At 37.5% G+C, this 144,179-nt stretch overlaps 2 protein-coding genes across 3 annotated transcripts in view; one reads left to right on the forward strand and one right to left on the reverse strand.

Annotated features, from left to right (window-relative positions):
- The first annotated feature begins 17,334 nt into the window (after positions 1-17,334).
- Positions 17,335-79,490, forward strand: JMY (junction mediating and regulatory protein, p53 cofactor). 2 transcript variants are annotated; one of them, XM_005530070.3, is made up of 11 exons: positions 17,335-18,439; positions 33,888-34,061; positions 47,454-47,604; positions 49,412-49,581; positions 54,865-55,030; positions 58,364-58,551; positions 64,447-64,533; positions 67,073-67,168; positions 68,535-69,087; positions 70,709-71,019; positions 74,120-79,490. In XM_005530070.3, exons 1-10 carry the CDS (start codon positions 17,600-17,602, stop codon positions 71,014-71,016), a joined length of 2,733 nt encoding a protein of 910 aa, XP_005530127.2. In that variant the 5' UTR covers positions 17,335-17,599; the 3' UTR covers positions 71,017-71,019; positions 74,120-79,490. The 2 variants fall into 2 exon arrangements, with proteins under 2 accessions (XP_005530127.2, XP_087910177.1); XM_088054051.1 differs by having other exon boundaries at positions 17,451-18,439; positions 64,450-64,533.
- Positions 79,491-87,214: 7,724 nt separating this feature from the next.
- HOMER1 (homer scaffold protein 1) overlaps positions 87,215-144,179 on the reverse strand; it is an 86,978-nt gene continuing 30,013 nt past the window's right edge. The window contains exons 4-9 of the mRNA XM_088054403.1: positions 140,551-140,643; positions 134,210-134,352; positions 111,026-111,182; positions 98,332-98,442; positions 96,620-96,700; positions 87,215-90,977 (exon numbers count right to left, since the gene is read on the reverse strand). Coding sequence (XP_087910529.1) covers positions 90,789-90,977; positions 96,620-96,700; positions 98,332-98,442; positions 111,026-111,182; positions 134,210-134,352; positions 140,551-140,643 — 774 coding nt within the window. The 3' untranslated portion in view covers positions 87,215-90,788. The remainder of the gene's footprint in view (positions 90,978-96,619; positions 96,701-98,331; positions 98,443-111,025; positions 111,183-134,209; positions 134,353-140,550; positions 140,644-144,179) is intronic.

The raw sequence follows: 144,179 nt of genomic DNA on the forward strand, positions 1-144,179 counted from the left end.
GTTAGATTTTAATTGGGGCACTCAAAGGAGGGCAAGTGACAAATGATGGAGATAGACAGCAAAGAAGAAAATAGTAACTAAATAAGGAAGAGAAAAAAAGCAGGGAAATTAGAACAGAAAGAAGGAACAAAACAAACTCTTTGCCTCTTACTGCAGCCCCTGAAAGCTTTTGTGTTCTACATCTCTTTCACATTTACTGTGACCTCTCCTAGGATCCCCATGTTTCACAACTGTAGAGATCATGAAAACACATTTGCATCACAGAGTATCCATTTCTCAACCTTCTTTTTTCTTAACTTGTTTCACACCTCCATCATTGACTACAGTCTGCTAAAATTATTTACAGCACTTTTCTGAGCCACCAATCTGTGTCCAACAAACCCATCACTACAGACTCCCACTCCTGCTCCTCTATCTTCACCTTCCATTTCCCTCCAGGCTGCAGCTGCTGCTCTTATTGATAGAGTTCGTAAGTGCTAAAATGTATTCAGGTATCTAAATTTGAGAAACTGCTTCTTTCATGGCGGTAGAAATCCTAATTACAAAACAGTCACTAGCCAATAGTTAAGCACCAATTTATTCCTCTTGGGTCCCCAAAACCCTTTTGTCTTCTACATCGAAGGCATAAGAGCTCCCATTGCTTCTTTGCACTTTACCAGTCATAGTATTCCAGCAAAATGAGTTTGAAACTGCCCAGTAATGTTTATATTCTTTAAAAGATTCCAAAATTTTCATTTTCAAAATGAAACAAAAATATTTTCCTCTGACCTCTGAGAAAAAAAGAAACAAAAAGCACAAAACCCATTTTCATTGCATTTCTATGTAATGACACTGAAATGTCTTCTATTCCAGACGAAAGAAAAAAAAAAATACAAAATTGAAAAAAGTCTTTGGCTTTCTTTTTTTAAAAATATTTTTATACCAAATCATGTGGCTTTTCCTACAAACCCAACAGAGTGAAGAGGCTGAGCCTCCCACCAAGGGAGCCCTGGCCTCTGGAACTGAAACACGTCCAAAGTTGTTCAAAGAACAAATATCCAGGTCAGTTAGTATGAAGAAGATATACAATCAATCTGATTGGAACTACTTAGTAGATTGCAGGATGAGAAATTAAATATATTAAATGTAAGAGAAGAGCGCATGTGATTAAGAGAAATGCAGGGATTGACATCCTGCGTGGAAGTCCAGACAGAGCGATTATTTTGAACACTGGGGGAAAAAAGGAAGGTAGAGACATCATTTAGTCCTAAAAGAGATACAACAAAAGAAAACATCTTTGTTTGTTGTTTCTTTTTACAGCCAGACTAGTGAGGCACTGGAACAGGTTTCCCAGAGAAGTTGTAGATTCCTCATCCCTTTAAATGTTTAAGCCAAAGTTGAATGCAATTTCAAGAAACCTGGTCTAGAGGAAATTATCTGTGTCCACAGCAGAAGGAGGTTGGAACTACATGGCTTTGAAGGTCCTTTCCAACCCAAACCATTCTACAACTATATAAATTAAATGTTATAAATTAATGTTTCCCCTCAAGGTAAGGAAGACAATAAGGGCCAGTTGATGTTTACCCTGTATCCATTCCAGCTCAAATGAAAGTGTAGTTGTTCTTTAAAGAAAAACAGCCAGTGGCATGGCAAATCATGGTATTCAAATAGTAATAATGAATAATAATAGTAATGGAACCAAACTGTAATAGGAATAGCAGCTCAGATTATCTGATTATCTGATATCCAAAGACATTTGCTCTGAGAGAAGCTCAGGCAGGAAAATAATAGTTAGGAAATAACAGTGTTCAGCAAACTGTCAAACAGTGCAAGCTACACAAGTCAGAGAAGATTAAAGCTAGAAAGATCTCCAGGTACCTGTCCAAGCACCATGAAAAGACTGTATGGCGAACGAGTACATCTACTGTGTCCCCTCTGGGTCTTCTTTTCTTAGTCCCAAGAAACACCCTGACTAGAGCAGTACCTTGTGTGCACATGATACTGACTCTTCCTCCAGCTTCAGCAAATGCAGCTGCTGGAAGACAACTTGCATTCCTGCCATCACATCTTTTTACCAGTGCCTCTTTTATTCCCCAACATCTTCTTCATTCTGGTCTACTTGCTATGTCTTCAGCTTATGTCTTAGCTGGCTAGATAACTCTTTTTGGCAGTACTGATGCAAGTCTAAAACAGGCGGAGTAAAACAATGCTTTTGAACAGCTCAATGCTCGTAAAAGCCAAATCTTGAAGTCACTGTGTCTGCTCTAACAACAATGCTGTAAATGAAAGTCAAAGCAGAAAGAGAAGATCTATTTTCTAACTTGGCTTTTCCCCTCCCTTTCCCTCTTTGTGATTGCATCTCCTAATTCATCATTGACGAGGCAGATTCAGGCCTTTACCACAAAAGTAATCAAGTCCAGCTACTTCTCCATCTACCATCTTTAATACCACCTAAAAGTCTGCCAAATACAACCGTTTCTGTTATTATAAAATACATAACAAAATTAACAGCCATTACTTTAGCTATGGAGAAAGGAAGTTAGAAATGTGGTTAAAATCTCCCTCAACTGCTTTCCTGGCTTTGTTTTCTTTGTGGCTAATAAAGGTTTAAACTTCTGGGGTTTGGCTGGGTTTTTTAAGTGTGGGTGCTTGTTGACAGATGTTTGGGTGTCTCTGAATGGCCAAACTTTAATTACTTAGTATGTGCAGTGGGTCATATAAATAAATACCTTTGACCCTCCTGACTCATTTGTTGCAGTAAAGCAGGCTTAAAGTTTCTAATTAGTACAGGATGCCACTATCATGTCTCCATCCCTCAGAGAGGACTCTATAACTGTGACATTGTATCTTCATTATTACCTTCATCCTAGTAGTCTTCCTTTCATAGTTTAGCTGCCAATCCCTGGGTTATCCCCATGCTCTTACTGCCTTAGGAACCTCAACCATGTCAGCTCTCCCTAGGCAAGAAGCTGCTCCAATCTTGATATCTGATATCCTGAAGTGAAAGGCAGTCCTTTATCATAAAATTCAGTCTTCACTTTTGATTATATAAACCTGAGACAATACAAAATGAGGCCTGAGGGCCTTTTAATAGCCCAGGTTGTTCATATTCTTGCCTTCAAGATTCTGATGTACAGCTAAGGTATAATTGTTACACTACAGCTCTACCCCTCCCTTTTGGCCTCAGCAGCCAATGCAACATCTCCAATCCTTTCACACTACCTGTCTAGGTTGTCTTTTGTGTAGACACTTTCCTTGGAAAGACTCTCTATACATGTTGGGCTCCTAGGCTCCCATTCTCTCAATTTACTATTCCCTATCACAGACTCCAGCCAAATACAGACCCAAAGCACTTCACCCACTATTGAAACAGCAGAAGGTAAATAGGTCACACACAAGGAAACATCCTTCCATATCACAAAGAAAACTCAGTGGCATAATAGTTTACCTTACAAGACTGAGAAATCTCTGTTGTTGGACACATCAGGAAAGAGATGGCAGGGGCTTTCTGGTGAGTTATCTGGAAAGGAGTGAGTTATCTGCAGTGGATTACATTCTGAGAGAATAGATATTCTACAGATACTTTCAGGCATAGTTCCTGATCTCGCAATAAAAGTAGCAATATGTAAGTTGTGCTCAAGCAGCCACTTAAAAGCTGTGGTTAAATTGCACTAGAGCTAAGTGCTTGGTAGCTGTTTAACAAAAGAGGTATGTTACAATCACCTCTGACCCAGTTGAAGGTTGCCTTTTCAGTACCAGCCTTTTCCCAGATCTCTTCCCCTGCTTTGTAGTGCCCACTAAGACTGCAAACATGACAGAAGCAGGAATATTTGCCATAGCACTTGGAATAGATGATACTCCTTTCAAGTCAGCAAGACAATCCAGAGTAGTGAAGGTAAGCACGTAATTTCTGTAAAATATTAGTGTAATAACAATGAAGAATTGAGGGATTGTGGAGACTCACACTTTATACATCTTAAATACTCACACTTATTACATCTTAAATAGATGTAATAAGGAATTACAAATAAACCACATTGAAGGTAAACTTTCAATGAGGGAAATAGCATTGAAGATTCTGAACTTGCACAACTTAAAAATAACATCTTTCAGTAAAAAATAAGTTTCATTGCCATATAAAATAGATTTGGTAGCATTCTGATTACTCAGGAAAATTCCAATTGCAATTTGTGAAATTAAAATGAAGGGTGCTAAACAGAAGCATCAAATGGGGAGTCAACTGTTAGTGATGAGATCACCAGGGAAACATTGGTTCCCAGAAAGAAATGATCAGTATCTCACTAGAGCAAAGGTAAACAAAAGATGAGGTGATAGAAATTTCTGATTCAAGTTGTTTAAAATCCCCTGACATATTCAATAAAATAACAATGCAATGCAGCTGACTTGAATTAGTTGCAACTGGTGAAGTCCTTCAATTGGTCCATTTCTGCCAGCAAATGGATTCAAAACTTTGAAAATTATTAAAATACAGAATAGGTTAAAGTCCATCAAGTCTTATGGAAAACAGGAAGCCACTACAAAAATGAAGTTGTTAATTGCAGAGGAACTAGCAATATTTTAAATAAGCAGAGTGATTAATGCAATACATAAATGAGTTTTCTGTGTTGCTAAACAAACAAGGAATTACCAAGCAAAATAAATAGCATTTTAGTATTCAACAAATAGAAAAGTATATCATGAGAAAAAATCAAAGTCTGTACTACTCCTGTAGACAGTGTAAAGGGAAAGTAATAGAATTTAACAGCTACTGATTGTGTAAGTCAAGAATATTTTTAAAAAATAACTTTTTCTTCTACATTTGTCTAATAAAAGGCATATCTCACTCATTTTAACAGTTGTTAGTCTCATTTTTTTATAGCTATGGTTATAACAACCTGAATATCTCCAAAATGAATAAACATAGAGAATATAGCTTTGATACAATTAAACATAAAAGATTTGCTGTGGTATGATGACAAGAAATTAGCAACAGGAACTTTAATAACAACTCTGAATTCTTTAGATCTTGCATCAACAGCAAAGGATGTTGTGATGTGTTTGTCATATGATGTAATTCTAGGAATAAAGACTGGCTGGAAAAGGCGTCAGCTGGTAATTAATGACAAGCACATGACAAATCTTTAATAGAAGCTATTCCAATGGATGACCAGTTTCCATGCAAAAGGAAGATCACAGTCATTATGCAAATATACAATACCATAATAAAAATTGTTTTTTATGTAATTTTTTTATGTATGCTATATCATGTTAAAATACGTATGCTAGATTATATTAAAAGCAAACTGGTGAGCGTTAGAATGTGTAATAACTTATAGAGTCATTAGGTTTCATTTTAGTAATGTCAGGTATGAAGAAAATTTACTAAACAGATGATGAAAGTAAGCTTTGGTAATATGAAATGCAGAGCCTGAGCTAGCAACACCAAAACAAGAGTCTTCCACCCCACTGCTGGGTGTCTGAGAAAACAAGGCTTACACAATCACCAACCATTACCCTGTGCCCTTCCTCTCCACACCTAATAATACTTGAATGGGCTGGCCAATTCTTTCACTTGAATTGCAAAATAATTCATATTGGATGAGTCTAAGTGCTAAAGAATTCAAAGTTAAATTAATTTTAACAAATTGAGTCATAAAATTATTTGGATTGGATAAGACCTCAAGAGGTCGTCTGGTTCCACTGATGAACTGTCAGTGGGTAAATAATTGTTTTCTACTTTAAAAAAAATTAAAAAAATCCATTTACATAAATATTTATAATCAGAGCTTATGCTTTGTATCAGCTGACTGACCATCTACAACACATGTATCTATATTAACATAGCTCTAGGTGAGTCATAACACATACCTATGCTTACCCAGAGGGGATGGCACCCTGGGGAGTGCTGGATGAGTTAGGATATTGAATTGAGGATACAGAACATAAATCTGTAAGAAATAGCTTTGAATATTTTATTGCTCATAGAACTAAATTGTTTGCCTGAGGCATAAATGTAAGAACTGAAAATAGAAAGACTTATTAAATGGGCTAGAGAACAGTAATATAACATCTGATATAGGTAACCTTCTAATTTCAATTTAAAAGGCCATGTTTCATTTACTTTATAAAGTAATGATATGGACATTATTTCTCTTCAGAAGGTCAATTTTTGTGCAGAGTTTGAGATACTGCTTGAGGGGGAAAAATATTTATTCCTAAAAATGAAGCTTCTTACTATTTGCAAGTTCATTTTCTTTCAGATCATGTATTTACCATGTATTATTAAGAAAGTAACAAAGTAATAAAGACTCAAAGAAACAACCACCCTCTACAAATGCTGAACATTATTCAGACCACTGATCAAGACTCCTCTCCCTCCTTCACCACTTACATTTAAATCACAAATTATAGGTCTGTATGATCTCTCTCATTTTATTACTTTTCAAAATCTAATCATCTGATTTTGAGGAGGGATTTTATCCATCTGTTGGGAAGCATGGAAGCTCCTCAACAGATCTGTACTTCTTTTTAGCAGGACTCTTCTGCTTTCCTCAGTGCATGCAGTAGGATCACATGGCAATTTATCTGAAGATGGAACCAGATGAAGACACCATCTGTTTCTTCTGTACTGTGTAACTGGATCAGACTCAAGTATGTAGCAGCTGTGGGTGTAGCTATCTCTACAGACAGCTACAGATAGCTGATGCTATCCAATACTTCTCCAGAAAAGTTTAATCAGGATGAGAACATCTTTGGTAAGCCAAGTTAAATGTCAGGCCTTCTACTACTCCATAGAAGAAAGCACCTTAGATCTCCTAGATGTAGGTGTCTCATTTTGACATGCTTTCATATGAAAACTCGGGAGGAAGTCTTGACTGCAATACCAGCAGAATTGCTGTGACCCTTCCCTCCATAACATGAATTTGTGCTGTTGTGTGGAGTGTTCCTACAGTAATCTGCAGAATTTTCTTGCAAGAGTTTCTCACTCATAGGTATTTCTTTGCCCAGTAGGTTGTCCTCTGTCTTCAACTGTCTCTAATCTCACTGGATCCCAAAATGCTAGAACATAAATCTGCCAAACTATTACTGCTACCAGCAGCTATTTCTGCTGAAAAGCTGGTAAGGTTTAAACTGTACTCTAGCCTGCTAACTTGTGTTTTACAAGATAACAAAATTTCAAAATGCCTAGGAATATAGCTGTGTTTAGTAAGTATCGTGGAATTCTAGTCTTTTTTATGTTCTAAAGTCTGTTAGTACTGGTACTTACTTTCTGTTTTAGCTTCTGTCCCAGCTCTGCCTGTCTTTTAGCTTACTCCGCTGCTCTTGTGGTAACCAAATCCAAGTTTTCTAAGATGTTCCTCCTCAAAGGCTTTAAGTATGTCTGTACTACAGTCAGAGCTATGACTGACCCCTGCACAGACTTATACAAGGTAGCTTTAAGAGAAGCATGTTGGACATTTAGAAGAGTGAAACTGAAATAGCAGGGACATTACATACAGGCTGGAGGTACTCTGGTTTCTGTGGTGAGCCTAGCAAGTAACTTAGAAGGTATTGGACATCCTTGACAGGGTGAAGAAATAATAAAGATCACTAATTATTCATGGTCTTCCCTGACTTGTACAAAAGCTGGGCAGAATGATACATGTCATAATATGTTGGGGGGGTGGTATTCTTATAAATACAAATCACAATTTATAATTGATACTTCTTAGAATTGTAAACAAAATTTAAAAAGCAATAAAGATGAATGGAACAGGAAAAGACAAATTCCCTGTCATTTCTTGAAGGTATTGCCTTGACTGATATCAAATTCCTTATCTGGTAAGATAGCACTAAAGTCACAAACACTGCAAACAAATCCTGATCCTCTCTTGGATCAGTGCAGATTTTTGTCACGTTAATAAATTACATTTACCAGGTTTGAGCTAAGACCTCTCAAGTATTACCTAGAAATGCCACACTTACCCCATAATCATGTAATCATAATCATGTAATTGAGCCATTTAGGTCCATTTCAAAGTATATTCTTGTATATTATAATACTCAGTATTAATCAGTATATTCTTGGCCTTTTAGCCAAGAATAGAATACTTTTAGAGAAAAGTATTTAGAAATTTTACAATCCAAACTGTGACCCAAGGCTCACATTGGCTGTGCTTACAATAGTATGTTAGGTTCATCTCAGACAACTTGTATTCAATGACATAAACCGTGCAGAATCTTGCATAGGTCGGATTGCCTGGAAATGTACTGGAAGTAAAAGTGACTTCTCAGTACTCAATTTTCCTCCCTGACATCAAAGGAAAAACAGCTTAAACATTTATGGGATATGCCATGGATTACTCATGAGAAAGATAAGAAGTTGCAGTGGGTTGATCTTAGATGCCAGGTGGCCACCACAGCCGCTCTATCACTGCCCCTCTTCACCTTAATGGAGGGGTGTTGCAGTCAGCAACCTCAGGATCTCGTCCAGGGAAGCAGCAGGATGCTGGGGACCAGCATCAAACACCAACGAGACCGGCTCCCGTTCATGAAACCATTTATTCAGCATGAGAACAAACTCAGATCCAGAACAAAGAGCCCTGAACAGAGGCACAGCAGGGGTTTTTGAGGGACAGAACTCTCAAGGGTCCCCACCTTTGAGGGTGGAGTTCAGGGTCAGGGACCAGTAGAAGCACACCAAGGGAGAAACCCCCAGGGACTCAAACCCAATCAGAACACCTGGGCCGCCCTTCACAAGGGGTTTGGGCTGGAACAATGTAACTCTTTGTCTCCCCTGAGGCCACTGCCACAGAGGGGAATAAAACATGATGAAAGACCTGTAGATCAAGGTATAGACAGGGAAAGATGTCACTACCCATTACCATCATAGATAAAACAGACTCAGCTTGGGGAGATTAATTTAATAGATTGCCAATCAGAAGATAGAAGGAAATAAGAAATAAGAACAAAACTACAGACACCTTCCCCTCACCTGTCTCAAATTATTAGGTTCCACTTTGTTTTCTACCTCCTATCCCTCAGCACCACAAGGGAACAGGGAATGGGTCTGCAGTCAGTTCAACACACACTGCTTTGCCACTTCCTCTGCACACTCTTCCCCTGCTCCAGAGTGGGGGTCCCTCCCATGTGAGACAGTCCTTCGTGAACTTCTCTAATATTAGTCATTCCCACAGCCTGCAGATCTTGAACTGCCCCAGTGCAGTTCCCTCCCACTGGATGCAATACTTCAGGAATCACTGAGTTCTCCATGGATCCTTGACCCTCCCATGGTGACACAAGTCCTGCCAGCAAATGTGCTCCAGTATGGGCTCCTCTGTCCATGGGTCTATAGGTTCATCCAGAACCTGCTCCCATGTGGTCTTCCCATGGGGGTTACAGCCTCTTTTGGGCATCCACATGCTCCAGCATGGGATCCCCCACAGGAGGTAGGTGGATCTCTGATACACAATAGATCTCCATGGGAGATAGTGTCACAGCTGTCTCACTGTGGTCCTCACCACAGGCTGCAGGAGAATCTCTTCTCCAATGCCTGGAGCACCTCTTGCCCCTTCTTCTTCACTGGCCTTGGTGTCTGCAGAGCTTTTTCTCTTTCATCTTCTTACGCCTCTCTTGGAACTATTGGGCTATTGCACAGTTTTATTCCCCTTCTTGAATACATATCCCAGAGGTGCTGCCACTGTCTGTGATGGGCTTAGTCTTGGTCTAAGTCTATCTTGGAGCGACCTAGCACTTGCTCCATCAGACACAGGGTAAGCTTCTAACTGAGGCCAATCCCTGCAGTGCTCCCACTACCAAACTCTGTATAAACTCAATACAGAGGTCAAAAGCTAAGTGGTCTTGAATGCACTCTTTGAATCCAAAAGATAACCCAGAATTCTTCAGATAAATCTTTTTACATACATTCAAATAATTTTAGCACAGGCCTGGTATGATCTTGCAGACAGAGACTGATCTCTCTATCATTGTATCAGGGATAGAGATGACACCTTCAAAGCATCTGAACTGTTCTCTTGTCATACATTCCACTGATTAACCAGAGGGCAGATTATATTAACTTCCATAGGAGCTATACTTCCCATTTTTAAGATTTGTGTAGGTATTTTATCTGTTGTAACTTGATGGTTATTCTGTGGCTTGTGGCTACCCTTCCTAGTTCCAAATGTTCTTGATTGAGTTGAATTGTACATGTGGCTAAACATATTGCTTCCTCTTTCCTTGAGTAATCTCTTTCAACACTCCACTACAGTCTGGATATTGCTGCAGAGATCAATACACTATATTCAGAGCCAAGGACATCTTCTTTGCAGAGAAATATTTTGAGATTTCTCAGGAGTGACTTATGACTGCAGTTTTCATTCTTGTCCTCAAAGAAAAAAAGACTTTTGGAAAATGTTTTGATAAAAATATATTTTTTTTCATAATGAGATACTAAGTATGACAAAAAATGTTTCCTCTAATGCCAGAAATATTTCTTGCATTTCTATACCTAAAACAACAAAAAAAAAAAATTCAGAGAAAATCTTGTATTTATCAAAGTTCCAAATCATTCTTTCTGTCATCAGGATAATTTTCCGTATCACTGTGTACTTGCATAGCCCATGTAAGAATAATGTTTCTGCTAAGCAAACAAGTTGACAAATTGCTTTGTAAACCACTAAAAGAGCTGCAAGAAGCACCACTCCCAAATCATCCAGCTTCCAAGAAATTTTGTTCCAATTTTCTCTCTTGCTGGAAAACATTTCCTACCTATCACAAAGACTACTGATATATTTAATGTAATTTAACAAAATTCTCATTACTTACAGTAAAAAAGAGTTATATGTTTAAGTTGGTACTTTGGGTTTTGCATCATCTGATCTTACAAAGAGGAATTCTTAAGTATTATCAACATTATATTAAAAGATTCTGCCTTTTATTTGAACAGACAAACTGACCTTGCCAGAGTTCTTATTTGTTTGACTAGAAGGGAGATTAACTTTCATGAACCATTCTTTTAAAGGAAAGGAATTGATTTATACTTAAACTACTGTGCCCTCTCAGCAGTAAGCAGGAGATTACATTACACGTTCAGTTCATCACACATTTGTAAAGCTTACCATACAGTAATAACTCCATGCATTCTACAACTGCAATAATACTTGGTTGCAAGTTCTTCAGGTTAGAGCCAGCATAAACACCCAAAAGTATACAGTTGTCCTCTATAAAATGGATGAGCTATCACATGCACTGTGGCTTTACTGGTTCTGCTGTACAATGCAATTCCTTGACTTTGGAAACTACCTGAAATGTTTTCTATCAAAGCTGTTAGGGACAGGCACTTCCAGAATCTCAAATGCTGATACAAGTATTATTAGAAAGTATGCTTTTGGGTGGCTGTTTCATTGCTACTAAGACATCACAGAGCCAAAAGTGTTTGTATGCAGCCAGTATCTTGTCTCACTTCACACAAACAGAATCACAGAAACAATATTCAAACTTTTGCCAGAATTATAAAAGGACTCCAACCACCAAGAAATAGATACTGCTATTTGGCTTGCCCACACTAAAATTTGAATTATACTATCAACAGAAAACTACTAAAAGTGCTTGTCCAGCATAGCTATGTTAAGCATACTTCACAGCAATTTCAGGACACCTAAACACAGTCCTGATGCTACAGTTCTTTGAAGCACACTGTTGAATTACCTCCTCCTTTCATCTCACTTGCCAAAAGAAATTCCACTAACTGAGTTAACTGGTTAACTGAGACTCTATAGTGTTGTATGCAGGCAGAAATCACTTTTCCACAGCAGGTGTTTGGAGTTGATCACACTTTAAACCAGGCTTCCCAGACGAGGCCTGGCAACTCACGAACATTTTGTACTAAAGCTACTTTATAGCCGAGATGTTCAAGGCTTCAGATCCAGATGGGTATAATTTCAGTTCAGCCTGCAGCATGCTGCAGGAGTCACAGACTAGGTGCTGGAATGCTTGAATAAACACTTATAGGAATATTTATATTCCTGTCCACAACATCAGCATGCAAAAGATAATTTAGGCAGCATCAGGTGAGATCACTTTGCAAGGGTTCAGGTTTTCAAACCTTCTACACCTAGCAATTACTAATCTACCTCACACATGTGCCAGTAAATGTATGTGCTCAGTTCCATAGGATTTCATCCCATCACCTGTTCAGTTCTGCATTTATTATGTATGGATCTGCCTAGGCAGGTCACCTTTTCTGCCAGATTTGGATTCTATGGTTTCCCTGTTCTTCCAACACCAGCCTGAACTGAGATCACACTGATAGAACCAGCAAACAGAGGCTCAGGAAAATGATACTGCTAGGCAGAAAAAGCAGAAAACTCTTGGAAATCCAGCAAACCTACTCTTTGCTGGATTACTAGTCCAAGATTTTATTAAATATCACTGCTTGGAGACTGCCCAGGGACAGCAGTGACTCAAAGTACTGCCTGCCTTAAAAGTTCTGGCACTTGACCCACTTCTTACAAAGAAATAGGACATCAGTTGAATTCCTAACTTTGCATTTCAGCTCACTAGTGACAGGACTCTTGTGGCCCTTTGTCATGGTTTGACACTGGCCGAACACCAGGCACCCACGAGAGCTGCTCACTTACCCTGCCCTGCCACAGCTGGGCAGAGGAGAGAGAAAAATTTAACAAAGGGATCATGAGTTGAGATAAGGACCAGGAGAAAACACTCCAAGGGCAAAACAGGCTCACCTTAGGGGTAGAAGGTGAATTTATTGCTAACAAAATCAGAGAAGAATAATGAGAAGTAAAATAACCCCTTAAAGAACATTTTTTCCCCCTCCAGCCCCTCCCTCCTTTCCCACCAACAGTGCAGGGAGACAGGGCCTGGGGGTTTTGGTCAGTTCATCACTGAGGTTTTCTTCCACTGCTCAGGGAGAGGAGTCCTTCCCCTCTGAGACCACGGGGTCCCTCCCATGGGACACAGTTCTCTGCCTTCCAATCTCATGAGCAGCAGTCCTCCCAAAACTGCTGCAGTGTGGGTCACTCTTCCATGGGGTGCAGCCCTCCAAGGACAGGCTGCTCCAGCCTGGAAGCAGGGCCCCCTCTCTCCATCGAGTCTTCCACAGGACCACAGCCTCCTCCAGGCATCCACCCTCTCTGGCACGGGCACCTTCCCCAGGGGCTGCAGGTGGATCTCTGCATCCCCTGTGGATCCCCATGGACTGCAGGGGCACAGCTACTTCACCATGGTCTCACCACAGCCTGCAGAGGAATCTTGGCTCCAGCACCTGGAGCACCTCCTCTCCTCCACTGACCTTGGTGTCTCCATGTTGTTCCCCTCACATGTTCTCACCTCCCCCTCTTCTCAGGCTAGGAAAACCTGTGCCCACTTTGTTTTAATTTTCTTCTTAAATCTGCTATCACAGAGACATTACCATCATTTCTAATTAGCCCAGGCGTGGCCAGCAGCACGTCCATCCTCAGAGTCATCAGAGCTCCACCAGACATGGTGGAAGCTTCTAGCAGCTTCTTACACAAGCCAGCTCTGTGTTCCCCTGCTAGCAAAAAACAGGCCATGCAAAATCAACACACCCTCAAAATGCTTCAGCTCTACAAACATAATAAGCCAGCCTGTTTCGCTACTTCCAACAGCCCTCTTGGTAAAGTAACCAGGCCTCTCAGGCATGCAGCTTCCATGATAGTGGTAGGATCCCTGTGTGCTGAAGTGTCATGCCCTCAGCAGCATGGCAGCAGTTCCCTTCCCTCCACAAAGCTCTGAGACACTTGACAGTGATACTTTCAGTTGCTGCAAACATTTCATCTTTTTAACACATGAGAATCAACAACTCAGGTGATTGAGTGCTATCTAACTCACTTTTAGTGATGAACAGTTCAGTACACACCACCACAAACAGCAGGCAATCTAGGTCTTTTAAAATGTGATTTTAATTTTTTGCAGATTTATTCAGGAACAACCAGTGATGTATTTCCTTTAACCACCCTTAAAAACAATTCACTAACATCTGAAAAGAGTACTCTATATTTTTATGAATGAAGAGTTATGGGTGTCCCCCAATGCAGAAGCAACTATGAAGGCTACTCAATGCTTATTGATAATGCAATTTCAAAACGTTGTTATTTCCTTGCAGATCCCTTTATGTAGTAGTACAATTTTAGCAAAGTATGACAGCTATTGAGAGCTGATTGTATTGGTTTTCTGTGACCAAAAAGAGGGGTATCAGAAACTTGATTATAGCCAAGTGATTTCAGACTAGTTTTTAGCCAGCTCCTAAATGTTACATTTACCTAGTTCTTGTTTTAAATCATACCAGTTTGCCCCTCTGCAGTCTGAAAACAGACAGAAGACCTCAGCTTCTACACAAATGTACCTGAAATACCAGGACTCTTATTCTTTGTCAGAAGAAAAATATTATTTTTAAAATAATAAATATTTAAATATTAATCCATGTTAAATTTTCTTAAGCCTGGAGATGTAGGGAGATATATTGCTGCATCTTCACTGTTTTTTCTTTCACACATTAAAAAGACAAAACTGGCCTGCTGATTACATTCATCTCCAATGATTTTGTTCAGCAGAATAACATAATCACAGAATAGTTAGGGTAGGAAGGGATTTCTGGAGATCATCTAGTCACACCCCCCTGCCAAGGTGGTCATCTACAGCAGGTGAAAAGCAACACATCCAGGTGAGTTTTGAATGTCTCCACAGTGGTAGACTACACCACCACCCTGAATACTTAACAGAGAGGTACTGTATTTTCTCTACCAGTGTATTCTTTACTTGCTTGCTTGGCCACTTCTGGATGGGGTATAATCAAATCTTTTTCACATCATTTCACAGGTACTTTGATCTGAAGCTTCCATTTACAGTAAGAGTAAAGAATGCTGCAATACAAGATGTACAGAATATGTCACCCTTAACCTTAAAAACAGAGACTTGGTACATCTTTGGGATGCTGAGCCATAATTCCCTCCTTTTTTCTAACAGCTAGGACTTTCAGACCTAACTGCCATTATCCTGCACACATGAGGTTGTTTGGTTAATGTCCAGAGAATGTTTGGACTGCCAGAGGCCCTTCTCAAATACTTCAGCCTCCAAGGACAGGATGCCAGTCAATACAGTAACTTTAGAAAAAGGTTGTGACTCACTCTGGCTTTCCTGGCAAATTCCAATGAAATTTTTCTATTTCATTGGTGCTTCCTCTAATTTGGCACAGGACAACAATATCACTGATGGGCTGTATTTGGTCCAGCTGAGACAAAGTTTATTTTCCTTACAGCAGCCCTCACAGTGCTGTGCTTTGCACCAGTAGCTACAGAGGTGTTGATAACACACCAGTGTTTGCCTTCTGCTGTACAGCACTGGCACAGCACCAGTGCCATCTTCCCAATATCCTGCCCCCCCCCATCAGTAGGCTGGGGGTGAGCAAGATCTTGGAAGGTATACAAATAGGCCAGCTGACCAAAACAGACCAAAGGGGTGTTTCATAACATAGGATATATAAATAACATAAAACATAAAAGATGTAAAAGCTAGAAAAAGGAGGAAGGAGGGGGAATCTGTTATTTATGTTTGCCTAACAGAGCAAAGGTTACTTGTACTGAAATCCTGCTTCCCATTAAGTGGCCTGACATCACTTGCTGATGTGATGTAGTGAATAAAATCTTGGTTTTTTTCCTTAGCTTGTGTGCATACAACCTTTCTCTTGCTTTAGTAAATTGCTCTCAACCCACACATTGTCTTCCATCCTACTCTGTCCCCTGTCCAGCTGAGGAGGGGGAGTAATGAAGTAGTTGGTAGCTACCTGGCATCCAGCCAAGGTCAAGCCTCCACAGTTCTTTTCGGCTCTCAGTGTGGGGAGATTCAATGATGGCAGTTTTTTGTAATTATAGTGGTTATTAAGTAGCAAGCTCCCCAGCAGGACACTAAGTTTGTCAGCTGCTTATGTATTTATTTTACCAAGTTTGGGGACATGTCAATACAAACAATGACTCTGTGCTTTGCCCTTATATTGATGGCTTTGCCATACTGGGGGAGCTGTCTTGTGGAGATAATGAGAGAATACATCTCCCATTCTCTGCCCATGATTGATGTGGATGGTTTTATTATGCAAGCTCCTGCAGTCCTTGTCCATCCCTACAGTGAGCTGTTTGATACTAATAATTAATACTGCTAGCATATTATGGGATTTGTATAATCTGGTGTCATCCTTATGCAAGGGAAAACAGAAGATGCAACAGTTACATGTGCTGAAGCCCTGCTTCTCAGAAAATGGCCAGCCATCAATTGCTGCTGGTAAGTAGAGAATTTTTTATTTTTTTTTTTCCTTAGCTTGAATGCATCCTTTTGCTTTTGCTTCAGAAAAAATACCTTATCTCAACCTACTGGTTGTTTTCTATCTTACTTTTTCTCTTTTTATTAGGGGAGAAAAAAGCTGAAAAGGGGGACTGGTAAAGTGGCATCCAGCCAAGGTCAACCCACCATATGGGCCAATGCATATAGTCCACCAATTTTATTTTTGATGCAAATATTTTGAGTTTGTTTCAGCACGAAGTATTTTTGTTCATTTGTACATGAGGAGAAATGCGATATTCCAAAGGACACTAGGAAAGAGCTTCCCCTGAGCTCAGAATCACAGGGGATTGATCATTCCTTTCAGACAAGATTGTGAGAGTTGTCTGTCCAAACTCAGTGAAGCCTATGTGGTTTGCAATAAAATTGGCAACCTGGGAAAGCACTGCAGTCACTGAAAATTCCCAGAGGCTGGCCAATGTGAGCACAAAAGGCCACGTCTGTGCAATTTCCTTCAGTACGCAACTGCCTCAAAGCAGCTAACTTCGGAGCATGGTTCCTTGTCGTCAGGACTCATCACAGGAGCTGCACTCTTTTGCAGACTAACCAGGAATGCAAACTTCTGCTGCACGGCGTGCCGCTAGGCACTCCTGACAACTAATCTTTCAAGTATTTTGCTTCAATCCCCAGTCAGAATTAACACACACAACAGCCACTGAACCATTCCCGCCCCGCGCCGCCTCTCTCACCGCCCCCGCCGCGCCGTTCCCACAGAGCCCGCGCCGCACCGCCCCCTAGCGGCCCCTCCGCACGGCGCAGCTCGGGGGCGTTCGAACGGCTGGGTTCCGAGGGGAAGGGCGGGGCGTCTCCCTGCCACGCCCACCCAGGGAGAGCGAGCGTGGCGGCTTCGCGGCACGGCCGGGGTGAGAGGCTCCGCCTACCTCCCTCCGCCAATGGGGGAAGGCGCTGCGAGGGGCGGGGCTGCCGCAGGCCGCGCGGGGGGCGGGGCCGGCGATGAGGTGCCGCAGCGCCCTCGCTTGTAAACAGATCCCGCCCCACGTGACGCGCGCGCGGTGTAGCCGCGGGGGCGCCGCGCATTGTCCGCGTTGGTGACCGACGGGACCCGCGCGGGGAGCGGGAGGAGGCGACTCCCGTCCACCCTTACTCCCTCGTCGCTCCGGTGGGGAAGCAGCGCACCCTCCCCTTCGTACCCCGGCCGCTAAGATGGCTGGTGGTGGGCGGTAAGGCGGTGCGGGGCTGCGGAGCAGCTGACGGGACGGGAACGCGGAGGGCGGGCGGCGTGTGCCCGTGTGCGGAGTCGCGCAGCGCCATGTCCGCCTTCGCCCTGGAGGAGACGCTGGAGGCCGACTGGGTGGCCGTCAGGCCGCACGCCTTCCAGGAGCGGGAGAAGCATAAGTTCGCTTTTATCGTGGCCTGGAACGAGATCGAAGGCAAGTTCGCCATCACCTGCCACAACCGCACGGCGCAGCGCCAGCGCAGCGGCTCCCGTGAGCTGCGCCGTGGCGGCCCCGAGGCCGGAGCCGTCCCTAAGGCTGGCGGCCCCGCGGTGCGCAGGGACCCGGGGCCGCCCCGGGGCTGCGCCCATCCCCGGGCCGAGGCGCTACCCAAGAGCCCGCTGCGCGCCAAGGGCAGCCCGGCCCGGAGGCCGCAACGCGCCCCGGAGGCGGCAGGTGCCGCCGAGGAGATCGAAGTGCTGGAGCTGGGGAAGGAGGACGTGGCCGCCGCGCTCTCGCTGCCGCCCTCGCCGCCGCGGGCGAGCGAGTTGGGCGCTCCCGACGCGGAGCCGGCGGGGGAGGAGTGCAGCTGGGCCGGCCTCTTCTCCTTCCAAGACTTGAGGGCCGTGCACCAGCAGCTGTGCTCGGTGAACTCGGAGCTGGAGCCCTACCTGCCTGCCTTCCCCGAGGAGCCCTCGGGCATGTGGACGGTGCTCTTCGGAGCGCCGGAACTATCCGAGCAGGAGATGGACGCTCTCTGCTACGAGCTGCAAGGTTACTTGGTTCACAGCTTGGATACCTGTGGCTGGAAGATCCTTTCGCAGGTGCTCTTCACCGAGACCGATGACCCCGAAGAGTATTACGAGAGCCTGAGTGAGCTGCGACAGAAGGGATACGAGGAGGTGCTCCAGAGGGCCCGCAGGCGCATTCAGGAGGTGAGGCTACTGCGTGGTCTGGATGCTCCCACTTTAGTGTCGCATTCAGTTTAATCTGTGACATCTTTTTTAGTCGTTCCTGTTCTTACTGTCCTGTTCCTTAGTAAGAAAGTGAAGCTTAACCTTTCCAAGGTCCCTAGGGCCAGGATTTCAGGAGGTGCAGATTTTCCTACTCATCTGAGTGTGGCTCAGTATTTTCTTCTGTGCAATCAGATGTTGTGAATAAATATCTGATGAATTTGGCAAGGTCTTGCTCCCATATTTTTGTTCTTGCATTGCCTTGCACCAGGATGTGTTGGGGTCTGAATTTTTTTCTGTTAAATGAGAGCAGCAACATGTGTTTACTTTGATAGTACAGCTTAGGCGTTTGCGATCGAAAAAATCCAGATTCATACAGACTCTGAGTGCTGAATCTCGTATTTATATAGCGAGGTTTTGTTCTCCAGTGGAGTAAGTTCAAATTCTGTTCAGCTGGGAAGTTCCTAGAGTTGGAATGTTAAAAAAAAGCAAGCTGTCTGGTCCTAGTGGGTATTTGTTGTGTTGCTGTTGATATTGTCTGTCGAGACTTGGATGTTTCAGGAGACTTCATATCTTCCTTACACCATATACTGTTCTAGACAGAGTAGTTGAGGATGCCCATCTAACGGACTTTTAGCATCAGTGTATGAGAATTTTTACACTTTTCTTGGTCTTCATGACTGTGTTGTATGAGATTTCCCCGGTATAAAATGAGAATTTTACACTTGTTTTTGTGCTTCAGTGGCCTTGGTCCAGAATGTACCCGGATCTATCAAGGTGTGACTATGAGTCAGGTGTGACTATTCTTTATTTTTGCTAACATCATCTCAATTCTGTTGTGGATATAGGTCAAGTTTGGCTGTTCCAGCTACCCACATATATACTGCCAATATTCTTTTAAAAACTGGATGGTGTTTTTTTTCCTTGAAGAGTGTGAGCATATCTTCCTGCTCTCTGATGGCAGGGTTTTGAGTCTGGAATTCAGGCCAAGCTTTTCCTTGGTGACTGGAGTTACAGAGTATGAGAAAATTGTAGTATCAATGATGTAATCATGGTAAGAACATCCAAGTATAGCATTTTCAGGTAAAAGTTTATTTCCAAACTGTTGTGTTGTGATATATAATACTGATTTTTTTTTCATGTCTATTTGAACTAAGTATTGCTATTTGGTGTGCAAGTAATAATTAGTCTGATAAGATTCACCACAGAATATGAAAACATACTGTCTATCACTGTTTTTTTTTTGACTGCATGAATGTTTGGGAGTGTACACTTAGATTAGATTTAGCCTTCAATGCAGCACTTTCTACAAGAAGCTGTGCAGGATAAGAGAAGTTCCTGTTAAACATGGAATTTTGGAGCTGGATACCTAACTCCTGGGATGTGGTCTTTTTGAGGAAACACTAGTTAAGAATTACTGAGCAAGAATTATTTGTTTCTTGGAGAATATCTATTTGTATTTTGTTAGTACAAGTACCACTGGCAAAAATAAATTGGTTCTCTAACCGACATCATTTTATTCTGTGTTACTGTTCTGAACTTGCTGCAGACAAAATGGCAGAGCCTCTGTATGTATTTGACTACAGTACAACCTTTCTTTCGCATGATAACCAGTCTGGTAGCGTACCTAAGGTCAATACAGCTGTACTTCTGGCAGTTGTGTAAGTTGATCCTTCTTTAATTAAAGGTAGCTCATGTTTAAGAAAAGAAACCAATGGGATGACCTGCTCTTTCCCTCTCGGCTCTCAGGTTTCTCTTTTCCTTACCTGTTAGGGGTTTACTTGGTCTACAGGAAATGTCTTTCTTTAAGCAAATACTGATACTCTTTGTCATTGCAATTCTAAGGAAATGAAGCAGTGGATGATGGGCACTGCTTGGTATTTCTGAAGTAAAGGTTTTTGTACTTTAAAGAAAACTGCTGAATCCATGATTTATCTTACAAATTACTTTTCCATCTGTGCTGGAATTCTCTCAGCTGATAGCAGGAATGTTGGATCCAAGCAATTTTAAACAATTTTATCTCCTACAATAATTTTTTGTGAAAAGAGGAAGTGATTGAGGAGCACTGGTAACCAGAATGGTATTTAGGAGGGTCTACATTAATGTAAAATTGTGCAACTCCTGAGACTTTGACTTAGCATCTTAAAATGAGCCTCTGTGGTTTATAGTTATTTCATGTATCTCTTCTATTTCCCGGGACAAATTCCTCTGTGCAGTTAGACTATTACTTGAGAAATGCTTACCGTTTCTCTTGATTTGTATTCTTTGGGGTGGAGAAGCAAAGTGAGCCACCAAACCTCATGTTCATTGTTTTAGCATCCACTGCTTGGACATTCCTTGCTTTCCATAAATTAGACTCATGCCAGTTTATTTTCATGGCAGTTAGTAATTGTTGCTTTTTGTAACAGTAATTTTTATCTCAGTCCGAATTTTAGGCCTTTAACAAACCATAAGAATGTTGCAAGTAGAAACAGATCCAAGATGAGTAAGTAAAATAGTTGCAGAGGAGCTGTGTGACCTGGGATTCATTTCATCTGCCTGATTTGAAGTTTTGAAGTAGCTCTTCTTTTGGTTTTTTTCAAATAAAACTATTAATTTTGAAATAGGTGAGGAATTTATTTAAAGTAAAAACTTGTTCATTAAGTTTATACCTGTTGAAAAAGAATATTCAGGTACTCAGTTAAAAGTTAAAAATGTGTTATTTCAACAGAGAGTATACCATTGAATCCTTATTTGGGATTCCAAATGGGAATGCCCTTCCTGGGCAGTATTTCCAAAATACTAAACTTTGTGTCAAGAAGGCAGAAAATGTTTACCTCTGTGCTCTTGGTCCTGCCAGTTTCCTGTTTATGTTCTTCCTACATAGAGAGGAGTTTTTTCCTAGGCTAAGTGTAGATGTTTGTAAATTTTTGTGAGTTTACTAATATCAGTAATGGTGCTATATCTCTTGTCCATTCTGTGTTTTCAAAAGGCTGAAGGTTCTCCTGAATAAAAAATGGTCTTAAACTGTGATCAGGAGGGGTGGGTGGCTTAGTCATGCCTCAGACACATTTCAGTGTGTGCTCTTGCATAACGAGTTGAGAGTTTGGGAGGCCTATTGGTGTGTTACATGTCTACTTCAGCATCATTGAATTTTCAGCCCCTGGGAATGTTCCTGTTCCATACAGCTCTTAGTAGGCTGAAATTTGGTTTACAGCCCTGGTAGACTGAAATTTGGTGGACGATAGTCTGTAGGATCTTGAGTGCTAGGTATAAAACTTGTCAGAAGCTTGCTTTGGTTTTCTTTTCGCTTTACAAAATCTATGAATTCCAGTGTTTGCAGGTAAACAAAGACTATTTTGTATCCCTGCTCTGTGTGTCTTCTTTTAAATTTATTTTTTTAATGTGAAAGTTCAACCATTTTTAATTTCCTGATTAAATTCTGAAGTAAGTCTGAAAGCATCTTATCTTCAGTGGCTGACTTTAGACTGCCTTGGAAGCGAGGGTCTACTGTTATTTTTAATTTCCATCTCCTGTTTAGTAAGGTACTTGCTAAGCATGAGAACAGTTCCGCTTGGCTAAAAAATCAGATCTTTTTGATTCAAAGAACTAGAAAGGCTAAAGAAAAAAAAATCTATTTTGTTACAGTAACAACTTGTATGAGAAGAAAATGTAAGGTTTTTTAATGGAAAGCAATATGGTCACTTTATTTCCTTCAAAGTCAGATAATTTTTTTTCTAAATTGCTTTTGCATGTTTAGTGCACAAGTTTCTTTGCTTTGAATGAATGAAATATGCTTCTCAAATTAGAGGAAGTGGCAAGGAATTAGTTCAGTTATATGTCATGAAATTTGGTATTTGTTACTTTCCAACATGTGTTTCTTCAATATTGTCACTCATTTCTGTTTATATCAAAAAAGGTGAATAATACCCAATAATATTTTGTTTGGTCAAAGCTGTTCTAATATTTTAGTAATAAATAATATTCAGGACTGTTTCAGTAACTAGAAGAATTTTATTTCATTGTTTTTGGCCATATGCATTCAGTTCTAAAATAAATGTTTATATAGTAGGTAGTGGGGCACTGTAACAAAAGTGGAGATTTTCCAAAAGTGAGGTGACTGGTTGCTGTTCAGTGATCTGCATCTAGGCACAATAAGATTTAAAGAGTTACAACATTAAACTCAAAAATAATGCAGAAGTAAATATAAAGCATTACAAAAAGTATTTAGTGTTCCAGTAGCATGGAAAAAATGCTAGCAGCAGTAGGTTTTCCATCAAAACCAACGTAACGTCTTTCTGTGCAAGAAGAAGGAATAACTGGATATTGTATATGAACTGCAGTAGTTAGGTTTAGATGGTACATGAAGTGTTTCAAGAGGGAAGAGAACACTGGCTTGGATTTAACATTGGGAATACAGATGATTAAAATAAGATACTGTGGAATTTTTTTTCCTGTTGACATGAGAAGAGCAGAGTCCAGACTAATGCTGAGCATTTGAAAGTCCAGGCTACTTTTGTTGGAATGCTTTTTTTGGTACTTTTTATTTGTACAGTTAATGCTTGTTTCCAACAACACTGTTTGGATTATAAGTCTTTTGTAAATAAGCTGTTTAAGCACTGAACTAGTACTGTAACTAACTAAAATAAAATAACCGAAAATAACCAAAATAAAATATGTCAGCAGCTGTAGGGTGTGCTCTGTAGAACAGGCAGGTAGCCTCCAAACTCTTTGGAGATAACTACATGATATTAATACTCTGGCTAGTATTGGGCTACTGTTAGAGCAAGTTGACAATGAGTACTGCAGCTGTATCCAAAAGTCAGAGTGCTTAAAACAATGTACATTTCTTCAAATACAGGCAACTTATGTGTACACAAAGGAAAAAGCATTGACTTGAAAAGTCTTTCTTGACAGAATTTAAATCTTAGATTAAAAACTGAAAGTACATTCTGTAGAATGCAGCAGTCATTAGTCAGTAAACTGGGATTGAATTTTTAGGAACTGCAGACAGCAGCTTTCAAGTCTCATAATTAATTTTCTTATGCAAATACCTGGAAGAGGGAAAAAAAAAATGCAGTATATGGTCTTTTTAACTGCCTGAAGTGGGACTGGGGAACCATTTAGGTCTGTTACTTGGGAGTATTCTGATGCTGAGATCATTTCATTTGATACTCCCCTTTTTACCATAGATGTCGAGATAAATTTTCCTGTTTTTTGTTTAAAATTGTTGGTACCTGGTTGTAGCATTTTTATATGAGAGAATATTTTGAAGAGGTGTGAACAACCTATGTAATACATGTTCTGTATTCCATTGGGCTACTCAGGATTCACAGCTTCCTTAATTTCTTAGATGATATTGGGTTGTATTTCTTTGTGCTTACCTTTGTCTTGTGGGTTTTTTCTCATTTTTTCCACCATTATTTTCTTTCTCTTCAATTGAATGTCCTGCCTTCAAGTAAATGCTGTTTAATATTGCTTTCTTAAGCATTTTTCCCCCCTCTCCTTTTCTGTTTGACATAGTATTATTACCCAGTCAGGTGCTGAATTTGAAAGCAGATTCACTCTAATAGTTCAATCTTTCTACATTTCTGTAACACAACAAGACACTGTTTGCAAATAGTCGGGGAGGATTTTGTACTTTACATATGTAAATATTGCAACCACAAAGCTATAGAAGGTATTGAGAAGCAGAAAGTTTTGGAAATTACTACATGTTTTTTGTTTTTGAGGATGTACTTTTAACATTTCTTTTTTAATATTATTAGAAAAATAGCATTGCAATGCACCAGGATATTGCTGTTACTGGAGAGAAGAGAACCTCAGCTGAAGTTAGGGCTCAGTCCAGCTAAGTATACATCTGCCAAACTATATTTTTGCAAGAGATGAAAACGTAGTCATCAGAAATATGGTAGAGAGAGAAGGAAGCTAGGACAGGTAGAGAGGGGAAGTGGTATTCTAGGGATATAGAGCATCAGAGAGTTAGTCAATATGTATGTGTATCTGTTTTGATGAGAAGACAGCTTCCCTGGCAAGCCAGGCTTTGGACATGATCATCTGGAGCCGTTGACTGTAGGTGTAAATAAACATGGGTGATATATTGGCGTGACTCCACTCATCAGTTACAAAAATTTTGGCAGATACTGTTTTCAATTCAAAACCTTTCAGTGGTAAGACCCTATCTCTGGTCTTCCTTTTTACCTAATTATTTTCTGGGTGTGATATTTTTGTAGGAATGTCAAATGTATGTCTGTGAGATTTTTTGATTACTAATGACAAATGTTACCCATTCAGACAAATTTGAACACTTGGTGGACTTTTTTTGTTAAGGATTTGCTTCTGGAAAGGTGTTACAGAACACTTGCAGTCATTCAGCAAACTTTTGAATTTTGTTTTAAAGGAACTTGAGTACTTCTGATTCCTTAAATGCATAAAACAACCTAAATTTTTCATTATCTACTGTTACAATAGTTTCCAAAATGCATTTGTAGGCAAGTGGTTCTGACTTTCTTTTGGAAAAATGCTGTGATACTAGTATGAGGGAACTGGATGAATTTGGGGTTTTTTTCCTCTGAAAAATGTTATTTGAATAATCAGTTAGCACTTGTTTATCATGACTTGCAGACAATTTATGTCTAAATTATATGTGGTTATCTAAAATTAATAGCAGCACAACTTTTCCCATAACAGTACTCCATCATGACTTGTTTGAGCTACTTTAGGGAGTGCTGTAAAAGATTTTCAATAACTTAGAGTCATTGATTATTATGTTAGAAGGAACCTTACTGTGTTTTTGCTAGTTGAACCCCATGCTTAAAATAGAACTAGTTTTGATTAGAGCTTTCTTTTTTAAAACTTGAACTTTAAAAAACAGTGTGTTTTACATCTGTTGAAAGGAAATTAAAAAATTAAGAAGAAAACCAAGAAATGTGAAAGAGGTGAATGTATTAATTGTGAAACTTTTGAGGTGAGAAATCTGTTGATTAGTTGTAGAACTTTCTGGGTTTGTAATTTTTCTACAGTGTAAATAGCCCTGTGGCTTCAGAGCTCAAATTCTTTAGCCTTCAGTAATGTGTAACTTGTTCATGATCATCAAATGTTCAAATTTTAAATTGTATAATTTTGTCACCTCAAAGCAGTATAATTCAGAAAAAAAATCACATATGGGTGGGGATGAAAAAATCCCAAACTACTTACAATATTGGAGGTGTTTGGGAGGAGTTGAATAAATAGGTAAATGGTATGTGTAATTTCGAATGTGTTTTATGTTCTTCTATCACACATGGATTTTATTTCCCTTTTACATTTAAACTGAGCATCCTTTCCCATTCACTTCTTCCTAAGAACAGGAATAAAACCAACTCAAACAGTTGTCACCACAGAATATAAGTTGGTGTTCCCCTGGTGCTAATATAAATTGCTTTTGCCTGAAATACTATTACGCTATGGAAGTGATTTAATAGCTTGTAGTTTGCTATACTTGCTCTTAAGGTAGGAGGAAAAACGTTTATGATATGGGATCTAAAGATTTTCTTGGTATCTTATTTAGCCTTTTGTTCTTAATAGTGGACTGTAAATAAGTTGTTTCTACTGGGCTTTTTTTGGATATATTCAGCTTTTAAATAAAATCCCCATTTGAGCTTGGAAATTTTAAAAACTGCATTTAGGGATGCAAAATGCTGCTTCCCTAGGCCTGCCTTTCCATGATTGCACTGTTGTATAAGGTGATGTAGAGGCTGAACTCTACCAGAATTGAAAGAATACACAGAGGGCCTTTGAGTTACTTCTTATCTGTCACCCAGGCTTAAAGGTTCATCAGCTGGGTTGTTGAAGGGAGCTGAAGAACTGGATCATCAGCTTGCTAGTGTTGACAAGGGGGGATGCTATCGCTTTCTGTCCTCCCCCAATCTACTTTGTGTTCCTTCCTGTTCTGCTTCTCTGTCCTTGCAGTATGCTGATTCAACTCAATAAACCTCAGTAAATTACTCCAAGAGAGACCACAAAGTAGTTTTTTGTCAGACTCTGAGTTAGTGTGTTGAAGGATCTGAGATATGCTAAAGCCAGTAAAGTGGAGAAGAGGGCACCTGAGAGCAGAAGGAGCATGGAACTGGAGTAGACTGGGAAGAAGAGATGCAAGAGGGGATGGGAAGTGGAATCTTCTTTCGATAGGACATGCTGTTGAGCCATCTTTAAAAAGTAAATTCACCCACACAATACTTAGAATCTGGTATTGTGGTAATGCTTTACCTGCTTTGAATTAGATTTTAAAAAGTCTGACGGTAGACTTATCAGACATCTGAGAATTATTTGCTGCCATGCCAAATGCACTGTAAAACTGCTAGGAGTACTAATTCAGTGCTGCTGATCTAATTCCCATGAGCTGGCTTCACAGTGAAATTGATTGTACCTCTTTAATTTCTTTTCTTCCCATCAAATGTTCTTTGTTTTCATAAAAGAACATTTGCTCTTTAGGGGAGGTGGGTATTTGGCTGGGCTCATGTCCTTACATGGCAAATCTTACATGAAGGGTTTTAAGACTAAGACTATAATACCTGCTAGCTAAATGTATTTGTTCTATGCAAATATTAGTTTATTTAGATAGTTGTCAATTTTGATGCTCTTGAGTATATTTTTTCTGACGAACAGCATAGTTCAGAAGAGTAGAAGAACCTAATATGTGGACGAAAAATTACAGTATTTTACGGCACAGCCTGAACACTTATATAATGTATATACTCAGTCTTCTGACCTGTAGGAAAAAAAAAAATTACTTAGAACTCATTAGGATACATTTAAAGTAAGTTCTTTGCCAAGCCTTCAGGGTGAGGTGTTGCCTAAAAGTCTTTTTGCTCAGATGCCGTGTTGCAACCAACCAGTGATTCATTAGTGACTTTATCTTCTAATTACTTTGCCCCTTTCCAAAGGCAAGGAGTCCAAAAATGCCATAATAACTCTGAAATACAGACTTAAGTAGATCCATTTCAGTCATGAAATATGTTGCAATATAAATACCTATGTCTGTGTTGCTAATAGGAAAACTTAGCACTCCTGTACAATGAGTGCTCCCATGCAGTTAGCCCTTCTTGGCTCTGATTTCTGTAGCTCCTCTGTGGCTGTCATACTCTAAGTAACATACTAAATTCAAACTAATACCTGGTATTTACAGACACTCATTTCACATGACAGTCTGACTAAGGAGTGGCACAGCCACGTCACACAGTAAGGTAAGGTGACCAGACAAGTACCAGTTTAAAAAAAAAAACAACATGGTGTTACATGTTTGTCTTGTTTACAGGGAAAGAGATGCATAGTTTTTAATGGTTGATGACACCTCCCTCTTGAGCATTCGGAAGAGATCTAGTGTGCCATACATTGTTGTCAGAGCTGACAGCTTTATGCTTGAGCCTTGTGATTTTCCAACATATATATGTACATACAGTTCTGCTGAGACTTCTATTTAGAATTTTGTGTGGGAGGAGAGAAGTTGCATTGTTCAGTAATGATGCATACATGGAAGTAATGTTTTGGCTCACTTGTCTGCATTAAAATACTACTTCAGTTTTTCTTACTCAAGTTCTTTTTCTGTGGAGTTATATTATGGGTAGTGTGTTGAAATGAGGTGCATTTTGGTAGGCAGTGTAAAAAGAACTAAACAAAGGTAATTGTTACTGTCCAGGAGCTGTTAACCTGAGTATAAGTGAGGACCACTGATTGGACTGAAAAGAGGCCAAGCAATCTGCTGGTCATACGCTTCTGGGGTGCACTCTTGCTGTGGGTAGATGTTGTATACCAGGTGCCTACCAGAGTGGCTCTATGATTCCCCTCCTCAGCTGGACAGGTGAGAAAATGATGGGACTCATGGGTTGAGATAAGGACAGGAAGAGATCACTCACCAGTTACTGTCACAGGCAAAACAGAATCAACTTGGGGAAATTAATTTAATCAATTGCTGATAAATGAGAGTTTGATATGAAAAATAAAACCAAATCATAAAATATCTTCACACCACCCCTCCCTTCATCTTGGGCTCAACTTCCCTACTGATTTCTCTACGTCCTCTCGCTGGATGGCATAGGAGGACAGGGAGGTGGGGCTGTGGTCAGTTCATCATACATTTGCTTTACCACTCCTTCATGTTTTTCTTCTGCTCTAACATGGGGACCTACCCACAGGAGACAGACCTTCATGGACTTCTGGCAGTGTAAGTCCATCTCATGTTCCTTGGGGAGCAGACAGCTCCAGTGTCTGTCCTCCATGAGATCATAGGTCCTGTCAGAAAATTTCTCCAGTGTGGCCTCCCTTGTCCATGGGGCCACAAGTTGACAGGAGCCTGCTCTAGCATGAGCTCTCTATGAAATGGCATTTTACTTCAGGGCCTATCCATCCGCTCCAGTGTGGAGTCTTCCACAGGCTGCAAGGGTATCTCTACACTGGTCCTTGGAGAACCTCCTCCAGCTTCTTCTTCACTGACCTTGGTGAAGGTGAAGCAAACTGTTTGCTATTCATTTTTTTGAATACATGTGAACTTCACACTTGTTTGTTATGTATGTTTTATCTGTGCTTTTGGTTTAATTAGTTGAATTAGCTCACGTCTTCTTTAAACAGCCATTTTAAAAATCTCTTTCCAAATCCAGACAACAGCCTTGGCAGTGCATCAGCATACACTTCAATTCCCTGTCTTCAGAAGCCTCTTTGAAAAAAACTGGACACTTTTCGTGCACTCAGTAGGTGGTCAATTGCTCTGTTGTTTCCAAATAAGTTAGTATGGAATTCACTTGTTTTTATCTTTTTTAAATCTTAAGAGCTTAGACAGATGTAGTGCTGGATCCAGCACTTCCCATGCTAGTCAATATTATCTAATTTATTTATGGCATCCTCCCTCTCTATCTAGGTTTTGTGTTCTTTCAGATTATTTCTGCCCTAGCAGTAAAATGTACTTTATATCTGTGTGGGAGAGTCAGACTTTAGTCTGTTGCTGCTACAGTAATGCAACAGATTTTTTTTTTAACCACAAAGGTAAGGATTATTGATGGCAATGCAATCATGCAAACAGCTGGATATCCTGGCAAGTCTTAATCTCTTAACTATAATGGGTGATATTCAAGTACAGGACCACATGTTTGTAAGAGTGAGAAAAGCAATTTGCCTGTAGTGAAGATTTCATGTAATTGAGACTTCTGCTTATTGTCAGTACATGTGGCAGTGTATTTGTTTCTTTTGTTTATTTAAAGAGAAACAGTTCTAAGCATGTTCTGATGCAAAAAAAGTTGCCTTCTAAGTTCAGTTGCTAAAATTTTGCATACAGATTTTATGTAAACTCTAGCTTTATTTCTTTATAATTTATATTATCTGAAGCTCATTGTGGACTATTGCCAGTGCATCATCAGGAAGGTTGAGTGTTTTAGTCTTAGGACTGCTGTTCTCTGGATAAAGGATGGAGTATCTAAAACTACTATGTCTGTGGTACTGTACTTCTTTCTGACACTAGCTGTCCACAGTTTTACCTGTGAAACTGAATATGCTTCAATTTGAACATTAGAACTTTTCTTGGAAATGGCAGGTAATACTGTCAGGCTTCTGACAATCTAAATTCATAGGAAAATAGGGTATTCTGTAGTTATAAGTATGAAGGAGCTTAAGATGCTGAAAAAATACCTTTATGGATGATTTTATCTAAAAATGGTTATGTGTCATATCACAATATTTTTATAGAAGACACAGAAAAAATAGGAGTAATAGGAAAAGTTTTGGGAGTATTAGCAAAGGAAATGTAAGACTTGACTCTTCTGTGATTAAATCAGGCTTTGGATTATGCACCCAGCTGAGGTCAACCTGCACATAATTACACTGTCTGCTGTAATGCTTTTAAAGCTTTTTGAACAAAATAAAAAAATACAGAAGACAGAAATAATCTTTGTTATATGGTTCAAGTATATGTGCTGTTAAACTTTTTTTAAAAAGTGTTTCCTGCTAGTTAGAGTGTATCTGCATAATAGTTGCCTAAAATATATGGATTCATTTAATTGTGAACAATGTAACATCTGTGAAACATGATTCTTAAAATAAATGCAGCATTCAATGGGTATAGAGCTAGTCAGGCCTGTACAGGATGTTACTCTACTCTCCTCCACCCACTTCTTTAAATAATGTAATTTAAAAATTGTGAAAGTAAAAAATTCATACTGAGACTGTTGAAGTAAGTGAGCAGTAACACTGAATGTCTTTGTTGAGAATTAGTCTTCACTGGAGCATAAAACATGCCACAAAAATTGTTCATGTATTTTATGCCAACACCTTGAAAACTGCCTGGCTTTAATGTTCTGGGTTGGTCTAGATGCTTGGCTAGGTACTCGTTTGTAGTAGTACCTACTGCCTGTGAGAAAATGGGAGCATACAGAATCAAACCACCTGTGAGTCCATGGAGGGCGTGATTTCCATTATGACATTAATTCTGTGCTAGTCCCAGCATCCCAGGTATCTAGTAGTTTGAATACTATCTGGATGGCAGCCAGCTAAAAAAGTGCTTTCAGCTTACTTTGATGTGGAACAGGAAAGCTCCATCAGACTGCACTGTAATGGGAGGTGCTCTGTACAGCCAGTTTTGCACCATCTGTTTCCCATGTCAGTGCCCCTTCCTGATTGGTGGCAGTAAAGCACCTGGACTCTTCATCAGGCTTAAAAGTCTCCAGCTAGAAGTAGAATCAGAGCTATTGGTCTTCTGTTCATACCACACTGGATTGTTGAAGCCTTGGTGATTGGTTATGCATTCCAGTTCCAGAATGTGAGAGAGAATAGTTCTCTATTCCTTTAAACCATTTATCCAGAATCATCTATATCAGAGAAAACCTTTAAGATCAACAGGTCCAATCATTAATGTCACACTGCCAAACCCACTGCTAAACCATGCCCCTAAGTGCTACATCTGCTCACCTTTTAAATACCCCCAGGGTTGATGACTGAGCCACTTTGCTGTGCAGTCTGTTTCAGTGCTTGACAGCTCTTTCTGTGAATAAATTCTTCTGCTATTTATTCTAAACCTGGTACAATTTGAGGTTATTTCCTTTTGTCCTATCACTTGTTGCTTGGGAGAAGAAACCAATCATGGGTACAAGGTTCAGTTAAAAAAGCATTCACCAGTAGAGACAAACTGTACATTTAGTGAAGGAGTAACACTCCATTAGGATTAACCACAGCAACCTCCAGCCTGCATTAGGCAGGATTAGGGAAGAGGGTTGGCAATGGTATTTCCAAGTGCTGTATTAGCTGTACTGTCTTATTTCTCTTTGTTTAATAACCTTTGAGTTGATTTTTATAGTTAGTTCATATAGTTAAGGTGAGCTTCCCTATAAGCTGATCTACTTCTCTTTGATTGGATATTTGCTTAAATACACTTTTTCAAGTAGGTTTTAAGTGAGCTATTGTACCTTTTTGACAAGTGCTGTATCTAGAAATCCCATTTAGTTTTTTGTAGGTCTTTCCCTCCATCTCTCTTCTCGGGGAAAGACATGTTGTAATAGAACACTATAGTTTCTCTGCTTCCTGCTTCCCTGATAGCTTGTAGGGCAAGCAGCAATTTCTGACCAGGAGTCAGATATTTTTATTTATTTAGGCTAATCTTATAAAACTTTCTCTCTAGACAATTCACCAGTTCTGTGAAAGGCACCTTAGTGCCTTTCCTGTAATGAGGCACCCAAAGCTGAGCGCAGTATTCAAGCTTTATGTGCAAGACTAGTGTTTTTCTTGAAAATAGGGTCTGAATAGATGGATGGGTGTAATGAGGCTATATGTAACAAGTACGCTCAGGCTGGTTGCTTTCATATCTGTTTTGAAGAATTGAAGAATACCCCTGTTGAATAGCTCATTGACCTTTGCATTAAACCGCATAAAATGATACTCTTTGGTTTCTAAGTAATTTTGCAGGTTTGATTATGTCTTTTTCTGGAATGGCAGGTTAAATGAAATTTTCATTCAGAAAGCCCTCATTAGTAACAGGAAGTGGATTCTGCATGCATTGTTGACTTAGGGATGAATAATGGAAGTTTATATTGTGTTAATAGTTAAAGAATAAATATATATATATATATATATATATATATAATTCTATATTAAATGGTTATGAATAACCTGCCCCCACTTTGGTGTTTTTTTTTAAATTAAAGTTTGGTATTTTTGAAGGAGTTGAAAATTAGGATTTTGTCATATACCGAAGGTAATAACAAAGCCACAATGAGCATCTCTGCATTCTGATCTGCATCATCTCTCTGACTTCCTTTAGTGCTTTAAAGGTGGAGTTACAGAGATGTTCTAAAACAAACTTTCCATTACGAAGAACGACATTTTTCATACTCATTCCGGTAACTGAAACACAGTTCACTATACAGAGGGTATTTCACGGGTCGCTTAGCATCCAACTTGAATGAGCAGATAGAATATTTATTCCACAATGTTCCTGACCTTTGTTAAGTTTATTAAAACTTGGACTGTGAATATATGCTTATGAGATGATAATATAAAAGAGACTTTGACTTAGAAAATTATATAAGAGGGGAATTAATATCAGATAATCTTGTCTTTGTAAATACATTAAGTATTCCACATGTCTATATGCGATTAATTTTTATTAAACAACTAAATACTTTTTATTAGAAATGGTGAAAGGTTTCCAGCACCATGTGATGTCTGCTCAGATGCAAAATGAGCATCTATAATAAAAAAAATTCATATATTGTAGCTAGTTTGTACAAGTGAATTTTCTGCTTCATAAGAACTAAAGGAACAGACTGACTTTGATGTTGTACTTTCTTACATTAATTAAAATAGTTTTATACTAAGTATTTTTTGAAGATTATAATGCTTAGGTAATTCCCATTGTAAAAATAAAATGAATGAAAAGTTCATACATTTGAAGTTTTGTGATTGAACTTTCTATGAAATTTTGTTTCATATAAGTTACTCTCGGTCTGAGGCTACACTGATGCAGTGGGGGCTGTGTGGATCTAAAGAACAGACTGACAAAAAACCGCAAAACCCAAAGACCAAAAATTCTCAAAATTATAGGAAGTTCAAAATGCCACTTCTCTTTTTGTCCCCTTGTCTAGCACTGCTCTGATACCCAAAAGTGGGAAGTGTCTGAGGTAGCATACCTGATCACTACATTATAAATTGTTGTGCTAGGTTGCTTTTTCTACTGTCTTTGTGCTCATATTCATTATCTTCCAGAAATTTTTGGAAATTAAAAAATCAGTCTGAGTGCTGCTCAGTCAAGGTTATCAGAGGTTAACTGGCTGAATTGAAGATATATTTTGGGGACTGAGATTGTTCTGTTTATTTGCCTGGTGATTTTGTACAAAGGGGAAGATAATAGGATAGGCTAAAAGGTATTTCTTTAATTACTTTCACTTTTAGCAGGAGTGTTCCAATATTTGCATTAAAACTCGTACTTTTTCTGCAGCTTCTGGAAAAACATAAGAACACGGAAAGTATGGTAGAGCTCCTTGAATTGTACCAAATGGAAGATGAAGCCTACAGTAATCTTGCAGAAGCGACCACGGAGCTCTACCAGTACTTACTGCAACCATTCCGAGATATGAGGGAACTTGCAATGCTTAGAAGACAGCAGATAAAGGTAGGTTAAAGGCAACTGAGAGTCTTATTAATTGGGAAGTTCTCCTTTTTAGATCCTATTTACTAGTTCTGTTATGCAGTATATGAAGTGATATTTTTCCACTAGATGCTGACCTTATTTTTTCTGGGCTCTTCACTCAGATGAATGCTTTTGATGAGAGAGAACATCTGACATATGTAGCTAAACACCACATGTTTATCTTACTGTCTTACCTTTCAAATGCATGGCTGAAATAATTAGGTCAGACTTAAAATTTTGTGGTTGCTGGGAATATTGAGTAATATATAAAATACATAAAAAAGAGATATGTAGTATTTATGCTGTTATTAATTTTAGAAGATTACATAGAAAGTTACTTTTCATTTTAGTTTCCTGAGATAATCTGGTGAACTGTGGAAAGTCATTACCTTTTTTATCTGATGTTGCAAGACTTAAACACATGGAACCATATTAGAATACATAATTTGTTGTAACACTTGGACAATGTATTTTTGGAAGAGCTAGAAAAGCCATCTGAAGAATACTGCATTTTGGTAAAATAGTTCCAGAATAAGTATGTTTGTTATGTTTGAAAGTAATTCTAATCTTGAATGCTTAACCAAAACTAGAAAATGTTACCTTTATTGCTTCTTGGAAGTATTTTTGATAAAATTATTAGTTCCTGGGCAGATAATTAAGACTGCAGCATTCTGATTCTAAGCTAAAGGTTTGTTTCATTTAATCTGTATTGTAAATGTAATTTTATCTCGGCTTGACACCTTGTTCAATTAGCCAACAATTTTTTTACTGTTTGCAGCTTGAAAATAGTGTTCTTCTTTGGTTTTAAGGGAGAACGAGGGAAGGAGGCAGAAGGATTTATGATGTACTAGTTTTATTTTGACATATTGCTGTGTGCCTAAAGTAATTTTTCAGAAAAATCAGCAATCTTAAATGAACTCAGTTTTATAATGTGATGATGTTTTAACTAAAAGTGCTTTTTCTTCTCTTGAATGATAAATGTTGTTGCACAGATAATTGGCATGAATATTTTTTTCAGCTGTATTATACAATTGAAGCCTATAAACACTACATTTATTAAAAAACTTTATTCAAATAATGGTGAAATAATTCCCATTTGATTTGAATTTGTAGTAGAGGAAAAGATGATTTGTTTGTTCTTTTGTCACATAAGAGAAGGAACTATTACAATGAGTAGAAACACATATTGAGAGTTGTGTTGTGTTTTGCTCTGTTTTGATTTTTTTAAAACTCAGTAATCTCTTGAATTCTAGTTTTAAAATGCATAATTTCATATTCTTCCTGAAAGAGTAACGTTGATAAACTTCAGAGGTGTGTTCTGTGGTTGATTATTTTAGTTGTACATAATTTCTTCTAATGTACATTATGTTCTCTTTCTAACTTGGCAATTTTTGAGTTAAAAACTTGGTCATTTGTATAATGCAGTAGAGAAAGATGCCTTCTCTTGTTTTTCCTTTCATCGTTTGAGAGAAAGCAGTACTTGTATCTATGATGACAAAACATATATTATACTGGGTAGCTAGGGTTGAAGAAATGTTTTATAAATAGTACATGTGCATGAAATGGTTTGTATTAACTTGCTGCATATGTTTTTCTGGCAGGCTTTCATATTTTAGACCTTTTCTGTATTAGGTATCTGTTTCTGATTTGTGGGGAAGTTGTTTTTGTTTGGTTTCATTAGGTTTTTTTGGGGGTTATTTTTTTAAGAATTTGGGAGGTTTAAAGTATTTTAATCAGCTTAATTTTGTCAGTTTTCACAGTGAGTTTAGAAGGAAGTTAATTACATTATCTGTAATCTAAGAGAAGAGTGTTTTCTGCTTTTGGAGCAAGACATAAAAATTGGAATATATGTCATCTGGTGTTAAATTTCTGCTGTTCCTGTGAAATTTTAAGGATGAGACAAGACTAGAGGCGGCAAGGGAAAAACAAAAACTAAATTGTGTCTGATCAGTGGAGGCTTATTAAAGAGGGACATCTGTATTATATCCAGATTCCTTCTTTGGAAAAAAACCCCACCAAACAACGAACCACAAACCAAACAACCCAAAATGAAAGTTCATAACAAAGTTAAAAACCATGTGGAAGCTTGGAAATGTAGATTACTGTTTGTAATTGTACTTGTTGTAATTGGTTACTTGTTTTGTAATGTTGCCCATTACATAGTTTCATTTTATATTTTGAGTGTATATTAATTTTTCAGGTGTATTTTGCTTCATTTAGTGTAAAGGATGGAACATTTAGGTATGTGAGGAGTCAAAGGTGTTTGTGAAGTACTTAAATATTTCTGGATTTGAAAAATAGAATGAAAAATGTATAAGATCATGAAAGGAAAAAAGGGTGGGTTGTTATGAAATGAAATGTCGCTGTAGAAAAGTAACTTCTAATGGCATTTTTGCTTAATTATGGGCTAGTCATCTGACCTTAGAACGTGTTCAGTAAGTGATACGCTTCTCTTTTTTTTGGGCTTCCAGCATCAGAAACCTGGTTTTGTTTCTATGAATGCTCTTTATATGTAAGTGCTGCTCAAATCCATGAGGACTTCCCTCCAAATATGACAAGATGCTTACCAAATACCATGCATTCTTGAAAGTGCTGAGCACTGCAAGCACAGTTGTGTTTTGGACTTAAATCTTTTTATATATGATAATGGGGACGACCCTGCTCGCCCCAAGGCCTTTTATGAGGGCCACAGAAATAAGAGCCAAGTTGTAAGGAGTGGTATTATCAGATTGAGAAATGCCTATCAAAGAAGCAAGTCTGTGTTAATTTCAAGATGAAAATATAAGATGTATTTAGTAGACATAGTCTGTGTGAAAAGTTGTATTGATAAACCAGCCAAACAGTCCATATGTTCACTGAATGCTGGAGAAGGCATAATAAAGGAATTGAAGACAGTATTATATTTTATGTATATGTAAAAGGTGGGCTGAACTTGTATAGGCATTTTCTGATTCAGTTATGGACTGTTGCTGGTATAGTTGTAATAATATGTAAAGACATTCAAGCAGTGAGTTTTAGCATGTTAATTTCACCATATGGGTTACCGGACCTTTTCTTCTGATGTTGGACTCTCCCATATTATATAGGCACCAGGCAAGTGAAGCTTGATATTCATATGCTGTGTTACATGTTTTGGGCTGTCTGTGTATTCTTCCAAGAACTGGGAAGACAGCTGTGAACATAAAACCACAGCACAAACAACGTTCATAGATTATTTTATCTAGCATTAATGTTGAATTTTAAATGGAATTTAAGATACTCTTTTTGCTAAGAATCAGACTACTTGGGAAGAAATGGTGTTATATTTTTGATTCTAGAAATTTTTCACACTTATGCCCACAAATTTTTCCTTAATCAAAATAAATAATTTCCCTGTGAAAATTTTGCTTATTTTTCATGTGTGCAGAACAACATTGCCATAGCAAAAAAGTGGGAGGTAGTAGGCATCAATAGCTGGAAATAAAAAGGCTAAGTGTTTCTGAACTTTGGAAAAATCCAAATAGACACCTCTACTGGTGCCTTTGATTTCAGAAAGTCAAATCTAAACTTTGTGAGATCCTCCATATTTAGTGCGGTATTCTTCAGAAAGTATGTAAGGGACTTACCAGTTAGTGGTTGATACTTGGCTATAGAACTAGAGGCCAGGTTACTGTGATCAAGCTTTAAGTCCTTTAAGACTAAGACATGAAGGTTTCTTTCATACATAAATCTGTATATACCAAATCTGGTTATTTAGAAAAGAAAAAAAGTGTATTTCAAAAAATGATTTCGTAGGCAAAACCCCAAAGCCTTTTTTGTCTGTACATCTGTGTTCACCAGTCTTCATACAGACAAAGAAACTACCTTGCTACTTAGAATTTTTATGGCCTTGTAGTTGTGGACAGTACTTCACAGTCATGATGAATAGGCACTGGGTTTGATCAAATGCCAAGTGAAATCAGTGGGAGGCCTTCTCTTTTCATGCTTGAGGGTTTTTTGGATGTCCTTGATATTGGACTGAAGATAAAATGTAACAAATTGCTTCACAACTTACATGTAGATGCCAGCAAAACTTCAAAACATGCATTCTTGAGGGTCTGAGTTGAACTGTTTTTGCTTAACTGAAAACGGATAATATCTCATTACGGGTGAAGGCCTAGAGCCACCATTACATCTGAGCTCATCTCCAGGAAATGAGAACACTGAAAACTTATCATATGTTAAATATATTAAACACACTTATAGCTTCATTGCTTACATGTTAATTAGTTGTACTTACATGTTAGTTCACGTGAATGTGAGGAGATTTTAAGAACTTCAAATACATTAATGTTGAGGTCTAGCACTGGAAGTTAGAGATTAGAGCAGTGTATATGTTGATAGCTCATAACATTCTGCTTTTAAAACTTTTGGAATCTTTTATTAATCTGTCTGAAGGTTTGCTTCTCTCTCAAACTCTCTTACTCTGATTCTGGTATGTTAAAAATACAGTTCTGGCTCAACTGTATGTGGATTTGTTTGTTTAATATATGGTGGTGAATTGCAGTAGTGAACTTCATAACTGATTTAACTTTAATTTACGCAAAATTAAGTACTTAGAAATGAATTGCATTGTACTGAACATGTAAAATTTTGGTTGAAAATAGTTTCGTGAATTATGAAACAAGTTCAAGGGAGAAGAAATTTTCTGATCAGAACAGCTGGAAAAACTGAGATAATTACTGTAAAAATAACAGAATTTAAAAATTACAGAGTATCTTTTTTAAAAATTCTCCAGTGACGTAAAGATGTTTTGGAGAAACTGTAAAACTTCAAAAGATTTTTAACTTTTTTTTTCCTTACCTATTTGTAGCTGGAAGTGTCCTCACATCATAAGGAATAATACTTAAATATTAACGTAGCTCTTGAAAAACCTGTAGACTGGAGAAGAAATCTAAGTTTATGTAAAATGGTCAGAAACTTCATGGAAAATATTGTGTGCTTGTTTGAAAAGATGATGCAATATGGTGAATTGTGCTTATTGTCTTTACAGTTTGATTCAAAAGGGTTGTATGTCAGTCTCTGTTTACAATCTGAACTATAAGTCCTCTAGACTGTTATATGAACTCAGAACAGAACATTTTGCTGACTTAATGTCAGGACTTTATGGGTTTTCTCAAAAAACAAAAAATCTAAAGAGGTTATCTGATAGAAAGCAGGCTGGTACTGTAAATCATTTAATGAAACTTAGTTCCTGATAAGAGGTAGCTGACTACAAAACTGGTGTGTATCTGATGGCTTAAATCTTCTTGTCTGCAAAATTAGCAGAGTACAAGACTGCTTTAGGTGTTCAGCTATAAAAGTGATTAATAAGACTTGTAGAAAAATTTGATTGTATTTGAATTGTTTATTATTTAGTTTTTCAAAAAGTCACTGTCCAAAAAAAGCTGGGCTGGATAATAAAATGGTAGGTGAAGTTTCAATAAATAAAAACTAATGCATGTGCAGAAGGTTGGTGACAACCTCCAAAAGCATATATGCGTATTTATATGCACCTATTAACTGACTACTACTCTTGAGGAAAAATATATGAGTTATCTAGATTTTGCTGAAAATACCGTGTTATTCAGCATTTTGAAAGAGCAAGGAAAAAGGTTTTGAATAATTAGAGAGATTTAAAAAAAAACAAGTGCCAAATAGAAAACATCACACTTTGGTATACATCCCTGGTATACTTGCATTTTTAGTTTCTTCCTCTCAGAAATACACCATGGTATCAGAGTAGTGACAGTATGGAGCATAAGGGTGTTTCCCTATTAAACATCCTCAGTGCTAGACCAGAGTAAAAGAATTGGATTGCCTTAGTTTGAAAGCATGTGATTCATCGAAGGTAAGACAGATCGGTAAATAATGAATGTTAAGGGGTAGAAAGTATAGAAAATAGGGGTACCTCAATGAACCTGTGTTCTGTGAAATAAGGCAAAAGCAAACTCTTAGTATACCTTACATGCTCTGAGACAATAATTTCCACAGTTTCACTATGGACACCAAACATGTGTTCAGAAAGAGTCATCAGTGTCTATTAATGATTTGGATTAACCATCAGCTTTGGAGGCCTATAACAGAATTTGGGAGTTATCAGTGTATCCATACCTTAATTAAGGCATATCCATGCCTTAATTTTTTTTCTTTTTTTCTCAAATGGAGAAATGCTAGTAATGGAGGAAATAGTGCAGAAAAATGCAGAATCAGTGTATCTATTCAAAAAAGCATCTTGATGGAGCTTTGAAAGGCTGATAAACATGCAGAAAATTCTAAATTATGTGTCCCTGAGGATTAGAGTCAAGGAGAGTGAAACCTAGAAATGTATGATTTTTTTTTTTTTTTTTTTTGCAGTGTTTGAGATAGGGAAAGAGAAAAAAAGGAGGAGACTTTGAGGTGACTGATGCAATGATATTCAGACTGTGGAGGTCAAGGAGAAGGATCAAAAGCCTTCAGAGGTTGAAAAATTTGCTGAGAGTCTAAATTTTGCAAAAAAAGTTTTTTTACCTAAGTATCTAAATAGTTTGAAATCTAGTCATTTTTAGTACTTCTTTTTCAAGAGTGGTGTGGAAAAAACCCTTTTTGTAAGCTTTCATCGTATTTGCTAACTTCATACTGAAACTTATCCGGCTTTATTTGCTAGTTGTTACAGTTACTTTCAGTATCCATGTGCATGGCTATTTATATATCTTTAATGAGATTTCTTCTGGCTACAATTGTCACTATTTCTCTTTTTCAGTATATTGTATATAAAAATTGTCAACCATATTTTGATGAACTCTTGATAGATATGCTTAACATTTTCTCTATTGTATATATTAAGGTTTTTTTAACTGAAGATTTAAAAATCCAGCAAATCATTTTCATGCACAAACAGAATCTAGAACGTCTGGAAACACTCATGCCCACTTACCTTTGAGTCAACTTGGCTTAAACAACATTTTCAAGTAACTGGTACAATTTGCCTTCTTAATTATATCTTCTTTTATTTTTTAAAAAAAGCTTTCTTTTTAAAGGTGAACTGTCTTTTAGTCTCCATCTCAGTCACTGAAGCTGAAATGTTTCCTGCTATACAAATGAATAAATAAGGAAGGCATAATGCAGGGTACACTGTTTAGCTTTAATTCTGTCAATTGCCAATATAAAATACTGTAACTTAGTGTTTTTAAAACTCTGCACTACTTAGTTTTTCAGCGTTCTCCAGGGTTCTGGAAAAAACATTCACCACTGCACTTTGCAGTAAAATGACATTTTCCATCTTCTTTATGTATGTCCTAGCATCTTGTTACCTTTTGGTTTGTTGCTTCCTTTACAGTTCAGTCAAGACTGCATTGTATATGTTGTTCTCCTATGTTTTAAGGTAATCAAAACTCGTTTTGTTTGTGTTTTAGTCCCAGGTGCCAGATATTTTGAGGAATCTAGACCATGCAAACTAATTGGGTTTTTATGTACTAACATTGCAGTCTATGTCCATATTCCTTAGGATAAAACTAGTAAAACTGTAATGTCTTTTTTAAAGCTAAATGCTTTCACTTAATATATTTAGGGGTGTAGGTATGGAATTATAACATGTTTGGGTAAGTAATGCTGGGTTTGTGTTAACAGCTGGGGACACAGTTAAATTAAAAACAACAACAGAAAAGTTACTAAGACTAACTTTGAGAAGTCTCTGACTAGATGAAGCTGAAATGCATGTTTTCTGGCTTCTATCTAGCAGGCTGTGGTTGGAATTGCTTGTTTGACCTCATGGAGAAGGCAGATAGCTGAGCCTTTGATCTGAAACATGCTTTTATGTATAAAGCCATTTCCATTTTGTGTTTTGTCACTGGCATCTGCACTGTGCACTCAGCTTACTTTTTTTTTTTTGTTCTTATAGTTACCTGACCTGCCGTTACATCTCATTTTCCTCTTTTTCTGCCTCTTACCAGTCCATCCAGGATAGAAGGATAACAAAGGGAGCTGGAGAGACGTGACATATCCCTTCCTAAGTTATTACAAGGCCTGGGTCAAGTCTTATTTCTGTCAGTCTTGTCCATTCTCCAGAAAAAAATGCAGAAAGTAATAAAGACCTTCACTTAGTAGATGTATTATATATGTGTATCCCATCATTTCAGGCCTGTTGCTCGTACTTTCTCTCAATAAACTTACTTTAGTCTCTTGAAGACTTAACCATAGTTTGCAAACTGTTCCAAAGAAGGGTTTTGCAGCAACAGGGTTGCCTCTGTTGATTCATCCTCATTTGCTTATGGGCTAGTTTAGGAACCTCCTTTTAGTTTGTTTTCTCTAAAGAATTCATTTGTTCTCCTTCAGAAACATATCAATACAGTGTTGAAATGTGTTCTTTTATGTTCCATTAGTCTGAAGCAATAGCTGATGAAAATAGGTGTTTGTGTGATGTGTTGAAGTTAATGGCTTCTGCTGTTTCGATCCCTTCTTCTATGTTTTGCGACAACCACTTTTGTGAAAGCTGTCATAATTTTCTTAGCTTCAAAGCATCATTTGAAGTAGAACTTGTAAAGCATGAAGGTCTACAAAAGCAAGTTTCATCATTGGGGAAAAAAAATCATAGCAAATTTTACCATGAAGCTTGGATTCCTCTCAAGGACAATACAGGATTTTTAAAGGAGGAATAGCTGGAATGTTTTATTGAGAAAGTGATGAGTAGAAGAGAAACTAGATTTGGCTTCTGATCTAGTTGTGAGATGAGACCAGGCTTTCTTTAAAACTTTTGAGTCTAAATGAGCAATTCCAGGCCAAAAGCTCATTTTGAGAAAATGCTAGGTAACTGAAAAGCCTTTTAAGTTGGGAAGAAACATCAACTATATTAGAGTTTCTTAATTTTTAACGAAAAATATTATTAAATTGGAAGTAGATACACAAGTTTATAATAAATGTCATTAGATGACAGCACTTTTCAGTTATTCTTTGCCTTCTTTTAGTCATATCTAGCATGGACAATAGTAATTTAAAAATTGTTTGTTTAGTCTCTAAAATGACATCTGCTCTTTTATTACCTATAAAAACTGAAGATGCTTGCATCATAGAGGTGAGAAAAATAAAGCACAAACAGGTTATGCATATATTGCAAATAATAATGGAATGCAGAAGCACATAAGAACTTCCTTTAATTTCATAATGAGAGTTGTCTTACATCAAGGTGATTAATTATTGAAGAGAATATAGAAAACAAAGTCTTCAAAACTCACAAGCCTTTTCATGTTGATATTTAATCGTCTATGGCTACTCCCTTTTCCTTTTTAAATTCTTAGCTAGGACAAAATTAGGGAGTGGTCACTACTGTCATGGAGGTGTTTGCAAGTGGAGAGGAAACCTGCCTTTTCATAAGATGCAAGCTTGAGAGGCATGTTCCTTATCTTTACTTCCCAACTTTTCCCCCTATTACAGCTGTAGTCTTCATTTAAACTACCTATTTCCCCCCATAGGCTTTCTTTCTATTTCCTGTGATAACATATGCTATAAGTAATTTCTATCTTGTATATAAATATACCAAAATTATATTATTTAAATTGGATAATATTATTTAAGCCTGCTCTAGTGGCAGATGGTTGGACTGAGATATAATGACTAAACAGCCATTTGGCACAGGGACCATATATATTTCATCCCTGTGTCTCAGTTGTTCATCTCTGTTTTTCTCTGGAGATTATCTGTCCTGCCCTGAAAGGATGACAAGCATAAATTTAATTAATGACCAGTAGATTACAATAGTTCTCTAGCTAGGTTGCACTTGAGAACTGGTAGTTCTTCTAAGTTGTAGGTGCTGCCAGTATTTGCACTCACAAAATGGCTATCTCTTTTTAATGTGTTTGCCCAAAGTGTGCCAGGTCCATGGCCAGAAGTGGCCCTCTGTCTTGTAGTTTGTCATAGTTACTTCTTTGATGCTAAAGAGTGACCATAATTACCTTTGGAAAGGTTGTGATCAGTATTTTCTTTCATACTGTTGTTTTTTGATTATTTTTAACATTTTAATTTAACATTTATTTTTAATATTCTTTTTTTTCACTTTTTTGATGGGGAAATTGAATCAAGTGGAATGAAGGGGCTGGGTGGGAAGAGATTGGTTTTCCCACAGGGAGCATTGGAGCAGCTTCCGGCCAATGGAGTGGCTGTCAGAGGCTGCAGGGTGTGTACGTCAGGCAAACCCAGCCTGTCCCACAAGCTTGGACAGGAACATCACAAGCCTGAAGCAAGGAACAGCAGCCAGCTAGTTCTAAGGCACAAAAAGGACTCCTAAAGTTTGCTGCCACTCAGAAAGTCATTGACTTAATAGAAACACAGGTGGGAGCTGTCTTCAAGGAAGCAGTGCAGACTCTATCCATTGAATACCATTCTGGAGTCTCCTTCTGAGAAGTCGTCTTTTCCCAAAATTAGGTCCTGACTTTTGTGTATCCAAAGAGTAACAAAGATCTCTGTGACTGAGGCTTGTTACTCCAGCCTGGAAGCTTGTTCTTGAACTTTCTCATTTGGAATTTGTCACCTTGAACCTCAGTTGTCTCAGGCTGGCGTAGCTGTGGAGAGGTTTGGCTGTGGTAGTCTGGTCCAACAGCTTCACAAGGGAACAAGTTTTTTAGTTTAAGGTTTGTCCTTAACTTCTAGCTATTCAACTTTATTAAGAAAGCATGTGGGATGTTTCACTTGTCAAAGACAGTTCCCCACTGGCACCTGGATTCTGCCTTCACTTTTAGATTGGATGCTGCCTTTATAACAATGAGAGCCTCATTCCTTGTCATAGTTTAACTGTGACCATCGACTAGCCCCACACGGCTGCTTGCTCACTGTAGCTCAGTGGGCTGGTGAGAGGAGAATCTGAAGAGTGAAACTGAGAAAATTCATGAGATAGAGGCAGTAAAATAGGCAAAGCAAAAGCTGTGCACATGAAGCAAAGAAAAACAGAGTTCATTCACCGATTCCCATGGGCAGGCAGGTGTTCAGCTAACTCCAAGAGCGCAGGTTAACAGTGACTTAGAAAGACAAACACCCATCACTGGACATTACCCACTTGCCCCAGCTCTCTTGCTGAGCACAGTGCTCTATGGTATCGAATGTCTTTGTTGGTCAGTTGGGGTCAGCTTTCCCCACCTGTGTCTCTTTACAACTTCTTGTGAACCCCCAGTCTCTGCACTAGTGGAGTGGTGAGAAGCAGAAAAGGCCTTGGCTCTTTGTCAGCACTGCTTAGCAATAGCTAAAATATCCCTAAGGTTGTTTGCAGGACAACTCCAAAACAGAGCCCATACCAGCTAATAGGAAGAATATTAGTCCAGCCAAAACAAGCACATACATCCTCCATTATTTCATGTCTTCAGAGCCAGAAAGTTAACATTTTATGTGTGTATGTCCCTTATCTAGGCTGCAGAATGCAAAGTCCAAACATGAACATGTAGCTGTATTTTTTTTTTTTTACTGTACTGCAAGACACTTAGGAACATATTCTAGGAGTTTGACTATCTGGCTAGATGCGTAGGTGTTACCTACCTTCAGGCTAGCATGAAGGCAGGTCAAGCAACATTAGGGAAATGTTTCTATCCTTTTTATCTTTCTGGGGCTCCTTTCACACTTCTTTAAGCATGCCACTGTTCTTGCTGCCTTAAGCAAAGTTGTTGATCTGTTCTTGCTCACGCAGTTGCTAAAGCCAAGGCTTCTTGGGTTTTCTCTGTGTTGCTATGAGTACCTTTAGTGCAAATGATGATTCATGGATGACATACTTGGGATTGTGAATAATGAAAAGATGCTTCCCTTTTTTGTTACTTGTAAATACTCGCCCTAGGGAACAAAGATACAATTATATTATGCAATCATAAATCTTTTTAGCTTGCACTATATGTGAATAATGTTTTGGCAGACCAAACTTTATGAAAAAAATGTTACTTTGAGGCTTACTCTCCTAGAACTCATAGCTAATAAGAAAGTTACTCACATTACTCAGTGATACTGTGTCAATTCAGTGTCAAGTTACCTCATCTCTACCAAGGAGCAGAAAAAGAACTTTTTAACTGGGTTGGTTTGTATCCAGCTTCACAAATAAATTTAATGTTTCTGAGTTCTGTGTAAATGGAAGGCATGAATTTCACCAGTGTGTAATTCACTGGTGTGTGTGTGTGTGTGTGTATATATGTCTACAGTTCAGAATTTATTTGGAAACCTCTGTCCTAAGTACTTCCTCTGGGAGACATGGTACATACAATGCTCCACAGAATGGAGCATTACAACATACCTAATAAAAGTATTATTCACTCACCACTTGTCCACATTATACCTTATCTGTTGCCTTTCAAAGAGTTTTGGAAATACATAAGAAGTAGATTCAAATACCTTATTAATGTCCTATAAGTGTTTTTCAAGAAATGATCAAGAATTTAGGAGGCATCTATTTATTTTTACTTGTGAAAATCATCCATCTAAGGGACAAGGCAAGTGGATTTGCAGAAGTAGGTCCTGAACAGTGCCTTAAAAACCTTTCATTTGCAATTGAGCTATAGAGTGCAATTTTAGACCAAATTGAAGCTCTGTGAAATCAAGATTAATACTTTAGGCATTAGAACTTCAGGTTGAAATATTCAGGGACATACAAGGTTATGAGCACATTTGGTTTTGTTCAGTTTTGCCTATACTAGTAAGGTGGCTTCTTGACTGATAAATATGAAAAATATTAATTATTAATACTTTGGTATTGCATGATCAGGCTTAAATTTTTAATTAAGATGTAGGATATGTAGTCTGTTGTTGTTGTAGTGTGACAAGTGTGTAAAAATTCTCAGGTTTGGGAGGGAAAGCTATGTTTTTATTATTGTAAAAAAAACTCCAGGTCTTTTACAGGCTTCAGACAGCTGTGATCTCAGAATAAAATTGCCTTGATCCTAGCAATGAAAGTATGTTTGAGCTCCCAGGCACTAGGAAAATATACTTTTTAAGGTCATCTATACCAAATAAAAACTTGTAATATGTTAATGATAACTTACCATTACCCCAGCACAACCCTGGTTGCCAACTTCATTGTGATTGAAGAGCGTTTATTTACTTCAGAATGAAATAGTCCAGGCTGGAAGAAAGCCTGGATGAAGCATGAAGCATGCATGTAATCTGCTGAGAATAAGATGCATAATAAAAATATGCTGACAAAGCAAACTTAAATATGTGGATTTTATGCATCCAGTAAGAAAAGTAGTTATGAAAGATGGATATACTTTTTCAAGAGGAAGGAGTGCTTCCGAAGAGTTTTTTACTGTTGAGTAGAAATTGTGGTGGAAGTTTTATCTCCTTTTTGTATTATTTTCTTTCTTAACCCTGAAACTGTTTGCTGTTGGCAGAATAGCTGCAATGAATTGTGGTTTTAATTATGGGCTGATTTATTTTCAGATCTCAATAGAGAATGACTACCTAGGCCCCAGAAGAATTGAGAGTCTGCAAAAAGAAGATGCTGATTGGCAGAAAAAAGCTCACATGGCTGTGCTTTCTATTCAAGATCTTACAGTTAAATATTTTGAAATAACAGCTAAAACACAAAAAGGTAGTTATTTCCTGTCATACTGTCTATCACATGAAAAATTAAATTATTTAATGTTTACCATGTTCTGTGTTGTACTGTGAGTTATTTTTTTTCATCAATCCTTCATGGAAAATGCAGTTGTAATTCCTATTTGTTTTTTCTTCTATGTCTATTTGAATCTTTCACCTGTAAACCATTTCAGAACATCATCAGAGGTGATCAGAATAGAAATTCTAGGTAGAAGTTTTACAGCTACTTTCTCAATGTAATTTTACTGGCAGTATTCTGTATTTGCAAAGGATTTAGGAAGCATAGAGTCCCTGGTGGATTCTGTTTTCTGTACTTTATATGGCAGACCTCCATAGTAAGTGTTAATTGTCTTTCACTTACTTTCCTTTTCTAGTCTTCCTTGCCTTTCAGTAATTTTTTTCATAGATCTAAACATTAAGCAACAGCTCAGTGTAACTACTAAGTTAAAGCTGCTCTGTTGTTCAGAAGCCTTCATGGATATAACCTTGGCTTTTCTGTGTTTGGAGAATGTGATGGTTTTAGTAAAAAGTGGTGCAGTAAAGTGAGGTCAAGTGACTTGGTATGTACACCCGTGGTCTCATCCTGGTACCATTTTAACTGAAATAACCAGTTTAATAGGGCAAACAGACATTTTTCTAGTTCACTGAAAAAGTTTGCCCCGGTGTCCTCCCATGCCTGAGTGCAGATCCCTGTTTCTTTCTTTGCCTTGGTGATAGATCCTGTGCAAGATTCAGAGGAGAAATTCCTTTTTTGACTGGTAGGTTTCTTGTCATCTCTGTACATGACTGCTACACCTGACTCAAGATATGCAGGCACCACAAATTTCCTCTATTCAGTGGCAACCCAAGTTAAAGATAATGTGAAGTTTCACCTTTTTCAGACTAGGTGATTTAATAGGTTAAAGCATGTTGGAATAAATTTAATCAGAGCACATTCTAAATGTACTAATCAGCTTTGCTCCTTTTCCAGTATGACAAAGGTAGCCAATAAGATACACCACTAATTGATAATGGGTATTTATAGATACTTACTTGTTTTTGTTCACATGATTTTTTATGTACAGCAGTCAGGATTTGGAGGAAACACCTGAAGGCTGATTACAGCCATGGACCTTTAATATACAGGTTATTTACCTGTTTTTTGTGTTTGGGATTTTTCTTGAACCCTCCTGATCACAGGGTAGCCTTAAATACACAAATATTAGCCGATGGCAGAGGAAAAATACATGAGAGCATAAATGTGTTTCTTATTAGCTAAGAACAGTATGTAATAGCATGTGGTGACTGAATGCCACTCTTTTGATTCTATTACTTTTGTGGCTTTTGCTTTGCAAAGCTAAGTACAGTATCACATGATCTATATATTAACAATAGTGAAAATCTTGTGTGTCCACCTAGATGTTATATGGGGCCCAAGAATAGTAAATCGGAATCAGGCTAGGAACTTCTGCATTTTGAGGTAAAACATAGATGTTGTTTCAATTTCATAGTGTTCTTACAGAATTGCACTTGAAAGTTAAGCTGAAATCATTGTTTTAAATTTTAATTTTTTTTCACTCTTCAGATTTATTTAAATTTATGACTGTACTATAAATATTATTAAGGTAAACCGGAGACTTTATTAGCTGATAATTGGTGGTTACAGAAGTGGGGAAAATTTGGGATGCAGTTCAAGATCAAATGGTTGTATGAATGAGATTTTTATTAAGTACAAATATGTGCATTTTCTTTGCAGCAGGATCACTAGTGGTCTGAAGAATAGACTAGTAAGATGCCTGTCTTTTTTTTCCTTTCTGTAGCTGTGTATGATCGAATGCGAGCAGACCAGAAAAAATTTGGTAAGGCAGCATGGGCAGCAGCAGTGGAACGTATGGAAAAGCTTCAGTATGCAGTTTCTAAGGAGACTTTGCAGTTGATGCGTGCTAAAGAAATCTGTTTGGAGCAGAAGAAACATGCGCTGAAAGAGGAGGTAGGTTTTCATGCCAGTAAGTAGAAAATTACAAAAAAATACAGAAAGAAACAATGTTCGACAAAATTATGTTGCAGTGTAGGTGTGGTGAGTTTTGTGCCACTTACTTATGTTTTCTGTTCACCTTTTCTTGGTTAGTCAACCAGAAAGACAGTTTTTACTGTTAATGTTTACAGCTGTCCACTGGGATGAGTAAAATGAAGAGAAAGGATGAGACAGAAATTGGCTGCCATGTAATCTCTGCAGTTTAGCTCTCAGAGGCATGACCACCTTTTCAGAATAGCTCTCACATTCCAGATGGAAAGTGTCTGACCATTAGTAAATATATGGATAGCTGGATGGTTGTGTTGCGCTCTTTCTCTGCTTACCTTAATTACTGAGGCAATCTTCCAGAGGGGGCTGTGCTAGCTACAGTTTTCCTGAAGAAAGAGTTCATGCATGAAACTGTGTTTAAATGCTTTAGCAGGAAAAAATCCACATTTATTGGGTTTTATGACATCCCTTTAAAAGTAACAATACTACGAATTCTCTGTTAAACTTTGCTATCATATGGACGTTTGGTGCAAATAACATTTTGTCATACTAATGTTAATGTGTGTGCTAGCAATTAGATGACCATTTTAAGATAACTTTACAAATGTTTCAGCAAAATTTGACTAAACTCATGGTGCTGTTACAAATGGTTATCTATGGTTATCCAGAGAGCTCATGACTTTAGCACTGCAAGGGCTGGTAGGTTTGTAAGGCTGATAGACTGTGTGTCTATTTTGGGACCCTCCATAGAAGACAGCTTGATCTGCAGGGAAGAGAGAGTACATGCAGGACCCAGAGCACAAAAATAGGTTTACTGCATTTCAGTGCTCTTTAGATATGGAAATCCAGGAGTCGTCTGAAAACCTGAGTTTATTAGGCTATTGTCATCCTTAGCCAAGAATTGATGAGACAGTCTAGCAGTACTAATTGAAAATATATTGAATATTTTCACTTAGAGCAACTGTGCATCTTCTTTTCATGACATATTTTTCTCTGTGTCGAGACCTGTGAATTTTTGTTGAATGAGATCTTAGTCTGGTAAATGAGTGAGTATTTGGTCTGATATGCTAGTCTTAGGGGCTGTACAGGAAAAGGAAAGATTAATTGCAGTGTACATCAGGATGAAACTGCTGAGCTGTGAGTTTGGGGCTTCTGGGGACAGAGAAATAAGGAATATCTAATGTTAAAACAGTGGTTTGGGGTGGTGTATTACATGGTATAGCAAGCTCTGGGTCTGAATACAGAGATAGGGTAATATCAGCACCAAACACCTTCTCCTCTGGTGCACATTGTGTGTTCTGAGAATGTAAAAGGCTCAAGTATACAGAGCTCAATGTGAAAAACATGACTGGGAATCCCATCTTGGCAAAGAATGGTGGCAGTCTCATAAAGAAAATATTTGTAGAACTGAAATGCCTCCTGGCAAACCATTTAGCTACTATATCCTGGAAGATGAAAACAGGATATTTGTTTGAAGAGACTAAAATGCTCAAGAAATTAATATATCTGGATTTTAGCTGAGAAAAAATGACAGTTCGGAATAAAGACATACGACTTTTTTTTGAGGGCAGTGTTGGTGTCCAGCAGGTTGTCTATGGAGTTTTGAAATTTAGTCTCAGAAAAGAAGTTTTTTGCAAGGGCATATTGTGGTAGAAGGGGAAATGGCTTTAAACTGAAGGTGGATGGGTTTAAATTACATATTAGGAAGAAATTCTTTACTTTGAGGGAGCAACACTGGAACAGGTTGCCTAGACAAGTTGTGGATCAACCTCCTGAGAAGTGTTCAAGGCCAGGTTGGATGGAACCCGGAGCAAAGCTTGGCACTTGATGAGATTTCAAGTCCCTTCCAACCCTAACCACTCTATGGTTCAGTGAATGACACCACACTTTAATTTATATGACTGCAATAACAAAGACTATAGAGATTAAATTACTTGTTTTCATTAATGCAGAAAGTTGTTGCATTACAGGAAATTGAACTTGGATCTCCACAGTTTAAATATTTTGTTCCACTGCTGTGGTGTTTTAACCCCAGCCAGCAACCAAGACCCAAGTGGCTGCTCACTTGCTCCCTCACAAGTGGGATCAGAAGGGTTGAAAGGTAGAAAACTCACGGGTTGAGATAAAGGCAGTTTAATAGGGAAAGCAAAAGCCACACACATGAGCAAAGCAAAACAAGAAGTTGATTCATGGCTCCCTGTGGGCAGACAGGTGTTCAGCCATCTCCAGGAGTTCAGGGCTCCATCATAGGTAACTGTGACTTGGGAGGACAAAACTCCACTACTCCAAATCTCCCTCCCTTCCTCTTTCATCCCCCCACTTTATATACTGGCCATGATGTCACATGGTCTGGAATATCCCTTTGGTCAGCTGGGGTCACCTGTTCTGGTTGTGTCTCTTCCCAACCTCCCATGCCCTTCCGTCATCCCTGACAGAGTGGCCATACAAAATGCATAAAAAGCCTTGCTCAGCAATAATAAAAACATCTCTGTATTATCAACCTTGTGTTCAGCACAAATCCCAAACACAGCCTCACACAGACACTGTAAAGAAAATTAGCTCTAGTACAGGCAAAATCAGCACAACTGCAGAAATGTTTCCCATAACATTCTCATGTTAAATTTCTTTGTGTTTGTTTCACTGTGTTGATCAGCCTGAGGGCTACCAAGGATGCAGCAAGGATGAATTAGTGGTACAGATCAGGTAAAAGCTCATAAGAATTGCTCTCAATTAAGAAGAGAATTTTTTAGCAGAATATACTGAAATATGCCCAAAAGGGATGATACTGTTTTGAATAATCACACATTATTAGTATCTTACATGAAGTTTTAACGTAAGTTGTTGAAATTCAAGGTCTTCATTTTATTTTTTCATGGGGAGCTATTATGTAGCTAGGATATCTGCCCATGAACCATACAGTGGTACTAATTTCCCATTTATTTTGCACATGAAAGCTGAATAGATTGGTGGTGTACCCTTAAAACAGAAGAAATAACTAACAGCATCTGTAATGTTTGCTCTTTATAGGGCTAAGGTACAGTTGTCAGGTCCTTTATCAGGCAGACACCAGTGGAACTGAATGAAGTACTCAGCTGCTATAACTTGGTGAGCTGCTACTTTTGCAGCTGGTCTGTGTTTTTATGTCTGTATTCAATTTTTATATAGACCGTGGCTTTAAATCTGGGAACGTCTGTTTTTAAGAAAGATATTGCGAAGTCAATTTCATAGTTCATGGAAAAGGGGAAGTTCTTAGGTGTGGTCATGTTTGACAGTACCTTAATTTAAAAATAAAACAAACATTTCCCACACCCACTTCCCTTACCTCCAAACCCACCAAATTTTGCTGCATTTTTACACTGAGTACATCCTTGAAAATGGAAGATCCCTTGAAAAATGCTAATATCCTGCCTGAGCAATAAACATTATCCCTCTTATATGGAAAAACTGGAGAGTTCAAGAAAATCAGTCCTTTGGTCTTGAAAAGTAGCCTGTAGTTCACTCCAGTTATGCAATCATTATGTCATTCACTGTTCTGGTCAAATTAGTAACTCAATATAGATGCAGAGTAATAAAGTGGCATGACAAGACATTTTTGTGTAGCTCTGGACTTTAGCATATACATAATACATTAGGGATTGTAAGGTTTCTGGTGTTCACTTAAGGACTTACTGGAGTTTTCAGACTAATAATTGATATATAAAAGATGTATACAGAAGTACAAAATATAGGAAAAGAAACTTAAAATAGGAGATAAAAGAACTGATTTACACATCTTCTGTCTAGCAGTCTTACATGGAAGTAAGTATAGTATGCAGAATTATCTGTGTGTGATTGAGCTGTGAAATCCCTGTCAGTAGATAATGATGCAGGTGGTAAAAGCATACATGTTTTTAAAAGAAAAAAGGACAGGACAAACTTATGTCTAGAAAGTCTGTTTTATATAAGAGGCAGCAGCGTGGTTTAAATTGTGCTTTCAGCTGTGCTAGAGGCTGGTGAATCATTTTGGGAGGATATCAATGCACTGCCTGTTAAGTTTCATCTTCCTGGATTTTTGCAGTTAACATTTTCCTGAAACAGGGCATTGGGTAAAATGGATCATTGGTTTCATTCAATACAGATACCTTTCTAGTTTAGTATAGTCATATTAAAATATGTATGCTAAATAAAACTCAGGGAACCTATTTGTGGCTGTTTGTTACAGATTCAGTTTTACAACTTGAAGATTACACCATAATGTTGGGAACATGCTAGCAAATATTTTATAAATGTATAGCTAAATAGGTCCTGTATTTTTGTTTGGTAGACATCCCTTTTTAATGAATGACTGTCTGTAATATGAAACTGGGCATTTCTTCTGAATAGTAAGGTAGACAAATCACAAATCTTTGTTAAAATTTACCATTACTTTCATCCCGTATATGAGAGAAGCTATCAGATATACATATTTTGAGCGAGTAAAGAATTTGGATGTGGCCCTAACTCTTCTGCATGCAGATTATAGAGGTGCATGTATTCCCTTCAAACTCGGCATATAAGATTCCCTAACATGCTGGTATTTTTTAAATATGATCTGAATGGCTGGCTTTATTGAGCAGATAATTCTTGTTTGACTGAATGAGAGAGAGTGTTTGCAGTTCACTTTGGTTGTGTGTTACTTTTCTATTCAAATACAAAATACAAATGAGTACTGAAATATATGTAAGTATTTTAATCTGTGTATTTATTCTCCTGTGATGGACTCCAGAAATATCGGAAGTAAGTTGTCATTACAAGATGATCGGTGCATGTATTTATCCCTGTTTCTTCATCCTTTCACATTTTTTTCCTCAGTTCTGCTTCTACAAGTTCGAACTGTAGCTTTTGAGATGCCTGCTTTTAGGCTTTTTGGATTGAAGACAGGAGAATTCTAATTTAATTTAATTATGTACCTTTAGAGAATCATGTGGTAGAGTAAAAGAGTGTGAGGGATATTTCACACTATTCACTGCATGACTTGACACTTGACAGTCGCAAAGTGTAATTCAATGCCATGGATTTATTTCATTGCCATGTAGAAAAAAGATATTAAAGGCATCTTAAAGTGTGTGTCTGATCAGAATGTATCTTAGGAACTTGATTTGTTCAGTTTTGACATGTTACATTTACTATACCAGACAATATCTAGCTGTAATCATAAAATCCATGGTTTTGTTCTTATCATTATCCTGGAGTTGTTTGTTTGTTTGTTTGTTATTTTCTCTTTTTATTTAGATGCAGAGCCTGAAAGGTGGTACAGAAGCCTTAGCTCATTTGGACCACTTGGAAGCTGATTACTATGACCTACAGCTTCAGTTATATGAAGTGCAGTTTGAGATCTTGAAATGTGAAGAGCTGCTCCTGACAGCACAGCTTGAAAGCATCAGGAGGCTGATGTCAGGTGTTTTATTTATTTCAATTAGTACCTAATCCCTGAAAGATAATTTTCTTTTTAAGAGTCCAGGGAAGCCTATGGGAATGAAATGAGAACAGATTCATTGCCATGTGAAGAGCTGCAAAAGTACTGTTAAATTAAAATTTACACCTGTTTATAAGGCATATACATACAAATACAGAAGTTCTGAGATGATTCTCATTGCCTGTATTTGGAAGTTTGCATATAAGATGCACAAACTATTTAAGTTTTGGAGAACTGAGATCAGGGAGGAGGAAATGTCTTAATTATTGGACTTATCTAACTGATAATATGCATTGATATTACACATTTCTTGAAAGTGATTTGTTTTCAAAAGCTGTATCTGCAGATTGGATTCCTTTTGCTACACCTGATGCTCATATCGTTGTCTCAGATATAGAGCAGCAAGAAACCTTATACTTCCAGAGTTGACTATCCGACTTACATCTCATGTACTGTGGAAGCAGTACATGTAAATCATACAGCATTTTTCAATCCACTTCTATCCTTTAGACCTTTCTATCTTTAATGTTTGTGTTTAAGCAAGCTTTGTTTTACTGCTTTTAGAGTGTAGGGCTTGTATAAAAACTTTTTCTATGGATAGAAAATTCTTCAAAGATTTGAAGCTGGATTGTATTATGAGTTGCTTCTGGAAAAGGAAAAAACAGAGGTATCACAGATTTGTCTCACTGTAACAACACTGTAACTATGAATCTATGTCTTGTGATGAAACAACTATAACTGTATGTTTTGACAAAAGGATTGGAAACTTTATAAATTACTTGGAGAAATGTGGCAGCTTTGACTTAGTGCTTCTGTGGAGAATTAATTCATGATTTTGAGGTAGATTTTGAGCTGGGAAATCAGACACTTAGTTTTGGTACTGAAGACATGGTATGGTCTGCTTACTTACGAACTGAAAGAAGTCCCCTGAACAAGAGATGGAGAAGAAATGTGTATCAAAGTCCTTTGTCTTTGGTGTAGTGGTAGTAAAACCGCTGGGCCATCAGCTGTGAAAATGTCACAGGGCAATACGGTTTGTCATTAATGTTTTCTGCAGAAATCTCAAAAAAACTCCTCAACCCACAACCTAATCCGAAGTAAAACCCTCGGTCAGCTAAACTATCACCCTGTTTATTCCCTTGTGGCAACAAAACAGTTCACTGTTCTGGCTTCCTTTGCTATTTTAAATTTGTAATATATTGTTTAATAATAAATCCCAAACTATGCCATAGGACAGAAAATGAAAAAATACAATTCCTAAACATCTGGGAATTGTTCAATGCATGAAATTACCTTCCCATGCTTCTTCAGGTGGATAGAACAATTAACATGAAAAATAAAGTGATGTGGAAGTGACTACATATATTTGAGACTATTCAGCACCAAATCTGAATTCAACCATCTAAAACATTCAGTGGTCTTTTAATGTGTTTCCTATGATGTCAAAAGAAAAGCATGGTCTGTTACACTTTCTTTTTAAAGTGTACTTATAGTAAAGTAACAGACTTTGATTTTCCACATCTGTATGATTTGAAATTCATGCATGTAAGCCGAGTAGATGCTGTTGCTTCTATCTGGTCTTTGACTGTATTGATTCTGCAGAGATAGTTCAGAGAGTTCTCAACTAATGTTTTGAGAGCATTGAGTGCAATCAATTCAATGGTTTGAATTGACTGCAGTTGATTGTGACCCAGGAGAACTGAAAATTTGCAAATTCAGCACAGGATCTGAAAAGGATCAAGTGATTATAATAAATTGTCATGAGCAACACTGCTTTTCGCTGTCACTAATACCCACACTGAAATTCACAAAACATGACTTTATTAGGTAGAATTTATAAGGGTTTTATCTTATTTGTACAAAGTATGAGTAAATTCTTGTCAAAATGGTTTTGTGATGGGCAAACTTGTATATTTCTGTCTTTAACTTTGCATGAAATTCTTCTAAAGCAAAATTCAGGTGTAAATTCTCCCATTTTATAACTGCATGGTAAAATATAATTGTCAGACATGAGTCATCTTCTTACTCAGTGGTATCTCAAAGGGAGTTCCAGTGACTTGGCAGTTTTTACATATTGATGAAGCTTTACAGGGTTTTTATTTTTGAACTAAATGCTGAAGTAAAGAAGCTGTTTGGTAAGTTTAATTAGATTTTATTTTAAGGTGAATATCTTGCTGTGCTTTATTGTCTGGTCCTGCCATGACTTCTACTGAGCTGAAATTAACATGACAGTCGGAGTTCTGGTTGCAGCAGAGACTGTACACAAAACATGAAGTGACAACAGCTTTTAAAATGTTCTGAGGAAAATCCTATGCCTGTTCCCAAATAATCAGGTAGCTGAAGTAGGAGAAATTACAGTCTTTCTGAAAGTAGTTGATAAAATTGAAATAAGAAAGTTTGGTATTGCTGTGGAATAGACACTTGACAGACATGCCAGCTGCCTCTGCCTGTTTCAGACAGCAGTAAGGCTTTTCCTTCTTGGTGTGTTACAAATATATCCTACTTTGTATGCCAGTGGAATAAAGAACAAGAGGTCTTTGCAGCTTCTTCATTCCAACATTCTTCAAGGATTTATAATCACCACTCTTTCCTTCTTGGCAAGAGATGAGAAGGCAGCATTTAAAGATGAGCTCACTGTTATTCCAAATATTCTCTCGGGAAGCTAAAAATCATGAGTGTTGATAAAACTATTAGTAATTACCTCCTTTTCAGCCCTGTAATGCTTTGAAGGATTGCCTTGAAATTGCCCTCCCTCCTTCCCTCCCTCTCAGGAGCAGTGACTGGGACATCAAAAACCTATGAGAGTGTTTTGGTGTCCTGATGTCTGAGTCCCCTTACATGAAATTACCAGCTGGTTGTAGCAGAAGAATGACGCTGAAGTCTCCAGATAGTCTTGTCTATTCTGAACTTTATGGTGAAGACCAGAGAAAACTGCTAAGCCCTGGGTCCCTTGTGAGACCCAAAGACATGCATTGGCATTGTGTTCAAATCAGGTTACACATAATAGCTGTACATTTAGAATTGCATTTGTGTTTTAATACTCTGAGCTTGCCCGAATAGCAGGCTGGTATTAGCTTCACTGGTATTAATTTCTGTTCCTCATAAAGGCTTTAAAGCTGTACAGTGCCTTGCTGTTTGATGCTTTTTCCTCTGACCTGACTGATTTTTGGTATTAGTCCTCTGAAAGGGCTATGGCGTTCTTCTGCATCAAATCTTGCAACTCAGTGGGAGGGTTGTTGTTGAGGAAAACAAAATGTTAATTAAATACAAACCACTGACTTTATTTCTTTTTTTTTGTGGACATCTTTGAAATAGAGAAGAGAGATGAAGTGGTGTATTATGATACTTATGAAAGTATGGAAGCTATGCTTGAAAAAGAGGATATGGCAACATCTGTACACTTGCAAAAAGAGGAGCTGCAGAAGTTACAACAAAAAATCCGCCAGCTGGAAGCAAGGCGTGGACGTATTTCAGCCAAGAAAGCCTACCTCAGAAATAAGAAGGTACTGTTTAATTGCCTTTTTTTTGACATAATTAGCAAATTTAATAAAAGTTAGAAAGGTTTCCTTTCAGGTACAAGTTTCCCAGAATCTTTGGGGATTATATTCATTGTTTGCTAGAAGTTGTTTTGCAGAAAACTAAGTTAAATAACATGTATTATTAAATTGATGCATTTAAGATTCTGTTTACCTTTCTTCTAGCTTTAAAGGAACCTTCAATTACTTTGAAGTCAACAAATAAACTTATTTCTATTAATTAATCAGAATACTTTCATGTGGCAAGTACATGTTAGAACGAATGTTTTTATGGAGAGTAGTTTTGTATATGTTTGCAGAAGAGAATTTTCAAATGTGTTTCTCACAAGTGAATTCTATTTTCATTCTCTTACCCCATCCTTTTAAACTTATGTCATGTGTTGTTGATATTCTGAATTTGGCAGATCTATATGAAATCCAGTCTACATTCTTAATTTGTAATTCTAGTTGTGCTGTTTAGGTCAAAGTTCTGAGAGACCGTTGTAAGTACTTGTTAGAAAATAGGTTCCACCCATACTATGTACTATAAAACAATGCAGAAATGTCAGTTGAAACCTCATTCTGGATTAGGATGAATGATTGGTGTGGTTGTGTGTTCCCAGTCATGTCCCTTTATGTGAAAGATGACCCCTTCATATAAAGAATTCTAGCAGATTGACAGTAAACCCTTCAGGTCTTGCCTCCACTTCATAATAGTATCTATTTCTGTACCTAAATCTGAAGCATAACAGAGCAAATAAAAGTTGTTGATACCATTTTATGTATTGGATAGTTTGTATTTTGTCAGCCACTGCCTGGTTTCTAATTAACCCGATATGGAGAACACTGCTAATGAAGTATTAGGAGAAGGGTCTCCTGTTAGCTGATTATGTGAAATAGCTTGCTTAGTCATTGAGTTTGTTTTACATGAGCTTGAAAAGAGAAGAAGTATCAGGAACCTTGTTAGTATTTTAGGTAAGAGCTTACTTGTCATATTACGTTAATCTACGTGGGCTACAGTATAATATGATATTTTCTCCTGGATATGAAAAGAAACTGCTGGCACCTTACAAAGTAGACACCTGGGTGGTTTGTTTTTTTTGTTTTGTTTTGTTTTTTTGTTGTTTTTTTTTTTTTCTTTTAAGCAAGAGCCTGTTTGCTATTCTTTGCTTAATGGAGTACACACGTCAAGAAGAAACCCTGAAGCAGGAGTAGAGATTTTTTAGCTTGCCCATATATCTGTATAATGAACTAGTCACCTTCAGTGGCTCATTTGTTTCAAGGTTATGCTGTGATAGAATACCTTGTTTAAGCTGGAGTTGGTTTTGGCTGTAGCAGGAGTAGCAGCATGTCTGCTTGTTCATTGTGACAGGATGCTGAGCTGTGTTGTTTGTCTGCATCTGCATGCAGGACTGGTACAGTACATCTTCTCAACAAGGTGCTGGGAGAGCTGTGGCTATACTGCTTTCAGGACCTGAAGTAAATGTCTCCATGTGGAAATTGGACATCACATTGCTCTAACTACTTCCAGCTCTTACTTATGTCATTGCCCAGGATAGCATTCTTTGCAGTTGAGTGCTGCAGAGACATAGCTTTCAGCTTCTAGAAATATTACAGCATACAGCAATGTGTATTTAAACTTGCAGGAGAAAATAAATTATCTTTATTTGAGCAAGTAGAAAGAGCAGAACCTGTTGTGTGCCATTGTGTGGCACTTGTTGGGCAGAAAAGTATATGTCCATTTTTTAGATTCTTACTGCTGGATAATGCAGACTCCTACTAAATTTTCTGGCAATTACCTGATATTCAAAACTCAGAGATTTGTCTAATTTTTTTAAGCAATCTTTGTATTTTCAGTGGCCTTTCTAGTGATACTGCAAAGCATTGTAACACTATTATATAGAGCACTATTTAAGGTGCCTGTTGTGAGTGCTTGTATTTGTGGGAGTAAAATAGGATTCTTGCTCTGAAGTGTATCAGGTTAAGTCAAGTATGCAAAACTAAGATACAGATGGGATACAAAAGCAGAATGTAGATGGTGAGAATGAGGGCAGTGATGACTGAATGCTATGTGAAGAAAAGTGACTTTAAGGGTGAATATGAAAAATACATACTGTGTGGTAAATCTGTCTGTCTCAAGAAACATTTAATGTTGAACTGAGATGAGAGTGTACTTAATGCTTTTCAGATTGCGTTCCTGACTTTGTGTGTTTCAGAAAAGTATCTTAAAGCAGACTTTTAAACAGGTGTTTTGTTTTTGATTGGGTTGATGAGATGTTGGTGGTAGATTGGTGGGTTTTTTCTTTCTTTTTTTTTTTTGTTTTGTTTTTTTTTTGTTGTTGTTGTTGTGTTTCGGTGATGTCAAATAATTGTACCAAGCTTTTATTTAGAAACTTTTGTTGAAGGTGTCTTGGAAACATAACTCAGTCATGACCCTAGAATAACTGAAGTGACATTTTTAAAATGCATGGTTTTACAGAGTTTGATATTTTTTTCACTGTACTACCATGAGTATAAATTCCTTATATTTTTTAATACAGTTTGCATTTGTTAATCATTCTCTGGTGTTCCTTTGTGTTGATGACAGTGAGTTATTAAAAAATAAATTTTTAATAGCAATTTCACTTTTTTTCCTTACTTCTAGAGAGCTGGCTATAGATTTTTCATGCAGGAAATTGCTACTGTAATGCCAGTCTACCCCCTGCTGGCTACACATTAGTATTAATTAGATTATCATATGGAACAAGCAGCTGATTTATTAGGGAACTAGATTCATAGCAAAGAGCCAAGGTGAAAAAAATGGTATAGAAGATATTTTGAAAAATATCTTTGAAAAAACAGAGTTGGGATGAAATCAAATTATTTTGCACCTGGAAAGAGTGTTCCTTCTCACAAGCAGACTGGGAGAAGCAACTGATTGGTGAAGCTACTTGTGTTATGTTCATAACGTGTGTTTTCATCTAGGAGACTTCCTCACATGCTTTTGTGTTCATTTAATAGGACACCTTTAGAATTTTGCAAGCCCACATTTTAAAGTGCAGCCCATGCCAAAATAGGTGTTATGTAGATGCAGTGACAGCTGGCATATGATTATTGGTATTGTTATTATTACTATTATAACAGCAGCATAAGAACATAACTACACTGAATGCTTATAGTAAAACACAGTTTCTGCACATGAAAAAATAACCTTTTAATTGGGTTGTTTTTTAAGCTGAAAGCAAGACTCACTGGAACTAGTTAGATATAATACTATCACACATTTCTTTTACATATATTACATGTTGTTAGTCTTAAGCATTGTAGTTTATCTGGTGACAAAGGTTGAAATAGTTCCTCACCTCTCCCTTTTTGTCTATTTAATAGAAATACAATTTGGTACTGTGAGATCAGTTAGTTGATTAAAGGAAGAATGAGCATTACTTATTGTTGCTTTCCCAGTTCCATACAGCTGATCAACATATTTCTTGAGGTGTGGCTCTCACTGGACATAAATTCACAGGGAGGTTGTAAAATCCCTGGAGGTATTTGAGAAGTGTCTGGATTTGGTGCTGGGTGATGGTGCAGTGGTTATAATGGCAGTGGTGGGTGGACAAGTGGACTGAATGATCTTAAAGGTCTCATCCAAACTTGACGATTTTATGATAACTTGCCTGCTTCCCAGTGCTTAGAAGTAAGGGCTACCTTGCATGTGCAATAGGCTGTGTATTCCTGTTCATACACCCAATTATTATTTTTTGTTTTGTTGTTTTAGTTTTTGTTTTGCCAGTGTTCATTGGTAGATATTGAACTTGTCATCTGCCCTAATCATCCAGAAAATTTTCTTAATGCTGCCATCTGGATGGTTTTTTATTTCATTCTTTGTTTGTAGTCACTTAATCTTGTCTACTAGTACACTTAATCTTGTCTACAGGTGGAACCCTGCATTTGTCCCTCTGAAATTGCAACCTTTCCTTTTTCCTTAGACCATTTCTGTAATTAGTTAAGATGATTCAGATTTCTAATCCTGTCCTGAAACATGTTTTCAGCCCCTCCTAGTAGTTTTTACTGTTTCTTGTCAAAGAGATCTAATTACTTCAAAGTAGATTGTTTATTAATACAAAGTCAGCACCAAATACATTCTGGTTAGGTTTGTCCTCTTTACATACTTAAAATATCTTTCATTATTTCATTTAATCAGAAAGATTTAAATAATGTTTAATGAAGTGAAATCATTACATGAAATTGTGCCCTCTGAGTATTTTGAGACATGTCAGAAAACCCAAACCATGCTTAACTTACATTTTCTCATTATAATATTAATACCTAAATAGAGACTAAACTATAAACTAGTTAGAAGTATTACAGAAAGTTTTTCAGATTCTCTATTAGTATTACATAGCTTGCTGTGTCTTTGGAACACAGAAATGAAGTGTTTTGTACTTTCTCAGCTACAGATTAAATTGTTTGAATGTTCCAGGATTAACTCTTTTCACCAGGGGGAAAAAAGCCTCCAGAAATAAGCACAAAACCCAGCAGTGTTTGGCTATATATATTTGTGGACCTGTTAGAGCAAGTGCAGGGCAGGTCCACAAAGATGATTAGAGGGTTGGAGCACCTCTCCTATGATGACAAGCTAGGGTTGTTGAGCCTGGAGAAGAGAAGGCTCTGGGGAGACCTCAGTACAGCTTTTCAGAACATGAAAGGAGCTGTGCTGTGAAAAAGGAGGGAGAGTGCCTTTTGGCATGGACAGATATTTTACATGCACAAGGGGGAATGGTTTTAAACCAGGAGAGATTTGAATAGTTGTTAGAAAGAAATTTCTTTACTCTGGGGGGTGCTGAGCTGCTGACATAGGTTGCCCTGAGAAGAAGTGGATGCCTCATCCCTGGAAATCTTCAAGGCCAGGTTGGATGGGGCAGAGCAGCCTGGTTTAGTGAAAGGTCCCCTGTTCATGGCAGGGAGGTTGGCACTAGATGAGCTTTAAGATATCTTCCCACCTAAGCCATTCTGTGATATACCTGTGATGAACTGGGACAGTATTTGCACAGATATCTTTGCTTTTGTCAGTTACCTGTATACAACAGCAACACTGATGTTTTACTGTCCTGTACAGGAACACTGGTTACTTTTTTATTTGATCAAAGCATGTCCATAGAGAATTTGCAGATGAACAGCTTTTTTAAGCATCCATACTTGCACAACTGAGGGATTTGTTTATGACAGTACATCAGGCTTTGTTCTAGTTCTGCATGGTGCTTGTACCAGGTCTAATTACATTGCTCATACTGTCCAGTTTTCTGGCCCTCGGCATCGTCCAATGAAGTTATCTACTTGAAGCTGTAACGTGGCCTAGTTTGTTTGTTTGTTATTTTAACCTATTCTTATTTGCAAACAATGTGACAAATTCTTGTTTTAAACCAGATGTTAGAGATGTGAGATCAGTGGAATAAATTAACATAATGAATTATAACAACTTCATTCCTGTCTGTACTTGCAGATAGTACATGGGAAAGATGGGCTGACACCTGTAAATGGGAAGCTGTCTATTTGCATAAACAGAAATATTGAGAAATTTGAGAGTTAGTTATTTTCCATGTGTGCAAATACATGGGGTTAAACAAGGGCTTTATGAAGTGTTGACAGATTGGTGTTCTTCACCACGCTCTTACTGGTACTGTAGAACAGACTTTCCAAGCAGCTGTCACTTGGATCTATTCTTTTGGTAGTTAAAAGTAATAGATTTGGGGTGGTTTTTCAGTTACAGTTCATTGTAAATTAAATGAGCTTGTCTGAAATAGATTCTGCAGCTACTATTTTTCTAGATGCCATTTGCTAAATATGACATTATGTAAATCTGTATTTAAATACATGCTCTATAGGTTATACTTTATGTCTCTTCAGGAGATCTGTATTGCAAAACATAATGAGAAGATCCAGCAGCGTCACCAGAGTGAGGAGGAGTACAAAATGCATCATACTGTTCAGCTGGTAAGTTTGAGTTTTCTGCTGTTGAGCTTAGCCTGTCATTAATAGCTTGCATTCCTCATTATACATTAATTAGGAGAGCATTCAGAGTGATAGCTCTTTCAAAAGATGGTGTTTATCTGTGACCTTTGCACCACGGATTTCTGTGTCATTTTTTGCTGGTAGGGGGGAATATATAGCTGTGTTAGAAAGACATGAGAACCAAGCAAGTAGAGCAGTTCTTAATGCTAGGCTGACAGTCTGAGTGATTTGTTAGAGTTTATCATCACTTGCACATAGACGATTCTGAACATCTCCAAGTATCACATCCAGTATGCTGATAGGAGTAGGGAAATCACACAATGATTCTTGAATCTTAATAAGCTTGGATGCTACTTTTCTTTTTTTACTAAAGCTATTACAGGAATTAAGTTGTATAAACTTACAGTTCCAAATGGATGCTCCGCAATTGTTTTTTCATATCCTGGTTGCAGAGAATAGACCAACTAGTCTCTTAAGTTGTACCTAATATACTCAAAAAATATTCAAATTCTGGATTAGGCCTTAGGAGCTGATATAGTATCAATATTTGATAAAGATCACTGACAAAGATGCATTGAAATCCAAGTCTCTTTAATTCAGGCTTCAATTAGATTAGTGAAAGTGATTCTGTTTCATCCTTATACATTTTTAACATTGATATATTTGTCCAGGAAGTCAGCTGCATAATTTATTTTATGGAAAGGCTACTTGTCAAAGACAGTATGTATTGGAATATTCTTTCAGGAATTAAAAGAAAATATGTATTTTTTTCGTAAGTTCTTAAAAGGCAGAGGAAGTTACTGTGTGGATTGTAGCCCGTTTATCAGTCTTACTAATAAGACTTGACAAAGCCAAAGGACTTCCTTGTCTCTCAAGAGTGCTGTAGAGTTTTATATTATGGAGTTGCCCACTTGAATGATATAAAGAACCTTATGCTAAATTTTTGTGTTTGTGTGGGGGTTTTCTGCTAAAAATGTGACTGAAAAATTCTAGCATTATGATAAAAAAGGTTTTAAATGACTGGTTTTTATTAAGAATTTTGAGAATTTAAGTCTTAGAAAACCTTTGAAAAGCGGAGTCCAAATTTGAAATCAAAAAAGATTTGCAATTTTACTTTTTTACTTAAAAGTGAAACAAAATCAAATAAACAAGTCACCCAAAACAAAACACCAAAAACCAAAAACAACCAAACAAAAAAACCCTTGAATTTGAGGCTGCTTCAGGAAAAATTTGATCTGAATGCATATGTAGCATTCAGATACAGTGGTAGAACTACTTTTCTTCCTTTCTTTATGCTTTTGTTCTAACTTCTTTGCCCATTGTTCTTACTTTCTTTTACCACATGCTTCTCATCCTCTTCACCTTTATATGTTTTCTGTCCTTACTATTTTTCAGACATGTTCTCATCTTTCTCTCCCTAATGCGTCTATACTTCCTTCCTTCCAAATCACAGCAGTTGGCTTTTTATGAAGGACACCAGGCCACTAGCTGACTTATGAAAATAGCAGCCAGACACTGCTTTTGTGGTAATCAGTGAGAGTAAAAGGTTCACAAAAGTGATCAGAATTTTTGATTATGAAGATACATGCTTTCAAAAGTAATATTAAATGCCGTGAGTCATCTTAAGAATTAAAGCTGCTGCTTCTGCTGCTCAGGGTTTTTGCTTTGTGGTCAGCTGTTACGTCATTTTTCCTGATAGCTTCTGAACTTGCATGCAGTGAATTTCACCTTCTCATAATCAGCTTCCATTTCCAGTAAATTGACTGAGGTGTTAGTGTTTGTTTCAAAGATGTAGTAACTCTGCTGAAGTTCTGTAAGAAAGAATGATTAGTTAAAGGAGATGTATCCAAAGGTGTATTTTCCATAAGATAAAATCACTGTACAAGAAAAAACACAACTATCCTAGGTGCAAGGAAGAGCTTCAGGCCTTTACTTAAGTGCAATTATATAAAATCAAGCTGGTTTGCATAACAAAAGCTGGATTAAATACAAACTTATATTTACTGTTGTAAGTGTGAAAACATTTACATAATTTGCTCACTGTTGGGTTCAAAACTTTGTGATGCTGAGTTCTGTGTATTCTTGTACTTTGAAAATACAAATACGGCTTCTTTAAATGGGCAGCCTTTCAATTTGGACTGACATTTTGTTATTGGAATGAGGGGGAAAGGGATACTGCTTTGCTCTCTGGTTAATTTATGCAATTTTAATTCAAGGGGGCTTCTCTAAGTATAGCATTCTGTCACTTGTTATTTCTCATCTTTCTAAGTAACAAGTCTTCCAAGTGTTCCTGTTAGAGATTGAAATGTTTTTTTACTGAGCTTCGAGTTTCTTTGAGAAAACAAAATACAAAATGTATAGTATTTTTTAAGGGGAAGCCAAAGGCCAAGTTTTGAAGTTATGTTTATTTGAGAAGTATCTTTTTAAGTAGCTCTTCACATTTAGGAGAAGAGTTTTTTTCTAGTGCAGCCAAATAGAGCACTGGATATAATAGTTGCATGTTTTCTGTATATTTTCTCAGAAACGAGATCAGCTGCAAGATGAAGAGGAAAGAAAGAGCTCCTGGGTTAGTCAGGAGCGACAGAAAACCCTGGACAGACTTCGTACATTTAAGCAGGTAACAGAAGAACAGTTGTTCTTTTCTGGCAGTTTCCTTTCCCAAAGAAATTTTCACACATTCCAGTAACAGCATTCACTGGGCTATTACTCTTCTTGATATTATTATGATGATTCTATAATATATAAAATATATAACAATATGTATTATATATTATACTAATACTATAATATACAATAATATATAATAATTAAAATTATTCTATTACTCTATTTGATATCATTGTTGATACTCTTTCATTGTATCATGAACTTATCTTTGTAAAATTCACAACAAAATATGGCATTGGTGGTAGCAGATTCCTCTAGCTGTTGCATTCCCAGTGCCTTAAGTTTCTGTTCACTCTTACACATGTATCCTGTGACAAGACACTTGGCACATGTTCCCAAGAAGTATAATCTAAGCAGTACTTCCTACAAAGAGCATTGTCATCTGACATGCCCTCCTACTACTGCTGATTGCTAGAATATCTGCCCCTTCTTATTACAATGGAACCATCAGAAAATGCATAGAAGGTGGAATGAAGGGGAAAGAATAAGAAAAGGACTGAAAGTAAAAAGAAAAGAGAGACTGTATTAATTGATGAAAACTTTTTTGTTGAATACATTAGGAAAAAAAAAGTATGAGAAGTTTCTTTGCTGGATAGTTGTCTTGTTCATCAGTACACTCTTCATGTCCTTATTGTTTGCAAAGCTCTTGAATTCTGTAACTTCTGTAAATTAAAGCAAATTTCTTACGTTAACCAGCCACTGTCCATGAGATATTAACATACTAATACTGTTACATGTTATTGCTTTAGGCCTGCAAGAGTTGTGCAAAAGATACTAGACCTGTCTTTCAGAAGAAGCTTAATTTTTTCTTTAAAGAGGTTGTGGATAAAACTAATATGAAAAGACTGATAATGAGGCAGAAAATTCAAGAAAGAAATGAAGTCTGAAAATCTTAGATGTTCTCAAGATACACCTTTTAAAACAGTATGATTCACATATAAGGCCAGTGTATTAAGTCAGACTGCTCTGCACTTGCAGAGGGAGCCATTGACCAGGTTTAGAAGAGGAAAGCTAGAGAGAATTTTGAATTTTAGTTCCAGAAAAAAAAGTTTTGAATGTGCAATCTGATTCTTAGTGAAATCCTAATTCTAACCCATGCATTTCACTGACTAGACTAATCATACATAAATTGTGGCTTAAGTAAGAATAAAAACTAAGAATATGAATATATTTTTGAATAAAAGCTGGGGATATATTTGCTTTGGTTTTACGTACAGAGCAGAATGATAATTGTTTGTCAGAAATGACAGGTACATAAAATCTGAAGTAGTCCATTGCATGTGCTTACACAATTGTCAATACCTTATTCACTTTAGCGGTACCCTGGGCAAGTAATACTCAAATCAACCAGACTACGGCTGGCTCATGCAAAAAGAAAATGTGCAGCCAGCTCAGTGCCCTGTGTCGAGCAGCCTCAATCTTTGCCAGCAACCATACAAATCAAAGAGAAGAGCGAAGAGGTGGAATTGGAAAAAGCAGTTCAGCCATTGCAGGTGCAGGAATCTACAAGCCTAAAACAAGTTCAAGATGTCTCTTTGCCTCCTAATGGTGTTACCTCTGACCTGCCCCTTGTTAGCACTTCTCCACTTACCAGTGACCAGCTTCAACCAGAGACTGCTACTGGAGTACAGCTTCCACCCCCTTTGCCTCCACCACCTCCACCTCCGCCTCCACCTTTGCCCTCCAAGGAAGATGCCACCAAATCCTTAGAGAAAAGCGACAGCTCTGTCAAACGTCAGAGTGTGGAGAAGGGAGTCCAGCACTCTTCTGGTGTCCCACCAGCACATCTGTTCGATAGCAGTCAGCTAGTCAGTGCCAAGAAGAAGCTCAAGAAGACCGGTGATCTAGAGGGTTTACAGAGGAGGAGAGGTACTGTTTTAATTTCTGCATAATTAATTAAAAATTTATTGTTATTAATTTAAAAACTGTAATGCACATGAGTTCATCTTTTGAATTGCTGTGTAGGAAAGTGTATTCTGTGATTGATTTATTATTAATGGGAAAGTTGTTAAATCCTTTTTAGCTGATAGATGCTGGAATCTCGAACACTAGGGCTTTTATGACACCGTGGCATATTTGTTCAGTAGGAAAACATTTGAGAAATTGAGTCTACACTGTACCATGTTAGACTAGATAAAAAGTGGACCTAGGTGCTGTTGAAAAGAGTATTTACACATCTACTTACTGTATTTACTTACTGCCAACCCTGCAGATTTGCTCTGTTTCACCAGAGGATGCAGTGTTCTATTTACTAATAGAATAACAATAATTTTTATGTAGTCCTATCTTTTACTTTACTGACTTGCATTTTATCTTGCAATTTTTTATAAATCACCTATTGTGTGTGCAGTTTTATATACATCATAATATGACAAATAGAAATTCAAATCAATCATTCCTATTAAGAATATTAAGTTAATGTCTGCTGCAGCACTCTACCTGCTGCTCCATGTCCCCTGAGATGTTCCAAGTTTCTAAGTGGCTTCAGAAATTTGTCCCTGTATGACAGACAGGGGCTTTACAGTCCTTCCTTCCCCCTTCAAATGTGTAATCCTGTATTCTTTTACATTTCTTTTCATTGGGACTTTTTTTTCTAGGCCTTTAGTGGGATGGGCAGCCTATTCCTAAATGCAAAACAGGTTTTAAAAAACGTATTGTACAATGTACAAAAGAGAACTGGAGATGGATATGTATTGATTGAGAAGTGCTGTACAAATTACATGCTATTGTATGCGAGGTGTTTAAACTTTGTTTTACTTTATTATAATGCATTCTCTGGGGTGAAGATCTTGCCCACTCTTTGGCTCTTTAAAGAGCCAAAGACTGATTTTTATTTTTGCAAAAAACTGGTTTCAAAATTAGTGATAAAAGAAGGATTTGCCATAAAGAATTATCTCTGACTTCTTTGTTTCCATTAATTATAAGGGGAGATGATTTTTTTAACTGTTCTGGGACTAGATGTTAACGAATACATGAACCCAGAGAAGCAGGAAAGTGCATGCTCTTGCAATTGACTATATTGCTGCATCCCCCACTGGCTTGTAGAAACAGTCATTCAGTAGGTAAAATTAGCCTAAAAATGCAAATGATAAGGATGGATTGCACAGTTCAGTACCTATGACATGCACTCATTATCTGAGTTCTAAAGTAAAAAAAGATGACGCAGTAAACACTGTCATTATGTTGAATTCCTTGCCATTTATTTGATTTTTCTGAATGCAAACAGAAAAGCCACATGGTTCAGAAAGTTTTAATTCCTGATAGGAAGTAAAGTGGTTACAAAAATTACTCTTGTCTCTATAAACCAGTTTTGACCTGGTAATAAGGAAGATTATTTAGAGGCTAAAACAGTATTGGAGCTACCATTATACTTATAGTGCAGGACTACCACATTAATAGTACGCAGGTACTTTTTGGTCTGTTAGAAATAGAAATTAAGACTTATAAAACTTAGTGAAAACATTACTCAAGGTCTTTTGATTTGCTGCAGTGAGTTCCCCAATGGATGAAGTTCTGGCTTCCTTGAAACGTGGCAGCTTTCACTTAAGAAAAGTTGAGCAGAGAAGTCTCCCTCCTTTTCCTGATGAAGATGATAGCAATAACATCTTGGCGCAGATCAGGAAAGGGGTGAAACTGAAGAAAGTACAGAAAGATGTTTTGAGAGAATCCTTTACAATTCTGCCTGACACTGACCCTCTGACAAGGAGCATCCATGAAGCATTGCGAAGGATTAAGGAAGCATCACCTGAATCAGAGGATGAAGAGGAGAGTTTGCCTTGCACAGACTGGGAAAACTAACCTGTAATTAAGCTACATTTAAAGAAAATATTTCTGCAACAGTTTTTTAATAACAGTAGCATCTAAGCCTCAGGTTGTGCATTCTGGGAGACTTGGTAGGAATGCAACTAAACTATCTGACATCCAGTGTGGTAAAACATGCACATATGAATTGAGTATCACTGACTTCAAAGAATTTAAGGTTCATAATAAGGAAAACCTTTTTTAGACAGTGTGTTAGCCTTTTACTGTTCCTGTACTTCTGCTGGATATTGACAGGACTTCTGAAAAAAAGCTCTGTTTTATTTAGTAAATTTGAAGGGACAGCTCCCAGTTTACCAAAAATGTTTAAAATGCAGCACAATCACTCTTGGACACACCTTATACTTTATTTCTAGCCTTGTAAAAATTTGGCATGTCTTATTTCAGACTGAATAACTTCTAAGCAAAGGACAGTTAGGTTTGAATGCTGAACACATTGAAATCTCATGGGTTATCCTGAGTGGCTGACTTCTTGATGGCTTGGTTTCAGTCTCTAAAATCTCTGACTTAATTGAATTTCCAGGCTATAAACAGTAAATATAGAAATACAATTTATACTTCTGCTAGTCATATGAATTCCATGAACTTGCATTAATACTAAGCTGCAGTGCCTGAAAGTAGAGATAACAGACTTCATCAGATGAAATCAATGATTTCACAGCAAACCAAAAATTGGCAAGAGATCACTTTTCAAAATAATTGCTGCATCAGTAGTACAAAGAGATTTGTGACTGCAGCAGCAGTGCAGGGCTCTTCTCTGTTGTGGCTCTCTGTTACTGATACATGAGTGAACTTGAGTATCAATGAAGGTTCCCACTAAACCTAAAATTTGAGAAACCAGAGAAATGACAGTATGTAAAGAAACTAAAAACCTGTTTCGAAAGGCTGTTTCAACAGAATGGAAGACAAATATTTGTAATCCTTTTAACACAGTTAGCAGTAGAAGAAAGATAACCTTTTTGAATGTTCACGATCCAGCATTTCTACCCTGGTTAGTTGTTACCATAGCTGGAGAGTGACTGTTGGTAAAGTGCTACAGCTGTTTAAAAACTGATTCTGACTTAGCACATCATCTGCTGAATGTTCTTGTGATTATGAACTACTGTCTCAATCTGTTACATTGGTATAGTATTTTCAAATTATAGTATTTAAAATGTTTGAAAGGGAAAATAAATGCTGCCTTCAATTCCTTATGAGCTAGCTATTTGCCACCCTAAAGATAACCTTTCTATCCTTGCATATTCAAAACTCCCACTACCACAGCTCTTCAGAAATCAAGTGACAGCTATAAGAAAAGATACATTTTGGAACTAACTTGGCTTTCTTTCAATTATTCTGATTTCCTAGATAACGGATCAGATTTAAACTCTGTGATTTGACTTTGATTTTAGTAAATCTGTTTGACCGTTCAGGATTTTGTTTGCATTTTTTTGGCAAGATGCAAAGAAATTTTCCAAGACTGGGTTAATATTTTTTAAATTGAATTGGTTGACCTCATAAGCATTTTACATTGGAAGTTCATCTTAGAAATCTTCCGTGGTCATTGCCACACAATATGTTTTCCTCTGCAATTTCAGCCCTATAAAAGGAGTTCAGAATGCAGGCTGAAAATCACTGCTGCACAGGCCCTGGTTGATGTCTCCTTTTTACCAGTCTACATCCTGCTCAAGTCCTGTGAAATTACCTGGACCTAAAAGCAGGATTCAGTGTCAGGAGAATGTGCTCCTTGGTCTTCACATATCTGGGACCTGTTTTCTCTTACCAAAGTCATACTTTATTATGAAAACAACCCTGTTTTCCTTAGGTGAGGTTATTTAACACATAATACTTAAGATAGAAAAATGGCTGTACAGAATAGCTCATAAGATAGCTCAGAAATAGCTGTACTAACAGCTCAGAAAAAACAAGCAGGGCCCTTGCTTTCCAAGCACATCAAATAATTTGGGAGAACAGAGATTGTGACAAAGCCCTTGAAAAACTCAACTCAATAAATACTTTCCATATTGATGAGCATACTTGCTTGAAGATACAGACTGATTTACTAGCATTCATCATACAGGAGTACAATAATGAAAATCTGTTACAGAAATAGCAGGCTAGCATTTTTTACTGTCAGGTTATCCATTTAATACCAAGCTTTAAGATTGACCAAATGGTTTTTAACTTGTAAGCTCTACACATGTCAAGAACAGTAGTTTAGGTTGAAAACATGTTTACCAAAGTATGTTAGCACACATTTTATATTAATTATGATTAATTATACATATATCTGTATAGACTAAATGTAATGCAGTTACTTGCCTTACAAAATGAAGGCTAAATCTGACACACTGATGTATAATTATTAAGTTCCAGAAAGTTCTTTGGTATATGTGAAGGGAGTATTAGCAGTGCTCGGTGAAGTAGTTTCATTAATGAAGTTTGAGGACAAAACTAATAGTTACTAATTCTTGCAGGAGATCTAGTAATCTATTATATTGCCTTCCCTGTGAGTTAACTTCCACATAAAGCTATGACTAAACTTTTTAGGAGCAGTTCTTTCCAGACAGACAATCTGAACCATGTAAAAAGATACTGAGGCATTCTGTATATTGAAGTAGCTGAGCAAGTAGTATAAATATGTATTAGCTCCTGTATGAAAAATCCAAGAAATTACCAGTTATCAGAAGTATCCTGAGAATATCTGTGTATGAGTACACAGTAATGCATATAAATCACCACAGTACACTAAGAGTACTGTAAGTAATACAGAACCCGAGTTCCTGTCAGTGGGGGACAAGGTAACAGATAACAAGGAAGCTTTTGTTCTCCCTAGTCTCCTAATGCAGTATTTTGGGCATCTTCAAACTCTGATCTGTGTTAACTGCCAGTAATATCAGAAGGCAAAAAAAATAAAAAGACCTGGTCGTATGTGTGCTCTGACTCCAGGGTCACTGTGTCATTACCCTGGGAGCAAAGAGAATCTTTGCTCAGTACGCACTGCTCAGTATAGTGCATGTTAGAATTGCCTAATATGTTGATCAGAGAATATTTGTACAGCCGTTTAGCTTTTCAGATGTTCCTTTTTCTTTCTTCCAAACAGGTGCTGGACAGCCACCAACGTGCGAAAAGAAACCCCAGTTGAAGATTACTTTTCTTCTGCATTTCTGAGAATTCAGAGCCAGCAGTTATGACCATCAATTCCACAGAAGGCTTTCTTTGGCAAAGAAATAGTCTTTCTTTGGCAAATAACTCATGGAAAAAAATGGCCTGAAATGTTATTTTCAGGTCACTTTTTTCTTTAATTGTTCAAACAAATTCTGGTTTGGGCAGAAAGCTAAGTTGTTTTGACGTGCATTTTATACTATCAAGAATGCCCGATTCTTAAGCACTTTTTATATTTGCGTTAGTAATGTATGGCCAGTTAAGTGAGGGGGACATTTTGAGTTGGGAGACTACTTGCTGTTAGAGTAACTTTGGGGTTCCACACCAGCTATAAAATGGCCCCTTCACTGCACTGAATATCTCATGTGCTTGAAAATTCAACTAAATGGCTCCCTGCAGAGAAGCTTGCTGTGTAGCAGTCTGATATTCCAGAAAGAGAATTCCTAGTTGCACTACAGTAGCTGAAATTCAGTAACATGCAACTAAGACTTTTTTTCTTCTTAGCTTGAAGAAGCATACATCAGTTTGAAAAGCAACAAGTGACCACAGCACAATGAGAATTAAGAGTTGAATTCAGTACATATTCAAGAATGTGTTTGTTTCCATCATGATACATTTAGCAAGACATACTGCAGCACCTTTATAGAAGGTCATTTTTAGTCTGACATCTTTTTAAAGTAGACATTTTCATGCTTTTTTAAAATAATATTTAGCTATGCTGAACCAAGTTAGTTATACTTTTATCATTTGTTATAAGAAGCAATATTTTGTAATTTCATACTTAAAAGTATTTTTCTCTTTTGGTTTAAAATGGCTTTTGATTAGTCTAAGCAGCCCTCTTTAAAAAAGATCAAAGCACTTAAGCATACTGATAATTCAGTTGTGAAAATCATGCTATTATTGCTGGTTTTCATTATTCCCTTTAGTGGCTGCGAAGATGTTTGTATTTCATACCCAAAAGCCTACTGGCTGAAAAATGTTTCTTTTGATTCTTACTGTTTTATTTTTAAAGGAGAGTTACAACTTCCTCTGCAGTGATTACTTAGGAGTAGTCCTAAACCTCATGACTAATGGCTGCAGGCAGCTACTCTTACGATACCACAGTACCAAGAGGTATGTCAATACAGAGATACAAGTAGCCTTGTACCACCTAAAAACCTCATGTGGTATTAAAAATCAGCCCATTACACTTCTAGGAAAGCTGAATTTTCACTAGCATTTTGTTTTTACTAGCGTAACATACACTGTGTTTGAGAAATACACAGTCCCTGTTCTTTGTGTTGTGTGGTCCATTCACTGTTCCTTTTTTGACAGATAAACTACTATATGGGGATCTGGGTTCTTTTAAGTGGAGTTACTCATTGCTGCTGTCATGTAATGGAACACGTACTGTGTTAACATTTATAACAGGGGATTTCACGTCTTGCCGTTTACTTACAGAGAGAGGAGCAGGAGACCTTACCTTAGCAATAGGCTGTGTAATCTAAAGGAACTACAGCTCTGGGACCCTTCAGTCTATTGAAGATGTTTTGCTGTGGCTGTCCAGAAATTAAAGCTCTGTCAAACATCTCAAGAGGATTTTCTTAACCATGTTGCCTTACTTATAAAGTTAGTGAACATTGATTTTCAAAGCACCTGCGAGCAGTGTTACCGTAGAATTGTATCAGTTTTGCCGTGTTAGTTGCCAGGTCTCTATTTTTCAACTGTGTGAAACACCTGATACTGGCTTTCCACAGGCCTATAACTACATGATGCTTTTTTCTTAAACTTATCCTGTAAATTCTGTGTTGTTACATAGTATGGTTGCAAGCTGTCTGATGCTGTGTTCATGCAGCAATAGCAGCAGATTCAAGGTTCATTATAATCATTCAGCACTGCCTATACCATCAGCTGTTCTGTTCTGCATTTGTTTCAGTCACACCACACATTAAAACCAAGGTAATCAAATAAATTTTTGGCTGTAGCACAAAACAGAACTACGATGTAGAATGGTAACTCACATTATACATTTCGTCTGAAACTTAGTGCTAAATTAACAGTGGTGAACAAACAATTTTTATTTTCATTTTTTCCTGTTTTCCAGCCTGCAGTTTCATTCCTTGGAGTGTGCATACAGAACACTAGCAAAATTTCAAGCTGAGGAAAAATAGTGTAATTTTAAAGTATTTGTGCAGTGGTTCCCTTGCACAACACGTTTGTCTGCAGTTTACCACTGTGTTGTTATCTAAATAGCTCCATGCTGTACTGTACTACAGTTTTCAGATATGTTTGCCATGTGATCTGTCATCTTTGCCTTGAAAAATGTGTGCATGATTGATGAAAATTACTCTTCTTAATCTGTTTCATATTTAGCTGAAACCTTAGATTTCTGTAGTAGCTTAGTCTCAATAGAATTGGAGTTCTCATATGAGCATGTATTTTATGGGCACACAAAAAGTAGTTGTTACGGTGAGCATAGCAGTATATATCAGTTCAAAACTGCCATCTTATGTGTGGAAAATGAATGGGGGTTTTTTCCACATCCTGCTCAAACAAAAACCAAAAACAACTGAATTTAAATCTTTATGAGTCACTAGATGTCACAATTTCACATAATTTTCACTTTGATATAAAAATTGTGCATATGTAGTGTACACAGGCTAATGCATATAAGGTACCATCCTCTACCATGTGACATTTTCCAGTGAAAAGGGATGGCAACCGCAGAAAATGGGGAAAGTTTAGTATATTTACAAGAAACTTAGGGAAACTACAATGGTCCTGTGTTGAGGTCAGTTCCTCCACAGCTGAGAAAAGCTGTAATAATTGTGTTGGTCTGTGAGAAATCTTGGCAAGCATCACTAAGGAAAACTACGTAAACATGCGCAAGGAAAAAGAGCCTCCATAAAAAGACCTGCCTATTGATATTTTTCATTTTATTGTTGTGGCTGCGTTGTCCTGTTGCTAGTTATTTATCTTAAGTAGTTCATCAGCTTTTGGGCTTTTTCCATTTTTAGAAACTTCTTTTTTCAAATTAAAAGTTTTACTATGGTGTAACTGATCCAGTGAAGTAAAGATTTGGAATGCATAATGTTATTGTACAAATGCTTATGTAAGGACTGAAAAACCTTTCATGAGTGGGAACAAGAAACTAAATACTCAGTTTCTACTGAAATAACCAAAATGTAAGGTGAACAGCAATACTCTTGTTCAGAAATGGAATTTGTATCAACAAGAATTTCCTGCTCTCATTCATGGAGGTTCCAGATCCTTTACAAATGACCAATAGTCTTACTCACTTTAATGTATTTTCATGTTATCTGTCTAGGGTAGATGAAGGCTTTTTTATTTTTCTCAAATATCACTTTTAAGTTTTGCCTGGTTTTTTGTTTTGTTTTTTTTTTTTTAAATCTGACAGTCTGCATTCTACACCGGACACTTGTAAAATAAATTAGTATGATTATATATTGTGTTCTTTTGTGACTGAATTGGGGATAGAACTCAACATACTTCACTACATTATTTGTAAAGAATCATTTTGAGTATTATAAGCACTATATTCTGTACTGTTTAATAATAAAGTAATGATAGATGCATAACTGAAGATGCAACTTATTGAGAAGAGGAGGCAGAAACATTATTGGTTAATGTTACCCTTATTCCATTTGTTGCACTGAATTTCAGGAGTGTAATTTGTAAAGCAAGTCTGCTCATGTGTGTAATCAGATTTTATTTTCATTGTGATGCTTATGTAATTAAATTACCTGGATGTATTTCTGGTAATGATTTCATAAGCATGGACAATATGTTGTTGATGTTTCGCACTACAGAATTAATGTTAAGAACAAGTGAAGCTTCTTGCAAAGAAAAGGAGTAACAGAAGCACCTTACTGGGAGAGCATGTTGCATGATTTCGGTCCTCTTGGAGTTGACAGACAGTAGGTCATCCTAAACTTGACTGCAAATTGCTCTTTGGTGTAATAAGCACATCAACATACTGCTATCAATGCTATCAACACAATGGCTATTTTTAACCTATAAATATACTGTAATTTAAGTTTTCTTACAAAATGAATTTATATTTAATTGCTGCCTAATACATAAATATTTAGAATTTTTAGGAGGGTCAAGGGAGGGAGGGCAGGCATGCCAGTATATTTGTGGGAGGGGCTGTTGCATATATGGGTCTTTGTACTTCCCGTTCAGTTTGACTGTTAATCCAAAACTCACAGCTCTGGCTGTGGTAAATCTGCAACCTAACATTTATGTATTTTTATTGTGATTCAGGTCTTCTATATTCTGTGGCTCAGAGCTTCAGAATTTGACAGAAAAGGTCATCTTTCCATTCTCAAATGTGAATGCTCTGTACCTCTAATATGGGAAATGACCAAGCAATTAATTTTATTCTGCTGAGTTTTTAATATTAATGTGTAGTACATTATCTAAAGCTCATTAACCAGTAGTGCGTCCATTGGAAACAAGTAGAAAGGATGAAGACTGTTTTGGTGCATATAGTCCAAACTCTGCAGAGACTCTATTCCAGAGACTGTCACCTATCCAGGAATTAGTTTGCCATAAACTGGCTTGATTTTCAGCTTATAAACATAGTTTTGACTTCTGAATTGGTAAATAGGTGTTGGGCATTGGGGATATTCACTTAACATCTTCCAGCGTGTTGTTGCTGTATGTTTTGAACTTCATTTTAAGCGTATACAAATGCATCATCATAAAAGGAAAGCTAAAGAAGTACAGATGGCTGCAAGTTGTCTTTCATGAATGAAGCCAGTGAAGCTTAATGAAACTAACTTCTTTGTTAAGCCTGTTGAATAAATAAGAAATAATGAAAACAAATTTTCATTCACTAGCTTTGTGCAATATTATCATTAGACTCAGACACTACTAGCACATTGTGCTTGGCTTTAAGAAAGTTCTTTAATTCCATTATATTCAAAAGGATATATTAAATGCATATTTCATTGTAAACAACTCTGCAAATTTACTATGCCTGAAAATGCTCAGTTATTAAGTATTAAGCACAAGTATGTTTAAAAAAAAGGTTAAGAACTAAACAAGCATTTCTAGCAATACCTAGAAACTAAAAAAAATTTTAATTGTCTGCTTCTTGGTCTTTTTTCTTTAGTGCAGCTTTTCTGCAATGCAAGTTTATTGCTGTGTATTTCATGGGGTTTTATTATCATGATTCAGAAATTCAAACCTGTACGCAAAGTACTGCATTCACCTTATTGTACATGCAATGTAACATCATACTCACAGTTTTGGTGCTTTAAAATTATTCTTCTTTTCTTTATTAAAGGATATTTATTTGATCACTGTCTTGGTTTTAACTTTATGTACTAGCTCTAAAAAAATACGTTTTGTATGGTTTGATTCCCACAAAAAACAATTTCAGATCTAATTAATTTCCATTCCCATAGTTATTTTTACAACTCCTCAAATTCCCTATCATGGTTTAATGCTAGGTGATTGTGTCTAAGCTATGTTGCAGCATGGAATATTTGTATTTAGGTAACTTTTGTAAATGAAGCCACCTGAGCAATTAAGGTGTTACGGAAGAACCTTGCTCCTAAATGATGCAGGGTGGTTGTGTGTACAGATCACACGCACTTTCCATCTCTTGATCAAGAGACAGAAACACTCTATGAAAAAGGGTAAAAGTTTAAATACAGAAATGTTAAGAGCTTAGCACTCTTATTACACTTACCATGTCCCTAACTACAGTTCCTAGATGTCTGTGGGTAAATTCTTCCTTTTATTCCTCTAGCCTTTTTGTGTTATTACTTATGTAGACATAAATCTTGCAAAAGCAGTATCTTTATATTGTCTCTCTTTTCCCTTTTGCTTCTGTGTTTTTGGTGGAGTGCGGATAGGTTCTATTTCTAGCTGGTTCCTTAACATGAGGAAACCTAAAAGCTGTATTTCTGGGACAGGAACTTTTAAATGTCATTACAATACTGAGAAAACAATAAAAAGGACATTTCTAAGAGCAACATGAAACTGACTTTGTATTTACAGTGCAAATCTGCATTGCAACATGTCTTACACAAAATTCAAGGCCTGTCTGGCTTTGGTTTCCTAGTGTTGTTTTTTTGTGCCAGGTAATAATGATTCTTAATTTTGGGTTATGGCAGAACATGTAGAACAAGTAGTAAATGTGGTTTGAAGTAATCAGTTCTTTGATCGTTGCTGACTTAACAGAGAAGAGAGTTGCATTTGTGTCTGAGGTTTGTTCCTAAAGCTCTGGCAGTGTGTGACCATTACATGGGTGCCTGCACAGGTTTTGCTCTGTCAGCTGGTTTTGCTTGGCACTGGCTTCAGTGGATAAGTAGATGTTATTTTATAATTCTCTACAGTTTGCATACAGGTTGGAAGTGAATTTCATGTATGCATCAGGTTGCAGATGAGTGAATAAATATATCTGTAGGCAGACTTGAAAGGTGGTGGTATGCCATGCAGAATCTCTTGTTTGTACAACACAAGATTAAAGATATGTGGAACCATAATTTATTTATTTTTCCTGTTCATTACATATCAGATGTAGATCAAAGGTACATTGTAAATAAATACTCAGTGGGCCACAGAGCCTCTGAAATAGAGGAACTACTGATACGTGCAGGGTTTGTCTGTTCCACTTCTTAATGCTCAACAGAGGTAGTAGGTACAAGAGAAAGAAGTAAAAATAGAAGGTGTGTTTGACAGATCATGTTTTCCAAAACTTAAGAACTGTTTCTTTTTTCAGCAGTTCTTACTGCTGCTTTCTATCGTAGGGAGAAGCCCATTTTATAGGCTTCATTCTTCCTGCCATAGGAAGGAGCTTAGAGGAATCCTGGACTGTCACAGTATCTCTGAATCTTGGAATCAGTAAGCCATCAGTACATGACTGCCACTACCACAGCTGGAGCTTTATGTTCACATCACAGATCACTGTCTAAATCTACTGTTACAGAGTTGTGCCACTGTGGTTTTACCATTGGTAAAGGAAGGTTATAATGTCCGTCTTAAACCTTAGATGTACCATGTCAGCCATTTAACTGTTACAAGCATCACTTCGCTTATACAAACTGGTCTTCAACACAAGACCATCCCAGAGGTGTTGCCAAGAATCTACAGCATCATCACCATGTAACCTACCTTGCTTACAGAAGTGCTGCAAATCTCTGTCCAACTCTCCATCCTGCAGAACTGATCCCACGGAGCAGCCTTTTTGCCCTTTCCCCCTTTGCACTAAGATTCTCAGTCTCTATTACTTTGTCTAAACTTTGTGCAAATCTTCACCACAGTCATGCTCGCTGTCCAGATTTTCATCAGCTCAAAGACAGCACATCTCCCTTGAACTGTTGCCTCCACAGGAAGAGCTGGTGGATAAAAACAGGCACAGATTACTTTCTGTGCTGTTAAAGCTACTGCCTGTGTTGCTGGGGTTTGTTCATTGTTAATCAACCAAAACTTTGGGGAAAAAAGAACCTAAATCAAAACAAAAGTTATATTCACATTCACACTGTTGCTGTCTTACCCCTTTATTCCTACTGTAGTTTTGTGCTGTCAGTGGGATGTTTGTTGGAGATACTTGTGCCACAGGCAAATCATCTGTATTGCTTGTCACTCCTCACCATGGAATGCAGCAGACTTCGTGACTTCTCTGATATGTCTCACTACACCCCACATTGCTTACATAAGATTAAGCACATTCACAGTCTTTCCAAGAAAAGTCACTGTTTACTTCGTTCTTTCATCTTAACAACTTTCTAATTAGCATCACATTCCCTCTGTACAGTATTGTTTAAAAGTCACAGGAATAAGGAAGATTGAAGAATCATGCAATTCATACAAAGCACTTATATTAACTGTACTTTTTCTTCCTCGGTACTTTATTTTAATCCCATTCAGTATCAGTAAGAATGTAACTGAGTTCTTATACAAAGTCATCAGTGCATGCTCAAACTGCCATGCATGTTAAAAGCACAATTTAAACACCGTAACAGACATTTATGAATCAACTTCTTTTGAAGTACCATAAAAGGATGTCCATTTTCCTCCCACATGCACTTGCTGTGAGTAAAATGACTGTTGGAGGGGATAAAGGCCCGTGAAAATAGTTTGACAGGGAAACCATTGCACACTGCTCTTTGTTTCTAATGACATCTTAAAAAAAAAAAAAAAAAGTCTTGAATTGTCATTATAAAATAATATTTATAGTATTTAAAAAAAAAATCCCACATCCTATACTTATGTTGATGGCATACATATATTTTTCTCATTCCTGTAATGGTTTCCTAAAGATTTCTGCTGCTGAAAAGGCTTTTCTTAATAGCAAAGTAAGTTGAAACATAAGGTTCTTTCTTCTCCTCCTGCCCAGCACCACTGTAGGAGCAAATTTATTTCCCCCACTTTGCAACAGTGTTTTGTGTGTCCCCTGACATACCCATACCTTGCTCTGTCACTCAGCTCTAGGTCAAATTCATTGAGTCAGTGCTGTTGGAAGGTTTTGCAAGGTCTGCTTGTTCATGCATCATTCCATCAATGATTATGGCCAGCAGACAGGGTCACAAAAACCTGAGTGATACTTGGGAGGGTGCCTACTCTCTTTAAGCCATTCTGGGAAAAGATCAGAGGAGTACAGAAATTGTCCTCAGTCAAAGGTTGCATTAGTTAAAGCAAATCTCTGTTTAGGAGATCAAGTCTGTCACTCTTAAAACAACAACAAAAAAAGTGTCTACTTGGGCTATGTATTCAGGGAAAACGTTGCCTACCAGGGCATGCTTTGCTTAATTTGTGTACAAAATAACATGTATTATATTTAAATACTCAAAAGCAGTTACATTTCCAAGTTAGTGCTATGTCCCATTTTGCAGAAACCCCCAACCCTCTTCAAGTATTTAGCTTTTAATCTCTTATTTGCAGTAAGAAGCTTTAAACAGAAACTTTGTGTCCCAGACAGCATTTGCTGAGACTTCACTGTCAGCCATCTGGGACAAACCCAGGTTCTGCTCCCAGCCACTAGCTGCCTGAGATAACTAAAGAATCCCTGCCTTTTGAGGCCCAGATGAATGAATTTGCTGCAGTCTTGGTGGATGCTCAAGGTTACAGGGATGCTTCTGAATAAGGAAGCGCTTGGTACTGTCAGTAGTACCCGTTTGGCTAAGTGATTGAATGCAAGCTTTAGCTTCTGTTCCCTCCCCGGAGGAAGTTCCCTCTTGTTCCCCAAGAGGACACTGCAGTGTCTTCTGTTAACCCATTAACACGTCATTGCAATAGCAAGCTGTGAAGTCTCAGTATAAAAAACTTACCCTGAAACACTGTAAATTACAATTTCTTGACTTAAATCTGTCTAGATCTTCCAGCTGATGAAGGCCTGATCCCTTGACATGCCACTGTAACCAGCTAACTATTTTCGAAGCACCTGCATGCCAGCATTTATGCTAAGACCCAGCACTGTGCTGGTGAGGGCCGTAGAGGTCAGTTTACCACTGCCTGTAGTGGTGGCCCCGTCTTCTGGTGCAGCCCGTCAAAAGAGAGACTTGAAATGTGGCAAATTTCACAGCCACCTAGCACCTATTGGTGAGCTGAATCTGTTCTTGGCCCATAAGTGAACCATCCTCATTGCCAAGTTTAGAGAGGTGATTCTGTGTTTGGACACACCAGCAGTTCCAGTGCAGTTCCTTGCTCAGTCACGGAGATGACCAATGCTGTGCTCTGTGAGGCCTTATTCCCTTCTAGATTTTAGATACCTATGTCCTTGTCACAGTTTCAACACTGCAATTTGGCCCAAGTGTTAAAATTCCTTTAGACCCCTCTGAAATGACAGCACTGTTTGCCACCTGCCCAACCTGCTAATCCAGACTAAGTCCCACAGCTGGATTTCCCAGCCTGACTCAGGTACAGAGAACCACTCTCATCTTTGTACTCGTTCTCTCATGGAGATTTCCAATGTAGCTATTACTTATTTGCAGAAGACCTGTCACCTATCCTAGCAGAAACAGAAGTCCTCTAGCTTGATGGGAACTTTTGGTGCCAATCCTAACACATTTTTGCATTTTGACTTGAGGAGTTACATGTGCCTTACAGGTATTTTCTATTTGCGCAATACAGACATCATTATTGGTGAAGAGCATGAAAACTCGTATCTTCTGAAAATACTTGCGTTGCTGTCTTTTAGACAGCTCTGATTCAAGGTACTTCCTAGTAGCATGCCTCAGCAATGCTTGTTTAGAAGATCCCCGATGCTTCCTCACTGAGGCTGAAATGTTCATGCACAACCATAGCACCTCATGCCCACAGGTATCTTTTGTGTGAGTGGGTTTTGCGGCTTTTTTGGGTTACTGATGTCCCGGTCAGGTGAGCTTGACGCTAAGTATTTTCTCATTTCATAAGCAGTTTAGGGCTTATATTGACTGTAAACATGTTTGGTTGTTCCATGCTATGCAAGAGAATAGAACACAGAACAAAAGGAAAAATGCAAGAAAGAGGATAATGAAAGTTTTGATTGGTAGGTTCAAATGGTAACAATAACCATCTCAAATAAAGCTCTCATAATTTCTTTTCAAAGAGATGGGGAAAAGCAGCTTATATCAAATCAACACATTACTCTGCTTCTTTAAGATACACAGAACGAAATTTCCTCTTTTCTCCCCCTGCAAGCAAAACTCTGAATGTACAAAATGCTCCGGAGCAAAAGGGCTCCAGACTCGTAATGACAGAGCTACAGTTTTGATGCAGCAGCTTCTAAAAAAAGACAGCAAACCCTCCTGGGCTGCTTCTGGGACAGACAGCAGGTGCAGCTGGCAGGGTGTAGCAGTGAGGCTAGGGACTAGATGCAGGATGCTCACATGAAATACTGCTTGTGGCACTCAGCTACATACTTCTAACATGGCTCCTCTCACTAAGTGAAAGTCAAAGAGAGCTGTACTTTACACTGATAAGATTTCTGGTTCCCATTGCTGCAGATTCCTGAGAAACAAAACTGCTGGAATTATAAAAATAATGATGTATTCAGATGTGGAGAAAGTAGATTTAATGTTTAAATTTCCATCCACAGGTAAGGGCTAGGATCTTTCTCCTGCAGGCAAGTACAAGGTCATTTTGCTTCACATTTATTTTGTTTTGTTTAGAGACAATTCCACTGATGATTTAACAAAATACAAGCCAGACTCAGAGAATTTCAAAGGTCTTTTTCCCTCTCTGCAAGTATCTGCATGACCATATTTAATTCAACAGGAGGAAATCTATACACACAGATTATATTTACACATACCTGATCAGTGTAGCTCTTCCTCTCCCCTTAGCACCTGGATGCATGGTATTGTTTGTGAAGGTCCTTTAGTTCTGCCCTCCTTCTTGATCTACTGGGAAAAAATCCTTCTTCTTCAAGAATTACCACAGTCACAGAAATGCAAGTTCTCTTCCAAGAAAATGTCTATGTTGCTATTCTCAATCTAATGGAAGTAAAAGCAGCTGACACACTGCTGGATCCATGCAGTGAGATGAGGCTTGGATGACAGCAGATGAGAATCCCCAAAGCAAGGAACAAGGTTGGAAACTACTTCCAAGTTAAAAGAAAGAAAAATCCCCAAACCCAGCTCAGAATTTCATTACACAAACATCACAAGTGATAGGAACTGATGGCAGCAGAAAACAGGGAGCACCAATGGCTAATACTGGTATCAAACCTCTAGTCATGAAGATAAAAGACTGAAAGGACCTGGGATTTGCAGACTGTCAGGATTACAGCTGTGTTCATGAAACATACCCCCAGTGCTGACCTTGGGAAGCCTCTAGCAATCAAGAGTGTAGTTTTGGGGCAAGCCAGGTGTGCTCAATGTCAGCATGGTGTGAGCACCTAAGGAAAGTGTGATCCTTTCAAGTGGTTTGTCATTCCATTTGCAAGTCATTCTCGCCTATTTTACAGCTACACAAGGGTTCCACACTAGGGAATCTTTTTGAAATCTGTGTTTTCCCCACCCACCCCGAATTTAAAACACTTTTGATAGCTACTTTCCTTCCAATACCTTTATCTGAAAATACTAACGATTGCCAGATAATATTGTTGCATCTGAGCTCTGCTTATGCAAGACCCAGCAATGAGGGGGAAAGTAGGTATATTGTGTTTCTTTGGTCCTATGATGAGCTGCCAGCAGTGCAGAAGTAGAACTGGCTGCTACAGGTCCCTGAGAGGTTGTGGCGGGCAAGCTGTGAGACTCCTTATGGTGTGAAAACCCACTTTTGTCTATAGTGTCTAGAGGTATTATGACATTTAGACTCACACTTGCTATCTGGCTAGGCATGACCAGAAGAGTGGACATGAGCTGAACTGACTCTGGGATCTAACACAAAACTCTGCTCATTGTTCCAAAACATTTAACAAAACAGGGAAAATTCATCCATCTTGTCTGAAGTAAGTGGAGTAAAACAAGGAACTAAGGCTGCTAAGCAAAACCAGAGATTTCAAATAGTGTATGTTATTCCGTGATACTGTCTCTGCTTAGCACTGTTCAGAGGTAGTGCACAAATGCAGCATTACTAAGAAAATGTAAACAAGACAATTTGAACATTGCTTAGCAGAGTCAGGTCCATTTTCTGAAAAAGAAACCCCAATGTATAGGTGTGCACTTAACTGTCATGTTCAGTGACTGATACTGAACTCGCATATTGGGATAGAATTTCTTGATGGTATTTTTTAACTGTCTTCTGATATCCAGATCTAATATCTAATTAGATCTATCTTTGGCCTTAAGGTTTTTGCAATTAACCAAGTTACGTGCTTTTAGTGATCTCTGCATCTCTGCAGAGAATTAAGGTCTGCAACAGTTTTCCATTCCTCTCTCCATGCAGTATTTCTGAAAAATGGCTTTGATTTTGACTTTTGAATGCAGTGTTCACAGAGAGCTGTTCAGCAGCCACTTCAGTACAGAATATCTAAGATGACAGAATGAAATGGGGTTTAGCCTCTTATTGAGAGCAAACCTTAGGTTAATCCCCAACTGGTAGAAAAATGAGCAGAAATCAGAAACCTTTCACAACTGACAACTGAAAAGACATGTCCCAAAATACTAATCTTTAATTGATGCATTGTTAATTCTAGGGTTTTCTTTAAAGGAATTATCCTGGGAATGCCACCAATAGCGTTAAATGATACTTATTTGTGTAACAACTTGTTTAGCCCTTTATTTATTTATTTATTTATTTATTTATTTTTTACCTGAAAATGTATTTTCTTAGAGAACTTATAACCGCATTTCTCCATTATCAGTTCATTTTCTTTTCCTCTTTCCTGGATATATTGGCCAGGAAAAGGAACTTCCAGTCTATAATGGACAGTTTAATTCACATGTTTTACTTTGTCCACATAGAAAAATGCAATTTCTGGATCATTGAGGCATATGGATTATGAACAATACACTCCAAAAACTAGCTATCCAGACGGGGATATACTTACAAAAACCTTTTTATGTCAAAGTTAGGATTTCACAACATAACACACTAATGCAAAATCCAGTAGCACCTGATAGATTAAGGTAGCTGCTGCTGTCACTTGCACATACTTGAAAAAGATTTAAGGGGAAAAAAAAAAAAAAAAGAGTAATACATTCTCCAGAGAATAGCAAGTGTATTTCAAAATAAAAAACTGTGGGTTTGATTTCTTTTTTCTCTCACTCTCTCTTTTTTTTTTTTTTCTCCCCTATTTCTGTATTTCTGTGAGGCTTATGGTAATTCTTTTGTTGGCTTTTTTTTTTTTTTTTTTTTTTTCCAAGACTGTAGTTGCCATGTAACAAATTATACACAAAGTGACTGCTCTCCCCTCCAGTGCAAGTTCACGGTCATGTTTTCAGGCTACAGTACTGAACACTGTTTTCTTGTTTACATATTCCCATAGTTTCATTAAAGATAGATACAATGTACAGTACTTGTCTCTGGAACAGTAACAATTGAAATGGGAAAACCTTTACCTTAAAACAGAAGTGAAGAGGCTACAGTAGGTATAGCCACCTAGGTATGAACTTTAGATCACAATTGCTAAATACTTGCCTACTGTACATAAGCATTAAAAATAGTCTTAGACATAGGATTTTATTTATATGTGCACGTATGTCCACCTCATCCCATATTTATGTTTGGCAACTATTTGGGAATTCAAAGGTGCAGCCCTCAGTAATTGTATTATTTAAAAAAAAGAAATGAAGCTTATCTATTCTATGAGAAAAAGAAATTCTCAAATATCAATTTCCGATTTTAAATTTAATTTCAATAGGAAAATATTAAAAATGTGCACATCTAAATTTTTCCATGTTCTGTATATACATATGTGTGTGTACTTATACATAGAAATGCTCATGTACCACACATATTCACAAAATTTAAGTGGAAATATTTCTGTCCACTATTTTCCCCACACATATGACATCATATCTTTAAAAATGTCAATAATAATATCATTAAAAATAATATTACATTTATTCCATCATTATGTTTTTTTATTCTTTCTTCATCCTTATTATGTCCACTGAGCATTAACAGGCCAAATTCTCCTTGCACTTCCATGGATGTTATGCCAACGGAATGTTGCTGACATCACATCAAGGACACATCTGGTTTACAGCAGCACAAGTGACAGGAGAATCAGGCCCAAATATCCCCAGGAAAATTAAAAACTGGCTGTATCTGCTCATATGGACCTGATGAAGATATACACATCACTATCTAAAATCCCCTGAATGATTAACATGTAGCTCACCACAAAGTTTTCAACCAGTAGCACAATGAAACAAGCTCCCCCCACCCCTTTAATAAATGTGAGAAAATACCCTAAAAAATATGGAGAAAGCGTAAACATTGTGTATATTACATACCATATAATACATGACAGTTTTAGCATTTAACCTAAGCCACTTCCCTGACTAGTCAGGGGAGACCTGATAAATCACCAGTTAAGGGAAAACAAAAAGGTATTTTAGAAATAAAGCATGTCTTTCCAATATAAATGACAACCTGTGTGTATTATATGGTATATACACACAGTACATACATGAAAACAAACTTATCTTTTCTAGTTTTGAATACCAGTCTCTAAGTGAAGAAAACTGTGTTCTACAAATTTAATAAGCAGCTAGATTTCATGTTTAACATTCAAATTAATTTGGGGAGCAAATAAAGGTTCGTGCATCTTTCAAATCTGAGGTCTGACACTCATTCATACATTTTAAAAAAGCCCTCTTCAGCATTACAAGCAATTTATGGCAAGAATGCACTGTGATGCAAGACACATGACAATTGGCTTACCTTTCAAAGAGTTGGGTTTTTTAAATAAATCTATTATATAAAGAAATGTGTGTTTGCTAAAAGTCTGTTAAAATTACATCAAAACAACTTTAAAACCTGCTCACTGAGGATAATTCAATTCAATGTCCTGTTTTTAAACACTTGGTTAACAGTTCAGAATATTGCCTGGTGTAGTTTTGATAAAGATGTGATATGAAGACCCATAAAAGAGTAAACATGTCTTCAGTTCAATTTGCTATGACAACAAAATTTCAAGAAACAGCCTTTTTGGCTAGACACGTTCGGTGTATGAACAATCTCTTGTGGTACCTCTGTGCCCTTAATGAATCTGTAACAGAACAGTGCTCCCCATAAGCCATTATTCACAGAACATCTATGTCATGTCACATTCTGAAAAAGTCTCCTGCAGAACAGGTTAACAGCAAATTGAACATTCAATACAAGTATCAAGGCCAGAAGACAAATGACTGGCCATTCCTTGTTATCTGTGCAGGTCAAATTTAAAAACTTAAATTTATGTTTAAAATTCTCAGGGAGGTTTGGGCTTTTTTTGTGGGACTCACCTTCTATCACTGGTTGGCTTCAAAATTTAGTTAAGTGGAAGATACCGTCTCACTGTGATTACATGGAATTCATATGAAAAACTAAACCTTACATTGGACAATATTGTAGAACACCAAAGCTCCATAAAGAAATACAGTATCTTCCAGTATATATGTATAGCTCTTAAAAAAATCAAAAAACCAACCAGCCAACCAACCCCAAAAAACCAAAAAGGAAGAAGTTTATACAAGCAGTTATAGTAAATTTGTTTCAATTAAAGATGCAACTCTCTCTCATTCCTGGCAAGAATAAATTTGTTCCGGCACTGCTTCTCCACAGTGCAGCATATCCTGAGAAATTATTAAGAACAACAAGATACAGGGCTGCCATCACTAAGTTCTTGCACAAAACACAGCATTTAAATATCTTAAATAAAACAGCCAATAACTTACATTGTATCTCACATAATGGAGTCCTGGGACACTGCTAATTCTTCCATCACTGATAATTAGAAAAGGATTGCATTCAATTATTGTTAATATCTTGCAAGTTATCTGTGGCCAATAATGTAAAAGGAGGTAATTTGTAATTCAAGGGGTTTTTTTTGTATTTTTTAATTCAACTGGCTACAAGCTGAGTTTTAAATTTTACATTGAATTACAAGTCAAATTTAAAACAGTCCCTCTCAGAGGAGCATTTTCTAATTTTGTGCAACTTTGATGCAGAGCCCAACACAGTCCTATGAAGAGAGACAGTGCATCTTTAAGCTGATTGGCACTGAAATCCCATTTTCTTTAACTACACTCTATTAGCTTGGCCAAATTATCTCGTAATTCTGTTAGTTCAAATATTTTTCCATCAAGAATTTCTAAAAGTGTCTTCAAGTTATTGCGAAAAGCTTCTTGCTCATTCTGACTTTTCTCCAGACGTTGCTCTAGGTCAGACAGCTGTCCTTCCAGGTCTTTGTTTCGAATTTCTACTTCCTTCAGAGAAAATACACAACATGTTAATGTGTCGTCTGCAAAAAGAAAGCAGTCTAACCTCCTGTTGGTACTTATGTGCTTTGTCAAGTGCTTTTTAAAATAATTTGTAAACCTTTACAGTTTTCACTAAGTCAAAACCAGAACCTGAATTGATACTACAATTGCATATGTACTGCCACTTTCTCCATTTTCCCATAATTATGTGAAGGGTGGAAATTTCTGGAGAGAGACGAACTTTAGTCAGTAAACAAATAATACACTCATTCAGGTGTGTTATCACTTCTATCATTCAGAAGTGTACTGCCTAGTGAAAACATATTTTCAGAGTTTACTTATGTTCAATCATGCCCTGATTTAGACTCTATTAATTGCTCAAGGACACGGTTCTCCATCAAAAGTTCTCATGGCAAAACCCATTCAGAACACTGCTCTAGAGACAGAGGAGCACCACCTTATTCCCATCTCACATTTCAGGCTTTGCACTCTGAAAATTAAGACAGGAGCATCCATACACAGTGGATGTCAAGGTGACTGTAACAAATGTAAAGCAGGAGGTGCAAGCTGCACATTGTGCCTCACTGCACAGCACCCACCTGTGGAGCAGGGACAACGGGACAGCCACCACTGCTGAACAGGCATGCCATTCCCATGCAGTGGGGAAAGATGAAGTGGTGGCGTGCTGGACACAGCCCAGGGGGCCTGACCCTGAGCAAGCTCAGCTCTCACAAGGAGAAGCCCTTGGTGTCAGCCCCTGGGACTCCTTGCAGGTCCAGCTTGCACCTGATGGGGGATGGTGCGAACTGCTCTGCCCTGTGCAAGCCAGGTGCCCTGTGTTCAATCAAATCACAAATGTAACAGTCACCTAGGTCTGGAATAGCATATTGTTCTTTGTTCTATTCATTGCACACCTCATAAATTCATGCTAAATTTTGTAATTTCAGTTACAAGAATTACTTTTGAAGGCAGCACAGAGACAGTGTGTTTAGTACACTATACACCCTGTGAAGACATCTCTAGAAAAGTGTATAGTGAATTCATATTTATGTATGGTAACATGTTTTTCAACACCTCCTCCCTTTACAGTGGGTTTGTGTCACAAAGCTTTAACTGGCCTGCTCTGAGATTTTACTACAACTAGTTTTACAAAGAGGAAGGGAGATTTGGCAGCAGCCAATGATCGCAGCATGAGCAACTCCTCTTTCAGCTCTCCAACTCTCTCACTGTTTTTGGTGTGATTCTTCACTCTCCCTCAAGGCTAAGAAATATATCCATGTTTACATTGGAAAGATCTCAGCTAACCGTAACAAACAACCTGAAAACATATTGGGTCACTCAAGAGCAACAGGTGTGTAATGGTGGCCCTGTGTCAAAGTCCATGGCCTGAGAAAGGTATCCACTTATGAGGGGTTTGCTAGCAGCACCAATTGAGCACTGCACCCCTGGCCAGAGGAGAGATGGGGTGATGTGGCCAGTGCACAGTTTCAGCTTCCAGCCTGTGCAGCAGGGGAGAGTTCTGGACCCCCAGCAGTGGTGCAGCTGGAGAAGACAGAACATCAGGACATTCACTGCCTCATAGCTGTGGCTGCTTGTGGAGTGAAGGGTTACCTCCCAGCCAAACTAAAGACCTCCCTTACTTACTCCCTTACCTTGTTTGCAAATGGACAAGTAAAATACTATGGAGTTTTGGGCACCAGCCGGCACACCTGAGAGCACAAATTACCCCTTATTGCCAGGATCAAGAGAAGAATTAATTTGTTTAGCACTGAATAATTTAGTTGCCAAAGTACTAAAAGAAGCTAGCTGGATAGAGCACTTGTAAAACATAAATAACATCATACATGCTTATGTAGTGAATAGCTCCCCCGTGCTGCCACAAACGAAGAAGACAACTGGTTATAACCCAGTAATACCATGCAAAGGCTCTCCTTCACTGTGTCTACTCCTGCCTTCCAAGCCAAGTACTAACAAGTACTACTGGTGTAGTGATTGCCCAGGTTCAAGACCCTCTGAGGGTCAAGTGATTGCAGTATACGACATAAAAGTGAAATTCAAGGTCCTCTCAGCTTTGCCAGAGTGATGCAGTCCTTTCTTTAGAAAACTGACTGCTGTTTTTAAATATTTGCCCATCCTGTCATTGCTTCTCTTCCAGTCATCGAATTTGTGTGCTCTAGGAAGTCTCCTTGCCACTGCTCTTACCTCAGAGATAATTAATTCCTGTAAGCAGGCAAGCCAGTAATGAAATAGACCACTTCGGGAAAAACCTATAGATACTTACATGGCTTTACATTGTGATATCTGGGCCTAAATAGAGCATTCTGTTGGCCTGTTATTTAGCACTGAAGAACACCTTTCAAGCCCTTCTCAGACATTTTTAATGAAATATGCCAGAAGCTGTTGCTTTTCATTTCTGGAAAATGCTGCTTCATAAATTTACATTTGATCCTTAAGCATATTTACCCTAAATTAGTATCAATGCTTTTTGCAATATTGTTGCATTGTAAGTTCATGTCTAGCTCATATGCAATTATCTGTTTCAAATCAGTCAACCTCAAAACTTGCTTCTTGATTGGAAGAGATAGATTATGTGTAATGTAATCTATTCCCCTAGCTTTGCCGTTTCCCTTTACAGCTGATCTCATCCAACAATAAATTGACTCTTTGGTACATTCGGGTGCTTTGCAGAATGTGTTTAGCACTTGTTTTTTTTACCATAGGTTTTTTCAAGCTCTTCTTTCATCAGATGAAATAATTTCTCATAGTGAATAATTTCTCTTACAGAATAAATAAATCATTACTAGTTTGTTGTTTGCACTGTAACAATCTTTTGCAGAATTCAGTGTGAGTATTGGAATAAAATATTCAAACCATACACAACAGCTATATTTAGGAATCAGCCATATTAATAAAGATATTCTGACCTACTGTGAGAGTCACACTGATCATGACTCACATATGACTTCTCTACATTACTAATGGAATTATTATAAAGGACCCCGATACTTAACCTTCACAGTAATAACATATTGTTCTTCATTAGTTTGCCAATGATTGTTATCTAATTAATTCCTGATATGCGTGTATCAGAAATGCAATACACCTTGAAATACTAATTTCTTTGTATAGCCTTTTTCATAGAAGGTTTTTACCAAAATATTTTAAAGTTACATAATCTACTTGCAAAACACATGAGGGAAAAATAAAGCACAAGAACAAAGAGTGAGAGAAACAGATATGAGCACTGGAGAGAAATCACTCTTAAAATAAATGATGAGTCAGGTAAGTGAACATATATGAGACAGTGTGAAGCTATAGCAGATGATGTGACAGATGTAGGGTGAAGTGGCTCAGAGAACACCAGTATAATCAAAGCAGGACAATAACAGCAAGGCACAGAGTCAAGATCGTTTTCCTGGGCAACATCAAGGCAGTAATTAAGTTTAAGCTTAATAAAGACACCTTTTAACTCAGATCCTAAGTGATTCTTTAAATTTACTTGAATAGAAATGTATAGAACCATTTCCAGACACAGATCACTTACAATGTGACATAAGGACATGTATACAAAATATATCCATTTGGTGATGAAAGAATCACAGAATCAAAAATGGATTAGGTTAGAAGGGACCTTAAAACAATTCAACAAAGGGTTTAAACCCTTTGTCTTGGCCAGGAACCCTCTCCACTAGATAAGGTTGCTGAAAGCAACCTAGGCTCAGACACTTCTGAGGGATGGGGCATTCATAACATTTTCAGGTAACCTGAAGCAGTGCCTCACCACCATCACTGTACAGAATTTCACCCTAGTATCTAATCTGAACCTACATTCTTCCATGAATTAATGAATATGAAGATATTATTCCTTGTCCTATCACTGCAATTCCTGATGAACAGTCCCTCTCTGGCTCCCCTGTAGGCCACTTTGAGATACTGAGAAGTTGTTATGAGGTCTCCACACAACCTTCTCTTCTCCAGGCTGAACAGCCCCAACTTCCTCAGCTACCTTCATTGGAGAGGTGCTCCAGTCCTCTTATCAGCTTCCTGGCCTCCTCTGGGCTCACTCCAGCAGGTCCATGTCCTTCCTGTGCTGGGACCCCAGAGCTGAGGCAGCCCTGCAGGTGGGGTCTCAGCAGAGAAGAGCAGAGGGGCAGAATCCCCTCCCTGGCCCTGCTGCCCACGCTGCTCTGGATGCAGCCCAGGACACGTTTGGCTCTCTGGGCTGTGAGCACACACTGCTGGTTAGCGTTGAATTTTTCATCTACCATCACCCCCAAGTCCTTCTCTGCAAGGCTGCTCTCAATCACTTATACAAAAATATACCAAAATGGAACTACTGACTTTATAAGGTAAAATTTTAATACAAATTTACCATTTCCTGATGTTTCATCTCTTACTAGTCTCATAATCCTACTTGCTAAGGATGGTTAATTCCTCGCTCACTGTTTCTTTTCATATGATCTTACAATAAAATTACTGTGTTTGATACTGCTAGAATGATTTCCAGCTCTTGTTATAATGTCTCTTTTTAGTCTCTCACATGAATGCCTTTTCAGATGAAAACTTGTACTTTTAGCCTAAAGCCAGCAACCATTTTTGCAACAGGCAAGGTCAGGTATACTCAAAATACTCTTTAAACACTGCTCAAAGTAATAATATATTTTGTGCAAACAAGTTGACGTAAGAATGGGGAAAAATTAATAAACTCATTTTGATCTTTAGTGGTTTATTCTGTAGGTTAAAATTTGATTCATAGAAGTTCCAGTTCATGTCACGCATTTCAAAGAATACCTGCCTAATGATTTTTATGCTGTGGCTGTGACCTGATGGGGCTTGCTTTCAACATATGCTAAGCCATAGAAGAGAAAGGATCCTCTTTCAGCACTTTAGGATTGGAGCTATTTAATACCTGAGTTTCCAGTTCTTTTAAAACTCTAAAGGCTGAAACCAGAGTGTATTTCACCCAGGCCTTTGGTCAGCCTTGTTCCAGAGGCAGGTGTGACAAGGAATGTGGCTATGTGCTGGCTGGTCAGTGCAGTGACGGACAGGCATGAGCTCAGATGGAGCAAGGGAGGATATCATGAGAGAACATCAAATCCATCAGCCTCAGGTATCTGACATTACACACAGTAAGAAACAACCACTGAAAAACAATAAAAGAACAATGTTTCTAAATAATTCCAAGAAAACAAAGAAAATGTGTTTTTAAAGCCTGTACTACACAAAAACACTTTAACCCTTACTTTTTCAAGGCTTGTTTAAAAGCTGAACACAAACTCATCCCAGGCTGATGATACATAGACAGACAGCTTCAGCGGCATGCAAAAATTATGGGAAGATGCTGCTGTGAAAATGAGACCAGAACTGTCCAGGACATGTATCAGTGAAGGATGTTTGCTAACCTGAGAGTACTCTGTGGACTCATAAAAACAATGTGGTTTGTTTCCTCATATAAAAATAGCAATTTACAGCAGGTAGAAATTTTTATACAAATTCCTAGTCATCCCAACCCAGCACATACAGAGCAGTCTAACTTACACATTCATCTGACACATTGAGTGAATATAGCACAAGTTGCACATGTGAACTGCCCACTTGCTGATAATTTTTCCTTTTTCTCTAAATTAAGATGATGCACTATAGCTCACCTGTAACTTCTGGGTCAGAGAATCCCTCTGTGCCTGGAGTTCTCTGGCATTTTCAATTTCTTGTTTCAATCCTTCTATTTCCTAAGGGAGAAGAAACAACCTTGCTAGCAATGTGTTACCTGGCTTGGCCTCAGTGCTTGTAATCTGGCTGGTGCTTCTTCTTCTGAGCAAGTCAGTGCAACGATATCAAAACTGGCAGTTGGCTACTACCCATCAGATAACATGAAGTGTAAGCCCTGCTCCCAGTACTACTGAATCACAGTCCCAAAACAGCAACTCCATTGTGATTGAGCAGCAATAGACACAAGCATTTTCTTTTATAAAAGTCCAAGTTTTCTTTTCCCCCCAAAGAGATATGAAATAATTCTTGCCTGAAAAATTAAGGCCCCTTGTAATTAAAAAAACAAATTTATACTTTAAATTCTACTAGAATCTACTGTTCTCCTTTTTTTCAAGAAAAAAGAATCCAATTTTCAAATGTAAACTGCTTATTATGTCACCAGCAGCAGGGCTGAACACCAAAACAACTGTCTGTTATGATCAATTTCTGTAAAAAGAGAATCTTAAAAGAAATGGCATATTTAACTTAGCAATTAGAATCAGGTATAAAAATAAGAAATATAGTTGAAATAACGAAGAGAAGAGAAACCTGGTCTTAGCTTACATTCAGGAGACAAGAATAGAAAGAGTTGATGAAACTAAATGGTATCAAACTTAAAACTATTAAGTACTCTTCTCCAGACAGACATATTCACCTCCTAGAACTCCTTTTGGCAAGATTTCTCTGCAGCCAACAGCCCAGCATAATTCTAAAGTGATTGACCAACAAAATGGGAAACATCACTAAGCTGAGCCTAATCTGTTAAGTCACAGGGAGTTTGGAAAAGACTTTGTTCCATTTTGAGAGGATATTCTCAGAGGATATTGTGCCTCTCCTGCATCCTCCTTGGAAACACCTCATGGCACTGAGGGAAGGCTCACTGCCCCTCCATGCATACGTGCCAATGCCCATGGTCTCTTACGTGGGGCAAATAATTCCTCCTATGCAGCTGCTTCCATCTCCTTTTTCCATCCATAAATGGGTGATTCTTGGTCCTTCCGTGGCACAGATATGCTTTCTTTTGGGACCTATGCCAATGCAGGTGTTACTCCCATTCTTTTTTATTTACTTGCTGCTGGTCCAGGCCAAGGCACACGGCACAATAAATACCAAGTTTCAGGCTGGGGGCTTGGCATGTGTTTAAGGAAATTGCTGATCTTATGGACCATAAAGGTCAGCTTTATCAACAGAGCCTGAAAGACAGACTGGCTGGACAAAGGCATTGATCTATTACTTGTTTCAAACACTATTCTCCAGAAAAAAAGAAAGCATGCCTAACACAGCTTCCTCTCTAAGGCAATCTGGACTGCATCAGTGTGATAATTGCCCTGTGGAAAACACTTATGACTTACTTTTGCGAACAGAGACATTTGGTGAAAGCAAATTGGAAAGCAAGATACTTTTTTTGTTGCTACCCAGATACCCAGCTCTATATTGGACTGATGTAACTATATAAATGAAAAATACTAACGATTTCAAAGAAGTCGAAAAAAGAATTTACTTTGTAACATTTATATTAAATAATTCAGTATCTAGCAGCCATCACAAGCTAAATATTGAAAGGCTTTAGAAACAATGTAATAGAAAAGCAAAAAATAAATGTTGCAGGTACCTCTTCTTTTTTCTTCAGTGTAGACTCTAATTCCTGTATTGTCTGGTTTAATTCTGTTTTATGTGTGTGGACTGCATTGGCTTGACTGCTCACACACTCTAGCTCAGTCACCTGAAATAAGTAGAAGAAACATATACAGAATTAGTTTCAATATATTCAAGGTACTATTACTTCTTTGCATAAATAGCTGCCTTTGAAATACACCCAAACTTCTGGATGACTCCTGTTGATTAAAATGGTGAAGGTGTTCTTGCAAAGTTAGCATAACATTCCATAATATATTGTTATGTAAGTGGTTGCTATGAATTCCTGGAAACAAACAAAAAAAATTGTTACAGGCTGAAAAGAACACTAATTAAAACTTATGCTAATTATTGAAAGTTTTAAGAAAGTTCTCAATTACCACTTGATGACTAAACACAGATCTGTCTGTCTAACTAACCTCTCCATCTGACACCTTTTCATGTTCTACCACCTTACAAAGCCACAATGTTCACACACTTCCTAGAAAGCCAATTAACATTTCACAGCATCACTTTCTGACTCGGCATCAACAGTGTAATAGCAGACACTCAGCCACCAAAGTACAGCTGACAGCTTCTAACTTTCCCTAGTAATGGAGCTCATCTCTTAGTCACAAAGGCAACAGCTAATGTCACAATTTGGATTTGCTCAGTTCTCCTTTCATTAGCAGACAGCAAGCATGCTCCATCTGCCCTTGGATCAGTTAAGATACCTGGCAGTGGTATGCACTTTTGTTTTATTTTATAATCAAAAGGATGCTAATATTCTGCCACTCACAGATAAACTGTTTCAAAAAGCTGCTTATGTTTTGCTTCTGCAACAAAGAAACAAAATCCATGCAGCTAGAGTCTACACAGAAAAGTTCAGGTACCTCTCTCATTACAGGTTATAATATTAGGGAACTCTCACACCACATGTCTGCCTGGATGTGTGCACTAAAACATCTTTGTTTAATAACTAAAATCTAATAACAGTTGTTACCCCAGAAGTTATGAGCCTGTCAATCCTAATATATTTTTTTCAACAGAGCTGCACCTGTACCTACAAATTTGTCCCAGAAACTCCTCTGAACAAAGTGCTAGTTAATTCTGCAACAAAAAACTTTAACACTCAATTTAACATTCTTGGAGAGGTAGCCATTAGACAGAGGGCAGACATTTTCCAAGACAATTTTATTTCTTAAGTAAAATAACATCTCAGGGAATCAAGGTTGCTGCTCTCCAGCACTAATGTCCTCAAGCTAACAAAGCCACTGTTATAGCAGTAATTTCAGACTCTAAACTACTTGTAGGCTCAAAAGGTAGATTACTGAGTCAAGTCCAAGGGAAGTCAAGATGAAATACAAGGAAATTAAAACAACTTCTTTCTGTATCACAGGCCACAAACCTCTCCTTTGCAGTAGCCATGATGAATCTAGGTTCTTCTGCTGAAAAGCTAAAGACATTTTTGCACAAGGTTTATAATGGAGAGAACTGAGATTAGAAGAAATTCTCGGAAGGGGGTGAAAGGAATGAGGAAGTCGGATAGCTGGTAATGCAACATGCCCTGTCCACCCCAAAGAACTTTCTTATTTGCCGGTATTTTCCCAAAAGGAATACTAGTGCTCATGACAAAAAGGAACAGTAATTCACTTAGTTTTATGTGCCACTGAGCATTACAACTGATGTCTTAGATGATTTTCTCAATTACACATATATACTTGCATTTAGATTATCGTAATACTCAGTGTTCACCACCAAAATTACACAAACAAGAATTGGAACACATTGATGAGGACAAACCTTTGTCCGCACAGTGTCTGGCCTAGCATCTAGAGAGAGGAAGAATCAGAATGGCACAGAGAAATTTAGGCTGGAAAGGGACTGGTGGTCATCTGGTCAAGGCCTCCTGCTCAAAATAGGGCCAATTTTGAGGTCACATTTGCTTGCTCGGGGTCTTGCCCAGTCAACAATACTTCACTATCAAGCAAAACTGTGACAGTTCTGACATTGCAGGTTTATGAAGAGCTCTAGTTCCTTCCTAAGTTTTGCTGGAATTGTCAGTCATTCACCCCTTTCACCTTCAGCCCTTTTGAAGTTTAACTTCTCAAACATTTCCAAGCTTTCCTGCTGAGATGTTGAATATTAACTTCCAAGAAGACAATCTCTCTTTTAAAGCTGTTGCACTCAGCAAGACTCGTGGCCCTTACCAAGCCATATCACAGAATGCTCATTCACAGAAAACCTCAGCTGGAGACAAAAGTAAGCCCAGTCCCCAAACTACCTCTGTCGTAGAACCTCATGCCTCGAAGCAAGCCTGCAGAGGTCTCTCATCCTATGACTAAGGAAGCACGTGGACTCCCACTGTTCTCCATATGATTTCCTCTTGGGTGGTACACATAGAGAGGATGTAGGTATTGGTGCAACCTCAGAATCAAACTGTTGGATGAAATGTTACTGTTCTAGTTGCATCTATTATTGATGGTTAAAAACATCTCCTGCAGCAGCCCTGCCAGGTGCACAGCTCACATGAATACTCCCAAGTACACTCTGGTCCATACTAACTCAACACACTTCTTGAAATTGCTTAAGCACAGAAGATTATTCTTAAACAGAACAGGCTGTGCTCCTATAAACCTTCCCAACAGAGGCAACTGTGCTTAGAAGGACAATTAATTACCAGCACTGAAAGGGCTGTGATGTCTTACTCTAGTCCAGCTTTTCTCTGGGCAAACCTCCATCTCTTACTGATTATGCAAGAAAATAATGTTCAACTGTTTTGTTTGCTGTGATTGAAAATTAAGTAAGTTGGGAAGAAAAAGAAAAAAACTCAATTAAAAAACTGAGTTAATTTAATCAGTTTTATTTAAATGCTGATTCCTACAGAGATCTGAAAAGATGTCAAATATCTTCATGTTTTTATCTTCTTGAATGTACCTATAAAGAAGAAAAACATATTGTGACCCTTTCAAAAATATCTGTAGAGTAAGATGGACTGGAAAATTATGTGATATAAAGAATATGCAATTGAAAACAGAAATAACAAAAGATAAAGCTCTAGGCAAAAATCTGGATAGCATTTACTTGTTCTGCTTCTTGTTTCAAATTGCACTTAATTTTCTCTTGACCAGTGGTCCAAAAATCATTACAAGTAACTGGTTATGCATTATGCACAGGAGGGGGCATAAAAGGAAGTTAAAGTTCTTTAGCCTGACCATCCCACAGGCCATTATGAGGGACACCTCCTTATTCAATGTTTCAGGTTTAAAAGCAAGGCTCAATCAATCCTTCAAATCCTTGCACAGCAGTATCTAGCAATGTACCTGTGATTATACCTCATTTTGAATAGAGAATTCAGACTGAAAGAACAGTCTTTGAACAGTAACTGCCTAAACAAAGTCCTGCTATTGTGCTACCATAAGACTGCACTGACTTGCATATCTGGAAATGTCGATAGCTCTGGCTTCGTGTTTGAGACTAAAAAACAGAAAAGGTACTGTTCTTAGACTCTGTTTCTTTACTTTGTATTTATCATCCAGGTAAGGATTGCATGTAAGGAAAACATTCTGAAAAGGCTTTTTAGTGACTATTTAGTGTGCAAACTCTTCTAGCATGTGGATGGCATTACACTTTACTGCCTACTTCAGAGTGAAATACATCCACTGAAGTAGGACAGCAAGGCAACTTCTTGTGGTATAGAGCCTAGACCCTCCTATCAGAGGCCATTCTAGAGCTTTCTGGAAATTTTCGTCTAGGTCCAACAACCTATAAATGCAGTAGGATTCCAGGAAGAGGTTTTCATTGCAGCAGAGAACTAGCACACTGGGCTGCTGGGAAGACTGGAGGAGTGAGGCTTCAAGCCACATAACACAAGGAGTAACAACTTTGGTGTGAGCTTAAGACAGTGGCTGCCCAAAGTTTCTGAAACTGAAAAGCAAAACTGAAAAGACTCTCAAGAAAATCCTGACGACAGAAAATTACTTTGCAAGCAGAGACTTCAGGTAGACAGCAGCAAAGTAGTGGGAATGACACAAATATTTTGAATGGTGACCTGCCCCAAGCAATTATTGACTAAATGATTCTGTGCTGTGTTTGCTCCAGCTGGATTCGTTTTTTCAAACCACTTTCTTGAGATGAATTGTACAATTCAGTACCAACAGACAATGAAATTCCTTTTTAACTACATACAGAAATTATTCCAGCTCCTACAGAAAGACAAGACAGATTAGAACACAGAATCCATCTAAAACACAGAATCCATTGCACAACTCTAGAATATTTCAGGTTGGAGAAGACTCTTAAGATCATTGAGTCTAACAGCTAATCCAGCACTGCTAACTGGACCACTAAGCCATGTCTCCAAGAACCACATCTACATGCCTCTCAAACACCTCCAAATATGGTGACTACATTACTTCCCTGGACAGCCTATTCCAATGCTTGACAACCCCTTCTGTGAAGAAAGTTTTCCTGCTAACTAAACTAAAACTTGCACAACTCAAGGCCATTTCCTCTGGTTCTCTTGCTTGTTATTTGGGCAAAGAGACCAACCCCCACCTATAGCCTCCTTTCAGGCAGTTGTAGAGAATGATAAAGTACCCTCTGAGTCTCCTCTTCTGCAGGCTAAACACCTCCAGCTGCATCAGTTGCTCCTCACAGGACTTGTGCTCCAGACCTGTCACCAGCTCCTTTTTCCTTCTCTGGACTTATTCCAGCACCAAAATGAGCTTCTATCATGAGGGGTCCAGAGCTGGACACAGCATTCGAGGTGTGGCCTCACCAGTGCCCAGGACAGGGGGACAATCCCTGCCCTGCTCCTGCTGGCCACACTATTGCTGAGCCAGGCCAGGATGCCATTGGCCTTCTTGGCCACCTGGGCACAGCCTGGCTCATGTTCAGCTGCTGTCACCAGCACCCCCAGGTCCTTTCCAGCCACTCTGCCCCAGCCTGTGGCACTGCCTGGGGTTGTTGTGACCCAAGGGCAGGACCCAGCACTGGGCCTTGTTGAACCTCACACCATTGGCCTCAGCCCATTGATCCAACCTGTCCAGATCCCTCTGCAGAGCCTTCCTGCCCTCCAGCAGATCTGCACTCCCACCCAGCTTGGTGTCACCTGCAAACTGAGTGAGGGTGCACCCCATGAGATCATCAGTGAAGATGCTAAACAGTACTGAGCCGTGGGGAACAGCACCTGTGACCAGCCATCAGCTGGATGTAACTCCACTCATCGCCACCCTCTGGGCCTGGCCATCCAGGCAGCTTTTTACCCATACTAGCAAAATAAATTCAGTGTAGCCCATATATAGGCTGAAGCCTATTTTCTGTACCTGACACTACTAACTTGTTTCTATAATGTATTTTTCTCCCTTTTATTTACTGTAGATGCAATATCCAAGATTTGCTAGCCCAATCTACAGTGCAGAACATAGAGTGCTCACATGCAAGACTGAATTTAAGTATTAATTATGTATTTTTAACTTACTAAGTTACATCCCTAAAAGGATCGTAACTACGACTGTGACACTATTGTTCCATCAATAATTGAAGATGAACTTCCCACAAAGAAAAAAGAGCTCTTTGCTTTCCATGAGGAGAAGATAAATGCTATTTCATGGGTCAGCAAAACTGTGAATAACTGCATAAAGTTTCACATAATTTATGCAGAGAAAACTTCTCAGTTCTTAATGGTAGACAGTACTAAGAAGCACAACAGCATGCAACAAAGCTAATCATAAAAACTATTCCAGTGTAGCTTTCAAGAATAAAGAATTCTAGAAAGATTTTTGGTGTTGAAAATGCAGAAAACAAGGAAAATTACTTTTCAAGGCTGATTCTGAAGGAACAAAAAGCACACAACGGTGTTATTCATATAAATCACTTCTGACAGGAAATTAATTATTGTAGTTTTCCAAGATTTACCCATAGATAAAATAATAACCTGGGGGCGAGTGTTGTGCACTACCAGCAATTTATTACTTTTTTCAACAAAGAAAATGGTTAGAAGATTTTGCTGAAAAGGACACATTTCTGTCTGTGGGCAGTGATGCCTTAAACCATGGAAATACCGAAACATTTTCCACAGCTACTCATTTCTGTATGGAATAAATAGGAATAACCTATCATCTGCTATAATTTTTGTGAAGAAACTGTAGTAGGAATCTTTGAAAATATAACAAGCTTACCAAAACTGATGATTTGACCTTCAGCCATGCATTATTATTTGCAAATGATAAGGTAATACTAAATTCAAAGCACATCCCTTTCCCTACAATCCAATTAGCAAATACTTTTTCCAGTCACCTGGCCAGTTCATGAAACTGCAATGGCAAACACTGTACAGATATCCTTTAGTCCTAAGGATCTAAATACAGTAATTTTCTTATTCTCCTGCAGAGTTTTGAAATTATAGGTTGTATTTCATTCTACAAGCTTTAACTATGTAAACATCTTGTCAAATGCTTCCACAAAGCATGCATTTTATAACTTGTAGATAAATGTATCTTAACACTTTTCTTAGTATTTTCTAGAAATAAGAAGATGGGGGATGAGAGAACACTTCTGTGAAAAATTATTTTATTAGCCAGAGTCAGAGTAGCTTAGCTGGTGGTATTTTGGAGTTTTTCTCCAAATTATTATCTTGTATATGGCACATTCAGTGAAAGTGAATTCCCAGGGGAAAAAAAATAAAAAATAACCTTAGCAAAACAGCCTTGGGTCCTAAATGCAAATCTTCTCTAAAAACAAATTAAGGCAAACTGAAGAAGACCAAAAATACTTCAAGCCACAATAATTTTTTTTTAAAAAAGCAAATTCACATTTTGCTTCAAGGAACATAACTTGATACAGCTGTTCTGTCTGAAAAGAGACCATCTTTCTAATAAACTATAATTATCAACCAAGGGTTGAATCTTTGTAAATTCTAGGTGGATTATCTGTACCAAGAATTATGGGCACAAAGGGATATGTGCTGGCTTTCAGAATTCTTCTCCTAAGAAATGCTCTGATAGTCTTAAGACTGACAACACATACCGTTTCAAAAATAATACAGCACTTATGACAGCTGAAATGGATATTCTAGGGACTAAAATGTACATCTGAGAAAAAAACTCTAACATGTTGTCTGAAATAAAAGGCCTGTATTTTTTTCCTCTGGTATCCCCTATTGCCATGCAAAAAAGTGGTCATCTATTTTCATTGTTAACAAGAAGTACAAAGCTGCTATCTAACCACATGCTAATTACAGTATCTTAAGGAGAGGATTATACTTGGTTAACTTTTTTTCTTTAATCAATCAAACATAATTTATTCAAAATCTATTCAAAGCTAAATTTGAATTGTTCAGTAGGAGGGACACAGTCTTAAAGCGAGAATGACAAGAGATAGACATCACATAAGAAGGTGAATTATCAATAATTTTTTTGATCAGCACCCCATTCATAAATTTCTTGTTAGCAAGCTTTCTGTCACCTTCCTTCATGTACATTCTTAGATCATGTTTGTCCTTGGGCATATAAAACCAAACAGTTCTCTACAGTAGTCACAGGGCTGCTAGCAAGACTTCTCAGCAAATATGAAGTTCATGGTATGGGCTCCAGTTCATCAGACAACTTCATCACATCACATTTGCATGTTCAAATGTTAGTTTTGGCTATGCAAGTATTAATGCAGCTGATAGAAATGTGGAGGTGACTTCTGAAGAGTCTGCAAAGATTTTTTATAGATGATCTGAACAGATGGTTTATACAGTATTCCATACTTCTTGTGAACTTTCACAACTTCTTTCACCAACTGTTCTTTTCTTTAAGTGACATAGAAACAGTCCAATAAAATGACCATGACTTTATTTTGGTATGCTCATGCAATTTTTTAATATCCATTTTAAAATTTCTTTTAACAGTAGGAAAATCATGGTCCATTACTTGTCAGGTGGTTTTAAAAACTACATAAGATATCTCACACTTATTTCATTCACAGAATGAAAGAACAAAATAGCGTAATTTTTATCTTATTTTCTGGGAAATTCTTGTAAAATAACAAGCTAGAATTCTAAGAGTTTACTTCTCTATTCTTTCATGAATACCCAGGAGCTTGATCACTTATCTCTTTTTATCTTGGACTTCTTTTCCTGGAGATGAATGATCTTCAAGGACTGCAGCTCTTATTATTATGCACTGGTGTTATTACTTTGTGCTATTGCCCAGTGTCATAGGATGATTTACTTTAGCAGATAGCATGCATGAAAAAAATTAATCATTTTCATTTTTAACATGACAAAGACAGAACTTTAGGTTACTTTCCATAATTTATATCATCATTCAATCCTTTCCTTTTTGTGGCATCAGGATTAATGTTAGGGCCCATGCTATTCTATTTGCCTGAAGTAGCTTACTTCAGGGTTTTTCTTACTGTTACTGAGCTGTTCTAAACTCATTAATCCATTTTGATGTCAAAAAGCTATGCAAGGTGTGTAGGAGTGCTCACCAGCCCTATTTAAGGGAAATTTTTTGTCATTTCTGAGCAGATTAGAGAAGGATGAGAGCTCCAAGTTAAGCCTGTGACTGGGCATCATATTTTCCTAGAATCATGTCTTTGTATTTGAGAGGGAAAAATCCATACACCCATTAGCAAACTTCTGAAAAATAAACTCTCTGGCAAAATATCAAAATACGGTGTTTCTGAATTAAGCTTAGAATGTATCAGGAGAAAGCACAAAACTTTAATTTATTGAGAATGTTTCACTCAGCCACACTGAATCTGTATTCTGTTTTATCTCAGCTCTAGGCATTATTAAGGCAGAGAACAAATGAAGGAAGGAAGATAAAGGCCTCAGAGAAAGCAAACAAATGTAGGTTAACATAAAAAAAACTGAACTGATACACGAGTAAACTTTATATTTATTCAGAGATGGCAAAAAAATAAGTGAAATTATTTTAAAAATGCAATAAAAATCAAAGAAAGAGAAGGAACCTTAATGAATTTCCTTAAGAGTGGGACACTTACTCTTCATGCTTTTGTCTGTACAAGAATTACTAGAAAAAAAAGATGACATCTTAGACTATGAGAGACTGAAATTGTTAATGGGTAAACATTGCTAAAATCATTGGAGGACTTTTTCCCACTATAGCAAACTGCAAAGAAGCAGCTGTTCATCTATGACCACCAAAGTCCACCCCTCCACAAACACACCTACTAACTGGAATTTGGATTGTGACTGGAACTTAAGATAAAGGGCTTGCTACTGTCCAATCATCCCAGGTCTTGGGAGGAGAATGTATCCACAAGTAATACTGGAAGAGAGACTGGAATGCTAAAAAGTCTCAAACAACTGCCGATGTGCAAAATACCCACCCAAGTGCAGAGGGCTGCCTTGGTAGCATCAGGGACATTATGTGCCTGAAGGGGCTTATCTCTGCTGAAATAGTGGGCCATATTTAACTAAAGTGCACTGGCATAATAGGCAGCTGTAATGACTTAGACCATCAAAGACTCCTGAAATACATGCCCCCCTGCCAATGAACAAATATATAGATATAGATACACATGTTTATAGACACTGACTATTCAGTGTTGTTTCACTCTAATCTGCCCCAAGGGATTTATTAACAACAACATGAGCTACCCTTGCCTTCTAGGGCAGGATGGAATACAGACTTGATATGTAATTTATACATAATCTCAGGTGAGATTAATTCCAGTTTGGGGAACATTTTTTGGATCAACTGCAGCTACTGCTTATACTGCTATATATATACTGCTTATACTGAACAGATAAACAGCACAGAAAGATAGCACAAGACAGGAACTGAACACTTGCTGCTATATGTACTGTAACCAACAGTCTCCAGATCTGCCATTTCAGCAGCACATTTTTGTTCTGTATAAGAAAGAAGCACCTGACTTGCAGTTTCTTTTTGAAGTGAGACACTAATTCAATTTGAAAGATCAGTCTCCAGCATGCAACTCACAAGAGTTTTTGTATTGCACTGCACGGTAACAGATTGAAATCAAATTTTAACACTATATGCATCTTTTTGCCTAGAGAATTAAATTCATTGGATTAGCCAAGTCTACATTTTTCTAACAGCAATTCCAACAGAGGGCAGTACTCCCAATGAACTACCCTATTGTAATTTACTGGCATTCCCAAAGGGAGTTAGGCACAGAGTGTTCCTTTATTCTTTGTGAGATAGCAACAAGTCTTGAGGTCACAGGTTGCAGAATCATCTAATAAAGGCATGTAAACAGTGATCAAAAGAGCATAGTGTAGATAATATCCCGCTATGGATTTTGTTTCCTCAGAAATACAAATAACTGCAGGAAATGTGCTGAAAAAAGGTTATTAAAAATCATCAGCTATTAATGAATATAGCCTCAAAGACTAGATTACTACTGTTAAATGTAGTGTCATATAAAAGCAAAATGAAATGCTAAAAAACCTATATTCATGAATTTAATTTTTATTAATTTTATTTTCCAATAACAGATTTTAAATAAGATTTGACCAAGAGTGGGAGTAACATAAAAAAATAAAGGGATCTTTGCCTTTCTTGTCTCTTGGCCTGTCTTGTTGAGTCTCCCAAGGCAAACACAGCTGCTGTTGCTGTGCATTACTTTTCTTTCTTAGGTAAGGATTTTATTGTCTCAGCTTTGCAACAGAAGCTGTACATTTTTTGAGGAAGAATGCCACCTTATTATGTCCACATTTTAGCAATGAGTTCTTCACTGTAAAGCCTATCTAGTGTTCAAATTCACCTGAACATTTGTTCACTGTAATAACTTTTATACAAGGCTGTAATTTAAATAATTTTATCAACAGTGGCTGTTATCATCTATTCACAAGCCTGGAGCACAGGCTACAGCTTCCACTTTTCCAAATGAGAAGCTTAAATGAGATGACAGACAAAGTGGCAATCTCCCTCTGTACAAATACACATGACAAGCTTCTGCTTGACTGGAACATTTCTGAAGCGAAGTTTTGTCAGCAACCGCCAATTTCTTGAGCTGAAAGCACTTTGCAAGAAGCACCAGTCTTAATTACATTTCACGCACTTTGTCCAGTCAGCTATGGCACACACTGTTACAGTCTGTTGGAAGTTGTTGTTTTTTCCTATCAAATCCTTTGTCTGGGACTTCAGGAGTTCTGTCTGCAAACTAGTCCAGGTATAGGACATCACCAACAACTTGCCATTTCCCTAGGTTTCTTAAACTGCAGGGTATTCTTGTTTCTCTTCCATGAGGGTTAGGCCTAGTGTGTATTTCTCACACCTCAGATGAATACAGGATTATTCTTGGGACTACCTTAAACAGCCTCCAGTTAAACAAGTCCAGCACAGGTGTGAAAGGTGGATTTTGCAGGATTTGGCTAGCTGTAATCTTATTTCCTATAGGTGAGTACAGCATATAAAACCAAATTGAGAGGTCTGCATGATTCACCCTTATTTTTCAACATATTCATGAAAGCTGTTTTCATGGATAAAATTGCAGTGGTTTAGTTTGGGTTTTTTGCATTTTTTAAAATTAAATAAGTATCACAGAATCATAGAGTGGCCTCGGTTGGAATGGACCTTGGAAGATTATCTTCTTCCAACCTCCCCTGCTGTGGGCAGGGACACCTTCCACTAGACAAGGTTGTTCAAAGCCTCATCCAACCTGGCCTTGGACACTTCCAGGGATGAGGCATCCACAACTTCTCAGGGCAATCTGTTCCTGTGCCTCACCACCCTTACCACGGTAAAGAATTTCTTCCTAAGGTCTAATCTAAATCTACCACCTTTCAATTTGAAGCCATTCCCCCTTGTCCTATCACTACATGCCCTTGTAAATAGGACCACTCCTGTGTTAAGTACACCTCCTTGATTGTTTCTAAGCTAACTTCCATGAACAAAAGTGATGAAGCTTTATCAAAGACATCTTTCCTTCACACATGTTACTCGTGCCTTCAGTTTGAAGAGAAATGTGCCCTAAGCTATGACAAATTCTTATAGATAAAGGCTGATAGACTATACAATATAAAGAGTTATGTGTGAAAAGAGAAGTAAAATTAGATATTGAATACTTGTTTTCATAAATTAGACTTCAACCTTGTACATTATATTCCTTCCTCAAACATTGTCCTTTCTTCCCCCATCATGAACTAACTTCTGGTTTGCCAAACGACCCCTGCAAAATTTGCCATGAAGGCAACAGGACCCAGTCCGTTATGTAAGAAAATAGGTGCAGATCTCTACTTGCATATAGTGACCTTTCAGTTGTGTTTGTGTTGTTCAGAATCCTTCATGTGCAAGGAGGACAGTAAGCTGTTTATCTTTGTTATATGAGGGCATTACACTAAGGTTTCTTGAACTTACAGATTTGATGTCAGGTTTCTGAGGGCTTAAATGCAGAAGGGACTGGACTTCAGTGCTATGGAGAATGTCATGAAACAGATGTGATGGCATTATATGAAGAGTTAAAGCTGCCAAACATGTCATAAGGTTTGATAACTTCTTGCAACAATAACCTTTACAGAAAAATAAGTCCTACAAAGAAAATAATTTCCAACTGGAGGAAATGCTTTTAAGTGAAATCATCAATTTCTGTCTCAAAGACTAACCTGAAGCTGCAACAGTAAAATTGTTTCACTTGAAAATGAGTGAACATGGTCACTAGTACATCCATCTCAAGGATCCTCCTGGCCATTTGCATTGACTTACCCGCTTATGAAGACGTTCTGCTTCCTCCTGATATGCAGCAAGTTGCTGTTTCCATTGTTTCACATTGGCAGTGGACTCCAGCAGGGCTGCTGTGAGCTTAGCGTTATTACCCTTGAGCGTGGCCAGTTCTGCCTCCCAGTGCTTGCTGATTGTCGAGCTGCACAGACAGAATGAGAATGGTCAGAACTCCCAAGTCTCTTCCTTTATGCTTTTTAAATATCTTATCTTTTTTTTTTCTGTCCAGCAAAAAAGAGAATTACAGAAAAACTTATATAACCAACAATAACTAAATATAATATCTATTTGGTATATAACTAATATACCAAACAGAATAACCAAATGAGAATCCAAATGCTCAAATCATCAAAACTATAAATTAGGAAAATATAGATAATACCATTATTGGAAAACAACATCTACCTTCCCAGTCCAACAGAGTATATTTATAAATAAAATGTTGAAGATCATGAAATCCACAACAGCTTGCCAAAAGCAACACCAGGCAATTCAAGAATATGTATATGATTAGTCACTCTTTTAATATATGCACATTGAATGGAAGTGGTTTTTTAATCCACTACTTTATTAAATATGCTGTAGGAAAATATTTGTCATTGATTTGATTAAAGAGAGCTAATTGAGTGCTTTGCAAGTGCAGCTTTGTCTTAATGCAAGTCTTCCATTTCTGAAATACATTTTACTAAATACCATATTTAATTTGTTCTTGCAAATTCAAAGATCTTGAATTTCATAATACGGTTAATATGTTTTTCCTCACTAATATCAGCAAAGAGAGTAGAGATCAAGTAGGATGGATACACTACTGCTTTACTTCAAGGTGGAAACTGATGTTGAGGATTACTGAACTACCCTGTAGAGGAAAATTCCTGCTTACAATTTAGTTGTTCTCTTAGCAAATACAGGGCTTTAATTTTCGCAGTTTATTAGTTAATTAGTTTGCCATCATCTGCAGACCATATCTTTACACTCAGTATGCAAGGGAAAAGTATCTCAGACACATCAGGTGAATGCATTATATGCATTATATGCAAATATCTCATTAATGTGTACTCATATAATGCTAATATCATGTGAGATGCACACTTACATGGACTGTATATACAGAAAATAATTAATTTTGTTTAATTAGCTCACTATTAAAGGCATCAATGAAAACCAAAATTCTGTAACTTTGAGCAAAATGCTATTGTATGAAGAATCATCATAATATAATTATATATTCAAGCATATTTGTTAAAATTATTAAATTAATTATAATTCATTACTATTTTGAATGTAAATTTATAGATTTATTTGAACTTTGTACACATGTATAATGAAATATTCTGCTGTCATTTTGCCCACTTAGTCTCTTTTTTCCTGCATATGCAAAGTCCATCCCATCAAAGCATATTTCAAAAATAAATGCTATAAAAATAAATCCTACAAATGCTCCTTAGGCGTTCAGAATTAACCAAACACTGGGGAACATTCATTACCTATTCAGACCATGTGTACTGTTTCACTAAAATATTATATCTGATTCTTCCATGGTCCAGCATTTCCTTCCAAACAGTGCTTTGTCCCCTTGAACAGAAATACAAATTCCTCCAGAAGAGGAATATGCCCCAGCATTTAATGATACAACTAATTACAAGTTCACAATTGGAAATTTTAAATCTTAAACTAAAATAGTGATGCACACAAACTGATATAAGACAGCTGTATCTGAGGCAGTCAAAGGCTGAGAAATGTTTGATCATTCATCATCCTAAAGAAGCGAAAGGATTTTTTTTTAATCTACTAATGTGTGTATCTACAGTGATACCCTTCTAATCCATGAAGATCCCAGAGGCCAGGCTCTCAGGTAGTGATGAACAATAATGTGAGGGTGGTTAGTGGTGTGTATCACTTTCACCTTTGCCTGGTGCCCCTGCTACAATGCCTCCCAAGAAAATAGCCAGGAGCTTTTAAGCTATTCCTTGTATAATGGAATGTCAGTATGAAATATGAAGCATGTATTTTCTATTACTGCTATGGATACCCTAGTTCAAAAGCTGCAAGGTTTCTTTGGATCTGGTTATTTTTTAATTGGTTATTTTCAACTGGAATGCATTATTTCTCAACTGTACTCTTTTTCCCTAAGGTATCTACGTAGTCAGCAGGAACCTTCCTGTTGTAATACAGGTGTGAACTTGTTTGTAGCATATACTTGGGTTTTTTCTCTGAATAATTGTTTCTTCTACAGATTCTACTACAGCCCCATAAAATGGAAACATATTACTTAAATGAGTTAATTTTGTATTTTTTAATATAAAATGACTTCCTAACTCTTTAGATTTACCCTGTTTCTTATTAATGGATATCATACTGGGAAACACAGTCCCAAATGCATGGATTTTTTTGGTTCATAAAATCACAATTTGATTAAAATAGCCCATAACCACTTCTGACTGTTCTGACTTTCTTTTCACCAATACTTTCTTGAGATTATTAAAAAAAATAAAAAAGGAAAATAAAAACAACAAAGAAGATAATGAAATTATGTTCTGTGGATTACTTTGGTTAAAACTGGATTTAGATTAAGAACCAGATAAAGGCACACTTGCAGAAGGGTGTTCTTAGGTTAGACTGAGAATATCTGCATTGAAGCCTGTATCTGTAGAGCTACTTTGGTTCAAATTTACCAAACCTTCCTGAACAAAGACTGGGAAACATGATTCAGGCACAATGAAATTGACCCAAGGAGGAGGAGATGCTGAAGCTAACCCCTGAGAAAGGGATCACACTGATCAATAATATGATGTTCACATGGAAAGTCCAAAGGGGTCCCAGAAACTGCTCAAGCATGTAGCCAGAATTTTGATGATGGAACAGGTGCGCTACAGTCCCTTGGGATAGATACAGGAGAGCTGCACATACTCTTTCTCTCTAAAACCTTTTACTTAATTCCTGTCTGAAAGGCTTGCTGCTAAAAGGAATTGATTTTTCCCTCACTGCATTAGATTTTGTCACAGAAAATACATTCACAGCCCTGACAGGTTGTCTTAACAGTTGTAAATATCTAAACGTAATCTGAATCATCCCTCATGTGTTCTGAGACTATGTACCCTACAAAGCACTTGAAATATGTACACTTACTCAGCAATCACACTCATCCAAACAGTAATTTCTACCAGAGCACTTTCCAGCTCTGCAGTGTAGCAGAAAGCTGTATATAAACATTGAGGGACACACAGTCATGCACACTTGCACTCCTGTGGTGCAAGAATTCAACCTAGGCGCATACATGCTTTATTTTCTCCTGAAAGCCATCCATCCCTTTGCTGGCAATGTCACAATTTTAACAGTTATTTCTTGAAACCTGTCAGAATTAACATCACTGACTGCCTGACAAGCCCAAAGTTTCAAGATATTCCTTCAAAAAAAGAAACATTAACACTCTAGCTTGTTGCCAGATTTTCAGCATAAAAAGCTACACAAAAGTTTTAAAAATACCCTAATAGAGAGTAAAGCCTAGTCATGTCCCCTGTGAAACTTCAGAACATCTGAAAACACAAGGACAAAATGTTTAGCGTAAATCGAATTGGTGCCAAATACGAGAGAGAAAGGGGTGCTCTAAAGAATCATAGCAAATTTTCTATTTTATTTGCTCAACTACCATGCTAATACAAAACCAAAAACAAACAAAAATGAACAAACAAACAAACAACAACAACAAAAGAATAAGCTTTCATGGAATTTCAAGCACTCTTTATTGAGCAAAAGGTCAAAACTCTCCTGAATCCCATGTCCTTGGTTTTGGCCACAGTATCTGGCATATGTGTAACATCAGCTGTGTCTACAGTCAGAACACCACATGGTTCCCCACTGTAAAGGCAAAGGATTCAAAATCAGGTATTTAACATCTGTGACATCCAGTAATTCAATTGTTTTCACAAAACACTCCTAGAAAAACTGCTGGCTGGTACCGCTTAACTTAGCTGTGATACCCTCTGAAAATTGAAGTAGAAGTCAGCTATCTTCCTTCCATACATTTAGGTATTCTGACCAATTAACATCAGGCCAATCTCCTTTCTCACTGGGGATTAGTTACAAGCCCAGTAAGTCACTGAGGAATAGCTTTGGTATCTGTCCATCTGTGACCTGAATAGTGTGCCAGAGGCTATAAATGCATGATTATCTTTCTCTGCAAAGTAGGTCACTTAAGGAAAATTAATCCGAAAAGCTCCAGCCACCACATTTAGCCAGTTGGAGAAGGCTTGCGAAGGGAAGGGACGATAAGCACACATTTATGAGTTCCATTCAGAATGATGTTATTTTGAGAAATGCTTTCATGACACAAAGAAACAAAAGCACTTCAAACTATGTTTCTGCTTTCTGAATCATAATTGCTTATTCACTGTTCGCTTAGTTGAATGCAGTGCCAACATTGTGAAACATGGTTTGAGGCTTATTTCAGATTTATAGCAATAAAATGTACAAGTAATTCCACTTTATTAATATTTAGGGGGCTTCATATTGCATTCATTGCATAAAATTAATTAGTTTAAAATATATTCTATAGCATAGTCATGGTTTCAAGAAATTACTGTTATTCAGGAGTGGATAAATTATTTTCATGTGGTGTCACTGTGATCTGCTTGGCAGGTGTGTGGTGAGCAATCCTGTCTTGGAACAGCAGAGGTGAAGACTTCAGCTAAGTAAAAATGGAGTACTTTCGACATAAAATGTGGATTCTGGTATAATAACTAAATCCATAAGACTTGAAAAATATGAACAGAGCAGAGTACTGGTAGCTGTCCAGATCACAAATAGTGGCATGTGCTGGAAGCAGCCCAAGAGTCTGAAGGAGTGGGCATTATCAAGCAGAGGGAGTGGTATGTCAACCAACTGGTAACAACAGCTGAGCTGGCAGCAAGGACTGACCCCTTCTGACAGCTGGGCTGGTAAGCCTTACAGAGCAGCTCCTCATGCTCAACAAAGCACAGGGGCATTGGAAACCATTTGGTCCTGTTGCAATAGCATTCGAGAGATCCAGTGAATGCGAAGCATCGCTTTCCTCCTTGGAAGGGTAAGGCAAGTGTTTGAGTTTATGTAAAATTCCCTGGTGCACTTGGAAAGGAATTCTGCAAAAGGACCTTATGAAATCTCCCATATCAAGTAAGCTTCAGTAAATGCTGAAGGCTGGAAGGGCAAGATCTCTGCAATAGGCTATGCTTGCTATTGCCTACATTGAAATGTGTTGACTGCTTGATTTGATGGATACGTTGACTCTGCTGGTACAGCAAGGGGTTGCAGCATCCCTCAAGGCATTCCTAAAATCTCAAAAGAAACCTCTGCTCATTCATGCTGAAAATGAGATTCAAGCTCCTCAGCTTATGTCCTGATGTAGAAGAATTTTTAAACAAGCCACTGGGGAATTAAATCCCTTTTTGGAGATTTCAAAAAGCTTCTTCTGTGGCCATCTATTAAATGTCTAAAACAATTTTGTGACAGAAAGGATTTAAGCCTGGGTTTTGGGAGTTTGTGCTCTTGCTAGTCTGAAGCACCATAAGCCATCAGTAATGATATGGAAATCTCTCCCTCTCTCTTGAATATTCAAAGCAATAGGGAACAGAAGGGAAATTTGTCTTATATTAAATTATGGAGGAGGAGAAGCCCTATAATGAGCCAGAAGTTGAAGAAAGAGCCATGGAGTAGACAAGGTTCTATCTCACCACTCCAGGAAGAGGCAAGAAAGAAAGAGTGTGAGCTGGACATTTTTGTCTTCCTACAGAGCTGTCTGCTAGTAGGGGCTTAACTCTGAATTTATATACATATGGGACAGAATTGCCCAGTTAAATGATTAAAGAACAGCACAAGAGGAAAAGCTACACTAAGAACAACAGAGTTTGTAAGAAGAAAACTTAAGACACAGAACAATTGCCTCTTCACAGTTACTGCTCACTGTCTTACATGTAGTTGTGTACAACTACATGTAAGTAACTCTAACTCTACACATACAAAAGGAAGTCTTACTTGATAAACTGGAATTTGTTTTAGAAAAAGTAAATCTTCTCAAAATTATAATCCAGAGATAATTACCAGGAAATCACTTTGAGTTAAATATTTTGAATGCAGCCAATGAAAAATTAATTAATATTCAAAGAGATCCTTATCCTTAATTACAGTATTCAAAAGAATTTTTAGCAAAGGAGGATAGGTCCCCTGGGGAGAGGAGGAACATTAACAGAGCATGAAAGATATGTTCTTCCCTTTGGGATAAGGAATATCTACATGATCTCAGTGGAGTTACATCAGCACTAAACCAGAGAAACATGGTTACAAATCAGCTTATAGCAAAAGAGATGAAGGAGGCCCTTGAAGCACATTGTACTTTAAGTGAGGTGCCTAATATCAAAGCCACCCTGCTGGAAAGCAAGAAAGGCAGCTGATGAAATGAACAAGCAGCAGGTGAGGGAATTTTGTGTCTGGGAGTCTATCATTCTGTACAAATATTGAAGGTTCATCCCACTCCAGGACACGTAATTTTGTTTTGCACAGATCTTTGTTCAACTTGGAGCTACAATATGCTTGATCTCCCAATTTCTACGTCAATGTAGAAGGCAAATGCAGAAATTTTTTGTACAATATATGGAGATAGAACAGATTTCTCTCTTGAGATGTTTCACATATGAGCCTTCGGTTTCATTTAGCCTATCAGCCTGGCCAACCTCTTGACTGGACTCTCAATCACCTAGAGTACCCATGCAGCCCACGGACAGAAGACTTGCCTTTCCAGTTCTGTTGCAGACATTACTGCTCTTAGGCAGCTCTTGTATTGTGCCTTATCAGCTCACCATGGAAGGATCAATATCCTTGTGGACTAAATGGATGAAAATGACAAAGTTGAGTAATGATAGAGACTCTTTCCACTATAGAGCAGACCACTATCCAATGAAAATGGGTGGCCAAACCCTATTTAGATCCACCATTTAAAGCTCTGTATGTTGTAATAAAGTCTTTATTCATCACAGGGCTACAGAAATCACCATAAAACAGACTGCTTTCATTATTAGATTTATCACTGAGGAATAGACAGGATATGAAAATCTTTTTAAGAATGGGAGTTTTCACTCTACTACTCTACTACTACATCCAGTAACCCAGCATTGTGTGCCTGAAAAAAGCCAAGAGTTAGAAATGGCTATGTATGTGTTCAATGCAAACACTAAGAGTTAATAGAGTTAATAGAATAGAGGAGCTCTTGAAAGACACTTGATGAGAAGCAGAAGATGGAATATTAACACAAAATTAATGCTTCAGCAATGATCTCTAGACATGTGGGATTTAGGTCCCAGTCCTGACCCAAGTTATAAGGAGGAACAAAGCAAAGACAAAATGACGACATTACTAGATTTCTTGTGCTTCATGCTAATGCACTCTGGATGTGTTTACACAGTAACAATTAAACTCTGTTTCTAATTTAAATTATGCTGTTAAGCACAGTTTTAAGCATGATTTTGTACACTCTACCACAAAACAAAAACCCTGAATTTAACCTGAAAAGTCCCTGATCTCTCTGAAGAGGCTCAACTTCTGATTTTACATTTTTAAAAAGACCTCATTTTTATCTTAGTCATTAAATTTTATAAAGTAAACAGAATTTGTTATCGCTTTGTGAAGACCACAGTTACAAAAAACAGTAACTCTTTCTTATAACTTAAAGCCCTTTAAAAGCACAAGCATGGCTAACTAATTTCTAGGGTTTTTTTTAAGTAATCATTAAAACTTTATTGACCTAACAATTATCACATATTCTGAAAAAGTAAAAAAAGAAATTGTCCTTGTCCCCTAATTGAAATAGCATATTGGTATAGTTGGAAATAGTCTACTGTCAGATCTGTAGTGTATAACTGATACCCAGTAAGATTTCTTAGTGCACTGAACAATATGCATAATTATTTGCTGTTGCTATGGTGTTGAATGACTTCAAGCATTCCAACAAAATTACATTTTTAAAATAAACCAAAGTTATTTAGGAACTTACATACTATTTTATGAAATGACTAGGTATTTGACTGCAAAGAAAATAAAATTGACTCTGGTATTTACAGCACTTTATCACTTTAAGAAATCAATCAGATGATGTGGCTATCAGCAAGTCAAATACTAGGACACGGTAACCCTGACACTAAAATGATCTGAATCATGGACACCTTCATTGTGAAACTGATCTGTACGTACAAGAATTTAATGCAGTTTAACTGCACATTCCTACTCTGAATTAGTATGGATTAATTCTGCTAGGCCTATGGCTAGGCAAAATCCCAAGTTTCTTTCAAAAGTCCTGCTAATAACAACAATCTGGGTGTGCACTGAATCAATTTGCACTCTATCAGCAATGTAACAGAATAGAGTATTCCGCTTCCCCATACACCTCTTACCTGGGTTGTCTTTTATTGAGTGCTATTCAGATTTTTACAGTTTCACTGAACTGTGCTCTCAATTACACTTCACTGACTTTAAAAAACTTCCCTAGCTTTGTTTTGCCTGCGGTAGGAAGGACAAAGAACAACTTCTTTCAGAGTGACAACCTCCTCCACTTAGTGAAACAAAGCCAAAAGCCCTGAGCTTCCAAAGGTTGTATGGACTGGGGATACCTAGCCAAGTACAGTTTGCCCATAGTCAGGTTTAGTACCCTTCTATCTTCACAGTCTTCTGAAGTCTTATGGAAACTCTAACGCTTCCATTCCCATCTGAAACACTCCTGGGCATGCAGTGTTGATCTGGAGAATACCAATCAAGTGGGTGGCAATGAAGCCCTCTGATCACTCCAGGTGTGTTGGACTGGAAAAAATGCCATACAAAACATAGTAACTGTGTCCTACAGCCACATGGACACTGAATGGGCACAGAAGAGGAAACATGAGGAAATAATCCAGCCCACAGACCTTAGTGCCAAGGCACATGTTATTTAGCAGTCTAGATGTGACTCAGAAGGCTTTGGCAGCTATAGGTTGATTCTACAGGGCTTAGCACAGATTTTCAGCTCTGCAACAGCAGAGTGAAGACAGGAAGAGCTACTCTCTGGGCAACTACAGCCACACGCAGAGCAGTGAGCTGGCTAAAGAGACTTCTCCCAAACCTGTAAGTCTTGTGTGTACCTCACACGAGTAGTGGAGACCCTCAGGAAATGCCTCTGCCTGCATTTATAGGTGCTGTCACAGCTGTAACTGAAGTGCATTGCACCTCTGCCGAAGATGGAGCATCTGTTTCAAGTGGCTCAATGTGAAATATGAAAGATTTACAAATGCCTGTTTTAGTTCTTAGCTGAATCTTCTGTTATTGATAAAACAGGACAGCTTAGCCTGTAAGACACCTTAATGCTGGTTCCCATCTTACTTTCATAGCAAACACGGACCTCAGCAGAAGACTCAATACAGCTGCAGGGTCTCACAACTCCACTACCAGGAATAGAAAGGCATTTTTATAAAATGACCTACAGAAGTAGTTCTATGCCATTTGCATAAAGATTCTGATTTAAGACTACTGGGCCCACACCCAGATAGTACATTAGGTTATCTTACAATATCAAATAGTAACTACTGCTGCAATCCATTTTTGCATTACAACTGCCAGTTTGCCTGTCCCAGTAAATACAAGGACATGCATTAGTTGCACAGGTAGTGCAGGAGATGGGCTATCAGTTTACATGCTGACAACAAAATAAGCTTATTCCATTAAGGGAAACGAAGCTGCATGGAAGCATTGAAAATTTAATTAAGTTTCATCTATCTTCTGTGGTAGCCATGCAATTACTTAAGAGTCAATAGCCTACATATAAAGTCCAAATGAAACCACATATGGAACTCTCAGAAGTACTTTGAAGAACAAGCAGTAAGTCTCATGATATGATCACAATAGAATATTTATTGACTGTATATGTTTGAACAGAACAAATCACAAGTAAGTTGTAACACATGAGGATACTGCAAGCCATATTTTTTTTAGATTCCAGTTCCTCAAGAGAATGGAAGTATTACATTTGCCTTGTTTAAATCAAATCTGAATCCCAGAAGAGACTATATTGCTTGCACTATGTTGATTCTAAAGCCAAATTTACTAAAACTGAATTGAATTAATGACTCAAAATATTCCCAATGTAAATGGGAAGTCTCTGATACTTTTCCCATTAATTACAGGTTAACACTCAGAAGAAGCAGTCCCTATGTAAGTTTCTCTCCCTAATTGTAAAAAATCCCACTTTTAAAGAAAAAAACCTATTGGCGTCTATAACACTTGCTCGCAGTGAGAGACTTCTCCTGGGTCAAGCTGTTCAGGTATAAGCAATTTATTATAAGGGTAAAGAGAGGGAGAGACCTATGTCCGCCACCAGCCTCGGCATTCACATGGTCTCAGGTGGAGGGGGGAGACTGCGATGAAAGAGAGAGAAAAGAGGTTAAAGATCAGGGAAAACTAGGGAGGGGTAGGAGCAGGGGGTAAGAAGTAAGAGAGGGGTAGGAGTTAAGAGAGGAGAGCTGAAAGAGGGATAAAGGGATAAGAAGTAAGAGAGGGGTAGGAGTTAAGAGGTGGGGAAAGGGGTAAGGGCTAAGAGGGGGGTAAGGGGGTAAGGGGGTAAGGGCTAAGAGCTCAGACGTGAGAGCTAAGAGTTAAGAGTGGGGGAGAGGGGAGCTGAGAGAGGGGTAAGGCTAAGAGGTAAGAGCTAAGAGAAAAGAGAGCGAGGTTCTTGTTACAATACAATATATCTTTTTCTATAGTGAATATTCTAATTCTCAGTAACCAATCACTACAAGATACACCCACTAAAGAATTTACATACAGCCTCTGAGCATCCCCCTATTAACATACTGTGTTGCATTTTAAACTCTACAAGCTTTACAAATTCTTCCCTTGCTTCTTGACCTTTGGACTTTCTATCAGCAGGACATTGTTTTATCAGCAGGGATTCTCCTTTAGCTGGCTAGGCTATTGTTCTTTGGTTATATAGTAACTAGTACTCAGCTTCATGACTCAAAGCAGGCTTTCATTTCTACTTCGATTCTAGCCTTCATATTTTCAGAATCTTCTGCCAAACAATCACATTCATAAGGTTTCCCTGTTTCATCCTCCCCAACAAAAACCTAACATGGCACTTTTCTTAACTAACTGGTAGTTAATAGTTATTATTTACTCAGTCTAGACTAAATTATTTTAATTTCTTTCATCTTCATTTTGGAATAATGTAGACAATTAAGCTCAAGAATTCAGCTGGAAGGTAAAATTTAATAATTTATAGATCCATTCTTTCAATCCAATGCTTAATTAATGTAACAGTTTCAAATATGAATATAGAGCTTGGCTCCCCTCTTCTCTCCTCATCCCATCTTACTTAACTCATCCTAACCCAATGGGGAAAGAATGAAGTTGCACATGAGTTTCACTAGTTGTGAGTTCACAGACAGCAGAGGAGAGATTGAACTTCCATCCTTTCATGAGGCTGTGCCTATGTGCCACATTTCAGGATGTTGGTTTTCTAATATTGCAAGCTCTATTTCACTTTCTCTGATAATGCCTCTAGACAATGGAAAGAGTAGGGAAAACACAATGAGTGAAGATGTTTAAAAGCCAGCTTCCTTCAGCCTCCCATCATGCTGATCGTAAGCCCAGCACAATAGATTCCTAAAGTGTCAAAGAATAATTAAACCAGAATACTAAAACCTCCGTAGAGTATAAAAGGTACTACATGATTGGTGCTGTCATGTAATTACATCAGTTTTACATTTCAAAGTATTTCCTAAATAAAGTGAACAGGTAACTTGCAGTAATACACAGTATCAGTTAGAACACATTTCACATACATGGGAAATTATTGTGGCTATTTTTTTAAAATCAGGCCAAATTAATCTGAATGTATTGCCTACACACATTCAGACAACAAAACTGTATTTTTCTATTTGCATTATAGTGAAGGGGAAAAAACCCTTTTATTTTTCTTCCTTTAGCAAACTACTAGAGCTGAATAACTTAGTAGAATTCAGTCAATTCACTTTCAGGGTTTTGGTTTGGTTTGGGTTTCTTTGTCTGGACCATGTTATCTGAAGAAAATGACTTCTTAATTACCTGTGGGATTGCAGTCTCCCAGAAGAACGGTTTCCACTACTCTAATTTAGAAACCAAACCCTCTGCATTTCATATCAGAAAGACAGAACATCATACATCACAGTGCCATGGAATAAAATCCATGTACAAACTGTACAATCAAAGCTGATCACGAGATGTGGACCACTCATAATGCTTTATTTTGTGTACTTGAGAAACCAGAGTTCTGGACATTCCAGACATTTTATTTCAGCACATTCACACAGCTCTAGCTTCATTTGCCAAGTGACTTAAGAACTGATTAAAAAACTCTCTTATATTCTAGTTCATTGCTGATTTATTCCACTCAATTCATTACACACGAAACTTGATAGCTCTTTGGCGTCACTGTGAAATACTCTTAAACTCAAAAAAATAATACATTAAGTACACTTCTTTGACAGACAAAATAGTTGTGCTTATGTGTGCCTGCCCCTAACCTCTACCCATGTCTGCCAGAATAAGGCTGACACTATTGACGTCCCACTTCAAGGGGTCTGCCTACTACAATGTGACAGAAAATCAACATGACACAATTATGTTTAATCAAACAACTTTTGCAGGTGCTTGCACATTTAGACACATCCTGAAATGGCTTAGAGGAAAGCAGCTTTGGATGTTTACTTGATCAATGAGCTTTTACTCTAGTCTTCTTGGGGCTTACACTATCTGGACAGGAACCTTGACCTGGAGAGTAGGGAGAGTAATTGAAACAGTCCATCAGAGAGCCATGGCAGGGTGACCGCAATCCCAGGGAACATCACGCTGTGTTGCCTCCATAGAAAACAGAAAGTAAAACTCTGGATTGCAACACTGCCAGGAGGTACATACAAAGGCTGTATCTGGGAAAGAGGGTTTAATGGATGAGACCTATCTTCAGCAGGTTTAGATGTTTAAAAGCTAGGAGAGGTTAAGTATCCCGTTATGGCAATTCATCCACCCAGTCTTAGGTGCCTATCTAGGAGGAAAGATAGCAGGCACATGGAAACCCTGCAGGTGTTATTTTTTGACCTCATTGTCACATGGATGTGGCACAATCTACTGGTTCTCCACCAGCGAACCCAGGCCACAACATCCTCCAAGGGAATTACTACCTTAACCTATCACTAAAGAAGGGGAAAATCATTAGCAGTCTTAATTAATTTGACAAAACCAAGACATTCATAAAGTATCATATGAGTAAAACAGCATGAATCTTTTGCCTTGGACTTGAAACTAAGCTTTTAACTTCATGTAAAAATTAAGAGCTTCTGGTCCTTGATCCACTGGTCTTGCAGGGATGTAAAATGACCCCTCGAAGAATATATGCATCTTAAATACATACATACACACACACACAAAGATTTTTTGAATTTCAGGTAAGTTCTAGAACAAATAACTTAGATGAAAGCTGTTTTTTGTATAAGTGATTCATTTAAACATTAAATAATCCTATTTAAAAATTGGGCAGAGGTAATCCATTCGACTGAAGCTTACCAATAAATATCTAAAACCAGAAAGTGGCTTCATCAACATCATCTTTTTGCACCATACAGACAACTGTACGCTGGCTCTGAACTGGTGAAGTCAAAAGGCACAACAAAATTAGCTCCTAAGACATTTGTGCCTGTGAATGAAAAATATTCCAGGATCAGGAGCATTCTTGCAACTCTATCCCATATTCCCCATTCTGTGCAACTTCTGGAGGAGCCTGTACCAGCTCAAGTTGTCAATTGACAAGTTGTCAATTCTGAAGATTTACTCTGGCATCTGGGAAGGTAGCAAAGGAACAGGAGCTGCATTCACACCTCCTGACACCATTTCTGCCTCCTCTTAACCTATGCAGAATTTTGTATAGCAGCACTTCTACCTATCTTCCACAAGAATAAATTAATAACTTAAGCAACTCTTGCCAGCTCTCATTGCTTTTAACTTTCATGCTAATCATCTAGTATTGAGGTATCTAATTGACTAAAATTAGCTTACTTGACATCCATATGGGCTTCATTAACACCATCCAAGCACTTTATAAATGGCAAAGCCAATGGATGAAAGAATCCATGCTGTGTGTTTCAGGGAATCCACAGTTAGCATTTCACCAAGACTCAAAGTGGAAATGTTTCATGACTGAAGATGCTTGGCATCTTGTATCTCTGGTAAGATGAAATGTAAATTGCCCTATCACCTATCTAATACTATTCTCATAAATGACATCAAAAACAAAATGAAAGATTGGGTCTCAAGCTTAAATATTTGCAGAAGATGGTGCCAGCCATCCCCTTTCCGTTTTCAGAATGTATCTCTTGCCCAAGGACAGAGGGCAGATAGGAAGGGAGCAATACAGCAAACTCTAAAAGGAATATAAAAATCCATAGACTAAATTGGTCACTTCCTCTTTAACAGGAGATGGTAAAGGATGAAGTTCTATTTATTTATTTTCTGCTTGGAAGTTTGAGAAAAAGGAGTTCTACACTGTTTCAAGAATAGGAATTAATTAGTCCTTCTTTAACATTGTCATTATAGTTGTTTGCTTATCATCAGGCCTACCAGATGGCACATGAAACCATAGATACTCAATATACATAAAACTTCAGAAGCAGACATCAATCTATATGTGCAGTTTCTCATATGAGATGTGTGCATATCTCATGGTCCTTCACTACAACTCAAATAACACAGGAGGCAGAGTAATTTGTTGGTACCAGAAAAAAATATCTAGACTGACGTATCCATCCAATGAAGCTTTGTTTTTGCTAAAAAGTGAGCTAAAACTCAGCTATGGGCTATTTTCTTATCCTGTCCCTCTTTTATAAAATACTTTCTTCAAGTATTCTACTGGGTTTGGCCCCACTGCCTAGAAAGTGTAATATACATCCTTTCTCTTAAGAGTAAATCAGGCAGATAAGGAACAGCAACACATAGAAGTTTCAAAACAACATGGGAGCAGGCAAAACAGACACAATGCCTGGTGCAGGGTAGAGAGGCCAAGTGACTTGAAAACATAAAGACCCTACAATTGTAAAGAGCCTCTAACTGAAAGATTCAAGCTTGTTTTATTTATCATAGAATCACAGAATGGTTTGGGTTGGAAGAGATCTTAATGATCACCTAGCTCCAACCTGCTTGCCATAGAAACACATCATAATGACAGAGTCAATTTAGAGACAGAAAACAGTAAATTAACAACTCTGGAAATGTTTCTTTAGCATTTGCCTATCCATATAGATGGCTGCATAAGCACTTCATTTTGTGTTGGTAAGAGGACTGTGTCTTGCACTTGAAACAAAGAAGCTACACACCAGCTACTAGGAGCTTTTATTTTCTAACATACACTTCTAAGTGGCTGCTGGGGCATAAGACGGGGCACTGAAGAGGTCTCTTTGGTGAGGCAAAGCATGCATGCGTGCAGATGGGTGCCAACTGTGTGATACTCTTACCTGCAGAACAAACTGCCATAAGAAAGTCTCATTATAAATAGTCCAAATTTTAGGTTCTAAAGAAAGCCCGCAGCTTTCTGATCAAGGGTTAATCCTAGGCTGAATTTACAGGCATGAGTGGTTTATGCTATGTTGGTCTTGAAATACTTTCATGTGTCTCCTTTCCTAGCCAATAAGGAGAAGCCTGTGATGTTTGAGTGATGAGATTTGGTGAAAAACATGTTTATCCTGCAAAACATTCCCTCTTTCTTTTTAAAAAAGGCTTCTCTTCTCAAGGTCAAGACTTTTGGAAAACCCATTGAGACTCAGAAGATCAATAGCTATGTGGTTGTTTTGGCTTTTTCTTCACTGGCAACTTCAGGTATTACTGGCTTTCTGGTTTTGTTTCTTTAATGGGAGGCTGAAAAATGGTAAGTATGCAGTGAAGTTTCCAATGCAAAGAAAGCTTGACATTTGTAGTTTCAAAGTGCTAAATCTTTCCACAGTTTAAAATGAAAAGCAATTCTACAAAGTGGCTATTTCCTCTCTAAGTTTTTTTGCTTGTTTTCTTGGAGAATAGTGTGCTGTGACCTGCCACATTTCTTTGGTGTATCTGTTCTCTTTGATATTAACAACAATTTTCAGCCTTCAGAAAAAATCTTTAAAAGACACCCCAAAGAGATGTCTAATATATTATGGACTTTAGTCTACTTCATGATGCCTCAGGAACGTTCAGTTTACAATTTATAGAATCATAAAATCACAGAATGCTAAGAGTTGGAGAGAACCCTTAAGATAATCTAGATCCAAACCCCCCATGCCACAGGCAGAGATACCTCCCATTACACCAGGCTGCTTAAAGCTTTGTCCAGCCTGGCTTTAAACATAGCCAGGGCTAGGACATCAACCTCCCTGGGCAACCTGAGCCCCAGTACCTCAGCAGACTCAAAGGAAACCTAATTTCCTGTCTTTCCATTTGCACTGATTACACCTTGTCCTATCACTACAGTTCATGATGAACTGAGTTCTCTATGACTTCCCTATATGCTCTTTCATACACTGGAAGTCACTATGAGGTCCCCCCACATTCTCTTCTCCAGGTTCAACAGCCACAACTTTCTCAGTCTGTCTTCATAGAGAAGGTGCTGCAGTCCCCTTAATCCTAATCCTTACACGTAATCCCTTCTTACTGGTTGAAAGGTTTCCTATAATGACACTAAACAATGTGGGATGGGAGGAGTAAAGACATGAGGCATCAACTGTCTACATAAGATCTTCTGCAACTACAGTTTTAATAATGCTTTTAAAAAATGATGGTGCTTAAACCTAGAACTCAAAATCCATCAGATTTTAAATAATATTATGTACAAATCAAACCATGTACAAACCCCACAGACACTGCTCAGATATTTAAACAAGTATTCTGGTATCAAAATGCACAACAGAAAAAGCTTGTTATTCAAGTAAATTACATGGAAAATCTAGAATAAAGAGATTCCACAGCTGCCTAAAAATGACAAGAACAGGCGACTTCATGCTTAAGAGTAGACTCCTAAAATGAATTAATGCAGTTCAAAAATTGTATTTTTGGGAATATTAACAAAAGTAATGATTGTTAAATAATGGGTGTAACAAAAAAATCCAACCCAAGTCACTCACCCTACCAAATAGGATTTAGTGTTAAGCATCACATATCCCAACTCACAAAGCCAAAGTTTACAGCTGCTGAAGTACTAACAATCTTTAATGTTATCCATACTTTGAATAGGTTGAACCCAATGGATTTACTTCAAAAACAGAATTTCATTCCTTAAGCATGATAATTTTCTTTTGGTTTTAACTGGGGTTTTTTGTTTTGGTTTTTTTTCTCTCTTGTGTATGTGATTAAAGAGGGGAATATCATGCAGTAAAAGTAGTATGGTTTTGGCTTGTTTTGTTGTTTCTGTGGGTTTTTTTTTATATAAATTGCATAAGGATTATATTCCTCCTCTAAGAATGTACTTGACAAGTACATTTCAAGAGCACTTTCTTGTCTCTGAGGACAGTAATTTCAGACACCCAGCTCATGTAATTTACATCATTCTCTTGGAGTTCTCACTAAATAAACCTCAGGAAGTAAGCAATTCACATACCCTAAATAAGAACATGCATAGGTGCATATGGAAGATGGTGAAATTACTCTCTTAAGCGCTAGATTATTTTTAGTTTTTTGCTTTCACCTGTTTCCCCAGCTATTAAAATTAGCTCTACTAGGTTCAGAGTTTCTTAATTTTGAAGAGTTAAGCAACACATATAACATGGACAATCTTCCTCTCTACCTCTCCTTCCCTTACTAGAGATAGCTTACGAAAATGGTTTACTACGTATTGAAAAGACCTTGAAGAATCATCAGAAATTGACAAAATCAGGGAAGTCAGACATAAAAAGAATAAGTACATAAACACAATGTGTGTGTAAAAAAGCTACATTTCAAATTACTAATTTTCTAGCAAGAACTTTTATTTTGAAGGAGACCCTACTTGAGCTAGATTCCAGCAGCTTACGCAAAGGTGCAGTAGTTTGGGAAGCAGAGGGAATTGGGTCAGGGAAGGAGGGGTCAGCACCAGGCTCATGACAGTAGAGCACAAGAGGCCAGAAGAACAGTACAGCTGGCCTTCGTAACATCAAAAAATGTTGGTTGAGGGCAAATCAGATCTAGGTCTAAGTTTCTATATTAACCAGTTCTTTGCTTACACTGACAGCTTGAACATATCACCTTCGAGTTTCTTCTCTGACTGTGACACAAGAAATAATAACCTTGTTCAACAGAGCAATTGAATTTTGCAGAATTCCTCTAGTGTGCCCTAAAATATCACAGCTCACTATAATATTGTGCAATGTGAAGAAGTTGCTGCCTTTTATGTTATAAAGAAACCTTTCAAAAGAATGCCTGATTTTACCCTTTTACAGTCCAGAATGCTTTCAAAACTGAAGTGGATAAAGTTTAGAGCAGCTTGATCTCACCTCATAGCTGTTCTTTGAGCAGGAGCTTTGATTAGACAGCCTGTGAGCTCCCTCACAACAATAAATATCCTCTGATCAGGTTAAATAACATTCAAACCCAAGAATTTTTTAAAAAGCAAAACACACCCCAGGACTACCTGATGAGGAAGCATAACTCTGTAATAAGCACCTAAATACTAGGATTTGAGTTTAATTTAAATTACAAAACACCCCAATAATTATTAACTCAAAGATTTTCCTTAAAGCCAAGGTAGAAGTTCTGCCTGATTCACAAAGTACCTCTACTATAACACAACTACAATATTTAAACTTGTAGAAGTGAGTAGTTTTAATACACACAGTGAAAAAATCTACTGAAGAGATTTCTATATACAACTTTTAATGAAAACTCAGAGAAAGAGCATGACCTAGCAGCAAGACTTTTTGGTTTTTCTTTGTTGTACAGCATTCGATTTACATGCAGCATTATTAAATAGTAACCTATCTAGACAATAACATATCTAAGATATAAGCATCATTCAAATTAAGTCAGTTTTCACTAAGGCAATGAGTCAAAATTCCCTATTAAAAACTTGAATACAAAAATAGGAGTTTTAACTAACAAGCAACAAACACACACATTATATATTGTCTGATCAAAACATTACGCAATAGAAATTCCAAGTTTATGTATTACAAAATAAAATGAGGTAACAGGAACAAGTCATGGTTGACAAGATATTGAAGATTTTCAGTTTGTCCCAGAAGAATCCTCTTATATTTTCATTCTGAAAATGTGTTTTATCAGCTTCTTAAGGTGTCAAAAATGGAATAAAGCTTGTTATAAGCAAATATATTCTCTTCAAGAGTGAACGAGCAAGTTCAATAGTTATCAAAAAGCAGCACTTGCAAAGTTCATCAGATACACTATTCAGCCTTAGAATATAATTCAAATATTAAAACTGAATAGTTTTAATAAAAGTTTTAATCCTCATGGTGCATAGTAGACAATTCCTGGTCATGTGAAAACTTTAAAAGTCAGTCACGCTTGTAGTAGTAAAATTTTTTTAGCAACTTTTTTTTCTCTCTAAACCCCACTTTATAACCAACAGTTTTCAGTTGGAGAAAAAGACAAAAAAAATTACAATTTAAAGATTGTGGAAAATATTTTTAAACAGTAAATAAATCTGAAGAAACTAAATTTTACTTATGAACAGAAATAGATATATTTTGCTAGGAAAAATTCTTCTTGGACTTGCTATTGTTCAGAAAAGGACTGATCAGTGTTGCAGAAAAGACTTAAAAATTCAAATGCCATTCCTTAGGCTACATTTTACTTAATTTGTTCTGGCAACATTTACCTATGACGGTAGTGCTCAGGCTATAGAATATTATATGATGTGGGAGTTCATAGTAGTATTATTTCATTGTTCAATATTAACCATCATACATAGCTTAAAAAAAGGCTAGATATTTAAATAAAATAGTTTATCTTTGGTGCAAGACTTGTAACTGTTTAGTACACTTTCATCTCAAGCAGTTATCTGAGTTACATGGCTTGTGAAGAGCACTAAGACTTTCCACATGAGAATTAAATTGAAGCAACTAGATTTCAGCACTGTAATGCTCAATGAATATTAATGGAAATTTAGACATATTCTGGAGAATGTTAATTTCAATTCTCACAACTATTTACTGAAATAATAAGATGTTTGGGTTCTAGTAAAACTCTGATGACTGAAGCCATGCTTTTTTTTGGGGTCAGAAAATAACTATAAATACAAAAGTAGTCTACAAAGACCTCAGCTACTTATGCTAAGACCTAAAGGGCAGAAAAAAACACATCTGGCCAGCAAAGACATGCTGTAACAAAATCCAACAATGTTTTTCAGGTGTGCAGATTACAAAAGACAAGCAGTAGGATATAAACTAAAGCACGACCTTCACACCTGCAATTTCTGATATTTTCCTCTCCTGTCAGACTTCCAGTTCATACAAGGACATGAAACCCCTTACTTGAATCACTGTTTTGACAGTAGCCCCCTTCAAACCTTTACTCCGCCCTCTCCTCTGCACTGGCTCTGCTGTGCTTGACAACCCTCTTGGCAGTCACAGCTCTCACCTGGCCAGCCACTGCTGCCACACAGAGCTGCTCACCTCATCCTGCACAAGAAGCTACAACACTTGCCCCATGACTGCCTGGGCTCCTTCTGTGACACCCCATGCCTGCTTCCATGTGCTACAACACACACTGAGGACCACACCTTTTCATTCTTCACACGATAAGTATCTAGTATTAATCTAGTGTTAATGCCAGAGTATTATTAATGGCATTAATGGAGCTTTCCCATTTATTGAATAAACAAACTTGCTATGGTAGTGTTATTTCAGTGTGGTGTAAACCAGCCTGGGTGACACTCAGGTGCCCTACAGCTAAACTCACTGCAGGGAAATCCACAGTCCCTTTTCTTCTGAAAAGCACCTAGGGGTTGATCAACAGTTCCTGGACTAAAGGCAAATAAATGAAATGCCACAAACAAGACAACACTCAAATGTCCTTGCAGCATTACCCTCCTCACCCAGAAGTGCTGACTAAACTTTACCTTTGCTGAAACGTAGGATGCAGAAGGAAAAGGTTCAGGATCAGCAGAAGTTACCAGGGTGCAAAAGGAAAGGGGTCAGTTCAGCAACTCTTCTCCATCGCACACGGAGTGCCACAAACACACTACCTCATCAGAAAGGCAGGGAACAATGGGAAGCACAGTTCCTTTCTGTACTCCAGACACATGAGAAATCCAGGAAGTCTCCAATAATTAGGATATAAAGTTTTAAATTTTTTTTCTTTGTAAGTCAGAGCAAGCAGACTGCCTGCAGAGAGCACCCTTTTAGGCAGAACAAGCAGATAGGTGTGTCTACCTATTTGCCAATTTATTATTATGAAAACCTCTAGAAAAACATGCCCATTTAACCAGGATTAACACAGTCCTGGAGGCTTCACTTTTCATCTCCTTTGTGCATGTGTTTCATGCATCTTTATTTATTTATAATAAAGTCCTTACCTATTCCAAAATTTACTTTATTTCAAAGAGGTTTATAAACTTGGGTTTTCTTCAGTAATAGTTCACTAACAAACTTGAAGCTACCATTAGCAGGACAAAACACCAGTCTTTTGAGAATGAACAAGAAGTAAACCTCAAAATGCAGTTATTGTTGGAAGATTAATTCTAGCTACTGATATCTAACAGGACAAAAACCTAAAATTAGGCACTCACACTGTGTACATTAAGTAGATAGAAAAATGCAATGCATGTAAAAGTTTTGTAAACTCTTTTCTATAACATTAAAAATGACAACAGGATTTCAAAGGTGTTTTCAGTAATGTTCAATGGAGAGCAAACTTAGTTACTACATTGGCATTCCACAAAACATATTTACATTTGCAGAACCCGAGGGGACATCTTCAAACTACCATTTTTTTAAAGGAGCAAACCACACTATTCACGTGTGGACTTTATCACAACTCCTTTTCACAAAAATATTGATAGAAAATTTTGATACTCAAACAGTTTAAACAAACTTGTTACAGAACACAGATTGATCTGCAACATTTGTAATACTCCTTCACCATGCACATAGCATTCTCACAATGCACCATTTCTTCTGAAACATATAATACATGCACTGGTGACAGTATAAAAATAAACAGAATCACTCTGTTGAAAAAAAATAGTGTAAGAGTGTTTCTCTCATTTGAAAAATGCATATTTTTTTCCAGATGCTTAACAGTATTATTCTCTTACAAAAACTGAGATGTTCTACACAATTTTGGTTTCACTTGTGCTCACTTTGAATTGCATTACATATCTGAAGCGCTAGTATTCCCCAAACTTTGATCAAGAGCTCTTAAATTCTGAATTACACAATGCTTAAAAAATAAATTTCGTATTTCTAGCTGTGTTGTAACTTTATTAAAGGTTTCACTTACTCTCCATGGTCCCAATAAATTATGTGTTTTATTGAGAGCAATTCCTTTACAATAGGCAAGATATATCCATTGTAACTTATCATTTGTATAATTAAATAAAAAGTCCTACCTTTCTCAAAGAACAGAGAACAGCATTCCTAGTGCAAAAACTAGAATTCAGTTGAAGCAGAGTTGCACTTCTCACATATTTTGAAAAAAAGTTGAAAAATTTTACAACTGTAGAGAAGAACTGCTCAGAGAACTGCTCAGAGAATTGCTCAGTTAAAGCCTGCTTTAAACTTTATAATCCCAAAATGGTGTAAGAGTCCCTTTTCTTCCAAGAACTTTTCAATGAAAGGTTGACATCCAGTCCCACCAGCCATTTAAAGAATGTGTACAAAAATAATTTAATTGGAATATTCTATGAAGCAGGTAATTTTACTAAAAGCTCAGACATTGAAATATTGATTCCTGTTAAAGGGACACCTACACTAACCAGTATTCAAGGGCTGATTAAACTACGTTTCCCCAAATCTTACTCCAAGAGATTTTTTTTCTTTTTTTCTTTTTTAATTAGAAAAAATATAACAAATCCAAAAGTGAGTCCATTTTTGGGGTGAGAGGTGGGTTTGCTTTGTTTCGCCAAACATGGGAGAAGGTCCCTTTAACAAGGAAGGAGATAGGTATCACTTAATCAGGATGTGGGAATGGAATCTGTACCTATGGGTAAATGGCAATGCGTTCTGTGTTGGTTCAGCCCTTGGTTCTGAGTTCTGCGTCACTTCTGGCATCGCTCGCTCATCATCTGTCCCGTTAATGCTTTCCGGAGTTAAAGGAGACTGAATATCTCCTCCAGCTGATTCCTTAAATGAAACAAACAACACATTAAAATTACAAACTGACCTGCCCAGAAAGGTTATGTACATAAAAGCACTAACATTAATTCTTAAACAATACACAAAATTTGGTTAGTATTAATATAATGTTCAGATTTCCAACATGCCTCATAGTCATATATCACCATGTGTATTTAATATAAAAGTATATTACCAAAAGATTCACATTATCCTGTATGAAACACATGTGGCCTATGAATTCTTTGCAAGTTCCTACCTTCCACTTATTACAGACCTCTCTCATACCTGGAATTACATTCCACCCTCATTCTGATACATGGTGGATGATTCTTGACACTCAGAAATCTTGTCTTGTACTTTACATTCTAATGCAGTGAAACAAACAATTCTGGTATTTGTTTCAAAATCTAGCTTTTGTGCTGTTAATTAACCAAAGCAAACAGAGGGAGGGCCATTTGTGGCATGTTCTCAGTTTCACCTATGAGCCATCTGTGAAGAATACTTGTTCAGCAAAGTACAGGCAAAAAATTTTCATAGGCGTGCTAGTCTGGCCTAGCTCTTGCTGGTTATAGTATTATTTGGGGAGGAAGATAATCCAGCTACACCTAAGTGTACAGATACACATGCAATTGGACACCTGAAGAACTTTAATGGTTGCAGAAGGCACTGCCATGGCTTTCATTACCCTTCATCACACCAGCATGCACGTTTGTGTGTACATTTAAGCATGAAAAAGAACAGAATTGACAATTTAAAGAGGAAAATAAATTACTCTATACAAATGACATGGTTTTGTCTTCTACTACTACTATTATTATTGTTAATATTATAAGCATCCAATAGGATACACAGTTTCCATTGACAATAAATGAAAGACTTTCTGCATCTGAAAGTTTTTCTTCTATTTTTTCTTTTTCCCAATCTACATTATATAGTCTAAAAAATGACATACCACAGCCTAAAAAATCTGGATAGCTTGTATCTTTAAGATAAAAATCCTATGCCACACTTATACCAGATACATAAAATCAGAGTTTATTAAAATGTTTTAAATGTGAATGCACAAAAAATATTTCAATAGAAGGAAAAAAAAACGTACAAGTTCCATCTAGGCTTATTTTTCAATAAAGTACTTCCACAGACTTCCACAGACTTCTAATATGAATGAAATTGAAGTAACAAAAATTAAGGTAGAAAAACATCCTAATTATGTAATAGTTAAAAGATCATGGCCTGCAAATTCATGAGCAAAAGAAACTTCAGTTTTCAATGTGTTTCTCTTCTACTAAAATGACAGTTTATCAGGGCTTTCACACATTCAGAACTACCCCTGCCTGATAAGTAATTTATTTGCAGACAACTCTAATGCAGCTGACTATGAATAAGGCATCAAATATAATAGAAAAGCCACTTATACTGAAAAGATTTTTTCACAAATGTTTACAAATAATATGTTCCCATTTTATATTAATTAGAGGAGTAAAAGTATTTTAGAAACATTTTGTGAGATGTGCATCTGTAATGAAGTTTTTATTGCATACCATTATAACTTCACATGTCCACTCCAGGTTTTACAAAATTGAGGATAACATTGTGATATTCAGTATTTAAATGAAACACGATAGTGGGGTATTCATCAAAAGACATCTTAAATTTCAACATCTTAAAAAAAATAAACCCACATACAGATAGAGTCATTAAACAAGTAGACATTACAGCACAGATCAAACTACCTTTTAGTGATAACTAAAAGGAACAGAAAGAAAATAACTCAGTGGTTCTAAAATCATGAACTAACAAAAACAAGTTTTTGTTTTGTTATTTTATGTAATTTTAGTTGTTGAGTAAGTTGTCTCAGTAAGGATACCATACGCCTCCCCGGCACAGCTGTTCTTCACAGTGCTTCTCTGCACTGGCTGGCAATGGCACTAAGCCTGCCGGCTACCACCACCCTAACATGTATGGAACATTTGTTGCAGAAATTCATATAGCATGGAACTTACATTATTCATAACATAAATTATGTTATGAAAGTGACCTGTTTTACAAGCCTGAAGTAAATTTTGTACTTCTACAAAGTCAGAGAAACTGACAAAAAAATTATAAACCAGGATCGTTTTACCAAAACCAAACACGTCTTGCATTAAAAAATCTGATTGTAAAACTTTTCAGGCAATAGTTATTCCTAACAGTTTGCATAGGAGGTGCTCAGAATCACAGGCAAGACCATTCTAAACTACCCATCCCACAATTTCAGAAACCAAAAAGGTCTTGCTCTGAAATGACCAGGGTAAAAAAAAAAGTTATCAGAATATAGTCATCCTTCGAAAAAAACAACTGAGGTTCTGATGGCAACTGATTGGGATGAAGCCTTTCAAGAGTGATGGGGTGCAACTGAAAACTGTACAAGCTGCTCTATTTGGTTCTTCACTTAACCTTAATTGAAGTCACTTTTAATAAATAAAAGAGGTGCAGGAAGGTGGACACAATTGTCAGGCTACTGCTTCATGCAGCTCAGTGAACTCCAGATCTAAGTGTAAGTGCATGGGGAAGCTTGTAACTGAGAATAGACTATGGACAGCTTGCAAGATCCATGAATTTATGACAAGAGCAAAATGATTCCCTATATTACAAGATGGATCTGGGAAATAGAAGCTGGTAGAGCAGGAGAGCCAGTATTTCAGCTTTAAATAAACATGGTAAGAGGATTGCAAGTTTTTATTAACTAAGGCTCAGTTAAATGGACACCAGATGATATAGCTATGTGCATAGGTGGTCTTGGAAGTCCTAAAATAGATAACTTCTTTCTAGACCAAAGCCTCCAGACATACCAAATATAGATAAATTGTGTACTATGATATGAATCTGTCTTCATACAGACGACTTTAAAGTACAGGTTCTCTGACACAGAAACAATGTGTTATTCTTCATCTCAAGGAAGCGCAGTGCACACAATGGGACTTTTATATAACAAAGCAGCATCTCTCTCCTAATTTGGTGGTCCAGGCCACTGTCCTTCTCTGAACAAGTTAAGTTCTCTTTATAGTTAAGGTAAATGATGATTTTATCTATTATCTGATATTCTGGAAGATTAAAGTCTGCTGGTAGACAGCCAGACAACAGGGAATATTAAAGAATCAGGGAGAATGAAGAGTTTGAAATTTGTACCAGCATTGCTTAGGGGAAAAGGAACTCCTGCTATTTAGTAACTGCAAATTAGGCTATGTATGGTTTTATTTCTACATGTGTTTCACACACACACACACACACACAAAAAAAAAAAAAAAAATTAAAAAAAGAATCCAAAGAATATATTTCATCAAATGAAACAAAATATCAGAAAAACCCATGGAATTTCTACCTCCAGGCCATTGCACTTTATAGGAGCAACACTTTGCTACAGCACATAACACCTGACAGAATCAACCTAACTCCAGTGGACTCTAGGCAAAATTTCTCTTAAGTTTTAACATGTCTAGAGTCTGTGAAATACTTGAACTACAAATACATACCAAATTTCTGAGATATTTTTGCTGTTATCTCTTGATTTCTCTTTCTCTGCAGTTTGCCAAGTTTTTGAATGGGATTCAGAATTGAAACTTACATATGGCAGAGGTATTTTCAGGCTTGCATCAAACAACAGTGAACATCAAACGTCTTGTGCAGTGTTTCTGTTACACAGTTGTACAGAGATTTCCTAAAGATTCAATCTGTAAGGGCATACTGAGGCAGAAAAGTGTACTTTTACTCTTTTAGAATTCTGTGGTAGGGAGGGTGAGAACTGTACCATAGCCAGTACTTGGATTAACTGGTAAATAATGACATTTTTAAAAGCTGTACCAACAGAAATAAAACATTCTATTTAAGTTTGATATGTATATTTTCCAGTTTTGATATACAGTATTTTCCTACTTATTACAAATTTAACACAGAAAGATATCTGCATGTCCAAGACTGCAGAGGGACGGATCCATTTAGATAACTAATTTACCATTATAGAATTTATATACCTCCCAATGTCAATTTGGGATTATTTGTTAATGCTGCCAAAAAAGCCATTAAAAAAGCCAGGTTCCTGCAAAGTGTTTACTGACCATTAAAAATATCTCATTCCTCTTTCACCCTCACCCTCTGCAATGGATCACTATGCAAAAGGGGAAGAAGAGCTTTAAAAGGATTCAGAAAGGCAACAATTGAATTGTTTGCCTTGCAGCCATCTTTTAGCAGATGACAAAAATGAAAGCAGGTGCTCTCTACGGCCCCACCTTCCCTCCCTAGTACCAAGCACCCATCCTCCCCCCAGTCATAAATCCAACTGAATGAGCCCAGTACCACAGAAGTGCTGGAGTTTGCCATGATGCCAACACTTCTTATCTGTTCTAAACTCTGAAGCTCTTGATTTGATTCCCTTCTCTCTAGGGAACTAGTATGTGAAGACTACTATGCTCATGTGTCAGCACTTGCACTAACTGTATTACTCAGAATAATACACTAGCTTATCAACACAGTGAAAAGCCAAGAGAAGAAAAGTAAGGCCTGAATTGGAAATTATTCTTAAGTGTGCCATAATGAAATTGCAGCCCTCAATAGGCACTATAGAATCACTCAGAGTAACATTTCTGTAATTGCCTACAGTGTAAAATGTTAGGTTTCAACTGTAAAAAGAACTCAGTACAGGAAAATTAACATTAATAGCTCACACAGTTTAGGAGAAAGTTTTAACCCTGATGAACTGCAAGACAAAAGCATCTTGTCTCTGAGTGAATAGCTCAAATTTACATCCAAACCACATAATAAGTCACTCTATGTGACAGTGTCGGATTTAACTTCTGAGTCCAAATTATTAATCAACATGTCAAAAGAGAAGCATAATAATTTTTTTGCCTATAACATCAAGTAACTAGAGGCCTGGGTGAAGCACTTCACTGTTTCTAAAGTCAAGTGTATATTACTGACAAGCATAAAATATTGAAATACATACTCCCATTGTCTCTGAGAATTTGTCAGAAATTTAGAGACAGTAAAGTAAACTCATAAAACTCCCTGCCTTATTTTCTTTCCATTTCAGTGGAGCAAGCAGCTTCCCATTAGCAGCAATAGCCAGCCTAGCATTTGGGCAAAATGCCTATTGGGAAAACATGAGGCTTGTTCATTGTGTATGTTCTGATTTCCACTGACTTCTCTTGCTTGGACACCAGATGTAGCTTTCTGGTAGCAATAAAACTATTTGTGCAGCATGCTGCAAAATGCCTGCCATCCTTACTCCATCAAAGAGCAGGAGCCTATTACAGTAAAAAGCACTGAAGATACACTGATTCAATGAAAAAAGACTCCCCAGAAAAAAGGTTCAGTCTACTCAACTCAGGAATCCCTGCTGTAGTTTTGAAGCTGTTGCATTCTCCAAGAGAAGGATTTGCCATTGTCTCCACTACTGCTTAAAACAAAGCTAACTGAGTCAAAAATCTTGGGCAGGGGGAATACAGGAGATGGGGCATAAAAGCCTCAAGGGATTACTTTTTTCAAAGCAAATTCAAAGTACTTATAATTAATTTTAGTCATAATTAATATAAATATGAATATAGTAACTGACTCTCTGATCATGCCTAAATTAACTCAGTTCATGTTTTGAGACACTTTTTATAAACTCTCCCTGTACATCATGGATAACTGTAATAAAACTCCAGAACCAGCCTGTTAATGTATTGTCTTCCTTCAATGCATCTCACAAGAGAAAACTACACAGTAGGAAATAAGTAAAAATAGTTTGCTGTTTCAACCTTTATTTTTGGTGCAATAATTGTTCTATAGAAGTTAATTACAGTGCACCACCAGAAGTTTAGTGGATACAATGGGAAATAGTACAAGAAGTGTTTAGTATAGCTCATTTACATAATCATGTTTATTAATTTTCTTGGGAAAGCTGAAATAAAGGAAAAGGAATATAAAAAACACCCAAATTTATTATAAAGCAAGTCCTTTCAACTTATTTGCAGTATATGTCAAAAAGTATTTTTAAGTATTTTATTTTCTTGACACTCTTTCTGACCAATGAGAGGATTCACAGTAACTAAGAAATTAATTTTCATTTTTAATCTTAATCTCTTAATTTTAATCTTTAATTTTTAACACATATGTATGTAAGGAACAATATAGTAAGCAGCATAGACAAGAAGTATGATGCTTGATTCAGGTAATAAGACTCACTTGAGAAGGTGTACTTGTTAGCTCCATTTTTTCATGGGATTTTTCCTTTGCTATTCGTGCAGCTTCTTTGAACTCCTGAAATTTTTCAGCAAACTGAAGGTACATATGTTAAAAGAATAAAAAAAAAGAAAAGAGAGAAAGAGTAGGCGTGAAATAATATATTACATGCGGAACAGAATGCTGTACTTTTCATTTCACAAAGTCAAATTCTGTCAGTAATTTTTAAAATTTTTCTCCTTATTAGATATTCATTTAAATGAGTTGCACAGTGACATATCTTTCAGGCATAATACACACTCTTTACATGTCAGGAAAATGACAATGCAATGAAGCATGATCTGTTGCTGGTAGTTTTAAGAAACTTACCTCAGAAATGGCTAATAATAGGGACAAACTGCCTTGCATAGCTGCTTTCAGATTCAGATTTTACCCTCCTCAAACAACACATAATCTGTTTCTGAAGCCTAATGCAGTCACCATGAGCCTGGAAAGCTTTCAATGCAATTTGTTCTTTCATGACTGAAACAATACTGATTTCTTCCCAAATTTTAACTGCATTTTTAATTTAAATAGCTAATTAGAAAAGCAAACAAAAGGAAATACTGTATTCATCTCTAGAAAGTTAATTGACATCAATCAAGTTAAAGAACAAATTCATTGAACTAGAACTGCCTACACTGAACACTAAATCATTAAACTGCACATGGAACTGCCTTATGAGGCTTTATTTCTATGCTACATGTACCTATTCCAGAAAATAGCTAAAGCAGCAATTTAGAAATATATGCCCCCTTAATCCTGAAAGATTAAATCAATTTGTTAAGAATAGGGCCTGGTTTCTCTGGATAGAAAAGAGATTGGCTTCATAGTTCTCATCTTTCCACTACACTAATTGCTAGAGAAGCCAGCCACACATTTGTTTTTGTGTCCTACTGCTTTTATACAGAACATTATCTTAATATGATCAGCTAAAGAATGAAATTATTCTGCAAAAACATCAGAAACTTTTCCAGAAGCTTCTAAATCTCTTTGGCAGCATCATATGAAGAAATAGTTTTGCACTCTATATATATATAAGGTACAAAGGCTACATTTTGTGTGGTACAACTTCACCAATCATTTTCAATCAGAACTTCATTTACTACGCAAGACCTAAAAAACCCTACTGTTTTTAAGGCTTATTCTGGTAGGCTACTAGTATCAGAGGAAATGTAATTTCTCTCTACTTGTATTCTGTTTTTCATTTGTTATGTTATTTGAAAGCCTTTTTTTCCTGAATATTTAATCCAGCATCAAAACAAGTCTCAGAACAGATGATGAAATTGGCAACAGATCACCAGAACCGGATAATACTTTTTTAAGGCTTGTGCCTAAACCTCAAAATCTCATGGGTAATTATTTAAATCAGCCTTAAGATCAGAGAATTATTAAATGGCAAATATGATGCTGAGGTTTGGAATAAATGGCTGAAGAAAAAGGCAGTAAATATAACAGCCATAGAAACATTTAAAAAAAATATCATAGATCAATAGACAGTATTCTAAGAAAGAGCCAAAAAGCCCAGTTTGGTTGAGATTTTCACAAAGCTTCTAGCATTCTTTGAGACAAACAGGTGATGGATAATCACTACAGCTCTCTCTTGATAAAATTCCTCAATAACAAGGATGACATCTCATGGTATGAAAGGAGAATTCTTCTGGAAGATCACCTTATTAAGAAAAAGGTGAAAAATTGTGCATGGAGACTACATAAGGCTGCTGCCAGTAACCATGGTGGCACTTTCCACTTAGCATATTCTTTAAGTTTTAATAAATAAACCAGGTAAGAAAAGCAAGATGATAAGGGAGCAAACCCTAAAAGGAGTATTTCTTCTCATATATCAGGATACTATCAAAAGCATAGATGTATTCTAAATGAGAAAGTAGTCTCAACTTCTCCTAAAAGTGAGAGGACATTCTGATTCTCCTACTGCAGCAGTAAGAGGGACTCTGCTAACAAATTGTGGTCCTGTGAATATCCTCCAAAACAGGTATCTTTCAAGTATCACCAACATCTGATGGAGCAGTCTTGAGATGAATTTGTGGTATAACATTGATAAAAGGCCTAGTGAACAGATATAAATGTTTAATTAATTTTCCTCTATACTTTGTTTGTATGTGGAGATTAGACAGCCATTAATTTTCCATCAGACAGTCTCACTCCACTAATTCCTATTCACAATAATTGTACAGAAAAGAGGTTGCCATTGTTGCACTCTACCCTAACAATTAGTTCAGAAGGACAGGGGCATGAGCACAAAAAACAAATAGCACAAAAGTCAAACATGTACTACAAGATATGCAGACAATAATGTGAGAATAAACAGTTTACTTTATCTGCTGTGATTATTTGCATCATTAAACTGGGGAAATTGGTCATACACTAGACCAGCTTTTTTTTGTGGTTGCAGGCTGCCTTTTGCTTCCTGGAACTTAAAACACTTAAAATCCTAAAGTGCTAGCTGTATCAGAGTGCTCTGGTAAACCTGGCTGTGATGCACAGAAGTGAGAGTAAGTAATCTGAAGGAGAAACAAAACAAGAAAGAGAATATAGATACAATTTCTTTAAAGTTACAGGGCAGATCTAATTCAGGTCTTTTGATTCCCAACCAAATATCACTACCAATTCCAGTTGCTGAACAGCTTTTAATCTAAAGAAAAGTTTTCTTTCCCCATAAATATGTTTATAATTTTTTAAGTAACACAAAAGGTTTAATCTTTAGGAATTTAAGTAGCAACTAAATTGGCTATTGCAACTCACATGAATATCAGCTTAATTATTAAGATGTAATACAACAGGAACAGTATGATGAAAAGGACCCATAGATTCACCCTAATCTTCAGAAAAGGTCTGTGATTTTGTGTTTTTTCTTAATAAATTTGCTTATTCTTCATAAAACAGCACTCTGAGTAACAGCTCAGCAAAGAATAAATTGAGAAAAAATGTCTACAGTAGCCTTTCAGATGAATTTTTTAACAACATTATACACCTTTATGTCAAAGGCATATTTAAAAGTCCCAGACATCTGCTTGAGGGCAGTGAAAAGAAGGGAGTTGAAAGAACTGTAATTAAAAAGGAGACAGAGGGAGGACAAAAGAAGAGTTGAGGACAAAGCAGATTAAAAAAAACCCAATGTATTTTCACTGGCAAGGATAACCTAGAACTCGAAGTCAGGCAAACAGAGTGTGAATGACTACAGCAGGATGCTTTGCCTTCAAAGAATCACCTGTGAGTAAGAAAAACAAGGTAGTCTACAAGAGTAGTAAGCTAGACTAGCATTTGTGCTACAGCCATTGAAATATTAAGAGAAGTTATTACCATGTTGGTAAGCAAGTGCTTCTACACACTAAATTAACTGACAAGGTTTACAAGTTCACTGAAGCAATGATAAGTGTGCAAATACATATACAATGCCAGAATCACTCAGAACGTCCTGTGTTAGTGCTGCTTTGTGGAAAGGAAAACCAAGTGATTATAAAAGGAAGAAATCTTACAAGCTTGATGCTTGCCAAAATAAAGTAGCTATACTGGGTCTCATTTTAATGGTTTTCTGGCAGGCTGTGCTTATCCTTGGATCATGACAAGTCCTT

Source organism: Pseudopodoces humilis, chromosome 4 (genome assembly GCF_049639895.1).
Source record: "Pseudopodoces humilis isolate 2021_Gansu_Grassland_sample_001 chromosome 4, ASM4963989v1, whole genome shotgun sequence".
Classification (NCBI taxonomy): Eukaryota; Metazoa; Chordata; class Aves; order Passeriformes; family Paridae; genus Pseudopodoces; species Pseudopodoces humilis.

Excerpts from the sequence above, each read along its gene's own strand:
- JMY (XM_005530070.3), top strand. The coding sequence starts at position 17,600 with ATGTCCGCCTTCGCCCTGGAGGAGACGCTGGAGGCCGACTGGGTGGCC. Across the intron at positions 49,582-54,864 it reads AACATGCGCTGAAAGAGGAG|ATGCAGAGCCTGAAAGGTGG; the intron begins GTAGGTTTTCAT and ends CTTTTTATTTAG. Across the intron at positions 64,534-67,072 it reads TGCATCATACTGTTCAGCTG|AAACGAGATCAGCTGCAAGA; the intron begins GTAAGTTTGAGT and ends ATATTTTCTCAG.